This window comes from Mustela nivalis (assembly GCF_964662115.1).
Source record: "Mustela nivalis genome assembly, chromosome: 16".
Classification (NCBI taxonomy): Eukaryota; Metazoa; Chordata; class Mammalia; order Carnivora; family Mustelidae; genus Mustela; species Mustela nivalis.
The window spans coordinates 43808731-43935849 of record NC_139035.1 but is presented as its reverse complement, the minus strand read 5'-3'; the positions used below and the strand labels follow the sequence as shown (position 1 = coordinate 43935849).

The 127119-nt window shown below is 49.6% G+C and overlaps 3 protein-coding genes, 2 long non-coding RNA genes and 1 pseudogene across 11 annotated transcripts in view; 5 read left to right on the top strand and 1 right to left on the bottom strand.

The window, feature by feature from the left end:
* Window positions 1-5526: 5526 nt before the first annotated feature.
* On the top strand, window positions 5527-6537 carry LOC309850252 (large ribosomal subunit protein uL1 pseudogene; annotated as a pseudogene). The gene has a single exon. The product of its transcript is annotated as a large ribosomal subunit protein uL1 pseudogene (transcript).
* Window positions 6538-17542: 11005 nt separating this feature from the next.
* On the top strand, window positions 17543-82177 carry PIK3C2B (phosphatidylinositol-4-phosphate 3-kinase catalytic subunit type 2 beta). 3 transcript variants are annotated; one of them, XM_082702102.1, is made up of 34 exons: window positions 17587-17719; window positions 22541-22601; window positions 39925-40954; window positions 44374-44474; window positions 45086-45240; window positions 45580-45700; window positions 48494-48605; window positions 48777-48856; window positions 49204-49267; window positions 50739-50885; window positions 51503-51536; window positions 52603-52798; window positions 53823-53945; window positions 57370-57537; window positions 58069-58180; window positions 59416-59558; window positions 60897-61085; window positions 62504-62597; window positions 62755-62849; window positions 63009-63189; window positions 64568-64675; window positions 65286-65378; window positions 66189-66318; window positions 67936-68072; window positions 71617-71786; window positions 72285-72441; window positions 72775-72884; window positions 73799-74000; window positions 74411-74535; window positions 75501-75618; window positions 77222-77303; window positions 77700-77806; window positions 79429-79557; window positions 80081-82177. In XM_082702102.1, the coding sequence occupies exons 3-34, from the start codon at window positions 40013-40015 to the stop codon at window positions 80267-80269; spliced, it is 4914 nt and encodes a 1637-aa protein (XP_082558228.1). In that variant the 5' UTR covers window positions 17587-17719; window positions 22541-22601; window positions 39925-40012; the 3' UTR covers window positions 80270-82177. The 3 variants fall into 3 exon arrangements, with proteins under 3 accessions (XP_082558227.1, XP_082558228.1, XP_082558229.1); XM_082702101.1 differs by lacking the exon at window positions 22541-22601 and having other exon boundaries at window positions 17543-17719; XM_082702103.1 differs by lacking the exon at window positions 22541-22601 and having other exon boundaries at window positions 17604-17719; window positions 45049-45240.
* Window positions 82178-88832: 6655 nt separating this feature from the next.
* LOC309849484 lies at window positions 88833-90489 on the bottom strand. 2 transcript variants are annotated; one of them, XR_014303722.1, is made up of 2 exons: window positions 90404-90489; window positions 88833-90090 (listed from the first exon to the last, which is right to left on the bottom strand). It is a non-coding gene; the product is annotated as an uncharacterized lncRNA (long non-coding RNA). The 2 variants fall into 2 exon arrangements; XR_014303723.1 differs by having other exon boundaries at window positions 88833-90093; window positions 90404-90479.
* Window positions 90309-99097, top strand: PPP1R15B (protein phosphatase 1 regulatory subunit 15B). Of its 3 annotated transcripts, XR_014303721.1 has the most exons (3): window positions 90682-93193; window positions 93918-94034; window positions 96419-99097. XR_014303721.1 is itself a non-coding variant. In XM_082702099.1 (2 exons), the coding sequence occupies exons 1-2, from the start codon at window positions 91079-91081 to the stop codon at window positions 96638-96640; spliced, it is 2337 nt and encodes a 778-aa protein (XP_082558225.1). In that variant the 5' UTR covers window positions 90309-91078; the 3' UTR covers window positions 96641-99097. The 3 variants fall into 3 exon arrangements, 2 of the variants coding, with proteins under 2 accessions (XP_082558225.1, XP_082558226.1); XM_082702099.1 differs by lacking the exon at window positions 93918-94034 and having other exon boundaries at window positions 90309-93193; XM_082702100.1 differs by lacking the exon at window positions 93918-94034 and having other exon boundaries at window positions 90701-92435.
* Window positions 99098-104455: 5358 nt separating this feature from the next.
* On the top strand, window positions 104456-108869 carry LOC309849482. Its single transcript, XR_014303720.1, has 3 exons — window positions 104456-105113; window positions 106716-106849; window positions 108718-108869. It is a non-coding gene; the product is annotated as an uncharacterized lncRNA (long non-coding RNA).
* Window positions 108870-120373: 11504 nt separating this feature from the next.
* PLEKHA6 (pleckstrin homology domain containing A6) overlaps window positions 120374-127119 on the top strand; it is a 120003-nt gene continuing 113257 nt past the window's right edge. Inside the window, exons 1-2 of the mRNA XM_082703056.1 lie at window positions 120374-121089; window positions 126288-126364. Coding sequence (XP_082559182.1) covers window positions 121007-121089; window positions 126288-126364 — 160 coding nt within the window. The 5' untranslated portion in view covers window positions 120374-121006. The remainder of the gene's footprint in view (window positions 121090-126287; window positions 126365-127119) is intronic.

The window sequence follows — 127119 nt, the reverse complement described above, 5'->3', positions numbered from 1 at the left end:
TTTGTCGCTAATTGGGGGAGATAGGACTAGAAGATACACGACTAACTCAAGACACGTGGTAAACGCTGAAAGAAGTGCAAAAAACCGGGAGGTGGGGCTTCTTTGGATCATACAACCTGATGTATGATCTCAGGTTGGCCGACTTCCACCTCTGCCGGTGCCAAATGGAATTATCCCACCCAAATAACTTCATTTATTTCGGGATGATTCTAAATGTTAGGGGATTTTCTGAGCTGAATAAGTATGTTACTTTGCAATTTCTCTTGGTTTCGGTTATATACTTGGGCGAACAGAATAAGGAGTCATTCTTCATAAAATGACTACTCATCAGTCATTTGAAGACAGTTCTCATGTTCCATCCCTAACCCTATCACTTGTTTTTCTGCAAGCTAAAAATCCCTTCACAGCCTTCAGCTATTTCTTAATCGACATGGCTTCAAGCCACCCTTGTCACCATGTTCTGAACAAGTAACTGTTTGTACTTTTTAAAATGTGGCTCTCCAGACTGGGTACGGACCCATGTTAGAGAAAATGGAGCAATGACCTCCCTTATTTGGCACGTTGCACCTTGCTCTATTTCTGGCCTAAACTTCCGCATAACTGGGAGATCCAGATTTCTGTAAATGAGCTGAAGAATTCATTCCTTTTTCACAGTTGCTCTGAAAGAGCTTGAAGTCAGCAACCACCTCTCAAAAAATAGAAGGGAGGGGCTTTTTTGGATGAACCACTCTCAACTGCTTCTCCTCTCTTTTTTCTGCAATTAATTTTAGTTTTTTTTTTTTTTTAAATTTCCAAACAGTACTTTGTATCTTTTAAATAATATCTGGTTAGTTTAGGTCTCTTCCTTCTGTCTCCTGGACTCTTGGAATTATGATCCTGTCTGGCAACTCATTTTGTAAAGATCAACAAATATTTGTTGAACACCTACTGTGCCAAGCACCAACCTAGAAGATTCCAAAGCAAGTAACTCCTGTAATCTGTCTAGTGGAGGATTCAGACAGTCCAGATAAAGAGAATGTGGTAAGTGCAGTTAACCTTGCCTGGAAAGTCAAGAGAGATTAGCTCTTTTACTTTAGCATCTTGCAACATTTTGATCAACGTATTTAATTCATCTTTATTGTAAGTCTTGATATGTTGAATAGGACATGGTTAAGAATAGAGTTTTCCCCTCATGTTGATGCTGATCCATGATTAATCATTCATCTTCAAATGTTCTTAAACCACTAATGATCCTACCTAATGGTCATCAATATCTGGAAATATTTCGCTATCCTTTCCCAAGAACTTCGCAAAACTTCATTGAATGAATTTCTTTTTTTTTTTTTTCTAAAGATTTTATTTATTTATTTGAAAGACGGAGATCACAAGTAGGCAGAGAGGCAGGCAGAGAGAGAGAGGGAAGCAGGCTTCCTGCGGAGCAGGGAGCCCGATGCGGGGCTCAATCCCAGGACCCTGAGATCATGACCCTAGCCAAAGGCAGCAGCCCAAACCACTGAGCCACCCAGGCGCCCCGAATGAATTTCTATAGTGAAAATAAACTGTAACTAGAGCATTTCTTCTTGTCAAGTGAACTTACCAAAAAAGAAAGTGAAATTAGCTTAACAAGCTCATAATTGACTCAGTGATCACCACTTCCTATACTCAAAACCGTTTATTTAATAAAGAGACAGGAAATCTGGGTTTAGTCTAGCTATTTCTAGAAACCAGAAAGTTATGAAGTTCTTCATTTTCCCAGTCGGTAAATAAAATGGCTAAATCAGATGATTTTTCTAGAGCCCCTAGGAGTTCTAAAGGAACTAGAAGTCAATGTTATTAATCTATAGCCTTTCCTAAAAAATTACAGTGAACTACTTCACGCATAGAAAAAGGTATAAAGAAGAATAAAATCTCCTTTTCCCCACCACTCTTCCTTTGTAGGTAAATATTTCTTATTTACCTATTTCCTTTGTATTTTACCTATTACAGAAAAGTTTCCCATAGTCCATTCTCCTATGGCATCTCCCTCCTTCAACTCCAAAGAGAACTATTCTGACTTTGAATATTCTATTCTGAATTCTGAATTCTGAGAACTATTCTGAATTCTGAACTATTTACCCCTGCCATCAACCTCTTTAGAGGTATATATTCCTTAAAAATATTTCATGCTTTTAAAATGTTTATAAATGCCATCAAACTGTATGTATTCTAGAGCAACTTACATTTTTGCTGATCATTGTGAAGTTCCACAATGTTAAATCATGTGTAGCTAATTTTCAATATTGTTTAGTAATGTTGTATAGTAATATATTGATTTGTATACTTCGTTGTTATATACTAATTGTGATTTTTCTAGGGCTGCCATCACAAAATGCCACGGACTGGGTGACTTAAACTTTAGAAATTTGTTTTCTCACAGTTCTGGGTGCTAGAAGAAAAGATCAAGGTGTTGGCAAATTTGGTTACTTTAGATACTTCTCCTTGGCTTGCACGTGGCTGCCTTCTTGTTTTGTCCTCCCCCCTTGGTCTGTAAGTTGTCTGCATCCTAATGTCTTCTTATAAGGACACCAGCCAATAGGACCCACCCATATGACTTCATTCTACCTTAATCACCCCTGCAAAAGACCTGTCTCCAAACAGGGTCACATTATGAGGTGCTCGGGGTTAAGACTTCAACATAGTAATCTGGAGGTAGGGGGACGCAATTCAGCGCATAACAGTAATGACTGCACCACATTTTTTTATTCATCTCCTCCTTCAATAGATACTTAGGTTTTTCCAATAGTTTGCTGTTACAATGCTGCCAATAACATTCTTATACTTGTGCACTCTAGAGGGTGGAACTCTCGGGTCACAAACACATTGTCGGTGCTATCAGATCATAAAACAGTGGTCTCCAAAGTGGTTGTAGCAGTATACGCTCCTGATGGGTGTGCATAAGATTTATTACTCACATTATCAACAATAGCTAGATTATGAAAAGAGCCCAAGTGTCAATCAGCTGATGAACAGATAAAGAAGATGAGATACACACACACACACACACACAGATGGAATATTATTCAGCCACCAAAAAAAAAAAAAAAAAAAAAAAAGAAAGAAAGAAAAGAAAAGAAAAGAAATCTTGCCATTTACAATGAGGTGGATGAAGCTAGAGCATATTATGCCAAGGGAAATCAGTCAGAGAAAGACAAATACCACATGATCTCACTCATATGTGGAATTTAAGAAAGAAAACATATGGGAAGGAGGGAAAGAGAAAAAGGAGAGAGGGAAACAAGCCATAAGAGACTCTTTTTTAAAAATTATTATTTTTTATTTTTTTATAAACATATAATGTATGATTAGCCCCAGGGGTACAAGTCTGTGAATCGCCAGGTTTACACACTTCACAGCACTCACCATAGCACATACCCTCCCCAGTGTCCATAACCCCACCCCCCTTCTCCCAACCCTCCCTTCCAGGCAACCCTCAGTTTGTTTTGTGAGATTAAGAGTCTCTTCTTTTTTTTTTTTAAGATTTTATTTATTTATTTGACAGAGAACACAAGTAGGCAGAGAGAGAGAGAGAGAGAGAAGCAGACTCTGCATTGAGCAGAGAGCCCGATGTGGGGCTTGATCCCAGGACCCTGGGATCATGACCTGGGCTGAAGGCAGAGGCCTTAACCCGCTGAGCCACCCAGGGGCCCCAGATTAAGAGTCTCTTATCCCGTCTCCATCCCATCTTGTTTCATTTATTCTTTTCCTACCCGCCAAACCCCCAACGTTGCATCTCCACTTCCTCATATCAGGGAGATCATATGATAGTTGTCTTTCTCTGATTGACTTATTTCGCTAAGAAGCCATAAGAGACTCTTAACGATAGAGAACAAACTGAGGGTTGTTGGAGGGAGGTGGGTTGGGGGAGGACTAGATGGTGAGGGGTTAAAGAGGGCACTTGTTGTGATGAGCACTGGGTGTCACATGTAAGGATGGACCACTGAATTCTACTCCTGAAGCCAATATTACAATGTATGTTAACTAACAAAATTTAAATTTAAAAAATAAGCTAGAAGTGCAGCAATTAAAAAAGAGGATTCTGTTGATCCACATCTTTGCCAACCCTTGGTATTGTCAGATTATTAAAAAAAAAAATGTGATAGATGGGAGAATTTCTCATGGTGGTTTGATTTATATGAAAATATGAAAAAAATGCATTTTTGCATATCTATTGACCATGGTTACTCACCTGTGAATTGCCTGTCCATATCTTTTGCCCATTTTTCTATTGGTCTGTCTTTTCCTTACTGATTTGTAGGAGTTCTCTATGCAATCTGGATAGTAATCCTTCTTGATTCTATGTACCACAAATAAATCTTCAAACCTATAACATGTTTTCAACTTTTTTAATGTCTTTTCATGAACAGGAGTTTTTTTGTTTTGTTTTGTTTTTGAAGATTTTATTTATTTATTTGACAGAGAGACAGAAAGCACAAGCAGGGGGAGCAGCAGAGGGAGAGGGAAAAGCAGGCTCCTGCTGAGGAGGGAGCCCAATGTGGGGCTTGATCCCAGGACCCTGGGATCATGACCTGAGCCAGAGGCAGACGCTTAATCAACTGAGCCACCCAGGCGCCCTTGAACAGGAGTTTTTTAAATGAAGTCAGATTTATTATTATTTTATGTTTCATTTCCTTTTTTTTTTTTAAATTTAAGAGATTCTTCCCTATTTTGAGGTCATAAAAATACTATTGTATACTCTCTCCTAAAAGTTCTAAAGATTCACTTTTAACATTTAGGCCTTAAACTCATTCACAGTTGATTTTTGTGCATGTTATAATGTGGAGATCCAATTTTATTTTTTTCAATTTGAAAAATAAATGTGTGACTCTATTACTGAATCTGTAAACTGATTGTGAGCCTATTGCTAATCCAAGAGCTTCTCTTGGATTCCTCTTTCCTTCCTATTTAACACAATCATTGAAGGCTTTGTAAAAGAGGAATCATTTGAGCAGGATCTTAAAAAATGAATAGGATTTCAAGAGGCAGAAACGGGAGAAGTCATTAGAAGAAACATGGCACAAATAATGAGGAGAGGAAACGGATGGATGATGAATTTAGAAGAAAGCCAGTCTCAAAACTGAAGAGAATCTACTTTGATCGAAGGGTTGGTTACTGAGTAAAAGATTGGCCACGGGGGGGGGGGGGGGGCGCCTGGGTGGCTCAGTGGGTTAAGCCTCTGCCTTCGGCTCAGGTCATAATCTCAGGGTCCTGGAATCAGCCCCACATCGGGCTCTCTGCTCAGCAGGGAGCCTGCTTCCTCCTCTCTCTCTGTCTGCCTCTCTGCCTACTTGTGATCTCTGTCTGTCAAATAAATAAATCTTTAAAAAAAAAAAAGATTGGCCACAGGATTGAATCCCACTGTCCAATATAATATCCACCAGCCACACATGGCTTGAAATGTGACTAGTCCAAATTAAAATGTGCTCTAAGTGTAAAATACTCAGCAGATTTCAAATACTAACTTAGTAGGACTTCTTTCCAGTTACTGCAGCTGGAGGAACCATGAGCCTCAGAGTCTCCAGAGACACTCTGTACGAGGTGATGCAGAAGTCCTGCATGGGAACCAGGGCAAGTGCCCAAGTTTTTGGAGATGGTGGATCTGTAGATCAGCCTGAGGAACGGTGACCTTTACAAAGACAAATGCTTTCCAGGCACCATCAGGCTTAAGTCCATTCCCCGACCCAAGTTCTCCATATGGGTTTTGAGGAACCAGTAGCCCTGTGATGAGTCCAAGGCTGTGGATATTCCCCACATGGACACTGAGGCACTGAAGAAACTCAACAAGAATAAAAAATTAGTCAAGAAGCTGGCCAAGAAGCATGATGCCTTTTGGGCCAGCTTTTTGTTTTTTGACTCTCTGATTTTGCAGATCCCATGAACCCTGGGTCCAGACCTGAAGAAGCCTGGCAAGTTCCCTTCCTTGCTAACCAACAGTGAGAACATGGTGGCCAAAGTGGATGAAGTGAAATCAGTCATCAAATTCCAGATGAAGAATGTGCTGTGTCTGGCAGTGACCGTTGGCCACGGGAAGATGACAGATGATGAGCTCATGTACAACATTCACTTAGCTGTCAATTTCCTGGCATCATTGCTCAAGAATTAGTAGAACATCCAGGCTTTATACATCAAGAGCACCATGGATGAACCCCAGTACCTGTACTTAGGCATAGTATTTAATAAGTCCTAGCGTGCTACCATTAAAAAAAAGAAAAAAGACTTAGGAAAAAATACTGTAAATTATCCCATTAATCATAATAATAAGGGGTGCCTGGATGGCTCAGGCATTAAGCATCTGCCTCCGCTCAGGTCATAATCCCAGGGTGCTGGGATGGAGCCTTGCATTGGGCTCCCTGCTCAGTGGGAAGCCAGCTTCTCCCTCTCCCACTCCCCCTGCTTGTGTTCCCTCTCTCTCTGTCAAATAAGTAAAATCTTTTAAAACAAATAATGTTTTATACTGATTACATATCAAAATGATTATATTTTGGATATATTGGGTTGAATCAAATATATAATTAAAATTAATTTCATCTGTTTCTTTTTACTTTTTTTAATGTGGCTACCAGAAAATTTTAAATAACAATTGTGGTTTGCATTACATTTATATCGAGACTGCTGTGGGATGCCAGCAAAGTAAGCTAGGGCCAGATTGTAGAGGATTTTGAATGCTGCTCTAAAAAGTTCCATGTGTTACTCAGTAAAGTAATGGAGAGAAAGAGTTTTGAGCCAAGGAAAGGCCATCTAATATTCCTAACTTTATGACTAAGCATTCTGTCTGCACACAGTCAATTTTAGAAACCATTTTACCATTAGCTCTGGGCAGATGATTAATCGTGGCAATGTGATTCTTACAGAGAATATTTGATGTGGTAGTCCTTGTCACTTTTATTGTAGCACGAATGAAATCTAATGTGTGCTCCTTTGAGGGGGAAATTGGAACGTAAATGAGCCAAACTTTTAATAATTCCCCTTTACTTAGGGGATAAAGTGATTCTTTTTGTCTGAAATTAACTCAATATAGTCAGCTTTCAAAATTCTCTACATCTCCCCCTAATCCAGTCAAATATGTTAAAGGGTTACTATAGTTAATAACGCTGTAGTGCATATTTGAAAGTTGCTGAAAGAGATCTTGAAAGTTCTCATCATAAGAAAAAAAAACCTCGTTACTGTGTGTGGTGACACGTTCACTAGACTTACTGTGGTGATCATTTTATAGTGATTACAAATACAGAATTGTTATGTTGTGCACCTGAAACTAATTCGATAAGAAAATAATTATTAAAAATATGTTGGGTTGAAGTGTAGATAGTGTTAGAATGCTAGAAAGAGCAGAATCTGTAGTCTGTTCTTGTTAAATCTTTGCCACCGTCTTTATGTGACTTCATGATTGCTCGTTTCTTGTCAGACACCATTCCAAACAATTTATATAAAGTATCTTGGGAATTCTCACAGTTATTCTATTGTCTGGAGACACAGAGAAGTAGCTTGCTCAAGAACATATAGTGTAAGTTTTGTTGGTTGGTTGGTTGGTTTGGGGGGGTGGGTTGTGGGTGGTTTTTTTTTTTTTTTTTTTTGGAGGTAAGGTTTCAGACAGGCACACCTAAATTCAGAACCCAGGCTTTATGTAGAAATACAGTGATCCTTTCAGTTTTTCAATGGACATACATGTATGAATTTTTTGAAATACTTGAATTTTTTGAAATACATGAATTACTTTGAAATACTTCCTAACTTAACAATATTTTGCAATTTTCCCAAGTTGTATTCTCCTATAGCATGATTATTAATAGCTACATAATATTCCGTGCATGAAAGCTGTACCACACTTTGTATAGCCATTATGTCATTTGCAATATTTTCCAATTAATATGCCACGATGATCTTTCCTGTAATCAAGTCTTTGTATACAACCCTGATGATTTCTTTAGGAGAGATGCCTACAAGTGAAATTTCTGGGCCAGAACAATCACCTCTAAAGCACTGGAATTAAGCAGATGCAAAGAACGGAAAGCAACATCAGCTAACAGAAACTCTTTTCTGTCCCACCGCCAGCCCCGTAGCAGAAGGCAGCGCTCAGATTGCCGATGGCCATGGAAGAGGAGAGCCTCCGTGCTAGGATCCATGAAATCTCTCTGCTTTCCTGTCTCTCTGGCTTGCAGGGCTTCGGCCCCCAGGGTCCCGGCTGGGGACTCCCTCCTGGGTTTGCGTCACTTAAAAATTACTTGGACGCCTTTAAGGGATTTACAGGACAACCACACTGTCCCTCCGCAGGGTTCTTTCTCCCACTCCAAACGCCGCAGTTCAACCCAGCGGCTTCTGAGCAGTGTATTTAATATTCTCTCCCAGACTCTCTTATTTACGTTTCTCTTGTCAGGTCGGTTTTAGAACTGATATCCACCCTATTATCAACAGTAAAATAGATCTGATGCCACTACAGCCCTTCGAAAGTGATACACCTCTCGTTCTCTTAATCCTGGGGAGGGGTTACAAATCAAAGAAGCCTACGTCATAATGGTTATTGAGCGCAGAAACACCTCGCAATTCTGAAGTAGCTGCTAATGCTGGTGAAAAGTGCCTGATTGAGGTCTTCTGTTTCTCTTTCTTGTAGGAATCCGGAGCTTTCTTGGGCTTAAAACAGTTTCACAAAACGCAGGTTGAGAAATCGATTACACAAGGTTCTTTATTCTTATGTAAGGCATTGTAGTTGGACCTTTTTCTCGTGAGAGCCCGGATAGCTCAGTCGGTAGAGCATCAGACTTTTAATCTGAGGGTCCAGGGTTCAAGTCCCTGTTCGGGCGCTTGTCTCAAACTTTAGCCTTTTTTTTTTCCCTTCGATTTTTAACAAGCTGAGAAACACAAATTCCGTCTCAATGAGAAACTATTGTACAAAAACCTCCATATTCGCTAAAAAATTAAGTAATTTTGCAGGGTCAGTTTTTTCTTCCCTGAGAACACATTTATCTTGCATATTCTAAAAGCAATGGTAAAATAAATTCATTTTGAAGTAGAAGTACGTCTTACCTCAAGAATTTCGTATGGTAATATTTGGTAATGTAAATGAGGGGCAAAAGCCACAATCGCCCGAACAGGGACTTGAACCCTGGACCCTCAGATTAAAAGTCTGATGCTCTACCGACTGAGCTATCCGGGCGCTCTTCAAAAGAATTGTTCTTCTATTTACTTGATATAATTCTAATAAGTTATTTCTCTGGCAAAATACTTTTAAAATAATTCTTTCAGCACAGTGAGGGAAAACATTCACTTTCCTATCTTTTTCTCGATTTACTTAAGACACGTGTTCTTTTTTGAGTTCTCTCATATTTCATGTTTGCTCAATTGCCGATATCTACAAAACTGAAAGGAAAGAGTAGCAACTTACAAGACAAGGCAACCAACTTTAAATTTTCAGACAGAGTTGCAACCTTTTTATTACAATTCCTCTGTCTTCCATCTATCACATTGCTGATAGAACCTCTTAATTTTAGTGACCGTACAGAACCAGATTGATGTATCTTTCCCCTTAATGAAAAATACATTTCCATTCACTAGATGATGTCGCTGTTAGATTAGTATTCCTCAGCACAAAAGAAGGAAGGATGCAGTTGATTCATGAATAGAGGAGCTGATAGAAGAGAATAAAAGTAGCAGTGGGAAGGGAGGGTCCAAATTTAGATTGAGAAAAAAGGTCTCAGACTCTTCATTTAGGTTTTCATCGGAGTTTCGCCCTCTGACAAGACGCGCCCTCCTAAAACAGTATTAAGTATGTACCAGTGAGAGCAACATGGAGTATTGAGAACAAATACCTCCAGATCAGCCTAGTCTTTCCCAAAATCAGTTTCATCAACCCTGACGCATAGGGTGTGGAACACAAGATTATGAAATTTTGAAAACCGATAAGGGAATTCATTCTTTATTTCTGGGAACTTGAGATTTCTGAACACAATGAACAACAAAACAGCTCAGCCTCAGCTGGAGGGATTTTTTTTCCTACAATTGTCTGATTCTTTTAGAACGAAGACCAGCAAATGATGTGACCCTGAGCAGGCCTGGGTTCCCGCATCTATAAAATGAGGGAATTGATTGGTCGACCTGTAAGATACCTTCTAAATCGGAAGTTTTCCCACGCTATTACTTTTCCCACTGTGAATAAGATTAGAACGAACAGACTCAAAATGCAACACGAAGAAATGATTTAACTCAACAAACGTCTATTGATCTATTGATGTATGGTACCTACTATTTCTACAGCAGTAAACTAGGCACAGTGGGAAGGAAAACAGTAATCGTGGAAGGAAAGTGGGGAGTGTAAATTGGGTCTGAAGGATGGTGAACAGGCTCGTAGGGCTGGAACGGAAGGAGGTAGCAAGAGGAGGTGCCAGATTGGAGACATCTGACTCTGACAGGTTTATCTCAGGCCAAGGAGGAAAAATTATATCATATATGCAATGCGAAGTTTGAAAGTTGAATCGAAGGTCTGGCTTGTTAACATTGCAGTGTCCCACCCGAGGTAGCAGGAACTAAATCGGCTTTACCCCACGTTGCATTACACACACCGGAAGGAGTGCAATCTTGTACCTAATTTAGCGCTAACCCCGGAGTGTTTCTTCAAGCTTCTCACTTTCCATAGACTGTCTAACTTAATTCTCCCGCTAGAGGGCAGTCCAAACTCATAGATTCTATATTGGGAACCCCGCCCCACATTTCTTAAGCATCATTCCCCCACTAATCTATCCCTTTTAAATTTTTTTGTTTCAATTTAGTATAACATATGGTATAATATTAGCCTCCGATGTTCCCCCACTAATTTGTAAAGGGATACTTTTTGCCCACCCTCTCCCACCCCACCCTGCCCTGGCCCCCATGCCCCCATTCACCAAATTCATCTGTCTGAAAATCACCATTGACTCTGTGTCAGAGCTGGGAAAAGTTGTGGAGCAGGAAAGGTAATGCCCTTCTCCCACCTCCTTCCCCTCGCAGTGACTCCATCTGTTACCTGGACCTAGTCTTCTCAACAGTCAGCTTAAGCAACCGTTAGCTTAAGCAGTCACACCTTGGAGTGGAAACTTTTCACAGGGACTTGAGGGCACCAACATGCATGGTGAGGTCTTGTCTTCCTCATCCTGAGGGTCCCACAGCATGCATGGCAGAGAAAGCACATGGTAGTTGTGAATTGGATCCAATTGTACGGAGAGCCAGATAGCACATCTCTATTAGTGAAATTCAATTTAGGCCTTGCAGGAAAGGTTTAATTTGGGGAGGCTTTCCCGGGGCTTCCCAAATCAATGCCAAGTGTAGCTGCCTACTCGAGGACCCAGTCTTCCATCATCACTGTATAGCTGAGACCATTTGGAGTTGAGACCATTATAAGGCACTGGGGAGATGCCTGGTACAGAGAAGTTGTTTGGAGACATCTCCTCTGGTGATTTGGCCCTAATAACTTCAAACTGAGAGCAACCTGGGTTTCTGGTGGGTGCTCCCACCTCTCACCTCTCTGAGAATACGGGGAAGCTAACAGCCCCACAGTCTTGGACAGCAGCAAGAGCTCAGACACTGGGATAAATATTTCCTGAACCAGGCAGCCCTCAAATATCCTGGGTCATTGGAAAGGTGTAAGAGAGAAGTAGGACTGTTGTCAAAGCCAGTGGGATTCGGTGAGATGGAATAAGTCAATCAACCACTAAATATTTCCAGGGCTCACCTACCCCATCTCCAACATCTATTCTCCTTTCAAAAATATTTGGATCTTTTTGTGGAAAGTCTACTGAAGGGTTTTTAAAGGAAAATGGCACAAACATTGCTTTTTGCAATTTCCTTTTTTGCAATTAAATTCCTTTTGTAATTGCCTTTTGCAATTAAAGTTGTTTCTCAGATAAACCCTACCTAGCCCAGGGGCACTTGGGTGGCTCAGTCAGGTAAACCCCGCATCAGTTTCCTGTAGGGAGTCTGCTGCTCCCCATCTGCTGCTCCCCCTCTCCTGCTCTCCCTGCTTGTGTTCTCCCTCTGTCAAATAAATTAACAAAAACAAAAAAACCCTAACCCAGAGCAGAGCCCCAAGAGAACACAGCACAGATTTACTCACCTTCTCCTCTCATTCATTTCAACTACCTGTTCCCTAATAACCGGGTCCCCATTCATTCACTCATCACCAATATTTACTGAACACCAGCTCTGGATCAGGCAATGAATTAATTTTAGAAATTCAAGGGTAAACCCAACAGAGATTGCCTTGTCCTTAAGGAGCTTATAGTCTAATCATTCTTCTGTCCCCTCCCCAATTCAGGAAAAAGTCAGACAAGTAATTCCGACTATCTGTGATTAGTGTGACAATCCAGGCATCTCTCAGGTGTATTTCGACATTTTTGGGAGGTGCTCTAGGGAAGCTTCCTGGAAAGCTAATTGTAGGGTGTATTAGTCTGCTGTAGCTGCTATAACAAATAACCACAATTTAGTAGATTAAAAGTTTATTATCGTACAGTTCTGTAGACCAGAAGCCTAACATGGGTCCTATTGAGCTGAAATCAAAGTGTCAACAGGGTCGTGTCGTCCTTTCTGAAGGCTCTGGGGGAGGATCTGTTTCCTTGCTTTTCCAGTTTCTAAAAGCTCTTCATGTTTCCTGGCTCAGGACTTCAACCCTCTGACTTAAGAGCCAGTAGTGTTGTATCTTACCATTCTTCCAGCACCACAGTGCCCTCTGATTTCAGCTGGGGAACATGCTCCGCTTTTGTGGACCCGTGTGATTAGCTTGGGCTCCCGTGGGTAATCCAGGCTAATCTCCCAATCTCACAATCTTTAACTAAATCCCATCTGCACAATCCTTTTGCCATGTAAGATAACATATTTACACCTTCCAGGGATTGGGGAGCAGACATTTCCTCCTTTGGTGGGGGCATTATTCTGCCTACCATGTAGAAAGACAGCCACATAAAGAGCAGGGCAACAGAGATAAGGTTGGGGGGGGGGGGTAGGAGACCCTTTTCAACCAGTAGGAAGAGCTTGTAGAATGACTCCAAGGCAGGAATCACATGTATTCCAGGAACAACGCAGAGTTTGCATTGGAATGAGGGAGGGAATTATTCATTCAACGTACATTTTTTAAAGCCCCGTACATGGTAGGTGCTGTTTTGAGGATACAAGGAAAAACAGGACAAAGTCTCTGTCCTCTGAAAAGCAAGAGCCAGATTATGAGAAGCCTTGTTGACTTTCTTAAGGAGTTTGGGCTTCATCTAAGAGCTCTATGGACTCACCCATTCATGCAGGGGACAAATTTTATTGAGCATGTGCTATGTGCCAGGCATGTTCCAGGCTCTGGGAATACAGAAGTCTAAAACTAAAGGAAAAAAAAAAAATAGACACAAAGAATCCCTGCCCTTGTGGAGCTTCCATGCTAGCTGATGTCAATTAAGCAAGGGAAGCAGATGCCTGCTTTAGAAAGATCATTCTGGCTGGGGTATTTTGGAAGAGACTGGAGCAGAGCTCCCTCCTGGGACCCCTCCTCTTTTATCAGGGACCGTCTTCCCCTTTATTCTCCCACTGTACCTGTTCTGCAACTCCGCACCTGCAGCCCTGGTTCAACATCCTACACCTGGGCTTCCCGGCGCTGCAGAAGAAAAACGAGGAAAATGTTAATATCCTCTCCACTACATATCAGAATATCTGATTCCAGCCACATCCTTTACCCTGCTAACAATTCCATTTCTCTCTCTCTGAGAAGCCACCATTCTCGTTTCTTTTGGTGTCTATTTTAACTTTATCCACTTACTTTAAGTCCTCAAGCCCAGCTTGACTTCTTCTCTTTCAGGAGATTGCTTACAGACTGTCAGCTAGCAACCAGTTAGCCCCTAACCTCTAGGCTTGCCAGTCTACCCAAGTATCTGCTCCGCTCCTTGACCTTTCTCAACGATGTACCAGGCAATCACACCCCCTTCCCTCTGGTGTGTCCAGATCCCATATCCTCTGGGACAGTTTTCATTAATCATCTCTCTCCTTGGTCTTCCCCTTCAACGATTGCATTGCACTTCCTTCCCGTCTGAAAAAGGAAAGCCATAACAAAAACCTACACCCTCTTCAACCCCTATCCACTGACATAGTTCTTCCCATGAATTGCCAGGCTTCTAGAAAGAAGCTCCAGTGGATTCCTGCCAATCCAAAGGGCACTTCCCAGGCCTGCCCTCCTGGTTGTCCCTGCCACACTCGTGTTCCGGTCACTTTCCTGACACTGCCTCCCACCCTCCGTCCTGATACTCTTTGGTCTCGGTTTTTCCCTACCAACTTGGTTGTTTCTTCTCAACTTCTTTGGCAGGGCTCTTCCTCTGCACGCCCACTTGGGAGATCTCATGCATGCCCACAGTTTCACTGACTATCCATAATCCGAGGAGTCCAAAAGTGCCCTCACTTGTCCACACCTCTGCTTTGACTTTAGTTTTTAGACATCCTCACCCCAACATGCCCAAAATGAAATTCATGTTTGCTCCCCCAACACCTGGGCCCTGTCTTACCATAGTCCCCCACCTGGTACATGGCATGAGCTGCCACTAATTCCTAAGGCATCAAGCGGACAGTGATTCTAGATCCTTCCCCCCACTCCCTACACTCAATATATTATCAATTATTGATTTGACTTTTTTTTTAAGATTTTAATTATTTATTTGACAGAGAGAGAGAGAGAGAGATCACAAGTAGGTAGAGAGGCAGGCAGAGAGAGAGGGAGAAGAAGGCTCCCCACTGAGCAGAGAGCCTGATGTGATTCGGGGCTTGATCCAAGGACCCTGAGCCTGAGATCAGGACCTGAGCTAAAGGCAGAGGCTTAACGCACTGAGCCATCCAGGTGCCCCTTGATTTGACTTTCTAATCATTACTTGTATCTGTCCTTTCCTTTTTCTCCTCACTGCTACAGCCCTGGCCCCGTCTTGAGATTCTCTGGTCTTGCACTCTGAATGAAGTCGTGGCCTCTGTGAGCTCTCGGCCCATACTCCTAATGTGGCAGGAAACAAATGGCACACACCAGTTTGAAGAGATAATTTACAAAGGGTCAGCAGGGTGAAGGAAATCCACAGGAATAGTGCGCCGCACACTGGGGCCAGCAGGAAAGCGAATTTCCACTCCCAGGTCTGAGAAGCCAATTGAGATAGTCTGCATTGAGAAAACCCGGGGAAGGAGAGGGAACCACCCAGAGGGAGCTGTGAACTTGGGTTGAAGGTGGCGGCCAGCCCACAGGGACTCCAAAGAGAGTATTTGCTGAGAAGCAAATACCCAGACCTATTTAACCTCCTTCCTTCCAATCCTCTGCCAGGGCTCCCAGGGGTTACCCTCTACTAGGAAGCCCACGGTGAACACTGAGTCTGCAGAGACAAAGGGAAGGCACAGAGCGCATCTTCCAAATCCTCCTATGTAATATGCCAGAAGGTTTTCTGATCATTCCCAGCTCCACTTGTCTACACCCTGGATTCTCTGTCACCCACAGGACCAAATCTAAACTTGGCATGCGCTGGTTTCTAAGGAAATTTTTTCTCCCTACCAAAGGGCATTATAGAGCCTTTGATAGGATGTTCAACCAGAGAGCCAGGCTTATTTCTTGTTAGCTCCCCACTTGAGAAATGTTCACTCTGGCAACAGACATACTGATGGCCCCTAGGCCACTCTGTTCTCTTGGGCCTCTGAGCTGAGCCTGATGACGGCCACACAGTAAGGGTCGCAAATATCTGTACTGTGAACAAGTGAATGAGGCTTGTTTTTATCTGCTGTGGCTCTTGAGGATAACATCTCCATTATGATGTGTGCGCAGAGCATTCTGTCTACAGTCATCGGAATGGTTCACGGACATTCTCTCATTGGCTCTTCACAAGAGCCCTGAGTGGTAAGTGAAACTGATCATTATTACTGATGCTTGGAGCACGACTACCCAAGGCCACATGGCAAAGAGTAGAGAGAAGAAACACAAGCTCGGGTCTCCCCCGTCATGGGCTTCTCCTTCTATGGTCTCACTCAACGTAGCCTGCAATTAGGGGTCCCTCACATTCACTCAAATTTTGTCTTATATAAGAACAAAATAAAATCCCAAGAAATCCTTCTGCATCGGGAACTCGCTTTTTACATTGCTTTCTCCCGGGAGGACTTCTTCTGCTTAGTCAAATTCCCTACTTCATAAATATCCTCTTACTGAACTTTGGAGTCTCAAGTTCTCTAACTTTACGAATCTAGGAATTGTGTTGGCTTTTTGCAGTTTTGTATTAATGAGGAAATTTTAGAGGTCCCGTATCTTATTAAAAAGGCCTTTCCAGCTTTTTTTTTTTTTTTTAAACTCTAGTAAACCCTAAACAGGACTGAAATAGTAGCATTTTAACAAATATTTCCTTGAGACCAGGAAAGGGGTAGGTTGGCAGACGTTTCCATGGGAACCCTGGCTAGGGAGTTCCAGGCTTCTGAGTGAGGCTGGGAGCCTGGAGACCCCATACCTGAAGGGGAAGGCAGGGGAGGGAGGCTGGGAACCAGGTGTTGATCCTTGCAGACCGGCCAGAGAGGAAGGAGAGCCCTGGGAGAGAACAAGTTCAAGTTTTGAGGAAATTGTACTTTGAGATCGGAGATCTTAGTTACCATGCAAAGTAAATGCAAATGAGGAGCTGGCCAATTTTTGGTTCTTATTTTTTTTTGGGGGGGTGGAGTCTTTAAGAAAATTCTTCTAGAGACCACTGCTCAAAAAAAGCCCTTCGAGTCAACATTTAAACATAACCTACTACCACAGCTGGGCTGGAGGACCCTCTAGCACCCCTCCCCCTCAGGACTGCTATCCTCTGGGGTTCAGGTCGCACGAGGCACTCGGGCGTACAGAAACACCACCAGGGCTGAGTGCTCAGCGCCGAGACAGCTTCCCCAATACCCCCACCTCCGCCCTCAAGGTAGGGGCTTTTGCAGGCGTCGCCATCCTAATAATGCAGTGGGGGAAAGTCTTCGAACTGCCCATGGTTCCTTTTCAGCAGAGCGAGCTGGCATTCATCTGACACTGAGCAAAGGGGTCCCCGAGGGGAAAAGTAAAGACCCAGCTGCAGAGACCTCACCCGAGTGGGACGCTGCAGAGCCGGCTGCGGGCTCCCGAGCACAATCGGACGCCCGCGCGCCGCTCGCCCCCGCGCCCCCGCGCCCCCTCGGGGAAGGAGGGAGGGAGGCAGCGAGCGGCGGCGGAGAGAGGGAGGGAGGCGGGAGGCGGGAGGCGGGCGGGAGAGGTGGAGGGCGGTCAGGGTTCCGGGGACCGCCCCGCCCTCGCGCTCGCCGCCGACTCGGCGCTGCGGGCTGGAGCGGGCGGCCGGGCGGCTGCCTGTCCAGGCCGGGGCTGGCCGCGCATCGCGTCGCCGTGCAGTGCGCCGGGTCTCCGGGAGATGGCTTCTCCGCTCCCGCCCGCTGCTCCCGCTATTGTCTCACCCGGGGTGGCCTGACTCTGCGGGCTCGCGCACGCTCGTGGCCCGGAGGGCTTCCCCCGCGCCCCCCCTCCGGAGCCGGTCCCGCGCCCTTTCCTGTCTTCCCTGCCGCCCCGGGGTGAGGGCCCCAGGGCCAGCGCGCGCGGCGCGCAGCGCGGAGAGGGGAGCGGCCCGGGAGCGGGCGGTGCGCGGCCGGCGCGCCCGGGTGTTGGGGACGCCCGGAGCTGCGGAGCCGGCAGCCCCTGTCGCCGAGCACACGCCACGTCGGTTCCTCGCGGGGAAGCCCGCAGCGAGCGCAGGTAGGACGCGCGGCGAGAGAGCGGAGGTCAGGGGGCTCTGGCTCCAACATGGCATCAGCCAAGGGGCAACAATGGAAGGAGCCCTGGGCTCCCGGGGGCCGGCCGAGCCGCGGACGCGGTGGCTGCGAGAGCTCCGGCCGGCGGCGCCCTGCAGGTGGCCGACCCCCGCCGCCACCCGGTCCCTGCAGTTTCGGGGCTCTCGGGCCCCTGGGCACCGCCTTCCCACTCCTTTCCCTCTCAGCACACTTCCTGGCTCCCAGCTGCAAGGCGATCTGAGCCAGCCAGTGGTTTGGGGGGGGGGGGGGGTTGGTTTGTTTAAGATAAGAAATAAAAAGCAAGACCTGCCCCGGAGTGGGGGTAGCGGGGGTTGGCGCTTTCCCTTGCAGTGGGTGAAAAGTCAGCATCTAGCTTGGGGAATATATACATTTTTTAGCCAGACGGAGGGCGTACTTGGCTTCTGCCTTATAAGGGTACTGCAGCACCGGGAGAAGCTGGAGGGGGAAGAGAGGGACCCTCAGGCCCGAGTTTCCGGGCCCTCCGGGGAGGCGCTGCTCTCCTGGCTGGTACTTGTCTCTCGTTTTCGGCTCCCGATAGTGGCGGCTTTGATGTTGGGGAGCAGTCGCAGCAGCAGGAAGCCCAGGGGACGCTGCCAAGCTGGGGTGGGGTGAGGTGGGGAGCCAAGGGGTTTGGCTAGCTCCTGGGTTGTGAGAAGAGATTACCAAATGTATGAGGTTAGTGTACACACCCCGGTTGGCTGAGAGACGCGCGCGCGCGCGCGCGCGCGCGTGCGTGTGTGTGAGTGTGTGTGTGTGTGTGTGAGAGAGAGAGAGAGAGAGAGAGAGAGAGAAGGATCTTCCATTGCTCCTGCTCCTTCAGGCCAACCTTCTCTCCCCCTCCGTCCCCACCCCCTTTCGAGGTCTTTGTGGCTTCCCTGTCCCAGTCCCACCAGCCACGCCTGGGATGGAATCTCTATTGTCTCCTGGTGCCCTGATGGCTTCCCCCCCTCTCCAATTCTGTTGGGGAATTTTGTACCCTGGGTTGGCTGGTCCCAGCATGGCACCAGATTCCTGAGCGCACAGCTACCCAGGCTTCCAGAAGTGGGCCAACACTGCCCCTCCTCTCTCTCAACTACCTGGCTGTCTGGGATGTGGCCAAGCAGATGTAAGCAATTTGCACTGAATTCCAACCCTGTATCAGTTGCTGAATGAAAACTTACACCACCACCTCGCTAGGCCTTGGAAAGATATTGGGAAAGAAGCGTTCCAGGGGGTGGCAAACCCGATCCCCAAGTATTCCTCCTTCCCCAAGTCCAACTGTGCATCCTACAGCTGAGAGGTCATGGGGCTTCAGAACTTCATCTCCTCCAGAGCCTGGCAGTCCCATCTGGGGTTGTGTCCATGGAAAAATTAAGCAGAGGCCCATTTCCTAGCACTGCCTGGCATCTAGTGCCTGAGGAGACCGGTGGCTGTGAGCCGGAGCCCTGGGCTGAAGCTGTGGCTGCTTCTCCTTTGGCCTTTGGGTGAGCTCAAGGTTTGATTTCCATGACTCTGACTTTACTGCTGAGTGTGCATGGGTGTGTGTGTTTCTGAATTGGATCAAGCTCGCAGCCCTCGCGGGGGAGGGAGCTTGTGCATTTTCCTCTAGCTGGAAGCATCGGGGAAGGAGGCCCCATGGATCTGGGGCCTCAGGATTTTCTCTGAGTGCCTCCTTTGGGATTGCCCAGTGACCTGGAATGCTTTTGGTCTTTGCCATGACACAGTGGCCCTCTAGCAGACACCCCACAGCCCTGTGGGCCTTTGGTCCCCTCTCTGGTTTCCTCACCGCACTTGGCCTAGGTGCTTTGCAGGTGCCTCATGGGATTGATCCTTCAGCTTGGACAGCCCTGCCACAGCCAGCACCGAGGAAAATGAGAGAACTGTGTTCCCTTTGAGGGGTTCGTGGCTGGCTGTAAATTTCAGGCTCCTCGTGCTCCTAGGATGTGAACTTGGACTTGATAAAACAGAGTAGTAGAGAATATAGTGGGTGGAATTGGGGTCAGGAGGCTTGGGTTAGAGTCCCGGTGTGAGTGTGAGCATGGACAACTTATGAACCCAAGACTTAGTTTGTATAATCTGTAAAATGGGGGAAACATACCGTTGGCTCACGAGATTGCTTTAAAGATGAAATACACTGCTTACCACGAACTGAACAAAATCAAGTGTGCAAAAGCACTCTGGAAACTGCAGAGTACTAGACCAGTGTGGGTTATACACCCTGAGTTTAGCCTTGGTTACAACAAGGGAGGGATAGCTGGTGGATTTTGCGAAAGGAGTGGGAGAAAGGGATGGAATAGAGAATGTGCTGGAATCTAGGATGAGGGAAGAGTGATGGGCAGATGACAAGGTAGCTATTTCTTGGGTTACTTCTCTTTTTTGGGGGGGGTTACTTCTCTTTAAAAAGTGTTGGCAGGATGGGAGCTAGGAGAGAGGGAAAGGCTGCTTACTAATATCTGTAGGGAAGTAGGGAAACAAAGACCCACCAAAGGTGGGCTACTGTCCACAGACAGGGTAGTGCTGAGCTGGCAAATAATATAATAGCTAACATTTACTGATGTTAGTCAGCTGGTAAATGACAGAGGACGGATTGGAAGCAGGCTGTTTCATTCCAGACCCTGTGCTCATAACCTCGATGCCACTGTGAGGGTGATACCAGGTCTCGGGAGGACAGAATGGGCAATGAAATTCATTCAGACCAGATTCCCTTACTTGAACGCCCTTGACAGGTCACCAGACTGGGACAGTACCTTAGATAATAAACTTCCCAGGGGCAGGGGCCTAGCACGGCACCTCCTTAATTCCCAGGTGTTTGGGGGTCAAAGGACACGTATGTGAATTCCTTGAGATCCTGCCTTACCTTTTTCTGCTTTCTCATTCATATCCCTACCTGAATGTAAGGAGAAGACTAGGGGTAATCAAATCGAGTAATTTTGCTACCTTCTGGGCAACATTAGTAAGAGGTTTGGGACTTGGGGTACTCCGGAGATTCAAGGCAAATCTTTTGTTTTAGTATTTCTGTGTCTGCTTTATTTCATGCCTGTTTTACAAAATGAAACGTAGGAGGCTGTTACTCTTGCATATTTTGTGACCGCATACAGCTTTAGAACTGGCAAGGAGGGGGCCTGGGTGGCTCAGTGGGTTAAAGCCTCTGCCTTCGGCTCAGGTCGTGATCCCAGGATCCCTGGATCGAGCCCCTCTCGGCTCAGCAGGGAGGCTTCTTTCTTCCCCCGCCCACCTCTCTGCCTACCTCTCTGCCTACTTCTCTCTCTCTCTGTCAAATAAATAAAATCTTAAAAAAAAAAAAAAAAAAAAGAACTGGCAAGGACTTTGGAGGTCATTTCTCTGAAATGAAGTGACTCTTCCAAGGTCACACAGTTACTAGCAGTGTTAGAACTTTACCCTTGCCCCATTGGATCACAATATGACTGACGACAGGACCTACCTTTCAGCACTTCACAATCGTGTGCAGACCTTGTCAGTGATTTCATTGTTGGGGAATTCTCTCAGAGCACTAATGATGGAATTCACTCACCCCAAATTCATGTGTTGGTTAAAGACATTAAGGACATAGAAGACATTGTTCGTGCTGTGGAGCAGAGGTCCTCAAGGTCAGGAGAAGGAAGAGGAAAGAAGTTCTCAGTATTCCTGAGGCAGAACACAGAACCTGGGGCCGAAGGATCTAGCCATTCACTCCTTCCTCTTTTGAAATACTTCCCATAGGAAGTCTCACCCTGCAGAGGCTCTGTAGTATATCCAAGAGGAACCAGAGATCATTTGCCTCTTCAGAAAATGTTTTCCTTTCACCAATGCTTTATCATTCCTGCCTCTGTTCCTTCCTGAAAACTCTCTTCATTCCCTTTTTCCTGCAGTTTTCTCTCTCTCCCGCCAGCCAACCCTAGATTGGTGAGATCAATCTCCTGGTGGCAATGCTTTCTTTTCTTCTTGGCAGTTCTTCCTACAACGCTTTGTGTGTCCTTAGTCTCTGCTCCTGAGGGTCCTGTCCTGGAGACTCCATTCTACCTTGTCTCCTCTCCCTGTATCCTCTGCAAATGGAGGTGGGTGTCAGGAATGAGAGCTGCTCTACTCAACATGGCTTTGTTGTCCATGCCCGGCTAAGCCCAGGCCCACCAGGAGTGAGCTTGCGTAGAGGCTTCCTCTCTAGCTAAGTTCTTCTGTCTATCTTAGTGTAGTTGGTACCCTTGACAGCCAACCAGGAGACATAGGGTGAGGGGGAAAGAGGAAAGAACCAAGAAGATTCTATTTTGAGGAAATGCTACAGTGTGCCTTGCTAGGGAGAAGAAATAGATAATAGATACGAACCTTTCTTGTCTTAGGTCTTAGACGAATCCAGAACACAGGAGAGTGTCCTGATGGGGCTTTTCCACTGCTGAAACATCTCTTGAGAGTTGGTCTTTTCTAGAAGCAGAGCGTCTGCCACGTTCCTGATTCGCCCTGTGGTTAGGTCTTCCTGAGGATAAGTAAAGGAAGTTAAACTGATAAGGAGCACCATTAAAGTGTATTTAATTCTGACCCAAAAAGGAGAGATCGTTTGCAAATTGGGTATTAGGGGAAGCTGGGAGAAAACATCTCTATTATTTCCTCCCAAAATGTAATGGCCCGGATTTCATGTTTCCACTCTAGACTTCAAGAAGGCAGAGTTGTTTTTGTTTTGTTTTAATTAAGGGAAAAGATAGATATAATTCCCTGACAAGTGACTTTGAAAGATAGAGTGGTTCCAGAGGGTTGGCAAATTCTCTCAAGTGCAATTTTCACAACACTGTTGCAGATGGTTCTGGAACACAAGGAGAGAAGGAGCCACCGGAACAAAAGTTCAAGTACCAAGAAGGGTAAGAGTGTGTGATGAAGAATAGCCAGGAGCACTGAGTGTCCGTCCTCTGGTAGCTTTTTTTCTTTCTTTTCCTCTTCTTTTTCTTCTTTTTTTTTCCAGATTTTGCTTTTTTTTTTTTTTTTTTTCTTTAAGTTTTAATTTTAATTCCAGTTAGTTAACATTTAGTTTCAGGTGTTGTCCCCTTATAACTTTTCTTTTCTTTCTTTTTTTGTTTTTGTTTTTTTTTTTAAAAGATTTTATTTATTTATTCAACAGACAGAGATCACAAGTAGGCAGAGAGGCAAGCAGGGGGTTGGGGACCAGGCTCTCTGCTGAGCTGGGAGCCTGATGCGGTGCTTGATCCCAGGACCCTGAGATCACGGCCTGAGCCGAAGGCAGAGGCCTAACCCACTGAGCCATCCAGGCGCCCCCACTTTGTAATTTTTCAGACATTATCTTTACTTTCCCCATCCCCTAACTTCGGAGGAAACCATAATGGTGAAAATGGGACCTTAGCAATGGGACAGCTGCAATTCAGATTAGGTTTGCTTCAAAAGAAGATCAAGAAACATGCCAAAGATAATTAGAGAAGAACCACAGTTTGAATCCAGGTCAGGATACCTCCGGCACCTGTGTTTCTTCCTCCGGGACTCCCCTGTAAGGGACCTCTGACAGAAAAGTGCTGATGAGGCCCAAGTTCTGAATGAGATGGGGTTTCCCCAAGAGTCAGTTAACAACAGAAAGGGTTGTTCTCAAAGTCGTTTGTGGAAGAAGCTATGGCCTCAAAGGCAGAGAAGTCTCAGAAGAGAATGGTTAGAAAGAACTCATTCATTCATTCAACAGATGTTTTTGAGGGCTCACTAATGACTGTCAGTGCTTTCAGTGGTGAGGACAGAGAGCCTTCCAGAACTTACAGTTGAGTGGGGAATACAGACAAGGAAATAGGCTGTGGGGTGAGTGGGTGGGTGGGGGAGAATGGGATGCTTTGGAAACTCATAAGGGGGGCATTTGGGGTAGTCAGACTTCCTGGAAGAAATTCGATGTTAGCCGAGATCAGAACAATGTGTAGAAATTGGGCTGGGGGACAAAGTGAAAGGCAAAGCCCGTGAGGTGAAGGTACTTTAATCTGGCCAGACCCATTGAAGGAGTTTGTATCTTACGGTTTATTCACGATGTACCTGACACTCTCCTCAGGGCACACGAGTGAAGAGGACAGCCCCTGCCCTTCTGGATTTTGTGTTCTGAGAGAACTCAGCTCACTAAGAATAAATTTCATGAAGCTTCTTTATTTTGCTGACAGGGATTTTATACTGGTAGATCAGGAAATTCCTCATAGACAAACTCTGCCTGAACTTAGGGAAAGTTTGAGAAAGACTCAGGATAGTACTATGGGTAACGTAGGGTAGAGACACAAAGTGGGTTAATTAATGGTTGGTTAATTCTTCTCCGACACAAACATCTTCAGTGCCTCTGTTCCTTCATTCTTATATTCACTGATTCATCAACTGAAGGGCACTATAAATGTAGTATATAAGTAAGAGTATGGCTTTAGAGTCACTTCCGTGGGTTCAAAGCCTGGCCCTCCCACATACTAGTTGTTTGATCTTGGGAAAGTTACTTCATTTCTCTGTGCTTCTGTTTCCTCTTTGTAAGATGGGGAACATAATAGTACCAAGGGAAAAAAAAGGCTGTGGTAGAAATGAAATGAGTTCATTAGTGAACTAACTCTCTAGAACAGTGCCCAATACTTAGGAAGGGCTTAATAAATGGTGGTGTTTACAATTGTTATTAGGGATACAAACTTAAATTCAGTATGGTCCATGACCTTGAGGTAACCACATTGGACTCCAAAAACTGCAGGTGAATGGATGAACTGCTTTATGGCGGGGTCATTCCTATAAGCTCACTGTGAGGCACTTGTCACACCGCCACTCCGAGAGCTGGTGAAATCTGAGGCAGCATTTCAGAGAAGCGTAGAAGCTAGGACCATGGTGCTTCATAATTGGGGGGGGCCTCTAAACCCTGAGAGTCTAATAAATGCTATGGGATATCAACCTGGAAAAATAAACTACAGTTTTGCCTTCCTCATTCAGAATCTCTAATCCTAAAGCAGGAAGGTGTTAAATGTTCTCGTCTGGGTTGGTCTGATCACTGTCCAAACACAGTATTTAACAGCTCTGTCCCTGGTGTGAAACATTGGGCTGAGCATTGTGGGGAAGGCAAAGGTAAATAAGAGATAAATTTTATTCTTAGATTAATGGGCTTCTGTCTGTGAAAGTGCTTTGTAACTGTGAATCACGTCCATGGACAAAGATGATTCTAATCACTAGTAGGTATAATGCGAAACAGTAAAAATGGCTGTGTTTAGAGTTGTCCAAAAGAGAACAGAAGTCACTTTCAGGCCTAGGAGATGAGAACAGGCTCAAATATAAGAGCAGGCCCTTGTAGAGGGCAAGGCAGAGAATATTCCAGAAGGCATGAGCGTGACTGAAGATTTGTGGGAAAGCTTGCCCTGGGAAATGGTTAATAACCATCAGCGTTTGGGGGCCATGCATGGACCTGGGCTTGGACTCAGTGTGGGGACTCTTGAAGGTCTGATAATGAAAGGGAGAGACAGAAACCTTTTCCTCAGAAGGATGACAGGAACAGAAACGTTGCGGCAAGGTTATCTTGGAAGTGGAGCATAGATGCTTTAGGGTTCGGTGGGGAGACAGACCTCCTTAAAAGGCTGTTTCACTTGTTCAGATAAAAGAATAGTAATTTTTGGTGCCTGATAGGTGCTTCCAGTAGGTTATTTCACTTAAGGAAAGTAATCCAAAGCTTGGAAAGGTGTGGACCAGTTTGAGAGAGATTGGAACAGGAAGCCTGGGATTTCCTTCCCTGGAGGTAGACTGGTTGTGACTCAATCTGGATTGGAACAGGAAGGCTGGGATTTCCTTCCCTGGAGGTAGACTGGTTGTGACTCAGTCTGGAAGGAGCACTGAAGTGGGAGTCTGGGACCTCTGGGTTCTAGTCCCACTTCTGCCACTGACTACCTATGTGACTCTAGACAAGTCATTTCTCCCCTCTGGTCATTGGTTCTTTGTGTAAAATAGGGATTCGGGGGGTGCCTGGGTGGCTCAGTGGGTTAAGCCGCTGCCTTCGGCTCAGGTCATGATCTCGGGGTCCTGGGATCGAGTCCCGCGTCGGGCTCTCTGCTCAGCAGGGAGCCTGCTTCCTCCTCTCTTTCTCTCTCTGCCTGCCTCTTTCCCTACTTGTGATCTATCTCTGTCAAATAAATAGATAAAATCTTTAAAAAAAAATAAAATAGGGATTCGGTTTTTCTCTGTGTTACACTATGCTCACCCCAAGGGTAGCTACCAACTGTCACCCACCACTGTCACCCACCACACTACTGTAGTACCACTGACTAGCTTCTCTGTGCCCTTTACTCCCATGACTTGCCATTCCATAACTGAAAGCCTGTATCCCCCTTTCCTCTTCACCCATTTACACAGTTGGTCACTGGTCCCCTTACTTGCAAAACAGTGGGCTGTCTTGTTTTTTTCCTTGTTTATTATTTGCTTGCTCTTGAGTGGCTTGGGAGGTGAAGAAGTGTTTGGGGTTTGAGGGGGACTGCAGAGCCGTATTGGGATGATCACTAAGGGCAGCTTGCACATTCAGTAAACAGGGATGTGCCTGGGGCCCATTCTACGGGATGGGAAAAACACGAAGAGTTTTGGCCTCAAACACGGTTCGCCTGAATTCTTGATTCCACCGTCTATGGGCTGTACGACCTTGGGTAAATTTTGCAGTCCTCTTCCTGTTTTCTACTTCCCTCATCCGCTAAGTAAGGATATTAATATCCACACGGAAGGATTGTTGTCAGGATTAAAGAAGACAATACCTGGCACAGAGTTGCGGAGGGGAAAAACAGGTCTCCTTCTTTCCTTCTGTTTCGTGCTGCTCGTATTTGCTTAGCCTCTCCCCAGCCCTGCCCCGCCTTCTCCTTCCTCCCTTTCACCCAGACAAAGTATGACACCTCCACTCCTGTCCTGATAGCGGGCCTGTCCCTGGGGGAACTAACTTGACAGACTCTGTAATGGTGTTTACATACTTTGGAGTGGTATTTCCGCAAGGTGCTTCTGGAACGTTGGCCCTGATAGGCCTGCACACATATGGCCACTCCCTGGGACACTAACCCAGCTGCAAGCAATGTCAGCTAATCCCTCCTGAAAATGGCCTCTGGCAGTTGCTACCCTGGTGGATCCCGAGTGAGGGTCCCAGGGGCCTCCCTGGGCTGAAGGTGGGACTGATGGGATGGGGGTGTGCTACCCTGTGCCCGGCGGGCAGCTGGTCTACCCCTCTGCCCATGTAGACTAGAGCTCTGTCTCATAGATGACACCTCCCCACCGAGTGGGGCATAAGAGATAGGAGCAAAGCATCAGAGCATATCCAGAGCGACACCAAAAGGAATTGCCATGAGTCCTTGCCTTACGCCCCCATGCCCTAGGTCACTCCCTGCTTAGAAAAAAAACAAGTTGTCTTGAGCCCTCTGCACAGATGAAAGTTGTTTTAATGCCATCTAAGGCAAATGTGCTGTTCTTGTGCCCCAGACACCAGGGCCACCATTTCAGTCTGTTGTGTCGCACACCACCTCAGCGTGTTAAGGAGAACGAGGAGCAGAAGTAAGGAAAAATTGGAGGACTTGACCAGGGAAAGCGTCTGAGGCTCTTGAGTCAGAGTAGGGAGAAGAGAGACAGAAAGCAGGGAGGAAGAGGGAGCCTTCGCAGCTGCACCTGGGACTTTGGAGGCCCTGAGAGGCAGCTGGTCGGGGAAACAGGGCATGGGGAGTCTTTACTAGGTTCTCAGGGCAGATGGGTCCGGGGTGAGGGCATTGGACCTACCATCAGGACAGGGGTGACCAGACTGATACGGGGAGTCCCGGCTGGGATCTGGTACCACAGGACACTGCCTGCTGCCTCCTCCCCAGGTCCCCATCTGTGCTTCCCTTTCCCTGTGGTCTGGGGATTCCGAACACTGAGAGGCCATCTTGGGGAAGGTCTCAATCTGAGTTCCCTCCTAGGGCCCTGCATTCCGAGTGGGGTTTCTCCTTTGACCTGGCGAAAATGGAATCCTTGGTCTCTCTCTAGGTTCAGTGTCCTTGGCTGACCTGAGCAGGATATCCTGCCTGTTACCAGGAAAAGTGGAGTGGAACCTCACAGCTACTGAGGAAGGCCAGTAGCCACCTCGGTCAGTCTCGGCTGACAGTAGCCAAGGTCCGGGACTGGAGGGGGCGGTTGCCTGCTGGGCCTCACTGAGGGGCACAGGTGTTCTGGACTGGGGTTAAGAGCTGCCTCGGCCTCAGGCGCTGAGACCAGGGAAGCTCTGAACAGGCACTGCCAGCACCAGAGACCCACCCTGCCTACCTTTTAATTAATGGATCATTCCTCCCAAGCCACTAGAAATTTCCCTCACCACTTCCAGAAAGGGTTGGGTTGGGCACTCCTCTCCTCCTCAGACTCTGCTTTTCAAATGCAAATGTCTAGTGTCCCTGGGCAGGACTAACACCTTGGCCTCTAACACCCCTGTGTGAATTAGTATCAGATGTTTGGTGGTGTTTTCTGTGTGTGTGTGTTTTCTGGGCTGTAAGATGGGGGTGCTTGAGAGGGGCACCCCTTACCTTTCCTACCCTGATCTGACCCCAGGGCCTCTCCAGTGTGCCCTGACGGTAGGAAGTAACCCACCAACACCGAGGCCTGCCAGAAGTGACGTGGCCTTTGGGCGAAGGCCCTCCTGGGTTCAACTGCCTGGCATCCTCTTCCCTGGCATTCTGGCTCCCTGGTGCCCTACGGGCCTGCCTCCAGTGTATTGGAATGTGGACAGGGAAGGCCTAGAGCTGCTCTCTGGAGCTGAAAGTTCTTGTTTTCTCTTTTTCTTCCGGGTTCAACCTTCTGTCTGCTTTTCTCAGACTTCTTTGCCTGTGACAGTAAGATTGTGAGTTCATGGTGTCTAACCCAGCTTCCTCTCCTCTCCTTCCTTCTCCTCTCAGGGAGCTGATGAGGGAGTGAGCAAGGTGTGGGGGAAGGTATGGGGGCTGCGCGTGGGCAGCTGTGATAGGGTAGGGGGTGGGGGTTGCGGGAGGTGTGCGGGGCATGGAGTCTGCATGGAGAGTGAGGGATGCATGTGGGCGTCTGGGGGAAGGTAGGGGTGTGGAGGGGGGAGGGAGGGGGTGGAAGAGGTAGTCTCGGGTATGTGGAGGGTGCCCAGGGAAGGGAGTGAGTGATGTGGGGTACGTGGGGGAAGGTGTGGGTGATTACCGAGGCTTTAGGTCCCCAACAATGACTGTTGTCTCTCAGAGATATTCTTGATCTGAGGAGTGGAGTTAGCACTCACCGAAGACACTTTATTATCAGATCACAAGTCTAGATTGCTGGTTTAGGGACTTTGGCAGCAGAGGGATAGTGGGCAGGGCTCATGGAGGGGGCAGAGCCCTCCTCCTGGGAGAAGGCAGGGAGCTTATCCTGGGCATGGTGTGGGGGGGCCTGGCCTTCGGCTCCCTATGTTCCCGTGGAAGACTAGCTCAGCTCTTTTCTGCTTGACTTGCTTCTGCCCTCCCGGCAGCCAAGCAGGTGGCTCTCAGCTGCCGGCAGCCCACCGCCCACACAGCCTGTCCCTGCCCACTGGCCCTCATGCAGGCCTGCGGGCAGTCGCCCCAGCTTTCCCACAGTCGGCACCACCACCTGGAGGCTGCGGGCCCCACTTTCTGCACTCCTGCGTGTTGGATTGTTCTGGGTCCTTGTCACTCTGATCCTGGGGCTCTGGCACATCTGGGCCAAGTGTGTACTTGCTGGGGGATAGCCCAGGGCTGGGTTCAGGATGATCCCTGAGTCCCAGCACCACATAGCTTCCCTACATCAAGGCTGTGGACCCTTCCCCACTCTACCGCAGCTCCGGCGTGAGGCCCAGGGCAAAGTCCCTGACCCTTAACCGGGCCTTGGTCTGCTTATCTCTAGTAGACAGGAGGACCCAGTCGTGGAGAAGAAAGAGAGCCTCTCAGGTGTCTAAGAAGTTGCTACCAGAAAACAACCAAAGCATTGTTAGCATTGAATTCATTTCAGATGCTCCCTTAAAAGTCCAAGCTCTGATCCCCAACAAAGATGTCCTTTAGGACAAGGTCCCACTGGTCTTATTCGGTGCAGTCTCATTAGTCCATTGCCCCTGCAATTACCCCAGGATACACCCCCTCTCCTTGCCACGGGCTTGGGCCATAATTTGAGGCGCTACTCGGTCCTTGTAGGTGCTGGTGGGCTGGGCCCGCCCAGCCCGTGAGCACTTGAGAGCCTGAGCTCGGGAGCAGTGAGGTGGTTCCCCACTGCCTCTCATCTCTTCCTCTGGTGACCCCTCCAGGCAGAGCAGAAACTTCTTGGTGTGTTCTGTTCTCCCTTTGGTGCCGTGGCTGCATGGGAACATCTGTGACCCGCTTTCTAGATCCTGTTTAATGGGCTGGCCGCCTCCAGGGAGTTTCCCCAGCCCTCACAGGAATCCCGGAGAACTGGATTCCAGAGGACACAAGCTGGGGAAGTTGGCCTGAAGATTGTGCTGGAGGTAACAGGGGACAGTGTAGGCCTTGCAGGAGACCTCTGGTGCTGTGGAGCAGAGCTGAAGAGGGGAGGCAAAGGCCTTGAGGGGTAGTGTGTGCCCATCCCCCACGCCACCCGCTTTCTTACACCCTCCTCCCAGTGGGGTTTCCTTTGTACTTCCTGGGGTCTCCCCTATCCTCGGAGAGGTTACGGTTTCTTAGATGTTGGTCTTTGGAAATGTTGGGGTGGTTTTTCTGACATGGGATGGGCTGGTGAGAATCTTGTCCCTAAAGAGCTTTCCTTAGGTATTCCCTCAGCTGGATACCAGGATTGGCCAGGGAAGGTCCTGCTGGAGAGCTCCTTCCCCCGACCCCCATCCTGTCCCACTGCCTGTCTCTCGATGGCCAAGGAAGCTGGAAGAGTAATTCTTAACCATTCTGCTCCTTGCAGGGCACCCAGCGGATCAGAACTAGAAGGGCTGGTTCTATGGGCTGTGGTGGCCCAGCGCAGGTCGGGGCAGGGAGGGGGGGAGCAGGAAGTGCAGACCAGACGGAGAGGAGATGTGGCTGCTCTGGCTCCCGGGATGGTTCCTGGATTAGAGAGCCACACACTGCCAAGACCTTTCTTCCCTCTTTGCCAGGGGTTCCGTTCAGCTGACTGCCAGCTCCCCTTGTCTGATCTCCGTCGCCAGCTCGAGGAAGGAAAGTTTTGAAAGGAGCCACAAGCCGCCTGAACTCTTCCATCCCTGACTTTCTTTACTCGAGTCCTGAATCTCTGCAGGGTTTGTGGTAGGATCTGTGATTTTTCAGGGATCCTGTGTGTGTGTGTGTGTGTGTGTGTGTGTGTGCGCGTGCACGCACGTACACTGAAAGAATTGCATACCTGATTTCTGAGCTGAGGATTTTCGGACTCTGAATGGGAACGCAGCTGTATCTAGCCATGTCACACAGGCTCCTAGCGTCTGTCTCTGTGCTTCTAAGACCCAAAGAGCCCTCTGCTAACTCTGAAATGAACTTTGGCTGCAGATGAGTGGAATGTCCAGAGTAGGCCCAGGGAACCCAGGGATGGAGAGTAAAGTTTCAACAGTGAAGACTGGACCATGTAGGAATGCTTTAATTTGGCCAAGGGGATGCTAAAGAGGGGCTGGGTGAGTGAGAAGAAAGCATAGACAGTTGTTTTCTGTCTTCCCACACTCAGAACTAAGCGATAGCCACAGAGGAGGAACATAGATACGTCGGTTCATGATTCAGTGATGGGCCTGACATTAGAGAAGCTTCTAGAGCTGTGCAGAAGCCAGGATCAGGTGGTTGTCTGATTGAGACAGGGAGCTGACCTTTCAGACACACCTTCCTGCTGGATTCATGATGCAGGGATGCTAACCTTCCCGGGTCCAGCTGAACCTCTGGCGGTGGGGACGCGGGGGGTGGGTTGGTAGGGCAGCAGGTGTATGGAGCAAGGAGTGGGGGATGGGTCCCTGGCTGCAAAGCCAGTGGGATTTTGGTATGGGTAAGTGCGGGTGTTGGAGGGTGGAGAGGGGCAGGGATCCTCTGAACACAAAACTCTGGAAGCCAAAGGGTTTAAGTCTGAATGGCTTCTTACTCCTTGACCCATTTCATTCTGAGAGGCAGTGCTGAAGGTCCCTTCCTCGGTAGTCCTAGAACTGAGTCCTCTTCCCTTACTAAAAACTATTAAAAGTCGGGATGCCGGAAGCTGGGGGCTCGAGACCTTTTATATTATTTTTTACCATCTTGTTTCACGGCTCTCCATGTTCCCTGCCCAGTGAAGATGGGCCAAGACATGCGGAGCTTCCCTGCCTTGTGCGCCAAAGGGGTGGGAGGATCGAATTCTTTATGGGTAGGCCGGTCACCGTTGCTGGACGGTAAGCTCCCTGGAACTGTGCTGCGGTCACCTGACTGCTTCAAGGACGAGCATGGCGCCTGCCACATAGCTGGCCCTCGGTGGCCATCGGGATTCAGTTCTGTGGGTCTGGGTGGGAGGAGATGACCTAGACCCATCTGGCTGAGCAGATCAGAGTCGTTCCCAAAAGGTGCCCTCCCGCCAGGTAGCCAGAAACCCTCTCTGCCCACCGATGGGATCACTGCTGGCCCCTGGGGCCCTATCCTCTCTGGCACAGGGGCTGAGCAGAGCCCACTGGCTGGCTGGAGTGTCCCCTCCTTTCTCTCTACCCTTTGACTCCAGACCATTGTGTGGCTCTGCCCTGACCCCGTTCCTTCCCCTGCCACCCCCCAGCCATCCTTTGGCAGCCCTGTGGACTCTTTGGTGCCTGGTGCCATTCAGACCCCAGCACCGAGCTGCTCGCCCATAAGCATGCGCTTTTCCTTCACCAGCTGACTGCCCGGGGCTGGGTGGGCTCTCTTTCCCTCACTTGCCTCTTGCCTTCCTGGCACTTCCAAAACTGCGGTCTGTAGGGTCAGACCTGGTGGCATATCTGAATTCCTGGGGAAGCTTGGCAATGGTCAGAGTCCAAGGACTCACCCTACTAAGTCAGACCCTCCAGAAGAGGGGCCGGGAATCTGTATGTTGGAAAAACTTCCCAGATGACAATCGGAAGCATTCGGATGTGGGGCGGTCAGATGTGGGCTCTGTATCAGATACTATTATTGTGTCAACAGTGTGCTAATAGCATCGTGTTTATGTAGGAAATGACCCAGTTCTTTGGTGATTCAGGCTGAAGGATTTAGAGGTGAAGTGCTTGCATCTTCCTTGCAAGTGGTTAAGCAGAGAAAGAGCGCGCGCTGATGTGGGGAGGTGTAGACATTACGTGCTTGTGGCTGAACTGGTCTCCCGGACAATTTGCACCTGCTCTTGGAAAGATGGACCTGAGAAGACACCGTAGTACTCAGCTCTCTCTTCCTGGATGGGCTGCAGAGACCCTGGTCCTTACCACCCCACCTCTTTCCTGGGACCTACATGCATTTTTTCCCAGAATCTGTGGGAGCCCTTGAGGACTAAGGGGAACAGAGCAATTTCTAATGTGTTAACCCAGCAGAGGCTGGCAGAGAGGGAGCTGAATTGGGGAAGGGGAGGGGGAGGCTGGAAGCACGAGACTCTGTTTCCTAAAATACTTTGTGTATTCCCACCCATCCCAGAAACTGAACTTTGGGGCTTGAGTTCTTCGAGGAAGCCAGCTCTCTCTACCTCCAGGTCGTTGGGCAGGTTGCTCCTGACTTCTGTCTTTTCCCCTGCGCCTGGCTGCTGCTCTGTACCTTCCCTCCACCTTCAGGGGTGGCTCTCCTGGTCCTGCGGGGGCTGCTGCTCGTCCGCCTCCTCACCTCGGATCCCTCACGCGCTGACTGTCCGGCGGAGTCCTGGCCGGGCACCAGGGGATGGTGGTTAGGGGCAGCTCGGCTTTCCTCATCTGAATTCCAGTTCTGGAAGAACTTCAAGAGCCAGGCCCGGGGAGCACCCATGGACCTTTTCTTCTCTTTCCTCCCAGGGCTGAGGCTGCCCCTTAGCTCTGGGATGTGGCTTGGGCGTCCTCTGAGAAATTTGACTCAAGGAAACCAGAGCGGGAAACCAGGCCCAGAGCGGGAAGGCACTTTGTGGGGTGGTCCTGTCTGTCCGCCCACCTGCCTTTACAGATGCCAAACCCAGCTCGGTGAGGCGATACCCAGTCCCGTGTTTGTAGGACCCCAAGGAAGGCCACCAGCTGCTCCCTGATCACTGGTCTATTGTCTTTTGCCTACAAACTCTTTTTTTTTTTTTTTAATATTTTATTTATTTGACAGAGACACAGCGAGAGGGGGAACACAAGCAGGGAGAGCGGGAGAGGGAGAAGCAGGTTTCCTGCCGAGCAGGAATCCTGATGTGGGGCTTGATCCTAGGACTCTGGGATCATGACCTGAGCCGAAGGCAGAAGCCTACTGGACTGAGCCACCCAAGTGCCCCCCCCCCGCCCCCGTCTAGATACTCTTGCCACTGGAAAGCACTGACCTTACGTCCCAGTTCAAGTATGTTTCTCAGTGGAAATGAGGTGAATTTGGAACTTAAGGAACTTAATGGTGGTGTGGTGGGTGACAAGTCCATACCTATTTAATTCTGAATGTATTATTTTAAGACTATATTTGAGGTAGGTAAAGGGTGCTCTTGGGAGCATGAAGAAGTGGCCCAATGGCTCAGTTGATTAAGCAACTGCATTTGGCTCAGGTCATGATCATGGAGTCCCAGGGTCAAGTCCACATTGGGGGCTCTCTGCTCAGCGGAAAATCTGCTTCTCCTTCTGACCTCTCCCCTCTCATGTTCTCTCTCTCTCTTTCTCTCTCTCAAATAAATAAACAAACAAACAAACAAAGTGGCCCTTAGTCCAATCCGGGGTTTCAGAGAACACGATGTCTGAGCAGAGTTTGAGGGGTGAGTTAGAGTCCCACAGGCAGAAAGCGGGAGGGAGCTGGGAAGGACTTGCCCACGGGAAGGAAGGATGTTGAACAAAATCGGGAAGGTATTGTGTCTGCGCCAATGAATGGCAGCCGGTGAGAGTTAGATGAGGCCGGTGATAAAGGATTTGTAAAGGAAGCAAATAGAGAGCCTTTGAAGGGGTGGAAGCAGGGAGTGGGACGATCAGGTTTACCCTTTAGAAAGAGCCCTCTAGCTGTTCTGGGGAGAATGCCTTAAGGAGGGGCAGCTAAGGAGGAAGAACTGTTAGGAGCCCATGATGATAGCTCAGTCAGGAGAAGATAAGGGCCCTTGGGACAGAGGGAAGGACCAGCTCCAGGAATGCTAATGAGGAAAAGTTGCTTCTTGATGGAGTCTTTGGTGACTGGCTGTGGGGGGCCAGGTGAAGGATGAATCTTGGGTGGCTGTCGGGCACCCTTTGCCAAGGTGGGGGACCAGGAGGGAGGAGAGGTTGTGGGAAGGGAAAAGACAAGGTGGTAGTTCAGTTTTGGACATATGGATGGGCATATCAACTTGAAGGGCGAGATGCCCCTTTGGATATGCTCCAACACACGAATGGAACAAATAGGAGATGAGAGGCAAGGTTGCCCGAGCAGAGAGTGTTAACAGTGGCTGAGTCCTGAGTCAACACCAACATTTCAGGGGTGGCCAAAGGAAGAGCAGGCCCAAGAAGCACGGGGAGAACCAGAAAAAAGTGTCATGGAAGCCAAGGGAAGGGTCAGGGGAGTGAAATGCAGCAGTCATGTCCGGACATACAGAGATACCTTTGGAGGGGCACCTGGGTGGCTCAGTCAGTTTTTAAGCAGCTGCCTTCGGCTCTGGTCATGATCCTGGGGTGCTGGGATCGAGTCCTGCATCGGGCTCCCTGCTTAGCCAGGAGTCTGCTTCTCCCTGTGCTCCCTTTTTTTTCCTCCCCGCTGCTTGTGCTCACTCTCTCAAATAAATAAATAAAATCTTCAAAAAAAAAAAAAAAAAAAAGAAAGTCAGTCAGTCAGTCAGTTCTGTGGGACTGGATGGCCTGGACATCATTGCTGCTGGTGGTTTTTGTAGAAGGATGGGGACCGAAGCCAGATCACAGTGAACTGAAGGGGAAACAGGAATTGGGAAAGTTCATGTGTCTTGTGCTCTCGAGGAGCTTGGCTGGGAAGGAAGAACAGAGAAGGTATTGGCTAGAGGACGAAAAGGCAAGAGAAGGTGCTTAGGGTGTAGGGTTTTTTGTTTTTGTTTTTTATTCTTCCTTTTTAAGGCTAGAAACAGCCTGGACATGTGCTAAGAGAAAGACCCCAGTAAGGAGAAGAGACGAAGGTACAGCAGAGGGGAGGGACTTCCGGGGGCTTCCTCCTGGAGGGGAGGCAGTGATGGGGCAAGAGCCCAAGGAGGCTGTGCCTCAGCAGGAGGTGGGAACCCACTTCCCCCGAGACCCAAAGGAAGAAAGGGAGACTGTGTGCAAGTGTGGATAAACTTGTGCGTGAGAGAGGCAGGAAGTTAGATTATTTCCAATGGCTTCAGTTTTCCTCTTTATTATAATGGTGCCTGGTGAAGGCAAATTTTTATTTTATTTTATTTTATTTAATGAGAGAGAGAGAGAGAGAGAGAGAGAGAGAGAGGAGGCACTCATGGGAATAAGGGTTGTGGTGGGCAGAGGGAGAGAATCTCAAGCAGGCTCCAGTGCAGAGCCTGCCATGGGACTCAGTCTTACCACCCTGAGATCATGATCTGAACCCAAATCAGGAGTTGACAACTTAACTAACTAAGCCACCCAGACGTCTTTGTGTGTGTGTGTGTATTACAGAGAAAATGGATAGAATTTAGGGTTAAAAGCATGGATGGGGAAAAAAAATGAAAGAGAAATGCCTTCTGTTTGAAGTTGAATAGGGAGGGGGGGTCTATAATCTTGTTTCTAAAATCATTTGATTTATCATTATTATTATTATTATTATTATTGCAGTCATGAGTTTTGTATCACGGGTCTGGTCCTGCAGGTAAAAAAATCCTGAGGTGGTGCCCAGTAAAACTCAAGAAGAAGCTGTTCCTGTGAACTTCAGAGCCATCTCAGGGATGGACTTACCAACCCCAGACAGAGCCTCCAGGAAGGAAAGATTCGGGATCAGATAGGACTCCGGGGAGGGCAGCTCTCCTCCCTCTGCCTCGTGTTCAGCACGTTCAGGACAGAGCGATTATTCCTTCAGGCACCCATGACTAGAAGAAGGAATTTCTATTACCCAAGGCTGCCCAGACCCAGAAGTTTTCTGTCAGGGGTCCCGCATGTGAGTGGAGAAGAGGTGGAGATAAGAGGAACTCTCCCTGAGGTCACAGGCCCTGTGGCCCTGGGTTGGGACAGAAGACTCACCAGAGGTCCAGCCTCTTTGGAGGTGGATGACAGCCCAGCCTGGAGAGCACAGGGAGGGTATGTGTCATGTCTCCATTGGCCTTGAGCTCCAGGGTAGCAGCATTGAGCCTGAGGTCCCAGAATCAATCTACTGATTAGCCTCAGGCAGCAACTGAAGCCCAGAGAGGGTCTCAGGCTGAGCCGCCCAGGGGGTCAGAGACACCCCCTAGGGTTCCTGAGCATTAGCCTCATCCCAGGACTACAGGTGTTCAGGACACGTCGCAGCTGTGCTGGTGACAGGACCCCAATCACACTCGATGTCCCTGGTGTTTACTGCTGATGGGGTTTCTGCCTCCTGGACATTGTGACACCAAGGACAGCGGGGTGAGCACAAGTTGACTTGACTTCCAGAGGGACAGAGAAGCCCAGAAATGGTGGAGAGTCCAGGAAACTGTACAACCAGAGAGGAGACGGCTGTGTGTGTGTGTGCGCATGCGTGACACCAAAAATGAGGTCAAGTGTAGACATCCCTAAGTTTTAACACTGTCTGGAATAAAAGTCTTGGTCCAGCCTGGAGCGTTTATCTGGTGTCTCCTGTCTAAATACCAGGACCTTTTCCTGGGACCAGTTTCGCAACTCCCAGCAGCTGTGTTCTGGGTATCTCTGTCTGCTCATCTAATTCCTTTAGATTTCAAATAGTAAGACTCCCTCTTTCTCTCTGGAGGTAAAAAGTGATCAATAAGAAGTTGTTGAAGGGTAGGCAGACTCAGCAGGCGGAGAGTCACTTCGTATGTCCCCAGGCTGGGCTTGGGCTGCTCAATCTTCAGGGAACTACTTACTGAAATTCACCAAGTCAGCCACGGCCCTCCAGGCCAGGGTTCTGTGCCCGGGCCTGACCGAAACACCAGGGTCCTGGGCAGGTACCTCAGGTCAAGGGATACCTTTGTCCTAACTCATCTGGGACCTGATGACATTTGCCACCCAAGTATCTACCTGAACCTTTTTCCTTTTGATGTTTTCAACTTTCAAGTCACAAGGAATGCTTTGTGTTGATTACTTGCTGGGTAAAAGCCATACAACAGAATGAATCATTTGTGATAATTGTGTGAAATTGTGAACTTGGCTGCTGGCGCCAAGAGCCAGAAATGGCTTCTTCATACCCTCCTCGCCTAATCTGAACCACATACACACAGAAGTCTGTGGTTCTCAGCTTCGGCCATAGACAGAATCTCCTGGGGTTTTAAAAAATACCACTGCTCTACCGCAGACCAGTGAAATTAGAATCTCATAAGCACACCCAGCCATCAGTACTTTTTAAAAAGTGCCCCCAGTGTTTTTGATGGGTAACCAGGGTTGAGAAACACTGGGCTAGGCAAGCCTTATCCTGACAGCCATTCGTTCAGTGCCTGTCTTCCTGTCATGGGCTCTAAAGAAAAGGATACCAGCACTAGAGTGCATGAAGGGGGCTACTTGTAGCCGGGACCAGCTGGCCTGGGAGCCTTGCCTTCCTGCCCAGCTTCCTGAGGGCCGAGGGGAATCCGTATGGCACACCTATTATTCCTCAGGTACCCCTGTCTCACCTTTGGCCAGGCTTTGTTTTTTATGGCTCATGTTGGTCTGTTTGGGGAGGATCTTAGTGTAGGCTGAGTGGTCACGAGGTCTGTTTCATTGGACTGTTTCACTTTATAGCTTTTTTTTATTTTTAAAGATTTTATCTATTTAACAAAGAGAGAGAGAGATCACAAGTAGGCAGAGAGGCAGGCAGAGAGAGGGGAGGAAGCAGGCTCCCCGCTGAGCAGAGAGCCCGATGCGGTGCTTGATCCCAGGACCCTGGGATCACGACCTGAGCCGAAGGCAGAGGCTTTAACCCACTGAGCCACCCAGGCGCCCCAACTTTATATCTTTATTGAGGTATAATGGACATATAATAAACTGTACCTATTTAAAGCATACAGTCCCATAATTTGTGACATCTATAAATAGCCATGAAACCCTTGCCACAATCTAATGAACATATTTGTCACCCCCAAAAGTCTCCTTTAAGCTTGTCATCCATCTCTCTTTTCCCCCTTCCCAGATAACCACTGATCTGCCTTCTGTCACTGTAGGTTTTCTTGCCCAGGATTTTATATAAATGGAACCCTACGTATTGGTACTTTTTTGTCTGGCTTCTTTTACTCAGTTATAGTTATTTTGAGATGCATCCGTAATTCATTCCTTTTTGTGGCTGAGTTAGTGCCATTTTGTGGACCTAAGCGGGTTTTTTAATCCATTCCCCTGTTGGTGGACAGACCTGGGTTTCTGGTTTGGGGCTGTGGCAGATAAGGCGGCATGAATATGTATATATGAGTCTGTGCAGATGCGTGCTTTTGTTTTTCTTGGATAAGTGACTGGGAGTGGTATAGTCGAGTCATGTGCTAGGTAGATGTTGGCCTTTTCGAGAGGCTGCCTGTTTCCCGAAGTGGTTGTCCTATTTTGCGTTGCCCACCAGCAGAATATGAGAATGGTCCTCTTTTTTTTTTTTTTTAACTTTTTTAGATATTTTATTTATTCATTTGAGAGAGAGAGATAGCACAAGCAGAGGGAGAGGCAGAGGGAGAGGGAGAGGGAGAAGCAGACTCTCTGCTGAGCAGGGAGCCCGATGCAGGACTCGATCCCAGGACCCTGGTATGGCCTGAGCAGAAGGCAGATGCTTAACCATCTGAGCTACCCAGGCGTCCCGTGAATGGTCCTCTTTAAATGGATTGAAGAGCCCCTATTGCCATCTCCTTTTGGCTGATGCAGGGTGCCTCCTTCTTTCCTCGGGGTGCACAGGAGAGGGAGGAGGATGGGAGCGGGGGACCAGACATCGATAGATGAATGGAAAGATGCGTGGATGGATTCGTTAATAGAGCTGTCTTGGTATCTCTCTTTGTCTCCATCCTTTTGTTTCTTTCCATCTGTCGTAGGCACTTAAGAAGTAGGCACCCAAATCCCATCATTCATTCGAGTCTTTTCGTGGTTGGATGACTGATGTTTTTTATACCCCACGCCTGCAGGTGCCCAGACACCATGCCAGAATCCTGTACACCTGACACTGGGAAGAAGTAGAAGACTTCCTTGTCTCCTCCATCGCCCATCCTCACCATGTCTTCGACTCAGGGCAATGGGGAGCACTGGAAGTCCTTGGAGTCGGTGGGCATCAGCCGCAAAGAGCTGGCCATGGCCGAAGCCCTGCAGATGGAGTACGACGCGCTGTCCCGGCTCCGGCACGACAAGGAGGAGAGCAGAGCCAAGCAGAACACGGACCCCTCGCTCATCAGCTGGGATGAGCCCGTCCTAGACTTCTACAGCAAGCCGGCAGGAAGGCAGAAGGACCTCAGGCTCTTACGCGGTCTTTCTGGCTCTGATCCTACCCTCAATTACAACTCACTCTCCCCGCAGGAAGGGTTATCCAACCACTCTACCTCCCAGGGCTCCCAGCCTGGCCCGGATCCCTGGCCCAAAGGCTCTCTGGCTCGAGACTATCTCTACATCTTTGATAGTTCAGATGAGGGGCTCTCTTTGTCCCCTGGGGACCTAGGACCAGGGGACATAGATGGCTCTTCCAAGAAACTGTCCCCACCTCCTCTGCCTCCCCGCGTCTCTATCTGGGACACCCCTCCGCTGCCTCCCAGAAAGGGGTCTCCCTCCTCCTCCAAGATCTCCCAGCCCAATGACGTCAACACGTTCTCTCCCGTGGAGCAACCTGCAGGAAAACTGCTAGGGCGCCGCATCCTAGAGGAAGAGGGACTGGGGGGTGGGGGTCCGGGGCGCCACCTGGGGCCTGTGGACTATGACGGTATCAATGACGCGATCACACGGCTCAACCTAAAATCCACCTACGATGCAGAGATGTTACGTGACACCACGAGGGGCTGGAAGGAGGGCCGGGGGCCCCTGGACTTCGGGGGCAAGGACACTCCTGGGAAGCCGGTGGCCCGGAGCAAGACCATGCCCCCTCAGGTGCCGCCGCGCACCTATGCCTCCCGCTACGCCAATGGGAAAAATACGACCCCAGGCAAGAACCGCCGGATTTCCGCCGCTCCGGTGAGGACCTCCTTACATTCCTTCTGCCTTTCCAAGCGCCATTCGGAAACAAAAGGGTAGTCCTCTCTTCTCTGTGGTTCCAAATCCGGATCCGCTCCCCACTCACCCCTCTGCCCGTCTTCTGCTCCCTGGGCCCTGGCTGGGGAGAGGAAGAGGGGCACCAGTGGAGCGATGGCTCCTTCTCAGGGCTGAGTTTTGTACCCAGACAGTCCTTGCGGGGGGCAGGTGCCTCAGTTCTTAGCGTGTGCTCGCTTCATGAGGTGAGGATGGAGCCGGGCTGAGGGGACTCATGGTGGCTCGTGGCCGAGTGGCCTTGTGGACTGGACAGGTTGCTTCTGCTGCTTTCTGACCTGCTTTGCCCAAAGCGCTGTGTGATGAGGAGGCTCAGTCGTGGCATTAGCCAGTGTTTAGTGCTCGCTGGTTACCAGACCCCGGTCCAGACTCCTCAGCAGCCCTCCTGACAGTCCAAGGCACACAGCTCTGGTCTGTCTTGTTCTGGAGCTTGCTGGTTCCTGCTTTCTGTCTCCCTATTTCCTGTCTTTCTGTCTCTCCATTTCTCCCCCCCTCTGTCTCTGCCTATCTCTTTCTCTCTGCTCTCTGTCCCTCTGCTTCTTCTTCTTTTTTTTTTTTTTAGAGATTTTATTTATTTATTAGACACACAGAGAGAGATCACAGTAGGCAGAGAGGCAGACAGAGAGAAAGGGGGAAGCAGGCCCCCTGCTGAGCAGAGAGCCCAATTCAGGGCTCGATCCCAGGACCCTAAGATCATGACCTGAGCCAAAGGCAGAGGCTCAACCCACCAAGCCATCCAGGCACCCCTCTGTCCTTCTGCTTCTATTTCTGTGTCTCCTTCTGTGTCTCTGCCTATTTCTCTCTCCTCTCTCTCTTACGCGGGGAACTGTCCAGAATAAAACTTACCATCTTGGCCAATCTGACGTGTACAGTTCGGTGACATTAGCGACAATCGCATTGCGCTGCCGTCTCCACAGGCCACGTGCTTTCACAGTGAAAATATTTAGAAAACATATTTGTACACAGTACAAAATAGCAAAGTGTCCACCCAGAAGGATGGGGGAGGTCCCAGGATAGCTTTGATCTTTTTTTTTTCTGGTTTAGAAGAGTGTCCGCAGCATCTCCATGGTGGGGGACCTGAGGCCCCTTGGAGTTTCACTCTTGGGTCTGGAAGCCCCGACCCCAGAGGGAGTCAAGAGGTACCCTCACGGCCGGTGCCTTCTGTAGGAACAGCATTCCACTTCATTCCATCCCTGTTTCCTCCTTATCCATTGTCTAAGGGACACGGGGACTTTCCTGCCCTGTGTCCCAGCAATTGGGATCCTTCACAAATCTGGGAAGGCCACGTGGTCCTTCCTTCCTGTGCTTCTGCTAAGAGAGTCCCCCAGAGCAGAGTCAGCTTCTGGGAGAAGTCACGACTGTGGAGCTCAGGGCTTTTTAAAGGCCCTGCTCGGAGAGGTGGGGCTGCTCCCGCTATTTATAGGGACAGGGAGATTCCTGTTCCCAGCTCCCAGTTCCTCACCCGGAGCCGGGCCTGCTCAGAGTCAGGCCACCCGGGTAGGTGGTCACGTCTGTTGCTCCCTATCTCTCTCGCCTCCTTCCACCACCTCACCCTTCCCCCTAACCCCTGTGTGTCACCAGGGTTCTGAGAGAGAGCGTGGTCCAGAGTGTCCTGGGCAGAGCAAAAAGCTCCTGCCGGTTCTTAGGGGGGAAATGCGGCCTTGGTCGTCCCCCGCTCAGCTCGGGGCAGGGGCTCATCCCACCAGGCGTGGGGACCTCTCGGGCCCCCGGCCCATCCCGCCACCCCGCCTCCACCGGGCTTCCAGCCGGAGGGACCCTCCTTATCCCAGGCCTGCGGAGCCAGCTCTGGAAGCGGTTGGCTCCGAATGCCAGCCTGGTACCCCCGCTGCCAGCCTCCGCCCGGCAGACTCCCCCAGCCAGCATCGGGCGATGGCACCAGGGCCTGCCAGCAGGGCAAACGTAAGTGGCTTTTGTTTTCTTATGGAGCCAGGGAGTGGTACTGAAGGGCATGAAAATGGCCTTCAGTAGCTACTCTGTTCTCTCTCCCCCTCGCCTTCCCCTCCTCTCTGTCTCTCTGTCTCTGTCTCTGTCAGTCTCTCACCCTCACTTCTGTGGGTTAATTGCTGACAGTGGTACTATTGTGAGAGGGACACAGGCTGGAACTTGGCAGAGCAAGGGCCTCACATGCCAGCCGCCCCCGCTGCGGCCCTCCTCTCTGCACCCCTCCACACTCACCCTGGGAGCAAGGCTAATGAGAGGGGTCACTCCGAGGAAACAATTTGGATATTCAAATGAGGAGCTCAGTTGCTGCCATCTGCCCCTAGGGGCGGGGAGGACATGAGAACACGAGAATAGCCGCGGGAGGGCGAGAGGTGAGACATTGCTCTGTGCACAGGCCTGAGCTCCCCGGAAGCAGCTGCTGGCAGAGGCTGCCTCGCCCGGATGCAGGCTGGGGCTCTTCTGAGCTGCGGCTTCATTCCCATGGGGCAGCCTGTCGGGCAGAGACCTGCCAGGCCCCAGCTCCCCCCACCACTTCCTCCTGCCTGGGGCCCAACTGCAGGCCGTGCTGGAGGGCTGCTTCTCGGTGACTGTAGGCAGCTCTGTGTGGGGAGGCAGATCGCCCTCTCATCTGAGAGAATCCGCACCACCACACACAGGTTCTCGGAGAGGAAGTGGTGCCCAGGCAGTCTCCCCGACATTCCAGCCCATCAGACCGGAAAGGCTCTTGGGAGCCAGGAGGAGCTAAGCCTTCTCCAGGTTCTCTCCTGCCCAGAAAGTCGCTCTGATACTTTCTTCCTCAAATAGCATTGACCGAGAACATGCACGTGTGTCTGAGTCACTGCCTCTGTCTGGGGCTCTCGGTCTCTCTCTGCTTTGGGTCGCTGGGGCCTGCTGTGGATGCCGAGGCCTTTGCCCCAGGGCCAGCCTCCCTGGGCACTGTTTGGGCAGCCCACTGGCCCAGGCCTTCCACACTGGGATGGGGATGCCTGCAGAGCTCTCCGCCACGCCCCTGGGAACACCCCCCAGGGAGCCAGCCCCGGGGACCAGCAATGCTATGTGCTGCCTAACCTGGGTTGAGCTTATGGGTTGCTGTCCCCTGCCCGCCCCGCCCCATCCTGGAAGACGAGGTTTGGCCACGTTCTCATCCATCCCACCCAGACTTCGAACCTCAGCCAAGGCTTCAAGTTCTCTTTATCCACTTGGCTCCCAGGCTCCTAGGACCGCAGATCAAGATATTTCTGGATTTCCCACATTTTTCCTGCACCCCTGAATATTCAATGCGTAAAAAGCCTTTACAGACTTTCAGGGTTTAGATCTGGGAGCGACCTGTGGGAACGGGGTGCCGTGAGGGAAAACGAGCTGAGTCAGCGGCTCTTTTCTTAAAGGCGGACTCGCGGCGCCATGCTGTCGCCAATGGCCATGAATTGTTCGAGGTCTCAGAGGAAAGAGATGAGGAAGTTGCTGCATTTTGCCACATGCTGGATGTGTAAGAGTTAAAGAATGGGGTGTTGGGGAGGGCTCTGGGGGCTGGGGAGGAGGGCCAGCCCACTCAGAACTTTCTCTAGGAAGGAGGAAGAGCCATACGGAGTCCATCTCCATTCACGGCTGTGGGGTGCTTCCCACAACAGGTGTTTGTGAGCTTTTTGAAATCTTAGAAGTTTCACATTTTGGGCAAAGTTCATGAACCCTCGATTGAACAGACAAGTGATCCCAGTGGCTTCAGGCTCGGTTGCCCCCAGGAGCAAATGCGCCTTGGATGGAGCAAAGCAAATATTACACGGAGCTAAAAGAGAAAGGAAATGGAGCCAGGAGAATTTCCCATTGGATTTAGCCCAGAAAGCTTTGTCCCGGTGGAGCTGGCCCTACCATGCCATGGGGCTTGGGAACCATTCTGTAACTGTAGCAAATGTGTCAAGTACATGGTTTCCCAGAGCGGCTTCCGCACTGCTCCCATCCTGGACTGCAGACCTGGAGGGCCGGGCTGCACAGGGAGAGAAGGGCCCTTGGCCTCAGGGTGGGAGGGTCCCAGCAGGCGTCTTCTCGACTGCTCTCTTTCGAAGGCACAGCGAGGGTCCTTCTCCCTCTCTTCCTGCACAGCCTTCGCTCTGGCTCCGACATCCAAGACTACTCCCTCACCGGATATGTCTGGAGCGCTGTGACCCCGAGCCCAGAGCACCTTGGGGATGAGGTGAACCTGAAGGTGACCGTGTTGTGTGATAGCCTACAGGAGCCGCTCACTTTTACCTGCAACTGTAAGTGGGAAGAGCCGAGGAGCATCCCATGAGGTGGGGCAGGGATGCCCGAGATCTGGACTCTAGGATCCTTTGACCTCCAGTCCCACCCAGCCTATGGCCCTGATGAGGGGCAATGAGGACACTCCTCTAGGGGACTGGCTCTAGGGCCAGCTTTGGGGGCCCACGGTCATTCTCCCCAAGCCGAAACTGTGTGTCTGCCTGCTTTATCTGGATAGCCGTGGCGCTGGAGAATGCTTAGCCAGGAATAGGGCAGTCAGCGTGGGGACACCGAGCTCCACCTGCCCTGGCTCCCGCAGCGCCCCCCATCACTGCTCCCCTGCCCCACCTCCCTTGCAGGTTCTTCCACTGTAGACTTGCTCATCCACCAGACTCTGTGCTACACCCACGATGAACTGAGGGATGTGGACGTGGGGAACTTTGTGCTGAAGCCCTGTGGGCTGGAGGAGTTCCTGCAGAAGTGAGTCAACACTGGGGAGAGCGGGTAGGAAGGGGCACCTGCCTACTGGGTGGTAGGGTTGTCAGGGGGCTTCCTTGGGGCGGTGCTGCGCTCGAGGCCTGGGGCCGGCAGCCCCTCCCTGATCCCACGGCTGCTTTCTGGGCACACGCACAGCCACGTCGCACTTTCCCCAGGCACTCTGTCTTCCAGCAGGGCTGGCCGGCTTCTGAGCCAAGTCTGCTGTGGAAAGAGCTTGGAGCTGGGACCAGGCAAAGACCAAGTCATATCTGCTTGCAGACGTCTGCGTGAAGAGAGATGCGGGTGTGGGGCTGAGGGGGACAGTCGCCTCGACTGTCAGAGATCTGCTTCTCTTAGATTGTGTCTTTATGGCCAGGGGCAGATGGAGGACTGGGCAGAAGTACCCTTGGGAAGCTTAGGGGAGAAATTACAATTGCTCCCTCTTCCCTGTTTCCCTGCCAGTAAGCCTTTCCCGGAGCAGCATGTGCATCCCTCAAAGGCTTGCCTTCTCTCCATCCATGCCCTGGGCAGCAAGGCCGCCTCCTGGAAAGTCTGATGTGCACCAGCTACAGCTATGCCCTTTCCACTGCCCTGGGGCTCTGGGTGCTGGGGCAAGAGGAGGAGGGGGGATACCCCTTAGGGGGTGGGGCTGTGGGCAGGCTCTAGAATCAGCCAGAAGACAGCAGATAAGCAAAAAAGAGATGTGCTCTCCTCCCCAAACCTCTGACTTGCCTACTGCCCACTTCCCCTGGCCACTAAGAGAAAGCAGGCCCTGGCGGTGGGGAGAGGAGGAGGCTGGATCTCAGTTCAAGGGTGCTTCGCCAATGGCCTGATTGGTTCTTGACTGGTTTCTTCCATCTGGGGAGAGGAAGGGTAGGGCCCTGCAGGGCGCAGCCCCAGGAGCCCTGTTAGGTGTGTTCAGTCTATATTCACTTTTCTTAGAAGAATAAGAAGGGGTCCTAGTCTCAGGGTCACCTGGCAGAGAGCACCCCAGGCACTGTTGGGAGGGGCATCATGGGTCACACAGATATGGCCGGTTTGGGTGGTGGCTTGCCACCTACTAGATGTAAAACCCTGGTCCTCAGTTTCTTCCCTCGGGTATAGTTAGGATTGAACGTGAGAATGACTAGGTGAGCAGGGAGGGGCCAGCCCAAAGGGAGGGGAGCATGGGGATCCACATCAGCTGGATACTCTCATAGTCCTTGAGCCTGCAGAGCCAAACAAAGATGGTGGACCAGCTGTCAGGTTCTGACTTCCTGCCAAGACCTAGCTGGAGTGCTCATGGTCAGGTGCAGCCGGTCAGTAGTCCCAGGGTCATGCCCCTCCCACTCTGAGCTGAATGCACACAGACCAAGGCCTTCCACAGAGAAGGTCAGTTAAGTCCCCAGGGGACCCCAGTGTCTACGACTCTTGGTCCCAAAGCCCCCCCTTCCTCCGAGGCTCTTCTCTTCCCTCCCACCCAACAGGAAAGCCTGGACCCCTGAGCACCAGACAGCTGCCTTAGGTGGGCGCGGACAGACGGACCCTCAGGGGATTCCAGAAAGCTGCTGGCTCCCAAGGAAGCCCTGTGGTTTCCTACCCTGACCCAGGAGGGCCCATGGCTGAGGGGGCGTGGTGGGTCCAGGATGCAGGCTGCTCTCAGATAAGAACCTTGAGACGGCCCCAGGGGAGGGCTGGGTTTCCTGCTGCCTCCCCCACCCCCACCACACTCTTCCTTCCTCGTGGGGCGCTCCCACCAGACCCCCCTGCTCAGCCTCTCCACCCCCAGGGTTTAGCTCTGGCTCAGCCTTGGCAGGTTGGGGCCTAGATCTGAGGCTTGGCCCCTTGGGATGTGGAGAACTCCTTCAAACCCAGCTGGACCCAGACTGGTCTGAGGCCACTACCTCCTGGGCTTCTGCACAGGCTCCTCCCCTTTGCTCCTTTCCTCTCCCCTCCATTTCTGGCCTAGATTCCCAGCTCTGCTGAGGAAGGAAGTCCCTTTCCGGCTTCTGTTACCCAGCTGCTGGGACCCGGCCCAGGCCCGAAGTGCTGGTCTGCAGGACAGACTCCCTCTGCCCCTTCTCCGAGTTTCCTTTCTGACGCGCATGTGAATTGGGTGGGAGGAAAAGGCTGGTTCACGGAGGGACCCCCAAGGCCTCCACTGAGACTCAGGTCGACATGGTCTCACGTGTTGTCGCTCGAGCAGTGAATGGCCTGCAGTGGGTGTTGGTCAGGAAGTCTGTAGAGATGTGGGTCATTATTCACAGTCGTGGAGGAACGGGAGAGGCAGAATTCTTTGGGCTTGGGAATAACACACCTAGAATCTTGGTGGGTCTTTCTGGTTGGCCTCAGCACCCCAGTCGCTGGCGGTAGGAAGGTGGGAGGGAGACTGAGGACTGCAGGGTGGGGAGACTGTCGCTCCGTGAGCTCCGTGCCCCAGCCGGAGCGCAGGTAACTTCCAAAGTGTCCTGTCTACCAAAGCCAAGACAATGGGGTTTAATCACTGTCCCCCCGAGAAGTCTCTGTACCCCCATTCCAGAAGGCCTACCCCTGGAGCGATCGGGGATGATGATACAGGTAATAAATGCCTAGGAAGGTCAGCATTAGGACAGACCAAGGTTATGTGTATCAGGTGGCTTTTCTTTAGACAGACCTCCATTTCTTTCCCTGAGCTCTACAATGACATTTTCCAGGAGCCCAGGTAGTACCCCCTCACTGCCCGCTTCCTCCTATTTCTCTCTCCCCGAGGTTAAAGTATACATCTCCCTTCGCACTAAGTTCCCACGGTGCTAATGGTCTTGCCCCCCGTTCCACCAGCAAGCATGCCCTGGGCAGCCACGAGTACATTCAGTATTGCCGCAAGTTTGACATCGACATTCGGCTACAGCTGATGGAACAGAAAGCCGTACGCAGTGACCTGGCCCGGACGGTTCGTGTGGGGCAGGGGGTCAGGGAGGGGATGGGTAGCGGATGGCTGCATGGGGATGGGGAGATGGAATGGGTCTAAGGTGATACGGAACACATTCTGTGGGAGTAGGGTAGGAGCTCTGGGTCGGGATAAAGGTACCACTCCTCTCTGAGTAGGATAATTCTTACACAGGTGAATGATGACCAGAGCCCCTCCACCTTGAACTACCTCGTCCATCTGCAAGAGAGGCCAGTAAAACAGACCATCAGCAGGTGAGTGTGTGTGTTCTCTTGGGATGTGGGCCAAATAGGAGCTGTGAAGGGACCCCAGTGGATATCTTGTTTGCCTTTCTGCCAGGCCAGGGGTTCTTAAGGTGTCTGGGGTGAGACCCAAGATTATTCTAGAAGATCCCCACTCTAGGGGATGCTACATCTCTTCCCTCTAGCACTTTGCCATCATTCTTCAGGTGAGGGGTGGTGAACCTGTAGAAAGAGTGGGAGCCCCTTTAAACTAGAGCCTGAATCCTGAGCTGTGGGGAAGGAGGGACATAACGGGTATCCCAGTACCCTGGATCTGTCCTGACCTCTCCTACGACTTTTCCCTGTCCCCAACTCCCCAGGCAGGCCCTGGATCTTCTGTTTGACACATACCACAATGAAGTGGACGCTTTCCTGCTGGCTGATGTGAGTATCCATCGTGGGGCCTGCCCAGCTGCCCAGAGGTCCTCCCCGGGTTTCCCAAAGTCATTCTTGGATCAGCCAGCCCTAAAGGGATCTGGAGAAGACACTGACAATCTGTTGGCAGAGCACTTCTCCATTCCCCTAGCCCTTGGGCTACCCCTTGGGCAAACCAAGACCACTGGCTGTTGGGCAGTTGACAAGAGGGGTTCTGTTCCCCTGTGGAAGTAGGTTAGGAACCACACCCTGATCCCTGTCTTTGGAGCAGGACATCTCCAAAGCTAAGGGACATAGAAGTGTCCCCCCAGTTTGTGTACTTGAATGTGCCCCAGAGTGTGCATCCTGTGAGCTCTGGGTTTGAGATGCTCCGATATCCTGGAGTCACAGGTAGGAAACCGTCAGAAGGAGGAAGGTCCCAGAGGTAGGGAAGCACTGGGATTCTCCTCACTTGGAGTCTCATGGAGTTTGAAGCCTTAAAACCATGAGAATAAACATTTGCCTCAAATGTCATGAAGCTAAAAAAAAAAAAAAGAACAGATCTTCAAAACTAATCCCTATATCGTGGAGCTAGTTCATCGTGCTCAAGGATTCTTCCCTTTGGGGGAGCTGAGCATTATGTCTCGCTCAGTCCTCTACCCACCCCCAGAATGGTACCCCACACCCGCTGTCCAGCAGCCTCTGCTCCACGCCCATTCACCGGGATGAGGGGGAAGGTGTCCGAGCGCCTTTTGGGTACTAGCCTGGCTCTGTGTTTGTTGCTGCTGTGGGTAGAGAAGCATAAGCATTGTCTTGGCTTTCAGGGAGCCTGGGTTCCTGCTAGAATGATGGGAAAGTAACACAGGGCTATTAGTAGACAGAACAGGGTGGGTATGAGTTCATCACAGGCTCCCGGAGAGTGATAGGAAGACTAGCCGGGGCGGGGCTGGGGGTTCTGAGAAGGAGGCTGTATTTTTGCTTGTCCGTGATTTGAACTTCCATAAGTGATCAGGACAGGACAGGTGAAGTGATTCCAGGGGAGCAAACTGCAGGAGCCCCAGCACAGAGAACGTAGGGGTGTGGCCTGCCTGTGGTCCTGAGAGGAGATCCTCCTGGTAGGTCTGGGTGACAGTACTGAGTTGTAAGGTGGCCTAAGGCAACGGACGTGAATATAGTCTCTGGCTTCCTTACTATTCCCTATGGGTTGGTTTTATTAAAACTGCATGTCTTGGGGGATGTATGTGTTTGTGCAGTAGCTGCCAGAGGGAGTCTGGGAATCAGAGGAGGTTCAGGGAAAAGACCTGGGAGCCTGGGCCTGGCCCATCTAATTCCAGAGGAGGGGTGGTTCGCTAACGCTGGATGTTTGAAGATCAAGCACGGGAGTCCACTCTGCCTCCTGAGGGTCATGAACCCGAGCTCCTCCCAACCCCTTCCCTCAACAGTGTGGGTGCTGGAGGCTGAGAGGGCTCACCTGCCAGCCTTGCTGTGCCACCTCCCACAGGGGGACTTCCCACTGAAGGCCGACAGGGTGGTCCAGTCCGTCAAAGCCATCTGCAATGCCCTGGCCGCCGTGGAGACCCCTGAGATCACCAGCGCCCTCAACCAGCTGCCTCCCTGCCCCTCCCGTATGCAGCCCAAAATTCAGAAGGTAACGAATTCAGAGCGCTTGTGTAGGGGACAAGGAGAACAGCAGTCGAAAGTAACTGGGTGACGAGGTGTCCGTTTCCTTGAAAGGTCCTCTCTCCACCTGCATCTTGCAGGTTTGGAGTTTAACTGCAAGAGTTTAACTGCAAGAGTGTCCCCTCCTCCTGAGGATGGGGGCAGGTGAGGGTCTGCCCTGGGCCTGTTTGCCAGGAGCCCTGGCTGGGGCTGGCAAAGGCTTTATGGTGCTTTGCATACCCAGCAGGGTGCAAAACCAAACCCTCCTTTGAGCCAGGGCTCTGTGACTCCACAGTGCAGGGGGAGGGGGCCACGTGCAGAACACATCGGGCCAGCAAGATAGCCACCGTGACCTGGGCTGGAGTGGCCCGAGGGTGGGAGGGTCTCATTTGGGTGGACACGACTTGAACCTTGGTCTAGCTCACTCTGTCCATCACATATGGCTCTGGTGCAAACCATGACGCTGTCTTCCCTGGGGAGTCTCTCCTCCTCACATTTCAGACCAGTCTGGTCCAGATGAGCACAGCTGCGGAAAGCCCTTTTTCCAGCTGTGTCAGAAATGGCCACGGCCCTGAAGCTCCCCTTCCTCTCCTTTTCCCCCAATAGGATCCCACTGTTTTGGCTGTGAGGGAGAACCGAGGTAAGGGAACGACTCTCTTGTCTTTATGCAGCAGGGACAATGGAAAATAGGTCTCTGCCCAGATTCGTTTTTCTCCCTGGCCCCTTGATTTATGGGTCCAGGTCTGCTATGTGTGTGTGTGTGTGTGTGTGTGTGTGTGTGTGTGTGTGTGTGTGTTTCCAGCTGGAGAGCACATTTCTTTCCATAAAATGTTCTCTCATTATTTTTGCTAGTTATTCCTGTGGTGTCCCTGGGTGATGGTGATGAGGTGGTGTACATCGGAGGCTGGGGGTAGTGAGGCAAAATTAGCCCTGGGCTCCAGATGAGAAAACTTACTAGGGTAAGGGTGGTCATTATTCTCCAGGAGGCTCATGATGCCTGTGTTTCCAACCCAGAATGGGCCTAGGGAGAAGGTGATAAAGGATTTTGCATAAGGAGTGAATCTTTCAAGCAGAACTTTGCTTTCTGGGGTTCTTGGTCAGTGATTCCCAATCTTTTGGAATCCATGAATTAATAATCTGCCCCACAACGCATGATTTTATTTTATCTTACTTTAGAGATTATTTACTTATTTGAGAGAGAGAGAGCACAAGCAGGGGGAGCAACTGGCAGAGGGACAAGGAGAAGCAGACTCCTGGCTGAGTAGGGAGCCTGCCATGGGTCTCGATCCCACGACCCAGGCACTAAAGGCAGATGCTTAGCTGACTGAGCCACCCAGGCGCCCTGAACAAAGCATTATTTTAGGGACAAACATAGAAATCGTCTGCTTTTCTTTTGCCAGGCAATGGCTTTTAAAGTTACTGACAATGATCATTCCCACTATTTCCCAAAAGAAAGAACATTTAACACAAAATAAGTAGCCCTATGTAAAGATAAGGAGAATGTTTATAATTGAGTATCACTTTGTGAGAAGCTCATCGATCCTGCTTTTTTCCCCTCATTTCATCATGGCTGGGTGAACCTCGTCATGGTTGTTGGAAACCGCCTGGCATTTGGGGACTCCTGCCCTGGGGTACACCTGTGCCATGGCAACAGGATGGGGCTCATTGACTTTGTGACCTTTCCTTCTGACCCCTTCCTTTCACAGAGAAGGTTGTGGAAGCTCTGACGGCCGCCATCTTGGACCTGGTGGAGCTGTACTGCAGCACATTCGACGCGGACTTCCAGACGGCCGTGCACGGGAGCCGCAAGCACGATCTGGTCCAGGAGGCCTGCCATTTCACCGGGCCCCTAGCCTTCACTGTCTATGCCACCCACCGCATCCCCATCACATGGGCTACCAGGTGAGCCCAGGGCTGAATGCCCTCTAGGCAGAGGGAGTGGGAGTTTGACTTTCCGATGGCTTCTCCCTGTCTGCCCGCAACCCCACCGTCCAGAGCCGATGGTCTGTGGCATTGTGGTGCCCCTTGATCTGAGGAGCCAAGTGCCTGAGGGGGATTGTGGACCAGGACATCCCAAGGAGAGGCAGGAGGTCTGCCGGCATCAGATCCTGCCAGGCCTTCTCAGTGCTGGCTGCATCGGCATCCCTGCCCCCCACCCATCCCAGGCCAGCTGATGGAGACACTGCGACAGATGGCAGCTTCCCAGACCCAGTGCATGCCCCAAGGCCAATGACTGCACTCCCCTGCAGAGGCACAATGGGAGGGGGCGGGGAGGTGGGAGATGACCCTTTGTTGGGAGTTCCCTAGGCCTGCAGGGGTGGGTGGAGGGGGACCTTCGTTTGGTAATCCCCGGCTCCTCTGCCTAGTAGTCCCTGGCATCCAGGGCCTGGGGAAAAAGGCATTTAGCTCCACCTCCCTCCTTTCCGGACCCCCCCCCCCTTCGGCCTTCCCCCTCACTCTTTGTTCCTCACTTAATGTATTCCTCTGGGCGATTGGCGGAGAACAAAGGAGGCAGCCTGGGAAACCAGGGCCTTCTCTGACCTCTTCTGTCAGGCACCTGTCACGAGCCGCAGGGACCCCCATGTGTTGGCATTCACCTCGGCATATGTCGATTTCATCTCCCCCACCCTTTGTCGCTTGCGCATGCGCACACAGACACCCACCTACTGTAAGGAGGTGGCTGTAGGCTGGTCCCCAATAAAGAAGGGAGGAAAACCCTGGGCCCAGTGTGGGGCCTGAAAGTGGGTGGGGGCATCCAGATCCAGCTGCTTTTCCTAAAGCTTTCACAGATCTCCTTAGGCTCCCGTGCTCTAGCCCCCAGGGGACCTGGGAGGTCTGTCTTTGCAGGAGAAATAGACCTGGGTCTAGGCTGGGTGACTATGATGGGGTTCGGGATCTGAGCACCCTTACCCTCTTTCTGTTGCAGCTATGAAGATTTCTACCTCTCCTGCTCCCTCAGTCATGGCGGGAAGGAACTCTGCAGCCCCCTGTACACCCGAAGGGCTCACTTTTCCAAGTACCTTTTCCACCTCATCATCTGGGACCAACAGTAAGCCCTCCCCCCGTGCCCCAGTGCCACCCCTGCAGACCCCGCAGAGGTGCCCACACCTGCAATAAACCAGGCTCCACCACGAACCTACCCACGCAAGCCCTCAGCCTCTTGAGTCTCCCTTCCCTAACCCTTAGATGGGGACAAGTTCTGTTTCTAATGCACAGAGGCTCTGTCTGTAAACAGTAAAGGATCATATAAAAGTTAGTGGTTAGCTTTCATAATAGTTCATCGTCTTGATCTTGTCGCCCTTAAAAGGTTTAACTAGTCTGGGGATTCTCATCCTCTCCCTTCTTCCCAAAGTAGCCATCGAGTAAGGAGAGGGGACTGCACTTTCTTCCTTCTAGATGGGAAAGGGCACGTTGTCTAGAGGAAAGAAAAGGGGGCTGGGAGCCACAGGAATAAGCCTCTATTTCCAGCTCTATCTTCAGTCCTGTGTTCTCTTTGGCCTCTCTGTGCCCCAAACTGCAAAATGGGGCCATTTGTTCAATTCAGAGGCCATTGTGGCATCGCAGTGAGATAGAATCCAAACATACTAAGTATGAAACATACTAAGTATTAATCAGCATTTATGGACCAGCGTTTGCCGTTGGGAAGATAGGCGTTCGCCAGGCAGAGCAGGAGGGAAATGGAGGCACGCACACGTGGAGGGGAGAGGGAGGCACTGTAGGTGGGTGCCCGCCCTGTGCCTTCTCTGTGCTGGGCCCTGCCCTCCCTGCAACCTGCCAGAAAGCCCCTTGTTTGCTGCCCCTAGCACCACTGCCCCCAACCAGCTGTCTGAGTCCTTATTTGCAGAGCAGAACTGGAACTCCAGTGTTTGGAGTACAGATTAGAGGCCGAGCGGGGTCCTCGGGGAGGCCAAGGTTGCCAAACTAGGCCGAGGCAGAGTCTGCACAAACACTGCGAGAGGTGAGGTATTTAACAGATGGACAGCTGGAGAGGTAGGCCCTTTCTCCTGTCTTCACACTTGTGTAAGTTATAGAGCAATAAAGCTGTACCCATAGCTTTCATCAGATAACTGCTGGGGCAGGAGAGACTCCTTGGAGGCAGGGGATGGCCGCCTCCAATGGCTTTGGAGTTTCACTTTCACCTTTCTGAGTTTCACCTTCACCTTCGGCTCCTGTGGCCTCGCTAACTGCCACTACCAATGGGGTCATGCTTTCCAATGCTCCCGGACAGACCCTATCATGTTGGCCCTGAGTCCCTCTTCCCATAGACTGTCCATGGCACCGAGACACCCTGGCCTGCCCTTCCTCAGCCTGCCTGCTCTGTGGGTCTCCTTCCACTCCCTGTCTTAGATGCAGCCCCAAATCTCAAAGGGCTGGTCCCTGCCTAGAGCCCCGTGGAGATTTCCTCTCCGTGGTCCCCCATCCCTGTGCCCCACAGAGACTCTTGGCACCTTCATGGTCAGGATCAAGGCATCTGGGAGAAGACACTACAGTGTAGGGTTCAAAGCACAGGCTTAGGCATGCTTAGGGTTTCTAACTGTAGGTGGAACCTTGGGGAGTAATAGGCCCTGACATGTAGGGCTGTTTCAGGACTTTTGGGACATTGCAAGTGAAGTGTGTGGCTCAGTACCCAGCACGTGATAAATGCTTTCTTCTCCATCCTTGTTGCCATCTTTTTAGCTGGGGGAGCCTTCTCCTTTCCAGTTTCCCTGTTCCAAGTGACTGACGCGGTGACAGGTACAGGGAGATATTTGTGTATGCAAATCCTATTTGCGTAGCCCAGTTCCAGGTCAGAAGCCTCAGCGTCACATAGCAAAAAGCACACAGTGGGTACACACATCACACAAGTGAAGAAGCTGTGTTCCACTCTTCACAGAGGAGGAACCCGGTGCAGAGGTGTGCGTAGTTCTGAGGTTGCGAATAGCAAAACCAGGCCTGGAACTGGCACATCCCAGGAGTCCTTCCTGGAGGAGGTGACCCTTGTGATGTGATGTTGAAAAATGGCTGCAGAGGGAAGGAGAGCAGTTTCACAGGCAAGGAGAAGGTTCAGTTTGTAGTCAATGTGCTAGTTATCCTGACAGACCCAGGATGATGGTCAGTGGCAGAGGTTTTGGAATGCTGGAAGGACTCGAGAACTGAGGAAAAGGGGATTCTGGCTGGTTCTAGGAGTTGTGGCTTCCTATTCTCTTCACCTCCAGATGCCCAGCGGGAAGCCTCTTCTGGGCTGACAGAGAGGGGTCAACACCAGCCCCCTTTCCACTCTGCTGTGGGGTCAGCTGACTGTCCTGTTGCTGCGGTGCCGGGATCAGCTAATTCTCAAAATAGGCCCAGCAGCTAGGCTCTGCCATTCCCTAGCCAAGCCCTGGCTTGGCATGTCTGCTGGCTGGTGGAGGGGCCCTAATTATAGCCATGGGCCCCCAGGGTACAGGCAGCTGGGACAGCAGGGCTCTGCCAGTCTCTGGCGGGTGAGAGGGAGTGCCTCACTTAGGTGGAGATGTTCCTGCAGGAGTGAGGGGCGGCCCGGGAGGGAGGCTGCTTGATCAGAACTCCTGCGAACCTTGGGGGTGGCCTCCCTGCCTCTGTGCTCTCTGGCATAGAAACTGCCCTGGGCTGGCCAGGAGGGTGTGACAGTGTGGACTTTGGCCCAGGGACAACTTCCCCAAAAGGTAATGTGGGTCCTCCCTCGGACTTTCCAGGGCTCCCCTCCTCTCTCTTCCTCACTCCACCCCAGCTCCTGATGCTGAACTTGGAGGGAGTGGCTGGGAGTGGTCCTGGCAGAGGAGGCCCGAGAGAACACATCTGGACTTGGGTAGTGGCAAGGCTTACGTGTCTCGATTCTGCCAGTTTGCAGCTTCCCCCCCAGGGACTTTGGGAAGCCCCTTCTCTTTGTCCCTTTGGCTTTGAAAATGTTTGGGGGCCAGAACAAACCGTGTTGTGCCCTGGGGGGTTGGGCAAAGTAGGGGACAGGAGAGGACAGGCAGGTCGGAGGACTATTGGGAGAGGGTGGCCCGAGGGCAAAGAATACCTAGTGGTGCTTCTCCCTCCTCTGTTGCTTCTTCCTCCTGGTGTTTTTAGCCTGGGGATGGGGGAAGGGATAAGGATTGTCAAGAGGAGCAGCTTCTTAGGGACCCTCTGCAGAAATCCTGAAATGGGGTGTGTGGCTTAACTATGGGACCTGAGGTCACCTGAACTCTGAGATGGGTCTGGTTGCCCAGGTTCTGTCTGGTCACCACGGGGTGGCCTCCAAATCAGGATGTTAGGCGCGCTCTACGGAAAGGCTGCACAAACAGCACAGTGTACTTCTGGAAGTGTCCAGCGGAGGTTGTGACCTGTCCTGGTTCCAGGCTTCCCTGGGGAGCACATCTGATATCCCGAGAGGCAGGTCAAGTTCTCAGGCTCCGCTCAGCTTCCCGGGCCACCTGTCCCTTGCCTCCACAAGGGCGGCACCTCCTGATTTGGTTTCCTGTCCTCCCCAGGATCTGCTTCCCGATACAGGTGAACCGGCTGCCTCGGGAGACCCTGCTGTGCGCCACACTCTACGCTCTGCCCATCCCCCTGCCTGGGAGCTCCTCGGAGGCCAATAAGCAGCGGCGTTTGCCAGAAGCCCTTGGCTGGGTCACTACCCCACTGTTCAACTTCAGGCAGTACGTGGCTCCCACGCCAGCGGCTTCTTGGCCTCAGAAGGGAAGGAGGGGGATAGAGGGACCTGGGTGCAGCACTGGCCAGTGCCCCTTGGGAGGGTTGGCCTTGTGGGGCTCATCACCCACAGAGTCCAGAGGGCCCTAGCGGCGGGACCAAGGCACAGAAGTAGAGATTAGAACAACTGATGTGACCAAGAGCTTCTGCGCAGAAGGAGGGCAAGGAGAGGGGCCGGGTGTGTGAAAACAGAGTGCTCGGGTAACGCGTCATCTGGCCCTGTCATTGGAAGGGCCTTAGAGGTCATCTAGTCCACCTCTCTGCCTCGTGGGGCATCCCCACCGCCAGGTCATCCAGAAGCTTCCTGGAGGGGGTGTGCTTTTATAGGACCTAGAAGAAGGAAGAGCCTGTGGTCTAACAGAATGACAGAGTTGGATGGTGGCTTCAAAGGCCGATTTTTGGATGGGGGAGCAGGAGGAAAACCATCTCCTTAGCCATTGTGTTTGTTGGCTCATTCCTCTCCCCTCCATTCTCCTCAGAGTCCTGACCTGTGGTCGGAAGCTTCTGGGTTTATGGCCAGCAACACAGGAAAGCCCCAGCGCCCGTTGGAGCGCACCTAATTTCCACCAGCCGGATAGCGTCATCCTGCAGGTGAGACCGCGGCCCCAGGACCGTCCCTCCTGCCCGCTGCACAGGGCTATCCAAGAGGCAGCTCTGAGTTTTCCGCCTGGAGGTTTGGGCTAGGAGGTAAGAGAAAGCTCTGGCGTGTTGGGCACAGTGCACTGATGTGATAGAAGCAACCAGAGTGATTTGGTTAGACCTGGAGTGGGAGGGTGAGTCTGTGGAATGTGTGCCATCTCCTGGAGGTTACCTTCCAACTCAAGGAGGCCGAAGGCAGGGCCTGAGCACCTGCGCCCCTGTCTGGGGGCCCAGCAACTTGGAGTCCTTTGTATTGAGCCTGCACGTGACTGAGTCGGATAAAGCCTGAGCTGTCCCCTTTTGGGGACAGTTCCCCCCTCCCCGTGCCCCCCCACCCCCCGTGCAGCCACTCAGTATTCTCTCCGAGTGGACTCCCTGCCTGGGGAGAGGAGGAGGAGTTGGTCAAGCCCAAGGTCTAGTGACTGGTTTCTGGCTCCCCTTTCGTATAGATCATGGCATGCTCTGGTATGGAATCTGGAATATGAAAGTGGCTAGAGCATGAAATAGAATAACACAGAACAAAGGCTCCAGAGGCAGGCGTTTTTGTCTCACTTAATTAACCAGACTTAAAGCCCAGAACGTGGAACATTGCTTAGCAACTTCCCACTAAACATTTGTTGATTGCGGGAATGTAGGACCCACTCCACTCTGATACCCAATTTAGGAGGATGAACATGGGGTGGCCTAGAGCTAGGGGAGCCGGGGGCACAGGATTGAGAATCGGTAGGGCCCTCCCCTGGCATGTGGTCCCACTTCCCATCAGGCAGCAGCGCCTTCCAGGGCCGCGCTGAAGGCTCCCTGGCCTCAGCTTGGAGGCTCTCAGGGGTTCAGCCTGCAGACACTTCTGTTCCGAGTTCTGGCCTGGGGCCGCGCCCCCTTCCCCACCTGGCTACATCTCTGCCCAGCCTCTTTCTCACTTCCCTGTTCCTCTCTCCCTCTGTTACCTTCTCATTTTTTGCTGGAAGTGACATCTGGAAGAGGCTTTCCCAAGTCCCAAGTCCGCACCAAGTCCAGGCGGGTTATTTTACAAGCAACCTGCAGGGGAGGGAGGGAGGGAAGAAAAAGGGGAGGAAAGAAAGGAGAGAGAACACCTGAGACAGAGGCCCTGGAGAGCCAGGAAGGTGGCGGCTCACCTTCTCACTCACCTGTCTGTCTTCTCTCCCCTCTTCTCTGACACCATCCCGCAGATCGACTTCCCCACCTCAGCCTTTGACATCAAGTTCACCAGCCCCCCTGGAGACAAGTTCAGTCCCCGCTATGTGTTTGGCAGCCTCCGGGAAGAAGACCAACGTGTGCTTAAGAACATCATGCGGAAGGAGTCCTTGTACTGGTGAGGCCCGGGGCCTTCCCCGCGTGTGGCTCTGGCCCCGTTCTGTCTGACCTCTCCCCTGCCAGCTCTAGGTCCTGCCCGCCTGCTTTGGGAGTAGAGGTGGGATGGGGTGGGTACTGGCGCTGAAGCAGGACGCAGTGGAGAGAGGGCTCTGCTGCGGGCATCCTGACGCTAGGAAAGAGGAGAGGCCGGGGCTAGGAGACTGGGTCTCGGAATGCCCATCCGCACAATGGAGACCTGGTCCAGATTCAGCTTGCCAGAGGACCAGAGCTTTGCCCCATCCGTCTCCCAAGATATGTTGTCTCCTCCTTGCTATCCATGGGGCTGGCTCCTGTCCTCACCACCCTGCCCCCACCTCCTGCCCCTTCCACACCCACAGCCTCTTGCCTTTCTCTGGCCCCGTCACTTTCCAAAAAGGATCAGGTGTCGGAGCAGGCTGGCAGCTCTCAAGGGGAAGCAAGTCCAAGCTGATGTCATCCTTGGGGCTGCTTCTCTCACCAGGATTGGAGGGGGAGGGGTGAGGAGCGGGGAGCAGGGAGCTCAAGGAGCTGGTGGGATGGGGGCGATGGGGCCTCCTGCCCCGCCTGCTCTCCCTGTATACCTCTCTGGCTCCTGCACTGCGTGGCCCTATGCTGCAAGCGCGTGCCCATGCGTGTGCATGCGTGTGTATGGGGGACGGGGGTAGGAGAGATGGGGCTCATCTCTCCCTCATATCCCACCCAAGGAGTCAAAGTAGCTGAGTGACGACCGATCCCCCCGCCCCCACTCCTCTGCTGACCCCTTGCTTCATTAGCCCCTCAGCTCCCTTCTCCCATTAGACACCTGATCTCAGGCAAGGCTTAATTAGCTGTGGCTTCTATAGACCCTCCAGCTGGCCCCGGGAAGCCCCAGAGGCTTCTCAGCCCTCCAGACCCGGACATGGTGGGGAGCACTGCCCTCTGGTGGCTCCCCTTGGGAGTGGAGCTCTAAGGGCATCCGGCAGAAGGGGCGGCCGATTGCGGGGTTCCGGTGACCTGTGCATTCGGCCTCAGTCGGAGAGGCCCTGAGATGTCAGGACCAAAGATGAGGCTTAGGCCCTGGTGCCCCAAAACCTCGCTTCACACGCTGCAGTCACCTGGGGATCTTTCGAAAATACCAATGCCTGGTTTCCCCAGACGTTCTGACTCCACAGGTGTGGGGCGTGGCCCAGGCACAGGGATTTATAAACCTCCCCAGGTGATTGCAATGTGCAGCAAAGCCTGGGAACCACTGAGCTGGAGAACGTGTGGCATTCTCGTGGAGAGTCAGTACCCTTCCCCGTGGCTGACCGTGCTGTCTCTGGCCTCCCCACACCCGCAGGCTCACGGACGCTGACAAGAAGCGCCTGTGGGAGAAGCGATACTATTGCCATTTGGAGGTGAGCTCCCTGCCCCTGGTGCTCGCCAGCGCCCCCAGCTGGGAGTGGGCTTGCCTGCCCGACATCTATGCTCTCCTGAAGCAGTGGACCCACATGAACCACCAGGATGCTCTGGGGCTCCTGCATGCCACGTGAGTTGTTAACACCCGCCTTTCCTTGACCGCGAGTCCTTCCCGGGGCCAGGGCTTGGCACCGCCCACCGCTAGCCTGAGCCAGTCCTGGGGAAGTGGAAAAGTGGGCTCGGAAATTCAGGGTGTCTTCGCTCCTTTTTGGCTTTTTCTTTGTCTCCTTTCCCTGCGGTGTGACATTGAGAACATTTTCTTTTTTTTTTTTTTTTTAAAGATTTAATTTATTTATTTGACAGACAGAGATTACAAGTAGGCAGAGAGGCAGGCAGAGAGAGAGGAGGAAGCAGGCTCCCTGCTGAGCAGAGAGCCCAATGTGGGGCTCGATCCTAGGACACTGGGATCATGACCTGAGCGGAAGGCAGAGGCTTTAACCCACTGAACCACCCAGGCGCCCCGGGAACATTTTCTAAGCATACTGCAGAACCAAAAATTTTACAGTGAGCATCCATGGACCCACTACCTAGATCCTAACCATTTTCACTATTTGCTGTATTTACTTTCTTGTGTGTATATCCCTCCATCCAACCATCAGTCTGTCTTACATTTTTTTTTAGTACATTTCAGTGTAAGTTGCAGACATCACACCTCCCTCTAAATACTTCGGTGTATGTATATCATTAACTAGAACTTGACGTGTGTTGGTTTGTTCTTTAGAGGCAAAATTTCAAAAATCAGAAAGCCTAAGCCTTACCTGGATGTCGGCTGAGTCTTGACACGTGCACAGCCCTGGGTGACCCAAACTTGACCACTTCATTCGACTTTCACAGTCCTCTCTTCCCTCTTTCCCTCAGAAGTGTTCTCTGGGGACATGCTCCTACTGGTTTCAGACCCTCAGGCTGCCTTTTCCAGATGGTACCCAGTATTCCTGGCTTCTTTTTTGCTGCTCTTGGTTATTAAACTGTACCCAATCCAGGTGTCTTGCCTTCAGGACTTTTTGAGACCATGTTTTTGCTCATCTCTGCTCAGTAACCTCTGCCATAGGGTACTGCCTTATGTAAAACTCCATGGTTTTCTGTCCTTAATCTGGCTGGCTTTGCTCTAAAGGATGGTACCATCGTGCTTTAATCCATGTAAGGGTTCTTCAGTGACGGGAATTTCTAGCACAGTGGGAGTTGAGGAAAGATTTTCAGGAATGGGGTTGAAGACTCCATCCAGTTTCCTTTAAATCCTACAAGGAATGAAAGTGGGCACCGTCCTGTTCCTCTGTGGCCCCATGCCTGCGCTGAGCAGGGGACAGGGCCATTCTCAAGGCTTACTCTCCAGACAAGGCGCTCAGAATTCTTCTAGTGGCTTCGGCAGATTCTGAGGGATGTTGCCTTTTCTCCACCCGTGTGTCTGAAACCCAGTGGTGCGGGTGCTGGCTCGCTGCTGGGCCACAGAGCCTGCAGCCGGCCGTCAAGGGGAGGGGCTCTGTTTTACAGTTTCCCGGACCAGGAGGTACGTCGGATGGCCGTCCAGTGGATCGGCTCGCTGTCGGACGCCGAGCTCCTCGACTACTTGCCTCAGCTCGTGCAGGTGGGCGGACCGGCCTTCCCTCAGGTTCTGATGGCCCCTCTCCTGGCCCCAAGCCCGTGTGCATCCTCTTTGGGGAACCCAGGGGCCCTGGCAGGATAGTGGCAGGTGTAGATGGCGGGCAGGCCATACAGCCTCCTGATCCCTTTCCCCTAAACAGGCCCTGAAGTACGAGTGTTACCTGGATAGCCCCTTGGTGCGCTTCCTCCTGAAACGAGCCGTCTCAGACTTGAGAGTGACGCACTACTTCTTCTGGTGAGCCGCGTGTGGAGAGGCGGGAGGCACACGAGCGTCCTGGGGTGGGTTTCCCAGGGAGCTGGAGCGGTGTCTGACCCCTCCCCACCATTGCGCACATCCTCGCGGGTGATCCCAAGTGTCGGGACCCCCTCCCACCTCCCACCCTTTGCCTTGCAGGCTCCTGAAGGACGGCCTCAAAGATTCTCAGTTCAGCATCCGCTACCAGTACCTGCTGGCAGCCTTGCTGTGCTGCTGTGGCAAGGGGCTGAGAGAGGAGTTTAACCGCCAGTGCTGGCTCGTCAGTACCCTGGCCAAGCTGGCGCAGCAGGTTCGAGAAGCTGCCCCTTCTGCACGCCAGGTGAGGAGGGCGAAGCCGTCTACCCATTTTGGGCCTGGGCTTTTTTTTTTTTTTTTTTTTAAGATTTTATTTATTCATTTGACAGAGAGAGACAGACAGCGAGAGCAGGAACACAAGCAGGGGGAGCGGGAGAGGGAGAAGCAGACTTCCTGCCAAGCGGGGAGCCCAATGCAGGCCACCACCCCAGGACCTCGAGATCATGACCCGAGCTGAAGGCAGGGGTCCTGGGATAGAGCCGAAGCCTTAACAACTGAGCCACCCAGGCGCCCAGTCCCGGGACTGTTGTAACCAGCTGTTAATACCTTCCACGTTCTCACCGGCAGGATGGCACTTGGCCATCTCTGATTTAAGGACTGGAAGGAGGGGACTCTGTCTCTAACCTACGGGCCACAGAGTGACAGTCTGCAAGCTGGATACAGCCCATGGATGTGTTTTGGTTGGCCTGCACAGTGTTACAGTATTTATTTAACTGTTCCCTTTAAAGGCTAAGTGTATTTGTATGAGTTGTTTCGCTGCGGAAGAGCAGCCAGCCAGAGAGGGCAAGCGTGGGCTGAAATTCACTCCTACTTTGTTCACTGTGCTGGGAGCTGTAGTTCGGGCTGCTGTTACCCAGAGTGGGGACCTTTATCTGTTCATGCTGCCAAGCTGTATTAGGCCCACAGTGTTCCTGTTTATTAACATTTAAACATTGTAAGAATTTCAGGGTGCCTGGGGGGCTCAGTCAGTGAGGTGTCTGCCTTCGGCTCAGGTTATGGTCCTGGGATCGAGTCCCTGCTCTGAGAGCCTGCTTCTCCCTCTGCCCCTCTCCCACACACCCTCACTGCTCATACCCTCTGTCTCAAATAAATAAATACAATCTTAAAAAAAAAATTGGGAGAGAGTACCTGGGTGGCTCAGACCTTTAGTGTCTGACTTCAGCCCAGGTCATGATCCCAGGGTCCTGGGATTGAGTCCCGCATCGGGTTCCCTGCTCAGTGAGGAGCCTGCTTCTTCCTCTCCCTCTGCCTGTATTCACTCTCATTCTGTCAAGAAAAATTTTGGGAGAATTTGAAGTTTAGGCTGTTGGCTTTTCTTGGCAATGGCCTGAGCAGCACTGCCCCCCTGAGATGCCCCTGCTCTCCCAGTTTACTGGGATGTCCCCTGCCTCACCTCTGTAAGCTGTCCAGGCTTGCTGCCCAATGCACTGTCCCGGGCACAACACCCCAGGCTGGGGTACTTTTCCTTCCTCTTGGTCTCCTGGGGGTTGCCCACACTTCTCCGGAGATGGTGGTTTTCATCCCAGCCACTCCTGGGCGCCCAGCTCTGGGGGAGGCCTAGTTCTCAGTAGAGCTTAGAGGCACCCTCCTCACCCCTACTCTTCCTCTCCCCTCCCTCTCAGGGGATCCTCCGCACTGGCCTGGAGGAGGTGAGGCAGTTCTTTGCCCTGATTGGCTCCTGTCGCCTGCCACTCAGCCCCAGTCTGCTGGTTAAGGGCATCGTGCCCAGGGTGAGTGATTGGTGCGTTTGGGGTTCTCGGAGCAGGGAAGGCTCAGTGGAGGTGAGGTACTCTCACCCTGATTATTGAGAGGAGGAAGAGAGACCTATTCGGGTCTCTTTGCAGACCTAGTGTGTACTGACTTTTGCATGACAGCTGCACAAGGTAGAGGAATAGGGTCGGGGGCTGGCTAAGTGTCGTGCCTGATAAGGCAGGACCCAGGCTGGTGATAATGACCGCAGTTGTCCTCTGTCCCTGCCGAGCACTGCCTCTGTGCTGCGGTCTTCTGAGTCCTTTATGCCAGTGATCGCATTTTAGCGCTCACAACTCTTATAAACTTGGTCCTGTTGGGAGTCCCATTTTCCAGAGGAGTAGACTGAGGTGTAGATGGGAGTCACGTCCTACTAGGTTGTATGCGGAATGCACCGAAGGCATGATAGAATGCTTGCTGGGGCCGAGGCTGTAACACACTGGCGTGAGGGAAGGAAGCAGTGCGGGGTCCCCAGGAATCTGGCAGAAACTGCGAGCAGGAGGACCAGTGGCAGCAGCAGCTTGACCCACGGTGCGGAGGCCCTTTTCCTTCCTGACCCTCATCACTACCCTACCCTCTCCCCCGTGGCAGGACTGTTCCTACTTCAACTCCAACGCGGTCCCCCTGAAGCTGTCCTTCCAAAATGTGGACCCACTGGGCGAGAACATCCGTGTCATCTTCAAGGTGAGGACACTTTGCAAGCCTGGTGGGATGATGAAGGTGGTAGAGGGGAGGAGGGAAGGGGAGGAGGGGTTGAAGCGTGGTAGGAGCAGCCCCAGGGCAGGTCTCTTGCTATTAGCCCCTGCTCCCGTTTTCATGTGTGAAGGATTATCAGGGGCCCACGACAAGAGCCTGATTCTGCATGGCCCCAGCGGGCTAGGAAGAGCAAGGCAGCTGGCAGTGGTGTATACAGAGGGGTATACAGAGGGCTTTCTAGAAGGCGTGGCTAACCCAATGATGGATGGATACAGTGGCGATCTGCTCCTGCCTGAGCGTATTCAAGCAGAGGCTTCATGGCTGCCCCGCAGCAATGTTGAAGAGGAAATTAAGAGAACAGGTGCAGGTTGGACGAGGTGATCCCTACGGTCTGTCCGTCCTAACAGTTGTACCCAGACAGTCGTGATCCTGAGAAGTAAACCGTAGTCTGAGACCATGTCATCTAGCGGGGGACGGGAGACACATGTATGCTACCATGTAATGTGTGTACTGGCTGTGTGTCGGTTCCGGATCCAAGGTGTAAACACTCATGTTTGAAAAAGTCTTGACTATCGGGAATCTCAGTTCAGTTCAGATGGCGATGTGGGGGTTGAAGAAAGAGCCGGGACGCCGCAGGGGCGGACGTGATGGCTGGTCCACCTCTGGTCATTTGACCCGGTGTGAGCCGAGAGGGGAGGTGGGAAAACTGGGCAGTAGTCCCCTGTCGTCACGTCTCTCGGGGCATCTGGGAGCCAGGGGAGGCGATGAACTTGAGCTCTGGTCACTTTCTTCATCCAGTGCGGGGACGACCTTCGCCAGGACATGCTGACCCTGCAGATGATTCGCATCATGAGCAAGATCTGGGTCCAGGAGGGGCTGGACATGCGCATGGTCATCTTCCGCTGCTTCTCCACGGGCCGGGGCAGAGGTCAGCTGGGAGTGGGGGTGCTGCGCGCGGGCAGCTGGCGTGGAGGGCTCCCCTTGCCTTATTACTGCCCTCCTCCCCTTCCCCATCTGTGCTTCTCCAGAAAAACAAAACTGGCAAGGTTGTTGCCGTAGAAGCTGTGGGAGGGCATTAATAAAAGGGAAGACAGAGCAGAGAGAGGGGACCTGGAAGAAAGTAGAATAGATTTGGTGACGTAACCACCAGACATGCCGAGTAGACTTCGGGTCCTGATTCAAACCAACCAGGGGCACATGGGTGGCTCAGTGGTTAAAGCCTCTGCCTTTGGCTCAGGTCATGATCCCAGGGTCCTGGGATTGAGCCCCACGTTGGGCTCTCTGCTCTGCAGGGAGCCTGCTTCTTCCTCTCTCTCTGCCTGCCTCTCTGCCTACTTGTGATCTCTGTCAAATACATAAATAAAATCTTTAAAAAACAAACAAACAAACAAAAAACCCCAACCAGCTGTGAAAAGGTATTATTTTGAGACCGGAGGGGGAAATGTAAGTATAGACTGGGTTAAAGAATGATCAATAATTTTGGGGATGTGCTAATGGCCTTGGTGGTTATGTCCTTGTTAGTTGTACTTGAAATATTTATGAGTGAAATGACGTGTCTGGGATTTCTAAGGGAGCGCCTGGCGGGCTTAGTCGGTAGAGCTTGTGACCCAGGGTTGTGAGTTCAAGCCCCACACTGGGCTCAAAGTTTACTTAAAAAAAAAAAAGAAAGAAAAAACGTACTCCAGTAAGAAAGGAAAAAACAGGGTTGGCTGAGTGAAATAGGTAAAAGAAGATCCGTAAAAACAATTTTTGAAACGGGGTGATATACCGACGTCGTAAAAGAGATTAAAAACAAAAACAAATAAATGAGAAAATTCAGGAGAAAGGAACACGAAGATGAAGCCTGGAGTAGACCAATACAGATGTCGTAAAAGAGATTAAAAACAAAACAAGTCAATGAAAGGGGTGGTGGTTAGCTGTGAACCCATGATCCCATTCTCTTTATTCATATATGTGTGTGTGTGTGTACATATGTATAAAATGTTCATACAGGGCTGCTGGGTGGCTCAGTTGAGCGTCTGCCGTTGGCTCCGGTCATGATCCCAGGGTCCCGGGATCCAACCCCCGAGTCAGGCTCCCTGCTCAGCAGGAAGCCTGCTCCTCCCTCTCCCTCTCCCTGCCTCTCCTGCTGCTTGTGCTCATTTCTCTCTGTCAAATAAATCAATAAAATCTTTTAAAAAATGTTCATACATATATATGAATAATTATTCATAAACTGTTCATATATATATATATATATATATATATAGACACACACATGCACATATATGTGTCTGAAAATTCCAACAGTAAAAGTTAGAAACAAAAGAGGAACGGCAGCAATGAACTAGGGAGACCAAAGGGCCCCGCAGTGTCCCAGCGTGGAATATGAGGCTTGGGAATGGTATTCCTCCACCTGCTGTCCTTTGCCCCTGATTATCATACTTTGTCCGAATATCCTCGGGCTTCATTTATAGGGAAGCATCCCGCAAGGCTCCCGTAGTTGCCCCCCACCCAGTCCCCTTGCCTCTGCTTGGGAGCGCCCCACCAATGCCCCCTCTCACAGGGATGGTGGAGATGATCCCCAATGCTGAGACGCTGCGGAAAATCCAGGTGGAGCACGGGGTGACCGGCTCCTTCAAGGACCGACCCCTGGCAGACTGGCTGCAGAAGCACAACCCCGGGGAGGACGAGTACGAGAAGGTAGGATTGGGGGTTACGGGGCACAGCTGGGGGTGGGGTGCGGCTGACTCGGGCACATGGCTATGAGAAGACAAGGCCTGGACGGGCACAGAGGAGGCAGCTCAGCTGTGTCGGGAGGAAAGAAACCTGCCTGGCTGACAGGTGCCTCCGCATAGCTAGGGTTTGGGTCAAATGACCATGGTAAGTGGACTGAGAAAATCTGCTGGTGTCCAGCTGGGAAACCTCCGTTGGGTTCCCCTGGCAGATGGAGTTTTGGGAGCAGGAGGGGTGGGGGCAGCATTTGAGAAACTGCCTGGATCTCTCCTAATCATGGTTTCTGTTCAGTTTCTCTTGGGCCCTCGGAGGGTATCAGTGGCACTTTTCACCATGTGAATTAAGATTCACTCAGGTGTACAGAGCTGGTTTGGGGTAGGGCTATAAGTAAGCGGGAGCCAGGATGAAGGCTGGATAGGAGACAGAGGTCATAAAAAGGGAGGCTGGCCTGTTCCTTAGGTGGAACCTTCCTAGGTGGTAGGGCCTTGGTGGCCTTCTATGGTCCGTGGCTGGTCCACAGTTTCATGGTGAGGGAACCAGTCATAATCCCCAACTTCTAAGAGGTAGACTGTAAGTCAGGATGCCCATTTATATCATCGAACTTCCAAGGGACCTCGACACTAATATATATTGATGAGTGCATTTTATCCCAGAGGGGAAACCGATATGGACAGCCGAATCATAATCAGAATGTTTGTTCAGTGAACATCTAATTAGGTGATCCTAGATGGCCTTAAACGTTTGCGATCACCAGGATTTAATTCCTGGCCTGCTGTGCTCTCTTTGTATTCTCCTGCGGCTCCTCAGCTCTTAACACTTTAAGGACCACCCGTTTGCTGATGTCTTCCAAAGCCATTCCCTCCTCTCTCCCTCGAGCTTTGTGCTCTAAGCCACCTGCTTGGGGAGGTCCCTCCTTGAACTTCACCCATACCTCAAACTCAGTAGAGACAAACCTGAGCTTTCTGTCTCCCCTTTTCTCGAAGCCCGCTTTTTGTGTGTTTCCTGCCAGTAAATGGTGTGAGCCTCTGTGTCGTCCCCTAAGACAGAGCCATGAGTCTCCTTGACAGTTCCTTCTGGCTCGCCTCTGCTGTACCAAGCCCTGTTGATTCTTCTCTCCCAGCATCTCTCACATCTGTCCACTTCTTTCCATTCCTTTCAGCTGTCTGCTGTCCTTGAACCCCTGGAATGCTTCTCCTTCTGTTGCCATCCTCTGCTTGAAGTCAGAGGTGGCTTTTTCAATAAAGTATAAAACCGCTCCTGTCACTCCTTTGCTCTAGGTTCCTCGAAGGCTCCCTGTGTCCTAAAAGATAGGTCCAGCATCCACAGCATGGCACAACATAGCGTTGTAATCCTGCCCGGCCCACCCCTGCAGTCCCGTCCACAGCACCTCCCCTCTTAATGATAACTTACTCCCCAGCCTAGGAGAGTCCTATTTCCCTGATACCTTTAAGGTGGTCGTGTTCCTTCTGCCCGGAAAGCCAGGTGTTCCCCTCCCCATCCCTCAAAACCCACCCTCTCTACATTGCCAATCTCGAGGCTCTCTACCCTTTGGACAGGAGGCATATGGATTCTTTCCAACTGGCCCTCTACCCCACTACGGTGTGTTCTTTAGGTCTGGCATGGCCACCACACAGAGGCACTGTGCTTGCTGCTGGACTTATGTCATAATAAGCATGGCAGAAGGATGCATGACAAGAACGCATAGAGATATTGGTCTGTGTCTTTGTGTTTAATGTCAGCCTTCCAAAGGCAGCCTGTCAGCTCGTCTCGGCTTTCTGCTAGGGTAGCGCTGGTGGTTTCTTCAGCTGACTTCCAGTAGGAAAGAACTAGAACCGTCTGTCTCCTGGCCACTTCCTGAGCAGAGAGAGTTGCCCACATCCCTCAAGTAAAAACCCCTCAAATCAGGAGAGCTCCCTTGGTCTGGCGAGACTTGCGGCAGCAGACACTCCACCTAACTTAGGTCATGATTTACCCACAGTCACGGAGCTCCTGTGAGTCAAGATAGCATGCGTTCCCTGTAGGGCCACCTGGCTGGGTCAGTTGGTAGAGCATGTGTGCAACTCTTGATCCTTGGGGTTGTGGGTTCGAGCCCCACATTGGGTGTAGAGATTACTTCAGAATAAAATCTTAGGACAAAAAAGAAAAGAAAACGGTTACATTCCAGCTGGAAAGAATGTCTGTGGCAGGAAGATAAGTTGGTGGAGATGAAGGTCACGACTGGGAAGTGACAGGTTGTACTCCTGACCGAGTGGCTTGTTTCCATTAGTCTATTTCCCTGTCCTGGAAATCGTCCTTTCCTTCCAGAAGGTGCATTCTGTGATCTCTTTGCAGACTTTCTGTTCTTAGAGTCCTGTGGACTCGCCAGCTGATTTAATTAGACAAGGGACTGGGTGGGGGATTCCGTGCGGCTAGTTTTGACACAGGCCTTGGGGATGCCCAAGAAGCTGCTGGGAGCTAAGACCCCTGGACCCCGGGGAGAGAAAAGAGTGAGTGCTGGCTGAATGAGGGTGGCAAGTGGGGCTGTCTTGGGCTCAGAGCGGGAGGAGTCTGCAGGAGCTGGGAGGGCCTGGGACTCCCCGCCCTGAAGGATGGGGAGGAATATGCAGAGAGAGACAAGGAGGCACGCATTCTCTATCTGGGAAGCTTTCTCTCATTCTCAAGTCTGTACATTTCCTTGTTGGCAATGCCATTCTCCCCCTCTGCTGAAGAGTCGTGAATTCCTAGAGATTCTATAAACCTCGCAAAGAGGATTCAGAGGGTGAAAGGTAGCCATTTGCTAATTTCATTTTATGTATTTCTTAGATAAGGGGACAGATGTTGGCCAGATGAAATTAGGTGGCCCTAACCCCTTAGCCCCTCCCCACCTCCTGCTTTGTACTTAAAAATATCCCTCACACAGTTTACCAACTAGAGATGTCGGATTCTCAAGTGTAAACCCGCCCCCACCCCACCCCACAGGAGTGTGAAACTGCCTCAGCTCTTCTTCGGGGGTGAAGTGACTTTAATTAGATTAGCACTTAGCCGCTACCAAGAACCCTGGGGATGGGAGATGTCTATGGGGCGGGGAGAAGCCTGGAGAATTCTGAGTGGGGTCAGGAGGGGACCTGGAAGTCGGCTGCCTCGGGGCCGTGCTTGAGTTGAGACAGTCACAAGCGTTTGGGAACGTGGTAAACATCCGTCTTCCTGTCCATTAGGGTCACGTTAGTCGGGGCTGCTCAAGTCGGGGCTCCCAGGCGAGTTCACTGTCTTTGCAGCCGGTTTCCCTAGAAGAAGGAGAAGAATGGCAGATAGAGTGGTGGAGAGAGACACACCAGCCTTCTGCCTCCTCACAGCCCATAAGGCAGGAGAGAGGGGTCTGTGCGTGGGGGCGGGCGGTGCACACCCATCCCCGATGAAGGCTGACCTGGCTGGTGGGAGGTGCTGCAGGGCTCGTGGTCCCTGGAGTCCCTCCGAGCCCGCCTTCTGTCCTCTCCTCCCATCCGCCTGCTGTCCCCCGCTCCCCTCCCCCAAGGCCGTGGAGAACTTCATCTACTCGTGCGCAGGCTGCTGCGTGGCCACGTACGTCTTGGGCATCTGCGACCGGCACAATGACAATATCATGCTGAAGACCACCGGCCACATGTTCCACATAGACTTCGGCCGCTTCCTGGGCCACGCGCAGATGTTCGGCAACATCAAGCGGTAAGGGGTCTGCGGCAGCCAAGCCAGGCTGCGTGTGGAGGCTGGGGAGGTCCGTGGAAGTGGTTCTGAGCGGAACACTGGCCTGTCACAGAAAGGGGCTGCCCTTGAGCCCCTGGGCTGCACGGCTTCGGAGGAGAGAAGCCTGAGAAAGAGGTCAAGTCTCCCTGGAGGGCCTTCCAGAAGACGGTGGGGACCAGCTCTTCTTCCTCCCCGCTGAGGCCCAAGCAAGGGAAAATGAGCCCTGAGCACAGCCAAAGGGAATACGGTTAGTTCTCCAGGAAAGAAATTACTGATAATGCACAGACAAGGAATCCGTGAAGGACGTCTTTGCGGGTCTTTTGAGATTAAGGTAGAAAAAGCGAAAGGGAAGAGTTGGGGAGAGTACCATCTCTCCAGGTTCCCACAGGGGATGAGGGGAACCATTCCCTGATGCAGCCCACAAGGTGGGGGCTTCCTCCTCCAGGCTGACCTTCTACCTGTATGTTCCCCTTGGCCCAGGGACCGTGCCCCCTTTGTCTTCACCTCGGATATGGCGTATGTCATCAACGGGGGTGACAAGCCTTCCAGCCGCTTCCATGATTTTGTTGACCTTTGCTGCCAAGCCTACAACCTCATTCGCAAGCACACCCACCTCTTCCTCAACCTCCTGGGCCTGGTGAGGAGCTCCGTCCCTTTCTGAACCCCTCCTTCTTACCATCTGACACCACCTTTAAGACTCCCCTGTTTTGCTTCAAAGGATTACTAGAAATCTACTTCTCTGAGGTCTAGATAAAGGCAGGGCCCAGACTACTGGGAACAGTGGTGTCTGCGATGCCTGACGTCCTGCCCCAGCCCCCCCCATTCCTGTGGTTTTCCAGCCACAGCATCCCTCTGCCACCCCCTAGAGGGTTAGAGAGCCTAGTTGTAAAAAAATCTTGCCTTATGGGGGGAAGGAGCAAGCGTTTCTGGTTTTACAGATGCCCGCTTTCCATCTTTGCTTTCCTTCTAGATGTTGTCTTGTGGGATCCCCGAGCTCTCGGACCTGGAGGACCTCAAGTACGTGTATGATGCTCTGAGACCTCAGGACACAGAAGCCAACGCTACCACTTACTTCACCAGGTAATACCCCATGCTCCAGACCGGCCTCCCCTCCCCCCAGACTCACTCATTTCCAGGCTGCCTGATGGGCAGGAGTAGGGCTAGGGAAACGGGAAAGGCATAGCTCAGGTGGTCACCAACTAGAGTTGACTATGTGTGGTTGTTGTCCTAACTTTGCCTCTGACTTTCTAGGGAAATCCCTTGACTTCTCTGACTCTGTTTCCGGTCCACATACGGTGCTCCCCTTTGTGTACAGAGCTCTTGTTAAGTCTTCCTTATTCTCTCCAATCTCAGTCAGAGACTTTGTTTATGGGACGAACATGGATTTTTCTTAGTCCTCAGCTCTCTGGGTCAGAACCCTTGCACTTACCCAAACATGGAACTCCGTGGTTCCATTTTCCCACACTTGGCAATGTTTTGAGGCACACGGTATGAAAGCAAGGAAGTGTCTCTATACTCAACGTCTACAGTTCCGTCCGTGTAGGCGATGCCTCCGTTTATCGTGCACTCTTTTTGACACTTGGCGAACTAGATTCTCTGTGTTGGTCTCACATAGAACCTTTTCCTTTGATCTGAAATCTCTAGAGCGAACAGTGCTTGCTAACTTTCCATGTTGCTGGAGGTCTTCTGTACGTAGACATTTTCATGCTGACCCTGTGGTAGAATCCCTAACTCCTACGTTGGTTTAACTGTCTTCGGCTCAGTTGGGCAGCGAGGGGAGATAAAACCCCAGGATTCACATGAATAATGGTGCATATCCATAATCGCGTGCCAGCCATGCGCTCTGTAAGGCTGTCACGCGGGAAATAGGATTCTGTCTGAGCTGGGTGTCAGGCGCCGGTGTTAGGGGGTACTTACTGAGACCTCTGTGTCCAGGCAGTGGGGACCTGGGTCCATGCTTACACCCTTTTCTTCCCATCCTCCTGCGCCAACAGGTTGATTGAATGCAGCCTGGGTAGTGTAGCCACAAAGCTCAATTTTTTCATCCATAACCTGGCTCAGATGAAGTTCACGGGCTCAGATGACCGGCTGACCCTTTCCTTCGCCCCCCGAACACACACGCTCAAGAGCTCTGGCCGCATCAGTGATGTTTTTCTCTGCCGCCATGAGAAGATTTTCCACCCCAACAAGGGCTACGTAAGTGCTTTTTCCGGTCTGACCCTGTCTTGCTCCCCACCTCCTCCAGCGTATTGGGGTTCTGTCTCTTCACATCCGGGTAGTGGCCGCTGCAGTTGGGAGCGGTTGCAGACCAAGCTTCTCCCCTGTCCCAGTGGGCTGCTGGACTCAGGGAGCTGAGTTGCATGGTAGTTGCCTCTGGGTCAAGGGTCCTACGAAACTATGCGGGCCATCTTTGCTTTCGGATTCCTGCAAGTGTACTGTCTATCATCTTCTGCTTTGGAGATGTGTTTTCCCTTTTCCTTCAGGAATGTGGGCTTCCCTAACACACACACACACACACTCCCATTCCCTCTTCTGTTCCCTTACCCACTCCCTTCATTGGGTGCACAGTATTTGGCACATATTCTCTAAGACTTGGACCTTTGCAGGTTTATGTGGTAAAGGTGATGCGAGAGAACGCCCACGAGGCCACTTACATCCAACGGACATTTGAGGAGTTCCAGGAATTACACAATAAGCTACGGCTGCTCTTCCCTTCTTCCCAGCTTCCCAGGTAGCTGCCCCTTTCCCATCCGCAGAGGGGATCCTAGGGAGGGAGAAGGGTCCCAGATGGCCGGACACAAGATGGGCTTGGTTTTCTTGGCCTGGTAATGAGCGTGGTAACACTGCGCCCCTTGCTGGCTGAGGTCTCCTGACCCGCTCAGTCCAGCCTTGAAACACCAGCTTGGGTCCACCTGCCTGGAGAGAAAACAGGGGCTAAAGGCAGAGAACTAACTATGGATCTCGAGATGTTTCAAAGTTTCTTGTCTTTTAGAGAGTAAAAGATAAACAGATAAAATTTGGCACATATATGTGACGGAATATTACTAAGTCTTAAAAAGAAGGAACTTTTGACACCTGCTACAACAGGGGTGAACCTCGAGGACATTATGCTCCGTGAAATACGCCAGTTACAAAGAGACAAATACGTGTAATATTCCCCTTATATGAGTTTCTAGAGTAGGCAGAGCCCTAGAGACCAAAAGCAGAATGGTGGTCACCAGGGCTTGGAGGGAGGCAGGGGAGGGAGGACTAGGGAGCTGTTTAATGGGTGCAGAGTTTTAGTTGTACGAGCTGAAGGAGTTCTGGAGATGGATGGGTGACAGTCGCACAGCCATGTGTGTTTCTAATGCCACTGAACGTAAGGGTTGCAATGGTAAATTTTATGTCTGTGTATGCCCACACGCATTTTTTTAAAAGGAATTTTCAGATGAATTTTTTACCCTGATGGGGAAAACTGCAGGCTCCTCCAGAGCCCCAAGGCACCCCTGCGGGAGCCCTAGGACTCTGGCCCCCAGCTTGGTTTTCTCGTCTGTGGTTCCTGGAACTGCCCCGGGGAGCCGAGGGAGGAATGGGGCCGGCTGCTGAGAAATGTGGGTCAGCTCGCTGACAGTGCAAATGAAATGTGACAAAAGCCTGCCGCCTCTTCTTTTCCTTTCTTGCCTCTCCTGCATTCCCACGGCCTACCTGCCTCGCCAGCTTCCCTAGTCGCTTCGTGATTGGCCGCTCGCGGGGAGAGGCGGTGGCTGAGCGGCGGAGGGAGGAGTTAAACCGCTACATCAGGCACTTGACCCATGAAGCCCCCGAGGTGGCCGAGGTGGGTGGGCTCTCCTCTGTTCTGGACCGTTGGAGGCGCTGGGGCGGGGTGGGATGGGGTGGGGTGGGGTGCCCCCTGGCGGTCAAGGACGGGACTTGGCTCTTAGGATGTGTCTCTGCGGAGGAGAAGGGGTCTAAGAGAGGAAAGGCAGGAGAAAGGGGGCAAGGAAAGAAGCGGAACGGAGGGTCATGGCTCCCGCCTTTTGGGCCATTCCCTTAAACGCAGTGAAAGCAGGCCGCTGGGCCCACGGAGAGACATTTATGAGACAGACAGGTATCAGAAGCGATCCTAGCCTGCTAGGAGTGATCAGAATCTTGGGCAGGAAGGGCTTTTTTTTTTTTTCTTTTCTTTTTCTTTTTTCTTTCTCTTCTTGAAGAAAGGGAGCACGTTGAGTGTGTGTATTTGCCCCCCAATTTTTTTTAAGCAAATGGTATTACAGTTTGTTATTATAATGGGCGTAAAAACAAAGTCATCAGGAGTTCCAACCCTGACAGACCATCTCATCCTCTTTCCATGTTTCCTTCCTGTCTGTCTGTATGCACATGTTTCATACTGGTCATGGCTTCAGGATCACTCTATAAAGTATTTTCCACTTAGCATTTATAGTAAGCATAACTTTAAATACCTGTACCAAATGAATACTTTGACTGGCAATACCCAAATCTCCTTAACCATTTGCTTCTTCTTTTTTTTTTTTTTTTAAGATTTTATTTGTTTATTTGACAGAGAGATATCACAAATAGGCAGAGAGGCAGGCAGAGAGAGAGAGAGGGAAGCCGGCTTCCTGCTGAGCAGAGAGCCCCTTGCGGGACTTGAGCCCAGGACCCTGAGATCATGACCTGAGCCGAAGGCAGAGGCTTAACCTACGGAGCCACCCAGGCGCCCCAACCATTTGCTTCTTGAGAGGTAGTTAGAGTATGTCCATTTTTCCCCCCACTGTTAATGCTAGGTAGGTATTTTCACACATTTAGTTTTTGTTTTCTCTAACACAGTTAGGAAACAGTCCCAAGAATGGTCATAGTCTCTGCTGGCTCAGATATTTCTCTGCTTAAAAGTTGTATGTGTGTCCATGGGGAAGGGCACAGCAGAGAAGAACAGACTGCTTTCCACCCAATGTAACCTAGGTTTTTTTGTTTGTTTTTTTTTCCCCCTTTTTAAAAAACTTTTTATTAGGAGAGCTTTCAAACAGAAAAGCAGAGAAACAGTACAATGTGTGCCCGAATGGCCATCATCAAAACAGTTAACATTTTGCCATATTTGCTTATTTTTGCATGAAGTGTTTTAAATTCAGTCAGAGACATCATGACATTCTATCCATAAGTAGTCACTATGCAACTCTGAAAAATAAAGATGTATTCATATCGAACTACAGTAGATACAGCATATCACCCTGTATGTAGTCCGGATTCAGAGTTTCCCTGCCATCCCTAAAATTGTTTTTGCAGTTGGTTGGTTTGAGCCATGATCCAAACAAGAAGGGCATACTACCTTTGGTTGTTCCATTTCATAGGCCTCTTGTAATCTGGAACTATCCCCTCCCCCCTTTTTTTTAATGGGGCCATTGTCTTATTGAAGAATGACTCGGTCTCCGATTTCATTTCAGTGTGATTTGGTATACACCTTCTTTCACCCCCTGCCCCGAGATGAGAAGGCTGCGGGCACCAGCCCAGCTCCCAAGTCCTCAGGTACGCTGCCTTCTCCTGCCAACCTCTCTGAGCTATTCCCAGGGGTAGTTTCTCCTGCCCCCACCCCTTCCCAGTTCTCTTCCCTTGACTTATCTATTTGCTTACTGGCTAGAAGATCTGGCTTCCCACTGAGGCTGTGGGGCCCATAGCTCCTCACGCAGGTGTCCCGGGGTCATGATATTCAGCTGATTACACGCACACATTGCATAAACCATCTCAACCCAGTTCTAAGTCATGTTCACAGATACCACTTGGCAGTTTCCCCATGGGTATCAGGAACCCATTGTGAAGATATGGGGGTGGTGGGTGGAGAGAAGAAAACAGAAACATCTGCCTGGCACCAGATGGGGACAAAACTGGCCTCATGACCTTTCTTGCATTTCTTTGTCCCTATAGACAGCTCATGGGCCCGGCCTGTCGGGAAGGTGGGCGGGGAGGTGAAGCTGTCCATCTCCTACAAAAACAATAAACTCTTCATTATGGTGATGCATATTCGGGGCTTGGTAAGTAGATGCACAGTCTTCGTTTGGTTCTCAATCTTTCTTGTGGTACTTTTCCAGCTTTGGTACATAGCCTAATTACGCTGAGCCTTTTTTCTTTTTTTTTTAAGAATTTTATTTATGGGGTGCCTGGGTGGCTCAGTGGGTTAAGCCTCTGCCTACGGCTCAGGTCATGATCTCGGGAACTTGGGATCGAGCCCCGCATCGGGCTCTCTGCACAGCAGGGAGCCTGCTCCTCTCTCTCTCTCTCTCTCTCTCTCTCTGCCTGCCTCTCTGCCTACTTGTGATCTCTGTCTGTTGAATAAATAAATAAAAATCCTAAAAAGAAAAGAAAAGATTTTATTTATTGGGGCACCTGGGTGGCTCGGTGGGTTAAAGCCTCTGCCTTCCGCTCAGGTCATGATCTCAGAGTCCTGGGATCAAGCCCGGCCTGCTGAGCAGAGAGCCTGCTTCCTCCTCTCTCTCTCTGCCTGCCTCTCTGCCTATTGCGATCTCTGTCTATCAAATAAATAAATAAAATATTAAAAAAAAAAAAGAATGTTATTTATTTGAGAGAGTGAGAACACAAGCAGTTGAGGGTGTGGGAGAGGGGGAAAGGAGAAACAGCCCGACATGGGGCTCTATTCCCGGACCCCAGGATCATGATCTGAGCCAATGGCAGACATTTAACCGACAGAGCCACCCAGGTGCCCCTACTCTGAGCCTTACTGAAATGAAGATAATGTTGGTATAGTTAGGGGGGGTTAAATGGAAGAGTGCATACAGATTGTGGTAAATGCTCCGGCAAGCAGTGCAACAGAGGACAGATACTGGGCTGGAGCAAAGTCGTGGCACTTTTATAAAGAGGGGTCAAGGAAGCCCTCCTTGATGAGGAGGTATTCAAGCACAGAAGGAAGGAGGTGAGGATTGTTTTGGGCAGAGGAAGCAGTTAAGTCCGAAAGCCCTGAGTCAAGAGCTTGCCTGGGGTGTGTCAGAAAGTGCTCCGGGCTGTTGTGGCTGGAGACTGTGGAGCAGAGCGGGGAAGAGCGGCTGATGGGGTTGGAGAGTGCCCTGCGGACCAGAGCCCGGGTCCCGCAGTCGGGACCGTGGCTCTTACCCTGAGTGAGACAGGAACCCTGGGAAGGTTTTTGAGCAGAGGCAGGACAAGATCTAGTTTAAGTTTTAAGAGGATCAGGCCAGCTGAAGCCCTAATTGGCTGGCCTCCAGCAAGCAGCTTCATCTCTGGCTCCTCCTCCACCTCTTGGAGTTTACCCGGATCCAGTGACAAAGTAGACAAAGACATTGGGCCAGGCAGGAAGATATATAGGGACGTGATGGCTCAGCCAAAACAGACCAAGGGATGGCATGCCTGGAGCATTTGAGTGAAAAGTATAGACTGGGTATTACAGGCAATCAGGTTGATGTTTTGGTAGGATGCCTCCTGTGGCCATGGGAGAGATTTCTCTCAGAGTGGAGTGAGCTGGGTAGCCCATTCCTGTGCCTCACAAGAAGCCAGGCTTTGGGGAGAAGAGTCTGGATCTGGGGGTGATCACAGGAATGGCGATAAAGACACAGACCTAGAAATCGTCTTCTCTCTCTCTCTTTTTTTTTTTTTTTAATTTTTTAATTTTTCATTCCCTTTGTAGCAACTGCTGCAGGACGGGAATGACCCGGACCCCTATGTGAAGATTTACCTCCTCCCTGACCCTCAGAAAACCACGAAGAAGAAAACCAAAGTGGCCCGGAAAACCTGCAACCCCACCTACAATGAGATGGTGGGTGGGGAACCAGCTGGGCTAGGGCGGGGCTTAGCCGACTACACCTGTTTGTGGAAATCAAGTCCATTTCATTTCATTTGTTTGTGGCCCCACCCGTCCATTTCAGTGTCCTCTGTGGCTGCTGTTCACAGTTACAGCCGCATGATTGCATCCTGGTGACAGAGACCAGATCGTAGGGCCTCAAAAGCCTAAAATGTTTCCTATCAGGCCCTTTCCATAAACAAGTTTGCTGGCCCTGAGGATCGGGATTCCACAGCCGGAGCGTGGCCTCGGCCCTCTCCCACGGGGTGGCGGGGAGGAGTCCCTGGCCGATAAGCAGTGACCCCGATAAGCAGTGGCCCCTTACCTGCCTGACCTCCGTAAAGTTTTTTAAAGCTCTGCTCAGGTTCCGAATATCTTCTCTGTCCCCTTCGATTGTGGTCGGACAGCTCCGTGGTCTCAGCCTCAGCCGGATCAAACCCCCACAGCCCTAAGCGTCTCCCTCTTCTGTTCCCTCTCTTCCCCATCTGGGCGCTTGCAGCTGGTGTACGATGGGATCCCCAAGGGAGACCTGCAGCAGCGGGAGCTACAGCTGAGTGTGCTGAGCGAGCAAGGATTCTGGGAGAACGTTCTCCTCGGGGAGGTGCACATCCGTCTGCGAGAGCTGGACCTGGCCCAGGAGAAGACTGGCTGGTTTGCACTGGGGTCTCGAAGTCACGAGACCTTGTGAGCCCAGCAGAGCCCTCCCTCCTCCCCTCTCCCCTCCCAGGACCCTAGGCTGCTGGGGGAGCTAAGGGAGAGGACTCTTGCCCCGGCTTCAGGTGTCCTTTCCTTGCCAAGGGGCAGCGCCCTTGGCGGGCCGCCTCTCTGTCCAGGCGGATCGGGCCTCCGTGACAGAAGGGAGGGAGAGTAAGATGCTCTCTGCTGTCCCCTTCTCCGCCGAGTGAACTTGGGTTGGTCGTGATGAGCAGCCCCTTGGAGGCTGTGAGGTGGAGCAAAGTTTTTAAGTTTACCTTGTGTCAAGGGAGCAATGCCTGGTTTGGGGTGAGTTGGGGGGGGTGGTGTATGAAGTAGCATTTGGGGGGAGGGGGGATGGATTATCTTTATTTTATTTTTAAAAAATGAAATAGTAATGTTGTCCTGACTGGACAGGAAGCCTCGTGAGAAGGGACTTCACATATGCCTCGGAAGGCAAGAGTGGCAGACTATTTGGACTTTCTGTATGATTAAGGTTCTTATTGGACTTTTTCTTAGGTTCCTGTTTCGTTCACTTGTCTGTTCTTCGTTTTTGCTTTTCTGTCTGTTAGGACTTACTTGGGGAGGGGCCCAGTGGGTCCTCGGTTAGAGCCCTCCCTCTCAGAGGGCAGGTCGGGGAGGGGCAGGGAGGGCGGGTGTGCTGGACTGAGGCCTGCGAGGGGCCTTTCTGATTTTGCCTCCAAAGGAGAGCGCTGTGATACCTACGTGTGGAAGGAAGGGCCTTCCGAATGGGCCTTTGCAGAGGGCCTGTATTCAGGGACCTGAGCTCTCTCGGGGAGTTTTTCCTCTCATCTTCCCCTACTTTGCTGGGATTTACCCTGGATACTGTCTTCTATCCCCTCCATTCTCACAGTCCCCCCGGGGACCGTCCTGTCCCTGTGCATATGCTGGGTGGGGGGGCTCCTCCATAAGCCTCTCTCCCTTCTTTTTTCTCCAGCGGGATAGAGTGCTGCCTCTGCTCTCAGATTTGCTTCCACCCAAGGGCGTCCTGGCCCTGGGCAGGGGCCTCTCGGGGCAGATGTGGGCCAGGGCGGAGCCGGTGGAGGGGGTGGAATCCATCACCAGCCACACCTCTGTTTTTTGAGTGCTGCTTTCCCCAAACTCCATTTCTGTCATATATATTTTCTTTTGTTTTTGAATAAGAATTTCCCTCATTCTGTGGGGCCATAAACCTATTTAGTCTGGAGCCCAAGGGAGGCCTAAGTAGAGGAGAGGAGCCTGGGATGGGGGATTCCAGTGATGTTCTTTGGTTGCGAGGAGCCTGGAGTGAGGGTGCGGTTGATCCCCTGGAGCTGGTCTGGGAGGGAGAGACAAGGCTGTTAGACTCCTCATCCTCTCCCAGATGGATCCGAGTCACTCCTGCTCTTTACTGCAGACATTGTACTCCTTGGAAAAAGAGGGAGAGACTTCGAATTTGATAGGAACTTTTAAAACCAGACTTGGCTGCATGTACCCCCACGATGGGGGCATGGCGGTAATCGGGCGTACCCTCACTCGTCCATCCCCAGCTTCCTTGTCAGCTCCAAGGATCAGAAATTCCCCCGTTGCTGACTCATTCCATAGCTGGAGAAAGAAGCTCCATTCACAGAAGCCACAGGGTAGCAAGGAAATCTAAACTTTTCTTTTTAGGTTCAAACTGTCAAGGATCAGGTTGCCACTGTCGGGAAGGGGGTGGGGGAAGTCGGGACAGGAGTGGAACTTCTCCAGATGAACGGACCATAGTTGCGTTACTGGCTCTTTGCCCGTAGCTCATTTTATTTTGACCTTCTATGCCCCTGACTTACAGAGATCTGTGTACTGTACCCACTTCCCAGATGTCCTTGTATCTGCTACTTTCTCTGGAATTGTATTTTCTAATAAATGACATTTGAGAAAAACAAAACTAGCGTTTTTGAGATCAGTCTATGTTTTTGATGAAAACAGCCAGTATACAAGATGAGATATGAATGGCTGGTGGTCTTATAAATGGTGCCGCTCAGATGCACTGGTCCACTGCATGGGGCATTTCACATTCGTCAGCCAGATCTACCCTCAAAGCAGCTCCGTCAGGTGAATGGTATCCCCATTTCACTGATGAAGAAACAGAGGCTCAGAGAGATTCAGGGATTTGCCCAAGGACACAGCCATTCAACCTTGGGTCTGGAATTTGAACATAGGAATGACCCCAAACCTGGGGCAATCTTATAGGTAATCTTTATTACGGCCCCTTACACTGGCGTAGTATTTGTTAGTTTTCAGAGTGTTCTGTATTATAAGTGATGTCATTTTTCATTACAGCTGCTGTGGAAAGTCAGTATGGTTCATTCATGCATTCTGTCAACAAACATTTACTGTGTTTACCAGTGCTCCATGGTGGCAGGCCCCTATTCACAAAGAATACAGCTCCCGGAGTTGTGCACTGGGCCCTGGACAACATACCAGGTTGAGGGTCCCAAAGATAAATCAGGACAATCTCTGCGTTTAAGAAGTCTACTGCCTTAGCGCCTGGGTGGCTCAGTGGGTTAAGCCTCTGCCTTCTGCTCAGGTCATGATCTCAGGGTCCTGGGATCGAGCCCCGCATCTGGTTCTCTGCTCAGTGGGAAGCCTGCTTCCCTCTCTCTGCCTGCCTCTCTTCCTTCTTGTGATCTCTCTCTCTGTCAAATAAATAAATAAAATCTTTAAGAAAAGAAGTTGACTGCCTAGTGATATTTAGCCAACCATGTTTTATAAAAGAGGAAACTGAACCTCTGAGATGGGTTATGACTATGAAGTCACAAGAGCAGAACCGTGGCCCGGAACGGAACTCGTCAAGTGGAAGGAGGCCATGTGACCCTTGTTAAGCATTTCACCCAGTTGTCAAAACTCTCCAGTGGGGTATCCTGTTTCACCCTGGGAAGTTCTGTGGGGGCTTCCAAGGGACTTCCAGGAGTAAACAGTAGTTAAGAAGTTACCTATTTTGCCGGGTTTCTAAGTGGTTTTGAGATGTCACTGCGGTTCTGGACAAGTCCCAAGGGGCCTTTTTAAAAGTTAGAACTTGAATCTGGCAAGTCTTAGTTGAGGAAATTTCTTGGCCAAATGGGGCAGAAATCTGAACCCCCCCCCCAGGGGGTGGGGATGGGAGGTGGGAGTAGAGGCAGAAGGGTTGCTCAGGGAAAAGAAACAAAAGAAGCCCGGGAGGCTGGGTCTTCTGAGTGCAAAGAGAGGTGCCAAGAATGAAATAACCTGACTGGCTGGGATTTGGGAGCAAAGATTAGATTGGACTTGAAAGGTCAAAAATGAGGCAGCATTCTTTTTTTTTTTTTTTTTTTTAAATATTTATTTATTGGAGAGAGAGAGAGAAAGGGAGAGAGCATGAGAAGGGTAAGGGTCAGAGGGAGAAGCAGACTCCCTGCTGAGCAGGGAGCCTAACTCGGGACTCGATCCCTGGACGTGAGGCAGCATTCTTAAGTCGGGAGGTGATTCTGGTGGCTGGACTGTGTCTGAGGGGTCTGTTCAGCCCACCACACTGAGGGCCTTCTCTGGCTTAGGCCAGGTGACCAGGCAGTGTCGCCATGAAAATGACAAAGATGAGGATCCTGACCTCAAGGAACTCACTGTCCAGCTAGGGAGGCAGACCCGGGAACAAAGAATTACAGCATGGTGTCTCAGGACGAGGTGGGGGGAAGGGAAGGCCCCTGGGCAGGCTGAAGGGGCTTCACAAGGAGACACTGAGCTGAGCTTTGAAGTCAGTCAGAAGTCCAGATTTTCTTAGTGTGATGGGACTACCCTAGGAAGGTTCTGAGGAACAGACTGAAGTGCTCCAATTTACGTTTCAAAAGGTCATTCTAATTGCCCTCAAAAGACCACACTTTAAAAAATGGCGCCCTGGGGTGCCTGGGTGGCTCAGTGGGTTAAGTGGTTAAGCGGTTAAGCCTCTAACTCTTGGTCTCAGCTCAGGTTAGGATTGTGGAATCGAGCCTCAGACGTTGCACTCAGTTGGGAGTCACATCTCCCTCTCTCTTCCCCTTTCCCCCTCACTCCCACCCCTGCGCACGCACTCTCAAAAAAATTAAAAAAAATTTTTTTTTAAGATTTTATTTATTTATTTGACAGAGAGAGATCACAAGTGGGCAGAGAGGCAGGCAGAGAGCAAGGAGGAAGCAGGCTCCCTGCTGAGCAGAGATCCTGATGTGGGCCTTGATCCCAGGACCCTGGGATCATGACCTGAGCCAAAGGCAGAGGCTTTAACCCACTGAGCCACCCAGGTGCCCCCACAAAATAAAATCTTTTATTAAAAAATAATAATAATAAAAGGTCATTCTGGCTGTTTGAAGCAAGAATGGAAGCAGCGGAGAAGTCTCTTCCAGAAGTCTAGGAGGGAAATACCATGGTGGGGGTGAGGGTGGATGGTGAGCAGTAGAGAATTCTGGAGAGAATTAGTGGATTCCAAGGTGGAACCGATGGATTCGATGTGGAGTTGAGGGCAAGAGGAACTGAGGGTGACTCCTAAGTTTAGGGCCTTGGCAATAGGTGAGGAGGATGGTAGCAGCCATTGAGGAGCCTGGAGAAGAGGCTTGGTGGAGCTGAATGGAGAGTTTTGTTTCGGGAACCTGGCTGGCGCAGTCCATAGAGTCTGTGACTCTCAATCTCGGGGTCGTGAGTTTAAGCCCCATGGAGCCTACCTAATAAGTAAATAAAATTATTATTATTATTAAATATTTTATTTATTTATTTGACAGAGAGAAATCACAAGTAGGCAGAGAGGCAGGCAGAGAGAGAGAGAGAGAGAGGAAAGCAGGCTCTCTGCTCAGCAGAGCGCCCCATGCGGGACTCGATCCCAGGACCCTGGGATCATGACCTGAGCCGAAGGCAGAGGCTTAATCCACTGAGCCACCCAGGCGCCCCAAATAAAATTATTTTTTAAAAGAGTTTTGTTTTGATCATGGCCAGTTTGAAATGTGTCGACATCCATGTGGAGAAGCCGGAGAATGGAATCTGAAGCTCCCAGGAGAGGTCAGCCTGGAGTTCAGACATGGACGTCATGTGCAGGAGGTCAAGATCACCTAGATTAGGCTGGAAAAAAAGACACAGTGGGACTGAGCTCAGATATAGGTTAACGTTCAGAGGAGGAAGAGGAGCAGGGAAAGCAAGAGAGCACCATCATGGAAGCTTAAAGAAAAGTCCTGTCCATATCCTAGGGCTGCTGTAGCAAAACACCATAGACAGGGGCCGGTGGTGGGGGGCGGCAGGGGCGGATGCATGAACAACATAATTTGCTCCTAGGTCTAGAGGCTAGAAGGCCATGATCAAGGAGTTGACAGAGTTGGTGCCTTTTGAGGGTTGAGAGGGAGAATCTGTTCCATGCTTCTTCTCCCTTCTGGTAGTTTGCTGGAAATGGCTCACATTTCTTGACTTGCCAGGTGCATTACCCCAATCTCTGCCTTCATGTTACATGGTGTCCTCCTTGTGTGTTCATGTGTCATCATTCATGTGTGTCTGTGTCCATATAAGGACACGATCATCCTGGGTTGGACCCATCCTAATGACTTCATCTTAACTTTGGAAGACCCTGTTTCCAAATAAGGTCACGTTCGCAAGTACTGAGGGATTAGGACTAAAACATCTTTTAGGAGGACACAGTTTGACCCACCACAGTCAAAGGATTGGACTTGGTAAACTCTTGGGGATCTTGATAAGGGCTGTTTGTTGTTGTTGTTGTCGTTTTCTTCAATAGGCCCATGCCCATGGTGGTGTTTGAACTCATGACCCTGAGATCAAGAGTCTGATGCCCTATCCACTGCGCCAGCCAGGTGCCCAGACAAGGTTGTTTTGAATGACTAGTGGGGACAAAGTTCACACTGAAGGCCACTGAAGAGAGAAGAGGTGCTGAGAAAGTTAGAGACCATAACCATAGGTGACTGTTGGAGAAACTTTGCAGTAGTGGTACAGAAAGTTGAAGGGGCATGAACCTGGGAGAGTATTTAAATTTTCTTAAATTTTAATTATTTAAAGAATTATTTATTTTATTTTATTTTTAAAATATTTTATTTAGGGGCGCCTGGGTGGCTCAGTGGGTTAAAGCCTCTGCCTTTGGCTCAGGTCATGATCCCAGGTTCCTGGGATTGAGCCTCCCATCGGGCTTTCTGCTTAGCAGGGAGCCTGCTTCCTCCTCTCTCTCTGCCTGCCTCTCTGCCTGCTTGTCATCTCTGTCTGTCAAATAAATAAATAAAATCTTTAAAAAATATATTTTATTTATTTATTTGAGAGGGAAAGAGAGAGAGCATGAGAGGAGAGAGGTCAGTGGGAGAAGCAGACTCCTTGCAGAGCACGGAGCCTGATGTAGGACTCGGTCCTGGGACTCCATGATCATGACCTGAGCCAAAGGCAGTTGCTTAAACAACTGAGCCACCCAGGGGCCCAAGAATTATTTATTTAAGAGAGAGAGAGAGAGAGAGCATGGGGTGAGGGGCAAAGGGAGAGGGAGAGAGAGAGAGTCTCAAGCAGACTCCCCACTAAGCATGGAACCCGATACCAGGCTTGATCTAAAGACCCTGAGATCACCACCTGAGCCAAAATTAAGAGTCGGACACTTAACTGACTGTGCCATCCAGGTACCCCAAGATTTTTTAATTTTTAAGACAGGTGATACTAACTCTGCATGTGAGTGCTCTAGAAGCCTGAGAGAGAAAATCATACATTACAGGAAAGGGGCTAAGGGAGGCCAGAAGTCCTTTGGTAGACATGAAGGGGTGGGATCCAGGAGGCTGCTCTTCTTGTCATGGGACTGAAGGCAGAGTAGTGGGTCCAAAGGTAGGTAGATTGGTGGGCTTAGTGGTGGAAAGATGAGGTTGTTTATGTTCAATTGTATCTGGTTTTCCAATGAAGCGTGAGGTGTGATCTGAAGCTGAGAATGTGTGTTCATGGGAATGCTGGCAGTTGGAAGAATGAGCGTTGTGAAGCTGTCTTGGAGTGTAGGAGAAACAAAGCTACGTCAACCGCTGCAGGAGTGGCTGGCACTGATGAGATTTGTCATCACAAACACAAAGCAAGTCAGTGGACACGGTTGAGTGCCTCCACAATGATTAACTCTAAGTGTGTAGACTCAGAATAAATGGGTAGTTGGGTTTAACCAGGGTTGGGGTTTTGACAGAGAAAAGCAAGCGTGTGAACAGTCTTTGCAAGGGGACCGCAGAATGCACGCTGGGTGAGGAGGGAAGTGGAGGAGGGTTTCTGGAGGTTGGCAAGTTGCCAAGAAGGATCCCAGCGCAGTGGGTTGCAAAGATGGGAGGTGGGAGCCACCCAAAGTGTGGAATACCTAGAAATAAGATTTTGGAGGTGGTACTGACTCAAAAAAATGATGTCAAAAGCGATATACTCTTTATATCAGGCATGCAAAATCTTTAAAAATAAACATAATTAACTGAGGTTTAAATCTTCTCTTTTGCCAAAGTCCCAGCCAGCTTGCCAGTCCAAGGACTTCTTGTTTTCACCCTCAGGCCTGCAGTCATGGCAACACCTTGTTATCTCCGTGTCCAGAACTACCCTCTGTTTGCTTTCTACTTGATAGCAGGCTCGAGGAGGCTGGTTTACACTTTTCCTTTTGGGACTGATAATGCAAAGTCACGTATTCCTATAGTTTTTGATACTTTATGATTGTGGGGTTTTTTCCCCCTTTAGAACAACTTCCAAGGTGAGGAAAATAAAATTATGTATTCAATGACTAGATGGGGAAGGGGAGGCTCATTCAAGAAAGATTTAAGAAATGTTTTTCAGGGGCATGTGGTGTTAATGACAAAGTTGAGAGTGGAAAGCAAAAGGCTTTAGCCATGAGGAAGATGATAGTTATAAATTATGAATACTCTCCCATTCATTCAACAAACTATTGGTCACCTGTTGTGTGCAAGTCAATATGTTAGGTCAGGGGTTCCTAAACTTTTTGGTCTCAGGATCGCTTTTACACTCTTAAAAATTATTGACGACCCCAAGGAACTTTTGTTTCTGAGTATTGTATCTATTCAGAGTGTTACTGTTTAAGAACTCAAAGCTGAGGAATTTTAAGTATTTATTAAAAATAATAAAGCAGGCTGTGCGCCTGGGTGGCTCAGTGGGTTAAGCCGCTGCCTTCGGCTCAGGTCATGATCTCAGGGTCCTGGGATGGAGTCCCGCATCGGGCTCTCTGCTCAGCAGGGAGCCTGCTTCCTCCTCTCTCTCTCTCTCTGCCTGCCTCTCTGCCTACTTGTGATCTTTCTCTGTCAAATAAATAAATAAAATCTTTAAAAAAATAATAATAATAAAGTGGGGCACCTGGGTGGCTCAGTGGGATAAGCCTCTGTTTTCCGCTAAGGTCATGGTCTCAGGGTCCTGGGATTGAGCCCTGCAGTGGGGTGTGTGTGTGTGTGGGGGGGTGTCTGCTCAGCAGGGAGCCTGCTTCCCCTTCTCCCTCTCCCTGCCTCTCTGCCTACTTGTGATCTCTCTGTCAAATAAATAAATAAAATCTTAAAAAAATAATAAACCCACTACATGTTAACATACTTTTAATGAAAAATTATTTTTCAAAACAAAAACTTATAGCAAAAGAGTGACTTTTAATGTCTTTATTGTCTGGCTTTTAAAAGAAACAACTCCAATCTCCTATCTGTTTTTGCATTCCACCTGTTGTTGCCAGTTCACTTATCATGTGTCCTCTAGAAGATACGTGCCCACTGCACACTCGTGAGAAAGTGAGACCTAAAAAGGAAAATAACAGCTCTGTATTATTCTGAACATGTTTTTGGCCTTTTAGGGCCCTCTGAAAGGTCCTTCAAATGGGATCCCTGGGGGGGGGGCTCAGATAATATTTTGGGACCCACTGGGCTAGGTGTTGGGATACAGCCCTCAAGGAGCTGAGACCAGCAGGTAAGGACATAACAGGTATATATAGCGTAGCGTGTTAAGTCCTCACATAGTATATAATAACAGAATTCTAACTGGGAAGGTCGACAAAGGCTTCAAGAAGGAGCTGACATTTGAGATACACCTTGAAGCATGAGTACTTGCATAACAAGGAAGAAGAGGGCTTTTTCAGCTGAGAAACAGCGGGGGTAAAGGCAGGAAACAAGACCAGTGTTCTAGAGGATGCGTGCATGAAGGGAAGTTAGAACGAGAAGGCTGGTAAGGTATAGTGGGCAGACAGGGTGTATCGAGCCTTTACTGTGTAGCAATAGGAAATAACTGTTAGCCCATAAATAATAGAGACTAGCTGATGTTTATGCTCCTACCCTATCCAGGTGTTAGAATTAGTGCTCTCTCCAGCATGTTGAAAGAGGAATTATTAGCCTCACTTGACAACCAAGAAACAGGCTTTATGTATTTAATTGGCATGCTTGGATTTCTTTTCTGTTATTAAGCGGACTCCTTTTAATATGTTTTTCTGAAGTTCTTAGGATTGAAAATTAGATATTTCCAGAGATATGAATAAGATAATAAGGGGTAAACCATAGAGACTGAGAACTTTTCAGATTCCTAGAAGGAAGCAGCTGTTCTTTGAACAGACCCACTGAAGCAGGAAGAGCCACTGGCTTCCTCCTGGCTCCCCAAAGATCTTTCTTCTGTCCCTAAGTACTCAAAACTGCCATACTTCCTCTGCGATAGATATTTGACTTCAGAGGTGTCGATGAAAAACTTTTAGTAGAAATAAAGAAATGAGTTAAGACCAGCTCACAACAGAGAATCAAATATAGCAATTAAAATAATCAGACAAAATTTTTTCAGAGGATAATGGCCGGTGCGTCCCTCTTCGCCCGTTGTATTCTGCGGTTCTGGGGGGCTCAGGATACAAATAGGGCTTGAATGTGTTGCCTGCTGGGAAGCATTTGAGAGTCAACTATTCTGGGGCCTATGTTTCTTTCCTCCTCTGCAACTTCGGTTTGCCTCTCTGAAAGGGGACAGTCTGATAGGGACACCGCCTGAGAAACAGCTTTCACATCTTCGTGGGGGATGTTTGTGGGTTAGATACTGAGTTCTACGTCCTAGGCAAAGCTAAATAGTGATTCAGAAACCCCAAACCCGAAGGGGCAGGAATGCATACGAATGACTCGTTTTTCACTTTAGGTTTTGCACTCTTATTATTCACTCCGAATTATTAGTGTCTTAACACGAGACATGTACTTACACAGTATTGCCAATTTCTATTATACTAAGATCTCCCGCGGATGATCTCCTTAGCACTCAACATTACAGGAACCCCGATATATGCAAGTCAAAAGCAACTGTATACCCTAGGGTGTGTATTAGGCCCTTGAAAGGGCTTCTGGGAATTTTCTTGTCATCTCGGAACGTCCCCTTTCGCCCAGAAGGCAGAGCCGGGCGGGGGGACGCCGCCGAGGCGGAGCGGTCTCCTAGGAGACCACCGGGGAACGAGTGCGCACGCGTAAAGCCTCGGCCCGGCTGATGCAACCTCCGGCGCGTGGTCTGGGTCCGCCGAGAGTAAGGAAGCCGACAGGGAGCCGCGCGGGACCAATCAGCGGCCGCTCGCAGGAGTCCGGAAAGGCCCGCCCGCCGGGGCTCTGCGAGTGACGTTGGGCGACGCGGAGCTGGTGGCGTAGCCAGCCGCTATCCTTCCCTTCGTCCTCTTTCCGGTAGGTGTCCTGCTCCGCGCTGGCCCCGCGGCCATTTTGGGCTTCGCTGCCACCCTCGCCCGCCTGCCCAGCCCTTCCGGGGTTGCGCTGCCCAGGGGCTTTTTAACGGCCCGTCCCCTCTGGCCAGTCGCCGCAGTCACCGCGGGAGGGCTCTGTCTACGGTGGAGGAGCCTCGAGCGAACTAGGACACCTTCGTCCCGCCAGAATGAATGTCGCCTCCTCTGCGTCCTGCGCCTGCTGTTCCGGCCTGTGGTCCAACGCCCGCGGCCGAAGCCGCTTCCCCTTGTGGCTCTTCTCCTGGCCCGGGGATCGGCCTGGGACCCCGACTCCGCCGCGCGGCAAGGCCAAGACTGCGTAGACGTCTCCGGATAACGCCCGACCTGCAGCCCTCAGAGACTGCCCAGAACAAGGACATGGAGCCGGCAGCAGACGGATCGCGGCCGCGGCCGGGCTCCCGGTTCTGGCTGCTCTCCTTCTTTCCCCGGCGCTCGCAACCCAGACCTTCCAAATTGCCCACACCTTCTGCCCCGGAACACTCCGGGGACTCCAGACTGGCTGCTGCCCCCGAGCCCCAGGCTCGGACCGGCTACTGGATGAAGCTGCTTTCCCAGCTCTTCGCGCCACTCCCCGGCTTGCTTCAGAAGCTGCTGATCTGGAGCCAGCTTTTCGGCGGGTTGATTCCGACCAGATGGCTAGATTTTGCTGGAGGCTACAGCGCGCTCCGAGCCCTGAAGGCTCGGGAGGACCCGGACGGCCCCCCGGCGCAGAAATCTTTAAGGTCGCTGCGGCTCGACCCCTCGGACGACTCTGCCGCCAGTCCCCTCGATTGGCTGGAGGAGGGCATCCACTGGCAGTGCTCGTCCTCAGATCTAGAATTGGGACTCAAAGCCCAGGCCGGAGTTCTGCACCCCGGCATGCACGCTTTTCTGTTAGAGCCGCAGCTGTGGGGGGCAGTGGAGCTGTTGCCGAGTGGCTTCCAAGGCCATCTGTGCTCTAACCGGGAACTTGGCTCTCCGCCCGCCGGCCCTCTAAACCGGCGTTTAAGCAGTTTCAGCGTCGTCTCCTATTTGTTGAAGCCCGCCTATCTGGGCTGCCTGCCCCGGGTGGGGCTCGTCTATCAGAACGGCGTGGGAAGTGGCGAGCCTGTTGATTTCCAGACCTTCAGCGCAGAGGGCAGCTGTCGCACTGAAGACCGTGATCCTCCCTACCCGCCAAAGGCGGAGATCGCTTGCCCCTCCCGGCAGGGACGTCCGCCTCTTTCTAAAGAGGGTCTGCCAGAAATCCACCATCTTCGCACGAAACGGCTGGAGTTCCTTCAGCAGGCCACCAAGGGGCAAGCGTTACCCACCCCAGACCAAGATCATGGCTACCACAGCCTGGAGGAGGAACAGAACTTGCTCCGGATGGATCTGAAATCCGGCGGAGATAGTCCCACGCTGTGTGTTCCCTCTGTTGGATCCCTTCCCGAAACCGCCCAGGAACCCACCGAAGGAAGAATCGCATCGTTGACTACAGAGGTTCCAGTCTCTTTGGAAAAGCCGGACCCCTTGGAAGGAAGGCTGTCTGGTGAGATACCAGTGGAGAAAGAGCCTGGAGAGGACCAAAGAAGTGTTGGGGACTCCTCAGACCTAGAAAATGACCTTCCCATTTCCACCAGGCCAGCTTGTAGTAACAGACTGATAGATTACATTTTGGGGGGAACATCCAGTGACCTAGAAGTGAGTTCTGACTCCGGAGGTGAGGATTGGGATGAGGAAGCTGAGGATGATGGTTTCGATAGTGACCACTCACTCTCAGAATCAGATCTTGAACAGGACTCTGAAGGGCTTCACCTTTGGAACTCTTTCTGTAGTGTAGATCCTTATAATCCCCAGAACTTTAGGGCAACAATTCAGACTGCGGCCAGAATTGTTCCCGGAGACCCTCCTGACTCAGAGGAGGATTCGTCTGACAAGTCTGATGTGGAGAATTCTCCCCAGACTGGAAGCCTTCCCGAGTCTCCTGACCATAATTCTGGGGAGGAAGAGGACTGGGAATCTAGTGCAGATGAAGCAGAGAGTCTCAGGCTGTGGGACTCTTTCTGTCATTCCGATGACCCCTACAACCTTCTAAATTTTAAGGCTCCTTTTCAAACATCAGGGAAAACTTGGAAAGGCTGTCGTGACTCAGAGAGGCCGTCTGAGCCTACTGTGGCCATTTCTGGTCGTCACACCGTATTATCTTGTGAGGTGCAGCTGTTAGGCAGCCGAGAGAGGGAAGGTCCAGACTTGGTACCGGGTGGGGTTCTTTCTGGAGAAAGACGCAAGCGTATCAAGAAAAAAAAGGTTGGTTTCTTTTCTTCTTTTTTTAATGTGCCTGATGACTTGTACTGTTTTGTTATGGTTAAATACGCTAACATGGCTCTCCGGGAGACAGAGTAGTGCATGTTTTTGAGGAAGGACTCTAACCTTGTGTACTTGGATTAAGAAGCGACACCGCCACCCCATCCCCACCTGACATGCCCCCACTGCCTTCTTCCCTTCTATGGAACGTCGTCATTCCTCTCCAAATCGAAGTTGCTGGGTTATTGATGCTAGCAGAAAAGTGCCCTTTCCGTCTGGGTTTGTAGCTCTGGGTTTTATTCACAGGATTAACGGTGTCTTCATTCCTGTTAAGAGCCCAGTGGGATGATAGTACCAAGTAGCAAGTTTGCCATGAAAGAAGATGCTAATTTCAGTATAAAAACTTTTGACATGAAGATGATTTTGCTTGACGGTAAAAGAAAAATACAGAAAATAGTACTTCCGTTTCCTGAGAATGCAGTACTAGTTATCATTGGCCACTTACAGGTTAATAATCATCTGTAATGATGGTGGTTACCTATTTGGTTTATCTTGAGGACCTGCTTCCTGTACCTAAGCTAGTCTTAAAACTTCATGGAACATTTTACTCTTTCAACACCTTGTCAAGTTCATCTTATTTGGGGAGGTCATTAGAGTTGCTTTATTTTTTCCCTCTACTATTTATTCAGCGAAAGATGTTTTTAAAAAAAAAATTTTTTTTTTAAAGATTTTATTTATTTGACAGAGGGAGAAGCAGGCTTCCCACTGAGCAGGGCTCCATTCCAGGACCCCAGGATCATGACCTGAGCCGAAGGCAGACGCTTAACAAGACTGAGCCAACCAGGTGCCCTTCAGCGAAAGTTATTAATTGGAGAGAAATTTCCCCCAAAACACAGGGTATCTTTTACTGTAGAGGGATTTTTTAAAGTTTCATGTACACTTATTTGGAAAGAGAAAGGAGGGTAAATTATTCTTGACCTCAGATTCTGCCGCGTCAGAAAGTTTCAGGTGGATAGTGCTGTAATCTATTGGCTCCAGATGGCCGGCTTAATGCTGTGAGAGTTCTTCCTGGGTAGAAAATATCTCTACAGGTGATAACCTGTGGAATTGGTCATGTTAATAATTTAGTTCACCCTTCTGTAAGTACTGTCATGAAAGATCTTTTTATTTGTAAGGGGACCCTGACAAAATGACCTGTTTGGTGAATAGGTTTAAAAAAACCTATTAGTGAATAGGTTGAAACCTATTAGTAAACCTGTAGGTAAACCTGTTAGTGAATAGGTTAACTTGTGGCCTGATGTAACATGGAGTGATGGAATGAGCGTGTGGTGTCTGGAGGCCTGTGTTCCCTCCTGCTGAGTGGGTAGGGCCAAGAAATTTGGGAAAACAGCCAGACCTGCAAAGTAACTTGACTTCTCATGGCCTCGATTCACTCGTTTATCTGATGGGAATAATAATTATAAATGTGTGAATTATTGCATGATTTAAATGAGATGAGTGTGCAAAACTCCTAATTCATCACCTTGCCTTTAATTGGTAGCTGTTCAGGGACCTCAGGCCAGTCTCATGTTTCATTTTAGCTTGCTTATTGAGCAAAAATGGGTTGAGTCAAGTAGATATGAGACTACTGATTGTGAACAAGAAGCAACATTTATAAAAGGTTATGTCTAAAATATGGTAGAATTATTTGGCAGCCTTTGACAACAGGTGCCTGTCTTGAGGTATGTGGGACTCATGGGTAGTGCTTGATTCTTAGAATGAGAATTAAACCGCCTGTATCAGTGACATAGTGCAGATTGTGGAGCCACACTCCGGGTTTGAATCCTGATCACGACACCAGAGGGAAGTGGTGTGGTTGGAAACAAGTTAGTTAACCTTACTTTCTTTACCTATCTGACGGAGGTGGCAGTAGTACAGACCGTTTAGGGTTGGTGTGAGGATTAAAGGAGATAAAAATTGTGAAGTCCTCTGAAATGAGCCTGGCCTGTGGTAAACATAGATAAATGTTGCTGTTGTTACTTACTTTAGTGACACAGTGAGTGAGTAACTCTAGAATGCAATATCTAGTAAGATGTTACGTACCTGCTAATTGTCCTCGAGGGCATTCCATGGCCTGATGTAAAGGGAATGAAAGGAGTAGGCCACGGTGGGATTAGCTGATGTAACTGTTGAACATATTTTAAAGCAAGGATTTACTTCTGGAGTTTGCTGTGTTCGCAAGAAATTTATTTATTTGTTTATTTGAGAGAATGACAGACTCCCCGCTGAACAGGGAGCCCGATGTGGGACTCAGTCCCAGGACCCTGAGATCATACCTGAGCCGAAGGCAGACGCTTAAGTAGCTGAGCCACCCAGGTGCCCCTTGAAAAAAATTTCTATGGTAGAAATTAAGTAGGGATTAAAAGGGACTTTCATTCATTACATGAAATCCTATATTTAGTATTTACAGTATAGTAAATAAAATATAGTATTTACAATTGCATGTGTATACAGTAGTAGCAGATTGAGGAGGAATACAAAGAGGATTTTCATCTCAACTAGAATGTCTCTTCTATTAATATAACCTTAAAGATAGGTTAATTGGCTGTATTTTATTAGGTAACTTTTTCTATAGTCTGATTACAAAACTAATGAAAGAGTAACACTGTGTTTATGGTGCAGAAATTGGAAAGTACTGAAAAGTGAAATTGTATTTAAAAGGAAAAAGGAAGACTGGAAATTGGTGAAGATCTTGTAAAACTTTTGTGCTGTTCTCAAAGCGTTGACTAACGTTGACTAATAACTATTGTGAATATGTCTGAAAAAAATTTGGGTAACATTTGTCATTTTGGAAGAAGAGTGTCACAGAACGGTATTTTCCTAAGGATTTAAAAAAAAAAAAAATCCAGCACTCATAACATCAGGAAATTCTCAGTTCCTCATCTGGATTCATTTTATTAACACCAAAAGCCAAGAGGAAGGAGGTGGGATGACAGAATGGCAAGAGAGAGTCGGGAATATGTGTGTGTATGTGTGAAGGAAATCAAGATGGAGTTTGTTCACTTTTTTTTTTGGACTGAGATGCCGTCCAGTCAGAACTTCTTTTTTTCTTGTTACAGTTGAAACCGCATGTTTCTGTAAGATACTTGGATATTTGATACTCTGAAAGAATTAGCATGAAGGGTTAATAACTTCAGTGATGATTTTAAGATTGTAGAGCATGATTAAAATTAGTCTTTGTCTTTATAGGTAACCTTCCTTGAAGAAGTTACTGAGTATTATATAAGTGGTGATGAGGACCGCAAAGGACCATGGGAAGAATTTGCTCGGGATGCATTCAGGTTCCAGAAACGAATTCGAGAAACAGAAAATGCTATTGGATATTGCTTGACGTTTGAGCACAGAGAAAGAATGTTTAATAGACTCCAGGAAAGATGCTTCAAAGAACTTAATGCTTTCAAGCAATGTTAAGATGATTTGGTGGCCTCTAACTCACGCATACACTACCTCTTACTTGAGAGGTTTCTTTTAAAAACAAAAAATTGGCAGCTGTCCTTTTTTGTAGAGGATATGCAACTTGGATATAGTGACCTAGTTTAATGTATTGTTTTTTGTTTGTTTGTTTTTGTAACCGATCTCACTCAGAGATGGGCCAGGTTTGAAGGCAAGCCCTGGTAATGATGAGATGGTGTGATTCCTAATCCTCCCTTTTTTGATTCAGTTGGATGTATTTTTCAATGTCATGTGCTTGCTGAGGTGTAAAAGACCTCTTAAGGTGAAATTTTACATTTTCAAAACCTTTTTCCTTGGGAAACAATATTTATAGGGTTCAAAGCCCATTTTCCATTTTAATTTAAATTCTGTGTACCTGTCTGAAAACTTTGGGCTCTTCCCACCCAACATTCTAAAGTTAATGGGCGTTTATGTTTTCTCTCTATATTTTTTTATTTCAGTGATGTGATCCTTCTAGCTTTAACGCTAAGAAAATAATCTTGTATATGCTATGGACTTAAATTATCTTGTGTCAACTTAGTCCCTTCTAAAAATGACTTTGGGTGAACATGTATGGTGGGTTTTTATTTCTAGGTTAAATTCTACCTGAGATATTTCTGAGTACCACCACAAAACTTAGGTGTGCAGTACTTTCTGCTACCTTGGGAAAGCTGCATCTTTTTCTGCCAAATTTTAATGTCTCAACACGTTTAGCTTTTGTGCAGACTGTTTCTTGGAGAGGGCTCTGTGTATGTTATTGTCATTCCAGTTCAATGGCTCTTTGTATATTTCAACAGGCAGAATTTGTAAAAAAAATTCCAGAGAGTAATATTTGCATCATAGACATTTACTTTTTAAATTTAAAGGCTGAGAATTTTCCTAGGAAGAAACTAGGAGATTTCTCAGAGCGATTTGGTTTTGTTGTATATGCTGTCAACAGAAAACCAGTGTTATTAATCTCATGCTTCAGCACTGTCACTTTTAAAACCTGTCAGGGTGACACTATAAACTTGGAAAAGGGCACTTCTGAATTTTCCAGTTTGCAATGTAAAATACAGACTTCATCAATCTCCAAGTTTATTGTGTTCTACTGGTCGAGAAGCAATGACAAGGCCTAGACTTCCCGGAAAGGATGGTACTATAGACTTACGGTACTTAGAGACTTAACAAGAAAAAGTCCCATTTTTAGCCCAGAGTTTTCTTTTGAATTGAAGTTTTTGCAGTGGCTGGTTGTCCTTGGTGTCTTTAGTTAGCTCGACTTGGTGTGCTTCTGCTAGGCTGAGGTGTCAGTGCTGATCAGCTCCTTCCTGGTCTCTTTCCACCCCACGTGCCTCTTGTTGCAGGTAACGGAAAGCATGAGTAGAACAGGTGACCTATGTTTGAACTTGTTTCATCGTGGGAACAAATTTTTTGTTAGAAGTGCTTGCAGAATTACTACCTCAGTTTACAGTCTACCTGGTCATTATTTTATTCCTATCTGGTTTGCTCTAAGAACCGCCTCCAATAATAATACCTATATTCGTACCTAAACACGCCAGGAGTACAACAGCTTGAAAGCTGGTCAGATTGTGGCAGAGCCGGTGTACGGCGTGTGTGGTGCACCTCCAACTTTCGGGAATCCTAGGGAATGCTTTGGCAGAGTTCTGTTGTAAACTAGGAAAACAGGCTGGTTTTAAGCACCAACTGTGCCCGTTGGAAAGAAGGGATCATTTGCCTTGAAGAAAGCTTTCTGAAATTGGTACGGGCATTCTTTTGAAACCAGACTGAAGTACACTGTTCTAGTTCATGGCTGAGTCTGAAATCTAGCACCTCTGCGTATTTGAAAATAATGGGATAGCTTGGCACGTACTGGATTTTGGAAACTTGTTCCCTTGGAATCCACCCTCACTACCAAATGAGTAAAAGTTTGGTGAAGAATTCTCCCATTTACTACCCTCCTTTAAAGGAAGTGATCAGACAGTGACCGAAAGGACAGAAGGGGCTGTTTTTAAGTTGGACTGAAGGAGAATAAATTCTTGTCATTTCATCCCAATCCTAGTTGTTAGAACAAAGTTAAACTTGGAAGTTGTAATTGAACATTGTATACATTTAAAGTCTTAAAACAATGGTGCTTTAAGTATCAGTGTAGTATGTGAAAGGCTTTGTACAGACAGGTAAAATTTCCTTTTCTGAGTGTTGCAATGTGATAACAGCACCTCTCCATCTTCAACTTGAAATCAAACTCTCAGATTTTATTTTTGTATAATTTAAGGAAGGTGAATTTAGAGGACTAGAAGACTAAATTGGCTTCTACAGATCCAGTGATGTAAATGTAACCAGTTTGTTGGGATTTTATAGCTAAAATTATATTTGTGTATATAACTTTAACTAATCTGTAAATTGTAATAAATATATTTGCAATTATTAAATGTTACCTGATATTTTGGTTCAAGTTTATATTGTGTGTTTCCTAATATTTTACATTAGTTTTGGGCTTACTGAGCAGAATGTTCAGGGTTAAATCAGGTTTTCTTGTAGAAGCCCTCTAAACATAGAGGTGCCCAACAAATTGCTGTGGTTTAAAAAGGTTATGTGACATGTAAATTGCATCCTGGCTTGTTGAAGGGGAAGAGTTTTAAGGGGATAAATAGGATTGCAAACCACATTTTTAAAAAAGGTTTTATTTATTTATTTGAGATAGACAGCACAGCCCAGAGGAGAATCAGAGAGAGAGAGGGAGAAGCTGACTCCAGCCTGAGCAAGGAGCCCAACCTGGGGTGCGATCCCAGGACCCTGATCATGATCTGAACCGAAGGCAGACGCTTAACTGACCAAGCCACCCAGACACCCCTGAAAACAACATTTTTTAAAAAAAGATTTTATTTATTTGACAGAGACAGTGACAGAGGGAACACAAGTTGGGGGAGAGAGGGAGAAGCAGGCTTCCCACTGAGCAGGGAGCCCCATGTAGGGCTGGACACAAGGATCCTGGGATCATGACCTGAGCTGAAGGCAGCTGCTGAAAACCACATTTTAATAGAAAGGAGATTGGGTTCTTAGAGTATGAAATACCCTTAGAGACTGGGGATTTGATTCCAGAATTGCCCCAGCTGTCCACTTCTGCAGAGAAAAGAGTAGAACAGAGTATTCACAGAGCAGTAAAATAAATTCACATGCTGGGCTTAGCATAGTATTCCCCCCAACATTTTTAAAAAGATTTTACTTATTTGAGACAGCGTGTGAGTGGGGATGGAGGCGGAGCAGGAGAAGCAGACTGCCTGCTGGGCAGGGATACTGACACACCATCCCAGGACCCTGGGATCATGACTGAGCCACCCAGATGCCTCTAGCATTTCTCTTAAGGAGCAGGGAAACAAACTTTTCTCTAGTTGGTGCATTATTATTAATGATAACATGGTATTGTAAATTGTGGTGTATTGCCATTTACGATGTTGCATAAATGTGACGGTAGCATCAGAAAATTCAAACTTTGGGGACGCCTGACTGGTTCAGTTGGTTAAGCCGCTGCCTTCGGCTCAGGTCATGATCCCAAGGTCCTGGGATCGAGTCCCGCATCAGGCTCCTTGCTCAGCAATAAGCCTGCTTCTCTCGCTGCCTCTGCCTGCCTCTCTACCTGCTTGTGTGTACTCTCTCTATCTCTGGCAAATAAATAAAGAAAAAAAAAAAAAAGAAAATTCAAACTTTGTACCCTGAAAAAAGACAAACATTTGGGTTATAACAAGCCTATTAATGGATTAAGGCATAATAGCATTCTTCATTTAGGTACTTGGATCTTTTTAGCTAATGAAAAATTTGTTAAAGATTTATTTCTGAACTGGAAGGAAAGAAACATAATTGCAAGTAACAACCGTTTATTACAAATTGAATTGACAGCCCCAAGTTATACTTTTGTTACCATCTTGGGGTTAATGTAAGCAAATTTGGCTATCTCTCTCCAGGAAGGTTTATGAATATAGCCATTTCACATCAAGCCAGATTTATTGCTATGACTCTTGACATATAGAAATTGTGCCTTTTTTTTTTTCTACTTAAAGAGAAAGTTTAAAGCAAATACTAATTGCTGACCTCAAATTTTGACAGTTACAGATTTAGGAATTTGCTGGTCTCATTTGGAGACTTCCTTTGGATCCCCTCTACCTTTTAAAAATAAAAGTAGAAAATATTCAGTTTTTTTCTCACAAAAAATGTTATTTATAAAAGTAATATAGAAATCTATAAAAGCATTCTTACATTGTTAAAGAAGTGTGCTGCCCAGGGTACCTTTTTTTTTTTTTTTTTTCCTTTTAGGATTTTTTTTTTTATTTGACAGAAAGATCACAAGTAGGCTGAGCAGCAGGCAGAGGGGAGGGGAAGCAGGTTCCCTTCGGGGCTCGATCCCAGGACCCTGAGATCATGACCTGAGCCAAAGGCAGAGGCTTAACCCATTGAGCCTCCCAGGTGCCCCCCAGGGTACCTTTTTGAGGTGAGAGACTTAATTTATTTTTATTTGTCTAGAGAGGTTTTGATATTTTTCATTTTAAGGATTTTAACACAAAGGTTAGTTGTTTGGAATCCTTCTGTATTGGTAATTAGGATCTTTTCCTTATGGACTCAGTTGAATGCTTTGTGATGTATACAAAACATGTCTTTTTCTGTCTGAATTTGCTCTGGGGAGGCTAAGTTTGTGTGGGTCACTTGTGACTTTAAAATACAAAGTAGCAGGTTACCAAAATCTATAGCAATAGGGGGAACAAGTGGATAAACAGATCCTTTCTAACCCTGTTCACTTTGAGGGTTCATCAAGCAAGACTTACATTGTTTTCAATCAATATATTTTAGTGACAAGTTTGCTATCAGGGAATTTAAAGAAGAAACTATTGTACACATGTGGTGGAGAATAGGGGGGCAGAAGTGGAGGTATGTGTCACTGCAATAAATTGAGTTGCATCACGGTTTTACCATGAGCAGACTCAATCTCACCAGGAAAGATAGGGGAAACTAGGTTTATGGAAAGCGGGGTGTCTGAACCATGGGAAAGATCCCTCTGGGTCTGATGAGGACAAGCTTTAGAAAGCTGAGCTACAAGGTGCAAACTTGGGAGTGATTTATCAGGTCTTGGGTGTTTTTTGCTTTAAAAAAATTTTTTTTTAAATTTTTAAGATTTTATTTATTTGTCAGAGAGAGAGAGCACAAGCAGGGGGAGCAGCAGGCAGAGGGAGAAGCAGGATCCCTGGTGAGCAGGGAACCTGATGTGGGACTCTTATTCCAGGACACGGGAATCAGGATCCGAGCCCAAGATAGTCACCCAGTCGGTTGACTGAGCCACTCAGGCATTCCCAGGTTTTGTTCTTTTATTATTTTATTTTATTTTATTATTACTATTTTTTTTTAGTTCCTCTCACCCCCAGGGACTCCTCAACCTGGGGCAGTTTTGTTATTTCAATCTTTTACTCTTTCCTTTGTCTTAGTACTTTCCTTTTCTCCGTCTCCTCCTGCCTTTGCTATATATATATACTGTTCTTTTGTAGATCCTTCTCTAGAAGATGATAGGGACCTCCACAGCAAAAGAACAGAACAGCACAATTTCCCAAGGTGTGCATTCATTAGAGCTACTATCCTCCAAGAGGAAGAAAGGACCTCACAGAGTTCTTAACTCTCTCCAGAGCTTGCTGTATACTTTCCCACCAGAACCTTAGGTTGCCATATATGTGGTTTGGGACAGGATTCATTTTCAGAAATATCCCAAAGGTGTTCAGGGTCAAGGAAAAAGGTGATGGTAAAGCTGCAGGTAGTGTGCTGCTTTGAGTTAAACCTGCTTTGCTTTCTTTTTTTTTTTTTTTTTTTTAAGATTTTATTTATTTATTTGACAGAGAGATCACAAGCAGGCAGGCAGAGAGAGAGGGGGAAGCAGGCTCCCTGCTAAGCAGAGAGCCCGATGTGGGGCTCGACCCCAGGACCCTGAGACCATGACTTAAGTTGAAGGCAGAGGCTTAAACCACTGAGCCACCCAGGTGCCCCTGGTTTCTTTTTAAGATCTTTTTTTTTTTTTTTAAAGATTTTATTTATTATTTATTTGACAGACAGAGGTCACAAGTAGGCAGAGCAGCAGGCAGAGAGACAGGAGGAAGCAGGCTTCCCGCTGAGCAGAGAGCCCGATGCGGGGCACCCCTAAGATCTTATTTTTAAGTAATCTCTACACTCAATGTGGGGCTCAAAGTCATAACCCCGAGATGAAGAGTCAGTCGCATGCCCCACCGACTGGCATCCCCCAAGCCTACTTTTCTTGATGGAGTTCATACATTGGCTCTGCAGGCAAAAACCAGAGAGGAGGCCCCCAAAAGTTTGGAAAACTCATGGATATTTATTCTGGAAGGTGGTCTTTATCTTTATTATTTATTTATTTAAAGATTTTGGGGCACCTGAGTGGCTCAGTGGTTTAAAGCCTCTGCCTTCGGCTCAGGTCATGGTTCCAGAGTCCTGGGATCCAGCCCTGCATCGGGCTCTCTGCTCAGCGGGAACCCGACGTGGGACTCGATCCCAGGACGCTGGGACCATGACCTGAGCCAAAGGCAGCTGCCCAACCAACTGAGCCACCCAGGCGTCCTGCCGATTTTTTTTTTTAAGTAGGCTCCACGCCCAGTGTGGAGCACGGGACTTAAAGTCAGGACCTGGAGCTCAAGAGTTGAATGCTTAACTAACTGAGGCACTCAGGCATCCCAGGAATGGTTGCCTTTAAAAACATTTCATTATGAGGGGGCACCTGGATGGCTCAGCTGGTTAAGTGTCTGCCTTTGGCTCAGGTCATGATCCCAGGCTCCCTGCTCACTGGGAGTCTGCCTCTCTCTCTGCCCACCCCCACTAATGCTCTCTCTCTTGCTCACTCTCAAATAAGTAAATAAAATCTTCTTAAAAAAATTTCATCATGAGAAGATGAGCTCGTCTTTGGATCTCAAAAGCACCTCCAAGAGACCTCTCACTGACCCATCCACAACCCTTTTTTTCCCTCTCACTTTACCCTTTTAAATTATGTTCATTCTGACCTCATCTTGGCAACATCTGCACCTGTTCTTGTGTGTGCCTCCGTCATTAATCAGTAAACGCTGTGAGGGCAGGGATCTTGTGTGTTGTGTGTCTTGTTTACAGGCCTAGAGCCTAGAACTGTAGATATACAACAAAGATTTGAATGGGTTAATCAAATTTTTTTAAGTTTTTTTTTTTTTAGGGGGCACCTGGGTGGCTGGGGTTCGGGTTGTGGTCTCAGGGTCCTGGGATTGAGCCCCCACATCGGGGAGCCTGCCTCCCTGCCACCCTCTGCCTCCTTTCTGCCCACTTGTTCTCTCTCTCTCTCTCTCTCTCTCTGTCAAATAAATAAATAAATAAATCTTAAAAAAAATAAAGTTTTTTTTTTTTAGTAATCTCTACACCCAAAGTGGGGTTCAAACTCACAGCCCCAAGATCAGGAGTCACATGCTCTTACTACTGAGCCAGCCAGGTGCTAAGAATTAATGACTGTCCTAAAGTCACCTCTCATACAGCCTTTATAGAGATTACATCAACCCAGCCATGTCTGATTAGATACAAATGTGCCACGATCGTGGCTGATACCGAATCACAGAACCGAAAGGTCTTTACAGAGAACTTGCAGTAAGCTCTACATTTGCAGAATGTAATTACAAATTTCAACCCGGCTAGGGATACCACATCAATTAATTAGAGTCTCATTAATCAGGTGCAGATTAACTTACGAATTTCATATGTGAGCAAATCAGCTGAGACGTTTCTTTTCCAGAATTAGTATTCTGTATTAATACCAAAGTATTAATACAGCACTGGCAGCTTCGGTTCTATTCATTGGTAGCCAAAGATCAGCGGCGGGTTTCTCGAGATGCTCCGTTGCGTCCACTAGATGGCGCTACCATCTCGGCGTGGCGGACGGATCCCCGTGATTAGTAAAGTGACGGCTCTTGCTCCCTTGGAGGTCATTCCCTGGGTGTGTAAACAAGCTGGAGAAATGCCCTGCCCACGCCAGGCCTGCCCGTGGTGACTCCACCTTAATGTGGTAACCGTCCTTTCTGTGAATACTGTTCCTTAAGGGAGAACCACGATTTGTAGCTGGACACAAACAAGAACATTGCTCCTACTCTCCATGGAGGGAGGATAATTAGGACATTGGGGGTGAAATGGAAGAGGCAGAGCTACGGATGTTTGTTGGGTTTTCTGGGTCGGGGGTTTTACAGTGAGGGCTTCATCTCCCTCAGTTATCTGCTCAGCATTCCGCTGTCTCTTGCATTCCTGTGAACCTGGGCAGTCATACTCAGGGCGCAGAGAGAGAAGGTGCCACATTGCCTAAGGCATGGCGAGTCACTCTGTCTGATCACAGAGTCCTCGTACATGGGACTGGCTTGGAAGGAAAGATCCTAAAGAACTGCTGGGCTGGGGTCTCCTGCTGTTCTATGTGTCCATCTTGGAGCTGGTAAGCCAAGGTCCCGTGCCTATCCCACACTGTTCTTTGGTAAGCTGGTACTGGCCCCAGGGGCTACCCCCAGGGCACTTCCGGTGTGCGAATGGAAGGCCCTTGTGTGTGTGCATACAGTTTTCCTCTACCTGCTGTGGCTGCCCCACCTTTCAAGTCTATTATAGTGGTGCTTTTTCTGCCTTTTGTTTCTGCTTGATTTGACTGAGTAGGAAGCATAGGAGGTGTTTTGTTTTGGGGGGGGTTTGGGGGTAGGGTTTTTTGGTACCTTCAGGAATTTACAGAGGGTTTTTTTTCTTTTGTTTTGTTGATTTCCGATTGCCCCACGTTTTTAGACACCTGCCTCTGAACAGCTATGACCCTCCCCAAGACAACCTGCTGTGAGTCACAGCCTGATCAGCCTGGGGGGTGTGGCCCAGTAATGCCTGAGAGATGGCAGTTTTTTTTAGAAGAATATTGGCTTACAGAAGACAGGTCCTGCTGGGAAGTCAAAGGGCTGAAGCAGGTGCATGTACTTGCAGTTAATTTCCCAGGTCATTTCAGGTGGGATGACAAGTTCCGCTGGTGTCCCTTCTTATGCCTCCCATCTGGCGTAGAGCCCTTCAGGGTCCATTGGGAATATTTACCTTCCTTGATCAGGTTTCATCCTCCCCCTAAAGGCTTCCCTGATGATGACTCCATCTGTGTTTCCTCACGGAGTTCATTACATGGTTTTCAGTGTCACAGTCCCCTGTCCCCTTTCCTCACACAGTTCCTGTCACACTGAGTTGTAACTGTTTGCATTTCTATTTCTTCTGGCAGACCGTCCCTTCTTTGCTGGAAGGGTCCTTAGCATCCTAACCAGAATGTCTTAGGTGCACAATATACTTTGCTTTAACTCCAGTGACAGTTTCCAGAGCCACCTTCTCCCAGCGGACAGTCTCCCCGCCAACACACACAATTAAGTAATGTGTTGATTCTGGTGTTTCAAAAAAGTAATTAAATGTGTGGAAAGCTCTATCTTCGGTGCATACATCATGCTTATTGATAGTACTTGAGATGTTTTTGAGAAGCTAGTACTTCTAGTGGTGACTTTAAACCTATGGTTTTAAATCATTTGATGTCATGTCTTCATTACTAACCTTTCAAGTGACAGCATGAGGTTCATTGAAACTCGATCAGTCATGAAATGCACTTCCTCATTGGGTAAAATAGAGCATTTCCATTATGCAAAAAATGTTCCCTCATGCTCCCCCCCACCCCACCAGTAAGATCTATGTGCAACGTGGGGCTTTAACTCAAGACTCTGAAATCCACAGCTTCATGCTCTATGGACAGGACCGAGCGAGCCAGGTGCTCCTCCCTCATACTCTCCTATTCAACCAGCCCACAGCTTTTGGCAGCCAATGATCTGCTTTTGGTCACTATTTTACCTTTTCTAGAGTTTCATAAAAATGGCAGTTTACATACAGTTATGTACCCTTTTGTGTCTGGCTTGTTTAATCTGGTGTCCTACTTTTGAAATCCCTTTCTGGTATTGGGTTTATTGGTCATCCACCCTTTAAACTGCTGGCCAGTATCTCAGTGTATGAGCTCACCACAATTCATTCATTCATTCACTAGGAGGTGGACAGTTGTTTACAGTTTGTGGCTATCGTGACTAAAGCTGCTGTGAACATTGCCATACAAGTGTTTCTGTGGACACACATTTTCAGTCCTTTTGGATGAATGTAGGAGTGAGATGGCCGGATCATATGGTAAGTATATGTTTGACCTTATAAGGAAAGCACTTCCAGTTTCCCACAGTGGCTGTACCACTTGACAGTGATGGACCCCCATGCTTCCTACTGCTTGATATTGTAAGTCTTTTGAAGTTTAGCTATTCTGGTGGATAAATAGTGGTAATCTTACTCTAGTATAAATTTGCATTTCCTTGATAGTTAATGGTATAGAGCATCTTTTCACATGTTTATTTGTAATAGCAAATATCCACCTTGGTGGTGATCTTAGGTTTATTTTATTAGCCAAGATTTTGTGTGTGTGTGTGTGTGTGTGTGTGTGTGTGTATGTGTATTTGGAGGCTTAGATAGAAAGCCCTTACCATGTATATGTTTTGCAAATATTTTCTCCCAGTCTCCCTTTACATTTTCCTAATAATGTCCTTTAAGAGCAAAATTTAAAAATTTTGTAGGAGTCCAGTTTATCGATTCTTTTTTCCATGCTTTTTGTGTCATTTCTCAAAACTCTTTTCCTAATGCAAGGTTACAAATATTTTTGCTAACCTTTTCTTCTAGAAATTTTATAGATTTAACTCTGATATTTAAGTCTATGATCCATTTTTAAAAAATAGATTTATTTAGTTTTAGAGAGGGTGAGAGAGAGCGTAAGTATGGGGAAAGGCAGGGGGAGAGGGAGAGAATCTCAAGCAGACTCTGTGCTGAGCTTGGAGCCTGACGAGGGGCTCCATTTCATGACCCTGAGATCATGACCTGAGCTGAAACCCAGAGTTGGACGCTTAACTGACTGAGCCACCCACGTGCCCCTACAATCCATTTTGAGTTAACTTTTGTATATGGTATGAAGTAACAGTTGAAATTCATGTTTCTGCATATAGATAGTCAACTGCTGAAAAGACTATCCTTTCTCCATTGAATAATCTTGGCATATTTAAAAAAAAATTAGTTGACTATATGTTTGGGTTTATGTCTGGACCCTCTTTTTTACTGATTTGTATCTCTGTCCTTACATGAACACCACACTGTCTTGATTACTATAACTTTGTGGTAAATCTTGGAATCACTTTTTCCTTTTCTGATATTGTGTCAGCTCTCCTTTGCATTTGTATTCAAATTTTAGAGCCAGTTTATGAATATTAATTCTACCAAAAAAAAAAAAAAAGTCTGCTGAGTTATTGAATGGGAGTACACTGACTTTAGAGATTAATTTAAGTAGAATTGACCACTTAATAATACTGACTCTTCTGATTCATACTGCATTTATTTGGCTCTTTTGAAAGTTTTCTCAGCAGTGTTGTGTACTTTTCAAAATACTGATCTTGTACATATTTTGTTACCTTTGTCCCTAAATATTTCTCTTTTTGATAATATTATAGAGTATACTTTTTAAAAATTCAATGTCTAGTTCTTTACTACAATGAATATATGAAGATGTAATTTTTGTATATTGGTCTTGTATCCTGTGACCTTAAGGTTTTATACATTGATAATTAGATCTTAGAGTAAATAAAAAGTTTGCGTCTCTTTCCAATCTGTATGCCTTTTATTTCTTTTTTTCTTGCATTACTGTGCCGGCTAGGATATTTAGTACATTGTTGAATAGAAATGGTGAGAGCATAGTCTTGCCAGTAGGATTGGTGTTTCCTTTTCTTTCATTCCTAGTGTTTGTAATTTATGTCTTTTCTCCTTCTCTTTTTTATTTCTCATCAGTTTGGCTAGATGTTTATCAATTTTATTGATCTTTATAAAGAACCAGCTTTTGGTTTCATTGATTTTTCTCTATTATTTTGCTGTGCGTTTTGTTCCAGTCCACTAACTTCTGATTTGTAGTCCATTTCCTTCTTTCTGCCATGAATTATGTGATCTATTTTATATATCTCGATTTACAGATGAAGAACCTACCCAAGGTTACACAGCTTGGAAGAATGCCCGAGAATGGGCACTTACACCCAGCCTGGCTCCAGCAGTCCCTGCTGCTCTCCTTTCCCAAACTCTTCATAGATGACATGGAAATAGGGTTAGAGTTTGAATAAATGAGTACTCTTAATTGGGTACATGTTGGGGAAAGGGAGCAATGAAAGGGTAGGGGGCCAAAGGACATTTTGAGTAGGAAAAACAGCTTTAGAGAAAATGTAAAAAAGGAAGAATATAGAAAGCATGTTGGGGGAATGGCTAAGAGGCGAGTCAAGCAGGGTATGGGTTGTACGGAATGGAGAAATGTCGTGGAGGGTAAAGTTGTTACTCTAAATGGTAGAGTACTTTGAAGGTCATGCTAAAATTTGATCTGTTTCATTCTACATGAGACAAGCCAGCAAGGTAGTGACATGGTCAAACTTGTTCCTTTGGATTACCTCTTGGGTCATTGGGTGGATGGATTGAGCTGAGGAGAAGCTAGAATGGATCAAGTGGAACATTCTTCTACAAGTATGGATATGAAGTAATGAGCTCAACCAGAGGTACGGTTAGACCGGAAGGGAGGAGTTATAGAGGTATTAGAGTTGGCAGGACTCAGACGCTGATTAGATAAAGGGAAAGGAGAAATTATAGATGTGTCATCTTTCCTATCTCTGGTAACAAAGAGGAGGGTGATGTTATGAATTGAGCTAGGGAATTCTGAAAGAGGAGTAGGCTGGTGGCGGGAGATGTAAGAACTCTGCTTTACATGGATAACTGATCATTTTTAGCATCTTCTCCATCTGCAGGAAGCAGCCAGTTGAGCCATCTAAGGGAGATTCTGTAGGGCAGTTCCAGTGGAGGAGGGAAAGAAAGGAATGGTTTGGGTAAAGAGAGATGGAATTCACAGACCAAAAGCAGGTTTGGAATGATTTCCCTGAGCAGAAAATAGCATGGAGGTTTGGAGAGGTCTTAGGAGTAGCTTGGATCAGCACTTGGTTCCCCTATCAAAACCCCTATCAACTACCCTATCCAAATGGTCTAAGCTTGGTCAAGAATCAGCTGACCCTTCAAGGAGCTGTGAAGGCTTGAGCCAGGAGCATTATGGGAGGTGGCCAGGGTGGAAAGAAGATTAAAGGATCCCTCCTAGATCTTTCAGACTCCTGGGAGCTCCTTATGACTCTAGAGGCTGGGGGAGTGGCTCAGGAGTGATTGAGATCAAATCTCCTGCCACCCTGGTGGATGAGGACCCAGAGGTGATCACATTTTATTTAAAATAATAAAAGATTATGGGGTGTCTGTTTGGCTCAGTCAGGTGAGCATACAACTCTTGATCTCAGGATCAGGAGTTCAAGCCCCACGTTGGGTATAAAACTTTGTTTAAAAAATGAGAGGAAAAGAAAACATTATGACATTTCTTACTCCCCAGCATACTTATAAGTGTTAGGACTACTCAGTTTAAAAAGTTTGATTTATGTATCTGTCTCTCAGTAAACCATAAACTCCTAAAGATTCACTGGGCCCAGTGCCTAGCCAGAGCTTGGCTGACTCTCATTAATTTGTCCATTCAGTGTCTTTTATGAACACAGAGAGAGAGACCCTGTACTATGGTTGAGTATTCTTTTATTCATCAGAGATTTACTGAGTACTTACTGTGTGCCGAGCCAAGAGCAGAGAACACAGATGTGAACAAGACTGGCAAGGTCTTTACTCTCAAGCTTACGTCTTAGATGGGGGAGTTGATATACACAAACAAAAAAATGGAACAAGATAGCATCAGGTGGTGATGCAAGCCTTGAAGATAATGGAAGAGAAAAATCTGATAGGGAGAAACTTGGGGAATGACTCTGGACATATTCATGAGGGTAACTTTGACCTCATACCTGAATGGTAGGAGGGAGTGAATCATGAGGTGATGGGGGGAAGGGAGGGTTGGGAAGAAGGGGGAGTGAACTAGGAGATGATAGTGGATGGGAGTCAAGGGCCAGATCATGTAGAGCTTACAGAAAAAGGAAATTCTAAGTGTAATTGGAGTGTTTGATCTGGTAGATATGTGGTGCTATAATCATATTTTCGCTTTGTGAAGATCCTCTGGCTCTTGTATGAAAAATGAGTGGGCCAAATGAGGAAGGAAGGAGACCAGATGAACAGGGTATTGGGAGGGTCTAGGTGGGACATGATGGAGGCTTGGACCAGGTGATGGTGGAGGTGGAAAGAGGGTATATCTGGATGGAGATCCAGCCAATTGGACATAGAATGTGAGATAATGGAGGAGATCTTGGGTGACTCCTGGGTGAGATGATCAACCATCTTGGTTTGCCTGAGACTGAGGAGTTTCCTAGAACAGGGTTTTCAGGGTTAAAACAAGGACAAGTCCCAGGGAAACCAGGACAGGTGGTCACACTACTCCTAGGTTTGGGGGCCAAGCAATGAAGTGATTATTGATTGTGCTGTATACTGAAATAAAGAGCACTCCAGGAGAACAGATTTGGAGCCATACATCAAGAATTCTAACATCCATGTGGAGGAGCGGACAACTGGATATATGCATCTGAAGCTGAAGGGAAAGGTTAGAATCAGATAGAAATCTGGGAGCCAGCAGCCTGTAGATAGAATTTAACACAGTGGGGGAGATCACCCAGGGAGAGTGTGAGGTGATGGGGGGAAGGGAGGGATGGGAAGAGGGGGAGTGAACTAGGAGATGATAGTGGATGGGAGTTACGTAGAGTACGGAATCAGGTTGAGGGTGAAATTTGGATTATCCCAACATTTTGAGGTTAAGCAGAAGGGAAGCAGTTACGCAAGAGATTAAGAAGGAATAGGCAGTGAAGTGGGAGGTAAACCAGGAGAATGTGGTATCTTGAAAGCCTGGAGGAAGAAAAAGAGTTTCCTGAAGGTCAGAATGGCCAAATATCGCTCAGTACAATGACGACAAAAAAGTGGACTTAATAAAGACAGTCCCTGAGAGAGAGAGAGAGAGAGAGAAACCAAGAAACAGACTCTTAACTACAGAGAACAAACTGGTGGGTTACCAGAGGGGAGGGGGCAGGGGGTGGGTGAAACAGTGATGTGTCCTGATGAGCGCAGGTGATTAACAAACAGGAAAGGAAGGGAGGGAGACTGTCCGTGCTCCCGAGGAGTTCTAGTCTTGTGGGGCGACTGAAAGTCCATTGCCATACAGGGATGACCAGCACAGGACACCGGGCAAGGACAGAGGACTCCTCTCTAGGCTGCACCTTGCAGGAGAGTGGAAAACAAGAGCAGACAGAGGCGGTTCTGCAGGCGGAGGAGCACCCCCCCCCCCCCCCCCCCGCTTCCCCACACAAAGGCATGGGCAACTGTAGGGGTTTCGGGACGGCTGGGGGAACAGAGAGTGGGTACCCAGGGCAGGGGTCCAGCTGCCAAACGCATCACCCAAGATGAGATCCCTAAAGCGTCTGTTGGACTTCGTGAGCTGGAAATAAGTGCTTATCTTCATAAGCACTTAACAGCCTAGTTTTACCCATGTTCAAGGAGCTGCGGGGGGGGGCAGAAGCCAGACTGTGAGTAACTGGGAGGCACAGAATGGGGCACTGGGGGAAGTGGAAGGAAGGAGAGTAGGGGATATGGTAGCTGCGGGCGGGGGTGGGTGTGGGAGCGGGGCTTACTGAGCAGGCACGTGCATCTGTATGTGTGCGTGTGCACACATGCTTGAGGGGAACAGACACCAGAAGAGAGGGAACGTGTGACAGTACAGGGGAGAGGAGACAACTGACGGAGGAAGCTGTCTGAGGAGCCGGTGAGGGACAGGCGCTCACGAGATGCGAACACGGTGGAGAAGGGGGAGTTTGGACGCAGGAGGAAGGAGAGCCAGAGGGGCGGAAACACAGGGGAGGTCACACCCGTGGGCCTAGGGAGATGGAACTACGTGGTCCAGTCAAGGCTGTGTCTTCTGACTTCCCTTGTTCCCCCTTGGCTTGCCGATGGGGTCTGTTACAGTGACGCGGGCCGGAAGACTGGCCACACACCCAGCAAGAGGCAGGTGGCAGGTGGAGAGTGAGTGACAGGGGCAGCCACCTGTTTCCCCCCCTCCGGGGACCTGGGGCGATGCTCTCCGGGGCCTGAGAGCAGCGAAGGGGGACAGATGAATCGGGAGGGTAGTTTTGCAGCACGCATACACTGGACGACAAGCGGATACGCTGTGGCCCCCTGTGAGTTTGGGCTGATCAGCACAGGAAGTGAAACGAGGCTTTCGTGGACCGATTAGGAGGCAATCTGAGAAGCCAGAGATACTGTAGGAAAGCAAGGAACAGGTGGGAACGGAAGAGAGGAAGGAGGGTGTTAGAAGGAGCCAAACTGTCTCAGAAAGTGGGATATTCAAGTTCATGTTTTCCACGTTGGAGTAAATCTGGGTGGTCGGACGGTTTAAGGCATGGCCTTGGGTGTGGGGAACTTACTGGAGTGGGGCCGACTGGCCCTGGAGACGAGGACAGTGAGGCATGGTGGGGTTAGGACACTGGATAGTTCACACTGGCACTGAAATCACCCCGAATGAGAGGGAGACGAGGCGTGGAGAGGAAGACGCTGAACCGGGAACCAAGGTCTCGGATGAGTGTGTGGCAGAGACCAGCAGATGGGTGTTAGCAGACAAGAGGAAAAGAAACCCATTGGCTGAAGGCCGGAGCCAGTTCTACATGAAGAGAGAAGCATAATGGTGCTTTACGCACTGACTGAACTAAACTGAGCCAAAGTGCTGTGTTAGTTCCAGGAAATGCCCAAGTCAGCCCCAGCTGCCATTTTCTAGGCAAACCCGAGGTCAGACGTTCAAGTCAGCACAACGAGAACATTGCTTGAGCTGTGGATTCCAGAAAGGACTCTGAGAAGAAGTAACAGGCGGACTCTGGGCCCATCTCGCTGGTTCCACCTGGCCCATCTCTTGCCCCAGCAAAGGACGGACCCTCTTCAGTCCTCCCCTCCCCCTCTGGGGAGCTGCCAGGGCCAGTGCTCCGCTCCACGACGCAGTCCTGGCAGGAGAAATCAGCCAGCCATCTTGGGCTGGCGTCCTTCCCAGGAGAAGCCAGAGCAGAGCCTTTGAGATGGAGCTGAAGGGGGCACATTTCAGGCGCACTTCTCACCCGTGAGCAAGGGCTCATTAGCCAAACGATCATCTTCCCAGGCCCGTTGTCAGACCGACTTAAAAATAACCTGAGCTGTCTCCCCACCCCTCTGCAGGGGAGTGCAAGTCGCTTCCTGCTCAGACAGAACCCACCCAAACCTCAGCCCTTCTAGAACACTCGCACCATCCGCACATTCCTCCTGGAGAGGGATGTGAACACACTCCAGGCTCACTACTCCCTCTTGTTCTCCGAACTCACTAGCCTCACGTTGCTCACTCTCCTTCGCAGATCCCTTCTCATTACCTTGACCTTTGAGAGTTGGCGTGCCTCAGTTTTCAGGCCTTGATCTCCGCCTCCTCCCTACTTGCACTCACTTCCTTTGTGACCTCAACCAGCCTCGTGGCTTTACTACCATCTAATCCCGAAAAATGCCGAATGTGCTTCCCCTACTCCCGAGACGGACTCTCATCGTAGATATCCAGTCACCTCCTTGGCATCCCCACTTGGGTATCTCAGAGGCATCTCTGGCTTAACATGCTTGGAACTGAACTTGAGTTTCCCCACTCTTTCTCCTGCCACACCCTCTCCTCCCGTGGCCTCCTCCTGCTCAGTCATTGGCAACTCCTTCCTCCAGTGGCTCAGGCCGAACACCTCAGAGTCATCCTGACTCCTCCCTTCCCCTCCCAGCCCGCTTACAGTCTCTTCTACCAGCCAGTCCATCTGCTCTGCCTTCAACAGATACCGAGGATCTCACCCTTTCACGCTGCAACAGCACGAAATAAGCTACCTAACAGCACGAACTAAGCTACCCCCATGTCTTGCTTGGATTATTGCAATAGCCTCTTACCTGAGGTATGAGGTTCTCCACCTCATGCAGTATAATAGCAAAGTTCCTTACAAAGTTCCTTGAATGATGCAGCCTCCCTCACCTCCTATTCCTCATTCTCTCTGCTTCAGCTACACTGGCCTCTTTGTGTCTCAAACATTCCAAGAATGTTTCTGCCTCAGGGCCTTTGCACTGAATTCCACTGCCTAGAACACATTCTCCCCAAGCCACATGGTTGGTTCTCTCAATTTTTCCAAGTTTTTCTTCATATGTCATTCTTCTCAGTGAGGTCTTTCTGTGTACCCTACATATGAAACATATGGAACATCAGAGGTCAGCATCTACTAGACTCCTGCCTCCTTTACTCTCCATTGTCCTCAGGAAACTCATCATTGCCTGAGACTATATATATCCGTTAAGCATAAATTCTATTGGACTTTGTTTTAAAATTCCTGAATCCTCTGTAGCTAGAACAGTACCTGGCCCACAGAAGGTCCCAAATATCTGTGGGGTAATTGTGGCTGAATTCAGTCGGCTGTAGGGAAACCTCAGCATCCTACAGTCTTCTGGGTACCACCACTAGTACAGCAGTTTTCATCATAAAAACGTCCTCTCTCAAGCCCTTCTAGAAGCACTAATTAAGTCACTTGCTTGTCTCGGCTTTTATGTATTTACACACACCTATGGAATCCCAGCTGAGATGTCCCTTGTCTTTTTTTTTTTTTTTTAAAGATTTTATTTATTTATTTGACAGAGAGAAATCACAAGTAGATGGAGAGGTAGGCAGAGAGAGAGAGAGAGGGAAGCAGGCTCCCTGCCGAGCAGAGAGCCCGATGCGGGACTCGATCCCAGGACCCTGAGATCATGACCTGAGCCGAAGGCAGCGGCTTAACCCACTGAGCCACCCAGGTGCCCCTGTCCCTTGTCTTTTCCCTTGCTTCCTAATCCCTATAAGAAAGTTAACGTGGGGGTGGGGGCACCTGGGTGGCTCAGTGGGTTAAAGCCTCTGCCTTTGGCTCAGGTCATGATCTCAGGGTCCTGGGATCAAGCTCTGAGTTGGGGGTCTCTGCTCAGCAGGAAGCCTGCTTCCCCCTCTATCTCTCTCTGCCTGCCTCTCTGCCTACTTGTGATCTCTGTCTGTCAAATAAATAAATAAAATCTTAAAAAAAAAAAAAAAAAAAAAGAAAGTCAACAGGGGCAGATGACCTAGTCTGCAGGTGAACATTAACCATGACCATTAACACCAGGACGCACTAAAAATTACTCTTGTTATTCTTTATAGAGCAGAGGAATCTGGTGTAATCTTGTAACTATGTAAGCCTCTCAGCCAAATATGTTGACGTGGTAAAGTCAACGTCTTGAAACCTAGCTTTCTGTTGATCAGGTTTTCAGGAGTCCAGAGTCGTGATCCCAGTGTTACTGTGGAATTGTCCCAACTCTGGGTTCTTCTTGGGTTTTCCAGTGTCCTCCAGGGGGAAGATGCAGGCTTTGGACGAGGTGATCAGTAAGATCTTTTCTTGATCTAAAATTGTGGTTTTCTTGGAAGAGAACTTTCTTGTTCTTGCATCACTAAAATGCAGCTGGTTATCTCATTGGTTTTCCCAAAGAAACATTGTTTACACCAAAGGAACAAAAGCACAAGACTCTGTGACCTTTGTGTTGGTCCGGGGCAGAAACCCAATTCAGACTGGCTGAAGCCACGAAGGGCACCTACAGGCTGAAATCCCAGGGATGCAGATTTCAGCGAGCCGGGTCTGGGGGCTCATGGGATGCAAGGGGGTCCCGGGGTCTCTTCACCTCACACTCCACTTTCTCTTATACTGGTTTCCCTTTCAGCCTTCTGCTCGAGGATCCCAGGAGCACCAAAGTGACAGCTGCCAGCTTCAAAGACAAGAGAAAAAGGGCTTCTACCCAAGAACTCTGGGGTCTTCTTAAAACCTACATCTCCTTGATTTGGTCGGAGTCGCGTGTCCTCTCTTGAGCCGATCACTACGGCCAGGGGAACAGAAAGTCAGACTAGCCCTATCTGGGTCACAGCCCCACCCCCCTGACCTCCAACAGACCTGGGTTTGGGGTGAGGTCAGCCCATCCAACCACGCGGGCAGAGAGTAGCCGGAGGGAGGAGGTCAGAAGGAAACTCAGGGAGCTCTGAACAGAAGAAAGGGGATTAGATATTGGACAAGTAAGAATGGTAGACATGTATTCTAGGCCTCATTAAGGGCTAATTTTCTAATAGGTACTGTTTTAATTTCCCCTAGCTGCTGTAACAAATCATAATCAGGGCAGCTTAAAACAACCCAGATCTCTTCTCTCAGAGTTCTGGAGGCCAGAAGTCCAAAAATCAAGGTGTTGCCTGGCCCACACTCCCTCTGGAGGCTCTGGGGAAAAATTCTTTCTTTGCCTCTTCCAGCTTCTGGTGGCTGTGGCTATTTTTGATTTGGGGCTGTATCGATTCAATCTCTTTCTCAGTGGTCACATTGCCCCCCCACCCCATCTGTTTCAAAGCTCCCCTAGCCTGTCCCTTATTGAGGACACTTGTCATGGAATTTAAGCACCCACCCAGGTAATCAGGATAATCTCCCCATCTCAGGATCTTTAATTTAATTACATCTATAAAGATCTTGTTTCCAAATAAGGTCACATTCATAGATTCCAGGGGTTTGACACGGACAGCTTTTGGGGGGCTGTTTCTCAACGCACCTCCCATACTAAGCCAGAAGCATAGGGACATGTAAGTGACTAAGGCCTCAAAATGAATGAGAGAATCAGAATCATTTCTAAATATGACTGATGTATTTTATCCAGGGGCTTTGTTGCCTTTTAAAGAAGTAAAATAGGGTGCCTGGGTGGCTCAGTGGGTTAAGCCGCTGCCTTCGGCTTAGGTCATGATCTCAGGGTCCTGGGATCGAGTCCCGCATTGGGCTCTCTGCTCAGCGGGGAGTCTGCTTCCTCCTCTCTCTCTCTCTGCCTGCCTCTCTGCCTACTTGTGATCTCTCTCTGTCAGATAAATAAATAAAATCTTTAAAAAAAAAAAAGAAGTAAAATAAAAACTGCTGCAGGGAAAAACAAACAACTAAATTTTTAACCAGCCCACAAAGCATGCATGGTTTTTATCTCAACATATTAATGCTCCTGCCCTCTTCAACACGTAACTGTCGAAACAATGGCTGTTTTTATTTGCTCTTTCTACGCCTTTTCTGCCTTATTTTTAGCTCCTTTGATAAAATATCTTTTGTTTGTTTTATTTATTTGAGAGAGAGAGCAGGAGCAGGGAGAGCAGCAGAGGGAGAGGGTGAAGCCAATTTTCCACTGAGCTAGGAGACTGATGCGGGGCTCGATCCCAGGACTCAGAGATCATGACCTGAGCTGAAGTCAGATGCTTAACCAGACTAAGCCACCTGCGTACTTTTAAAATGTCTTTCTTAGCAGTATTAATACGGATCATAACTGAAGAACAAGACCTTGAATGGAAAAATCACTGGTGAGAATATAGCACAATTGGAAAAGTATTTTCAAAACGGATTTCTTATTTCAAATGAGTAAAAAAGAAACGTTCAAAATCTCAACTGCCAGCCTTTTCTTGTCTAGGTAAAGGTTCCAAGGAACCCCAGGCTGGGTTAGAGATACATAATGCAAAAATCTCGTGAAGAAATCAACAGGAACCCCTACACCTCAAGGAAGACAGTGGCAGAATACATGTTTTCAAATATATGTCATTTCATCCCTGTTTCCACCCACATTCGGCCCAAGCAGCTGCCTTTACTGGTTGCTCAGGTTGGACTGGAAGTGCACAGGCTGCTGGTATTTTCCCTGGGGGCATCTTGGCAGTCATTCTGGTGGTTCAGATCCTTCCATATCACAGGGGCTGGGAGGTGGCTCCATGCTGCATTGGCAGGACGAGTCTTACAGGTGTTTCATGAGACAGGGAATGGAGTTGGGGGGCGGTGTCTGATCCCTGGTCCTTTCAGGCTCCCCAGCTCCGGAACTCAGGGGCACAGATCCTTACCTACGAGTCTTAGGCCCAGCTCCACTTTGCTGTCCAATGAAGCTTTCTCAGCTGGAAGCCCACTGGCCCTGAGAAGGGAGGAAAAAACGGGGTGTTAGAGGCTTCTGGTGCCCTTCCGCATCTGTAGAATGGGCTCAGCTTCCACCTGGCACCCAGGAAATCAACTTGCATATGTCGGCAGAGTGAATTCCCAGAGTTGGAGGCACGATGACATAATGGCAAGAGTTCTGGCCTTCTCTGTCCCCATTTGCTCAGTGACCTTAATCAGCCTCTTCTCATCATAGCTTCTCAGTTTCCCATCTTTAACACAAGGATTGGACTAGATGTTCCCTGAGGCATCTTCCAGCTTCATTATCTAGGAGCTGTGTACACATTATGTCCAGTTTGAGCACTGGGATACCTGGGAAGGCTCACTGTTTCTTTTTTCCAGAAAACACTCCCTACACACACCCCGATGTGGCTGATGGCTCTATTCAGCAGACCCCCTCCCCCAAATGAGGCCCAAAAGTACAGGAATGTGGTTAGAGTTAAGAGTCGTTCCCAGCGAGGGGCCCGTGGGTGGCTCTGTCGGTTTAGGGACTGACTCTTGGTTTTGACTCAGGTTGTGATCTCCGGATTGGGAGCCTGTGACCGGCTCTGCACTCAGGGAGGGAGTGTGCTTGGGATTCTATCTCCCTCCCATCTCCCTCTTCTTCTGCTCCTCCTCCTCCATTTCTCTTGAAAAATAAATAAATAAAATCTTTTGAAAAATTAACAACAATAAAAAAAAGAGTTGTTGCCAGCTCTGACAGCATCATTCATTCACCAAACATGAATTAAGTGTCCCAGGTCGGTGCCAGGGCTGTAAAGACGCATAAGATGAGCTCCTGTCGTGGGCAGCCCAGAGCCCAAGGAAGCAGACAGACGAGTAAATCAAGGATTGCATTTCAGTGTGATAAGTTCCACCATAGGGTTATTAATAAGGCATCATGACACATAGAGGATGGATATACAAATGTATCTGGGGTACAGTCAAGCAAGCATGGCTTCCCGGAAGAGGTGACACACAGGCAGACACACTTTCCTAGATGGAACAGGGATCGAATCCCGTAGAGTGCTCCCAGGAAGGAGGCTCCCTCAACAGACACTTGGCAGCTGCCATGCAACACCTTGCTTCCTCTAAAGGCAGGTGTCTCTCTCATTTGTCTAATGGTTTCCTTGGGTCTAACACAGGGATCAGAGCGGTCTGCCTCTAATGGGAGCCCCAGGGGCAGGTTTCCGGTAAGCTAGGGAAGCTCACTGAACCCCAGCTTTGATACGGACAGACAGCAGAACTCTGGGTCCAGCAATATCATTTTTGATATGCCAGTTTTGAATGCTTACCACCTGTATTCTGTGCACAGAACAAATTCCCTCCTTTTCTCCCCCCCCCCCCCCTTTTCCTTTCCTGGTGCAAATTAGGGGGAAGGGACATAAAAGCGGTTGGTTTCTGAGCGTGTTCTAAGGTCTCACTCCGATTCCCCTTAGTCATGGCAGGCTTCTTGGAGGAAGTGCTCGGAAACAAAAGTAAGAAATAGCTTGACTAATGAGGCTGACATCCAGGGTCCCTCGCTGCCCACACCCGTGCGTACCACCCTTCCCGGCATCTGACCTTTGTTCCTCTGCTAACCTCCCGCCAAGTAGAACCAGCTCTGACCACTCGCCCTTTTCCGTTCGGCGGCTGGACATGTCCCCTCGGTCCGTGATTCAAAGCTCTTTCGGCCAAACTGGTTCTCCGCGCCCCGCGCCTGGGGTTGGGGACCTGCGGGGCTGCCCCGGATCCTCCCGCTGGCTGTGAATTACCTTCCGCGGCGGCGGCGGCGGCGGCGGCGGCGCGGCCCCGCCTCCCCTCGGCCGGCCGGCGGTTCAAGTGCAGGTTCGCAGCTGGGAGCGAGAGGCGACACCCCTCGCTCGCGCAGAGCAACCTGCTCCTTGGGCGGCTGCGGGCGGGAGGGACAGCGCTCGGCGCGGCGCCCAGCGGTCGGCGAGGGAGCGTCGGAACCACCTCCCCCACCCCGGCGCGCCGATTGCCGGGCGTTAAGTTGAGGAGGCGTCCGAAGCGGGCTCCCGGCGGGAGGCGGCGGCTGGAGCGGGAGCCCGGCCCGGCCGGGGTTAAGTCTCGCTGCTCCCCGCTGCCCGGCTGGCGGCCCGCCGCCTTCAGTGAGAGGCCGGCGCCCGGCGGGGACACTCTCCTGCCTCCCCTGCCTCCTCCGCCCCCCCCACCCCGCCCCGCCTGCGGGAGGGCGGACAGTGGGGGTCGCTGGGCAGGAAGCCCCCCACACACTCCGCGCGCGCGCCCCTGGGGGGGCCCGGAGCGAGAGGGGCTTCTGGACGCCGAGATGGCCGATGAGATTGACTGGCTGGACTTGCCCGGCCGGTGGACCTACGGAGTGGACCGCGGTGGGAGAGTCTTCTTCATCAAGTACGTTGGTCTCTCTCGTTTTGCCTTTTTTTTTTTTTTTTTTCCGAGTTGTCCAACTTGGAAGGTGGCAGGGCTGGGGGCCGGCTGAGCGGTAGGGGGAAGCGGTGGCTGGAACAGCGGGCATGACTAATAAGTTTATCACCATGCCTGTTTGAATGCGTCTCCCGCCTTTTCCTCAATGGGTCAAAGTCCAGCCTCGGCTGGGGCCTGCCCTCCTCTGGAAAGGCAGGGTGCGGCGGGGCAGGTGCGGGCCTTTCCGGCTCCGACCCCCCACCCCCCCCAATCACAGGGGGCCACTGGCCACCCAGAAGAGGATGCGTGGACCCAGTGCCCAGTGGGCCCATCCTTCCTTTCTGCTCCGTCCACTGAAAGGGCCAGGGGACCCTTCTTTCTCTTGCCCCCTCCCCCGATTTTCCAGGGAGAACACTTGGCTGAGTGACATCACGTGGGGAGACCCTGCCTCTGCCGCTCCTCCCGGGCCTTGCCTCACCCCAGGGCTTGGTGTTCCCAGGCCGGCAGCCCCTCTCCCTTCCTGCTTCTTTCTGGGGCTGTGGTCAAGGGGAAGGAGAAGATACCCACAGAGCATTTGGCGTTCTTTAAAGAGAGGAAGTCTTTGCTGTTCTCCGTAATATATTAGGACCGTTATATTAATTTCATAAACCAAAATGGCTCTGGCATAATCTCATTATAACAGAGTGGCCCCGCTGGTGCTATTTTGGCCCGCTCCTGCTATAGTCCTTCTTTGCCAGGATAGAAATCTCCCGATAATACAGCAAGTCTAGAAGCACAGCAGTCTCAACTGTTAGCCACACCTGATGGGGTTTTTCCCCTTCCTCAAGATAGCCACTCACAGAACATGACAGCTGAAAGGAACCTTGGCTGCAGCCCCCTCATTTCTCAGATGGGGAAGAGAGATCTAGAGATGCAGAGTCCTTGTCTGAGATCAAATCACTTGCTAATCAGAGCTCAGACTAAGCTCCGGACCCTCGGACTTTAGTGCCCTGCCTTCTCCCCTACCCCTGACCCGCCTTTGCAGCTTCCACACCTGCTTTAGGTCCTTCTGTAATTAGCATCACCACGATCATAATTGATGCTGTAATTAGATTATCTTAGAAATGAACTCCGCGAAAGTTCTTGACCCTGGGTCAGAACTTCCCTGGTATTAAAACTGTAGCCCCTTTGGTCTGTGGTTTGAGACTTTGGAGTCCATAAAAATCCCCTGAGGAATTTATGAGAAAAGGCCGATTCCCGAGCCCCACCTCTGGAGATGGCGAGTCCCACCCAGGTGGAGTGTTTCCATGAGCTCCCCGGCCCGCGTGGTTAATTTGCCTCTTCTTGTCTTCCTTCCCAAACTCTCGCTCGCCTTCCAGCTTCTCTTTCTCCCCGTGAACGTTTGAGTGGTCCCTCTGTGTGTGGCACACCACTTGGCATTAGAGAGAAAACCCAGTAAGAGATGAGTTTTCCCCTGAAGGTGGCAGGGAGAAAATGCAGATAAGTACTTAGGAAATAAGCAGATATCTTCTAGAGGTATTTGCATGATGGTCTAGGAACACAAGGAAGAAAGAACTAGAAGTCTCCTTTCTCCAGGGAGTGGAGGGAGGGCCTTCTGGAGGAGACCTTTGAGCTTATTCTGGAGCGGAGGACCCGGGAGAAAGGGGCCCCAAAGCAGAGGCCTGTGGGAAGGTGGGTGTCAGCGGGTGCCAAGACACAAATTGTCTAGAACACTCTGAGGGGGTCAGTGGACATGGAGCAGGGGTTACTGGGGTGCTGCAGAAGAGGGGGCAGGGTGCATGGGAAGGGGTAGCCCTGTGCATTTGGCTAAGGGCTTTGAACGTGGTCCTGCAGGTGGTGGGAATCCAGAGAGGATTTTTCAAAGAGGCTGGTTATACTTAGACCTGGAAGTGTCCCTCTGGCAGCCCGGGGGGGCAGGTGACAGTTTGAACACAGAACATAGAGGTGGGGGGAGAAACTTGGCATATGGAGGCAGTCAGAGGCAATGGCCAAAGTCCATGAGAGAGCAGACGGGTTGGATTTCAGCAGTGAGGAGAGACAGAGGGGATACGGAAGTCTGTAGGAGTAGAAGCGAGGGTGTTCATTTACTGCCTGAGTGTGGGAGAAGAGAGGGAAAAGGAAAAATCAAAAACGAATCTCAGAGATTTTTAACTAGAGTTTGACAGAGATCAAGAATATGAGGAACAGGTTGTAGGGGGGAGTACACGTTCAGGGGGAAGTATTGAACTTGAGGTCCTCGTGGAACCAGCAGGAAGTGATGTCTGACAGGCAACCTGAGGTCCAGGATGTTCAAGAGAGTGGCCTGGACTGGAGAGGGGTCACTCACTGCATAGGGATGGAACCATCTAGAAGTATGTGACCAAGAAAACAGGGGTGCCCAGTCAACACCAGCGTTGAAGGAAGGAATAGAGGAGGAGGGGCCAGGGATCTCAGGATGGACAGCACCAGGGCCAAGGCAGGGCGTTGCCCTAGAAGGCTGAGGTTGTGGGATGGTGGGGGTGGAGTGTGTGGGGGGGGTGAGGTTGGGAGGAGTTGTTAGGAGGAAGGGATGGCCAATGTGGAAAGGCCAAATGAGCTGAAGACTGGAGAGCATCTGTTGGATTTAGGAACTGGGGAGCTCTTTAATGACCTTTAGGAAATGCGGTTTCAGGGAAGGGCTGAGGACAGAAAGCAGATTGCAGAGGATGGGTGAGAGGGAGAGCAGGAAGTGGAGACGACAGCTTGAAGGGATTAGTTTCCAAGAAGGATGCTGGGTCACTAAGAAGGGGAGCCTGAGATAGGAAGGTGGAAGGGGAGGTGGCATTGAGAGGGGCTCAGACTGGAAGCCACAGAGCAGAGTGGGGCTAAAGGGGTGATTACCTGAGAGAGAGAGAAGTTGAAGATATGGTCCTATGATGCTCAATAGGATGAGGCTCTAGAAAAGACAGGCCCTGCTGGGGACTCTAACCCAGGCAAAGGCCACTTTCTCCCTAGTGCAGAAGCAAGTATTAAGGTGGGGATATGGGTACGTTTGGGGGGTTGCTGGTTGGGCATATCGAGGAAGCTCTTGCCTCATGGTTTCTATTTTTTCTTGAAGTAAGCCATACAGATTGTCCATTGAGAATGGGGACGGGGGAGAGAAGAAGCAGGGGCGGGCCTTGAGGCTGGTGGGGAAGCTTCAGAACACTCTGCAAATGGCAGCTGGCCGGGCCCTTGAAGAAGATTCCAGGAGGCCCATAGCGCCCAGCGAAGCATGGGGACTGTGGGTTTGCAGTGACATCAGTCCTCCCAGTTTTATAGTTTCCTGTCAGCCCAGAGCTGGGGTGGAGACAGCCTGGGATTGCATCGTTCTGGGCCAGGTGCTGACAAGGGGAGAGCAGCAGCAGAACACGGGGAGGAAGGGGAAGGTGTGGTGGGGTTGTGTCCACCTCTGTGACCCTGGGATGGCCCATGATATCTGGGAGGGGTGGGGGTAGTCGTGCGGTCTGAGGGAGCAACTGCGAGAGGAGAGGAGGAATTGGGGCCCACAGGTCTCGGGGTCCCTGAGACCTGTGGGCCCCACATACTTACAGATTAGTATGGGCAGCCTTTCCCCGCCCTGGGCTTCCTCTCTCACAGCCTCCCAGGGCCGAAGCCCACATCACAGGGCACCGCCGAGGGCTCTGGGGACACCAGAGCAGGACTCTGTTTCTTCTTCCCTCCTCAGAGGCCTGAGTCAGCTGGGGAATCCCCCCTTGTACGTAGCAGGTGTCCAGACGTAGGGAAACAGTTCTGAAATCCAGTGAAAAGAAAGCCTGTGTCCACACGAAGACCCAGACACAGAGATTCATAATTCATAGCAGCTTTATATGTAATGGTCCAAACTGAAAACCACCCGAATGTCCATGACCATGGTATAGCCTATGACGGAATATTGCTCAGTAATGAAACAGAATCAACTATGAACACATGCGGCCTCAGGAAAGGAGGAGAAAGAGGAAGGAAAGGGAAGAGAGGAAAGAAGGAGGAAGAAAAGAAAGAAAGAAGTCAGACAAAGGAATCTAGCTTACATGATTTCATTTATATAAAGGTCTAAATCTTGAGAACACACAGACTAATCTATAGTGACAGGAAGCAGATCAGTTGTTGCTTGGGGGAGGAATTGCAAGGGGGCACAAAGAAAAATTGGAGGAGTCACATCTTGATTTTGGTGATAGTTTCACAGGACATATGTCAAAACTTTGAATTGTACACTTTAAGTATGTGCAGTATTGTATATCTTACTTAAATAGAAATTTAGTGGAACCCTTCTTAGTGGGGTTTACTATATTAATTAAAGCATTAATGAGACTTTGAAACCAGTGAGTGGAATCCTGTCCTGGGCCCAACGGCCCCACCCTAAAGCCTGGATGATACAGGTGACCTGAGGCTCCTCTCCTCCGTGACCTTGGATTGCCTGAGAAAGTCAGATGCTTCCTGCCGGGTCCCATCCGGCTCTGCAAAACTGAGTCTCACTTGGTTGAGGACGTGGTGAGAAATGCTGATGGGTTCATCTGCCTTCCGATCCAGACCCAGAGGATCTGCAGTGCTGGGGAGCCCACTTTGCTGGGAGTAAGATATTAGAATCGGGGCTTCTTTACTTATTGATTGTATGATTTGAGGCAAGTTCCTTAACCTCTCTGAACCTCAGATTCATCATCTGTAAAATTCCCAGTAGGAGGGACTGTTGTGAAAGAAACTGGCACTACAGATGCTCAGGGACCTTTCGTATCCATTGAGAAGCTGCCTATTAAGGACCTTCCCTGTTCTCCCCAGAGACTTCACCAGTCACCTCAAATGTCCCCTCTCTAGTGAAGTCTTCATGCTGTTTCCCTTCCTTAATTTCATCCTTATTAGTGCTCCTAGATAATGATCTCTATGCAGAGCTGTAGTAGGGATGCCATATACTTCCTGTTCCATCATTTTGCAACTATTTTTTCTGTGTCTGTTGCCCCCCGGCGGATTATAAATTCTTCGAGGTCAGGGTCAGATGTTACTGATTTCCGGATCCTCAGTGTCCGCCCAGGCAATGCTTTGTGAATGAATGAATGAATGAATGAATGGTGGTATGGATTCACTCATCTCAGGTGTCTGGGATCGGACAGTCAGTGTTGATGTGACTCTGGAGAGCGGTGTGCTAATCAGGGAGGCCTTCTTGTATCCGACACGTTCTTATTGGTCTTCTGCAGTGACGAGGAAAAGTCAACCAGCTGGGTGCACCCTGGCACAGAATACCCCATCCAGAGTGGACACTCCTCCAGCCCAGGTAAGGAGCTTGGCTGTCCCTGCCTTTGCAGTCGAGGAGGAAGCCGTGGCTTGAAGCAGCTTCACACATCCCCTGCCCTGCCTTTGCTTCTGACTTTTGCTTTTTCCCATGGATGGATTCAGCTTAGCATTTGGACCTCCATCTGGGGGAGGGTGCAGGAGGGTTGGTACTCAGCTTGGGGTCTTTCCAGGTTTCCAGCTCTACAATTAGTATTGTAGAGCACCTTGGGAGGTGCAGATCTGACTCTCTCGCATCCCTCTGCCCAATCAGAAAATCCCATCCATCTTCAGAGCTCCTGATGGAGGCAGAACCCCAGCTCGTGGTGCTGTACTGTAGGACCATATACCGTGATGGAACTGTTCTCTCTCTCTGTGCTGCCCGATGGAGTCGCCATTAACCCTGTGTAGCTGCTGAGTGATTGACCTGTGATTAGTGTGGTGGAGGAACTGAGTTTTACATTTTAATGAGTTTAAACTTAATAGTCGCACCTGGCTAGTAGGAATTCCCTCACACTGGGGAGAACATGAAAGAAAAGGAGTCAGGGCCCACATTGGTGGCTTCCTACGGAGAGGACCTCGCAGGCCAGTGACAAAGTGGGGACATGTACAGGCAAGATTTCTGTCTAAACTGGGGAGGGAGAGACACCCGGAAGGAGAAGGGCTGGGGTGCTTCAAGTGGACAAGCGGTCATCTTCAGAATGCCACCACTCACTGCCCGCACTGGCCTTCGAGCCTTTTGCCTGACCGCACACCAGA

Excerpts from the sequence above, each read along its gene's own strand:
- PIK3C2B (XM_082702101.1), top strand. The coding sequence starts at position 40,013 with ATGTCTTCGACTCAGGGCAATGGGGAGCACTGGAAGTCCTTGGAGTCG. Across the intron at positions 45,701-48,493 it reads CTGGAGGAGTTCCTGCAGAA|CAAGCATGCCCTGGGCAGCC; the intron begins GTGAGTCAACAC and ends CCGTTCCACCAG. Across the intron at positions 77,304-77,699 it reads CCCAGCTCCCAAGTCCTCAG|ACAGCTCATGGGCCCGGCCT; the intron begins GTACGCTGCCTT and ends TTGTCCCTATAG.
- PPP1R15B (XM_082702099.1), top strand. The coding sequence starts at position 91,079 with ATGTCGCCTCCTCTGCGTCCTGCGCCTGCTGTTCCGGCCTGTGGTCCA. Across the intron at positions 93,194-96,418 it reads AGCGTATCAAGAAAAAAAAG|GTAACCTTCCTTGAAGAAGT; the intron begins GTTGGTTTCTTT and ends TTGTCTTTATAG.